This window comes from Leucopleurus acutus (assembly GCF_964270905.1).
Source record: "Leucopleurus acutus genome assembly, chromosome: 15".
Classification (NCBI taxonomy): domain Eukaryota; kingdom Metazoa; phylum Chordata; class Mammalia; order Artiodactyla; family Delphinidae; genus Leucopleurus; species Leucopleurus acutus.
Genome location: NC_139157.1, coordinates 73015688 through 73159866, shown reverse-complemented (window position 1 = coordinate 73159866; position 144179 = coordinate 73015688). Strand labels below are relative to the sequence as shown.

At 40.0% G+C, this 144179-nt stretch overlaps 2 protein-coding genes and 1 long non-coding RNA gene across 4 annotated transcripts; 1 reads left to right on the top strand and 2 right to left on the bottom strand.

Annotated features, from left to right (window-relative positions):
• Positions 1 to 23804: 23804 nt before the first annotated feature.
• On the bottom strand, positions 23805 to 30580 carry TENT5A (terminal nucleotidyltransferase 5A). 2 transcript variants are annotated; one of them, XM_082855934.1, is made up of 3 exons: positions 30417 to 30580; positions 29672 to 30227; positions 23805 to 28559 (listed from the first exon to the last, which is right to left on the bottom strand). In XM_082855934.1, the coding sequence occupies exons 1-3, from the start codon at positions 30434 to 30436 to the stop codon at positions 27783 to 27785; spliced, it is 1353 nt and encodes a 450-aa protein (XP_082712060.1). In that variant the 5' UTR covers positions 30437 to 30580; the 3' UTR covers positions 23805 to 27782. The 2 variants fall into 2 exon arrangements, with proteins under 2 accessions (XP_082712060.1, XP_082712061.1); XM_082855935.1 differs by having other exon boundaries at positions 30472 to 30578.
• A 930-nt stretch (positions 30581 to 31510) lies between these two features.
• On the top strand, positions 31511 to 138889 carry LOC309972131. Its single transcript, XR_014326785.1, has 3 exons — positions 31511 to 31625; positions 38034 to 38118; positions 138726 to 138889. It is a non-coding gene; the product is annotated as an uncharacterized lncRNA (long non-coding RNA).
• A 3918-nt stretch (positions 138890 to 142807) lies between these two features.
• On the bottom strand, positions 142808 to 143146 carry LOC309972068 (protein BEX5-like; the record flags this gene model as incomplete). The annotated part of the gene is made up of 1 exon (XM_082855501.1): positions 142808 to 143146. The coding sequence occupies one exon, from the start codon at positions 143144 to 143146 to the stop codon at positions 142808 to 142810; it is 339 nt and encodes a 112-aa protein (XP_082711627.1).
• Positions 143147 to 144179: the final 1033 nt, after the last annotated feature.

Sequence of the window (144179 nt, the reverse complement as noted above, 5' to 3'; positions counted from 1 at the left end):
GGAGCTGGGAATCTGTGTTTTTAACAACAGCTCCACTATTGTGGAGGCAATTCTTTTTGTAAGTCTGTGAAAGACTACACTAATTATCCTGCCTCTCGGTCAGGCAGTTTGGTAACTGTAAATTGAAAATGACAAAGAGAATGGCTGATTTATAGGGTGCTCCCTGCTGTACTCTCCCCTGCTAATCAGGATAAAAGCCTTTGTGACCCGTACAGTGCTACACAACAGGCGGTCACAGATGTGTGTGTGTCATCGTTGTGTTTAAATTTCATATATTTTCTATATTAGCAGCAGTCAGGTAGTTCCTCAGGCACCTGTCACTCCCTCTTATTAGGCCCTTTCTAATGCAATGCTCAGAATTATAACTGGAAAGAAAGAAATGATTCTGAATCAGTTAAGTCTTTCGCAGAAGTCATTTACATTTTGTGTGCTTTTTGCCACTTTCTCTGAGCACACACCTTGTCCTCGCCCATCTGCGCGTCCAGTGGTGAGGGCATCTAGGGCACCTCCTTCACTCTCAGCTCTGAGCTGTGGATGGTGAAGCATCCAGAAAAAGGATGCTGAAAGTCTGTGACCCCCACGCTGAAGCAATTTCTTTCCTTACTGTGGAGACAGATAAAGGAATTGGCAAAATACGCAGCTAACTGTATGAATACATGGTACTAATCATTTTAAAATATAATTAAAAGGATGGTCCCAAAAGAAAGTGATTTCTGACGTCAGAAAGACCACAGACTTTTGAGCCAGTGATACTCAGGAGTCAATCCCACTTCTTGTTTGATGAAAACTCAGAATTCTTCATGACAAGGAATGTCAGTGTAATAAAATATATTCATAGAAAACATTCCGAGACCAGTTGCTGGATATGGACAGACTCTAGGGTTAAAATAGGGAATATCCCAAAGGAAGAACACATTGTTCAGCGGCTTTCTCACTTGGGACCCTTCTCATACATTCTGGTGACTTGCATTCTAATCTCTGGGGGAAGAAATCAATTTAAGCTCATTTTGCTCTTTGTCTTCTAGGCATAAGCTCTGTTTCTGGAAAGCAATCATACATGCTTATGAGATGAATCATAAAATGTTTCTCCTATTAATAATCATGTGTTTCCACTATTAATTCTACAAACTAACCACACAGCAAACTTTTAGTATGTTCTAATCAAAAATCTTCACACACACACACACAATTCATGGTTAAGAGAGGCTGTATTTATTCTCCCCGTTATTCTTTCCTTACAAACTACGTATCTTAGTCTCTTGAACAATGGGCTATAAAATGAGGTTCCTTCAGTTCTTATCTTGGCTACCCAATCCCTTGGCCTTGATTTTGTATTTGACAAGCTGCCTACCTGGTCTGTGTCTCAATTCCCATTGGTAAAGTGAGAAAAGCATCACAAACAACTCAGCAGGTAACTGAGAAGAGGTTCCAATAAAGAACTTCAAGGAGTTTTCAACACTCATATTTGCATGGGTTCTAATGAATGCATAGCACTAGGTCGAGCCCAAGGATTAGATTTCAAAAGAGCAGCAGAGAGTAGGAGGGGTGAGTGGTGACCTCCATCTTTGTAGAGGCCCAATGTGGGTGGAAAGTTTCTTTAGTCTCAAAAACTTTAATGCAAGTACTAGAAATGCTGCTATGTGTCCAGATCAAGAGAGTCATAATATGAAACTATAGAGAAAGAGAATTCAAAATTAGCAAAGGATTTCTTTAAAATCCGGATACAGTATTATGGTATCACACACAAGTATATATATATATAATATACATATATATATATATATATATATATATACACACACATAAAGTGTAACAGGCATAATGGGAAAAGAAAATGGCACTGAACAAAAACACAAAGTGATTCTGAAAAGTAAAGAGTATAATATGAGTATAATCTACTTGATAAAATCAATGTTTAAAAATATGTATTAATGGGGCTTCCCTGGTGGCGCAGTGGTTGCGAGTCCGCCCGCCGATGCAAGGGACACGGGTTCGTGCCCCAGTCCAGGAGGCTCCCACATGCCGCAGAGCGGCTAGGCCCGTGAGCCATGGCCGCTGAGCCTGCGCGTCCGGAGCCTGTGCTCCGCAACGGGAGGGGCCACAACAGTGAGAGGCCCGCGTACCGCAAAAAAAAAAAAAAAAACAATATATATATGTATTAATAATCATTCGTATTTTGGCTTCCTTCCTTCCTCCATTTAATTCATCCTTACCGAATGCCTACCATTGGCTACCTACTGGTGAAACAACTGTAACATGGAGTCAAGGTCCATGTTATTTGTACATGCTAATGAAAGAAAGAGCTGATTTTAGAATTTTTTTAAAAATATTTTGAAATTTGCTAAAAAAAGTCTTAAATAAAAATGTACATAGACAGTTCCTACCCTTGGTTATTGGTATTCTAAATGACAAAAGCACGTTACCAGGCAACACCTTGCTAAAACCCACTTTTAAAAACCTCGTGATTCTTCTCTTTGAGATAAAGAGTAAAAACCAGGAGGAAATACTGAAGGGGAAAGAAGTGTCAGTCACTGAAAGCCTTTGGTCCAGGGGATGGGGTGGAATGGATGGTGCCGTGGGAGTGAGAGGTCCTTCCTGTGAAAGAAGGCAATGAGAATGGCTTCCCGTGATCCACGACGCCTGCAGCAGTGACACCTAGGAAACACACTCACAAAAATAAACATGTAGCATATGGGTTAAGACCATGGATTGTGGAGTCAGACTGCCGGTGTCTGAATGCTGACTTGGACACTTACATCCCACACGACCTTGTGTCACGGAAAGTGTGTATCTCGGCTCTCTCACCTGTCAAATGGAAATGGCTGTGTCCACTTGTGCTCGATGGGAGAAACAGACACAGTCCTTGACTCCTCCCAATATCCATGCCCCCTGCGGCTCCTCTCATCAAAAAGGGCAGCCTCTTTCCCTTGACTATAGGCTGGCCTTCTGACTCTTTTGGCCAACAGAATTCACTGGAAGTGACACTGTATCAGCTCCAAGACCAGGTCTCAAGGGACCTTGCTCTCTTCCACTCTCTCCCGAGGCCCTGAATTCCCCTTGCAAACAGGGTGCTGCTGGGTGATGAGCAATCACATGGACCAGAAGCAGTGAGTCAGCCCAGTGGTCCCACATGAGACTACAAGGATAGAACAGAGCTCAGCTGAGATGATCAAAACTCCACCCCCTGACGCCCAGGCTGCCAGGAGACACACTGGCCTTGCCTAGATCAGGACTGCCCACCTGACCCACAGACTAGTGAGTAATATTAAATGATATGGATGAAGCCACTAAGCTTTAGGGTGGCTTCTTACACATAGAAAGCTAACTGATACACATCAGACAGGGTCAGTGTGAGGATTAAATACAGTCAAATAATGTCTGGCATGTAACAGCCCTATGTAAGTACTTGCTATTGTTATCAAAAGAGATGATTTTCAAAATTGAGACAATTTGCCTAACAACCTCTAAATCAAAGCTGGACCTCTCACTGGCTTTGCTGGTGACAGATGGTGTCACAGTGGTTGTGGATATGACATCTACCAGTCAGGCTCCGATCTCTGGGATCTCCTAACTTTTTGTGCAAGTGATTTGCATCAGAGAACAATGCTTGTCTAAACCGTTCCAAAATCACTGACTAATTGGCTAGGTGGAAGGAAATTAAAAATGTATAAAGGATCAGGAAAGCCAACTATTTGATCATCACTTTGACTCACGAATCTCAATAGTCTGGTTAGTGTCTTCCCTCCTATTAATCATATATAAGCAACTTCTCAAAGCGAGCAGTAAACCTGGGAAATACTTTTATGAATATATTTATAATACACTGCAGTCCCATATTCCTGGTCTCCTCAAGCCAGAAGCATAAAGATAGTCACTGTTTTTGGCCAGAGGTCCATGGTACTTCCTCATGTTTCATAAACAATGTCCTTTTTTTAATAGCTCCTTTTGCTCTGTCACAATTAGCTTCTACTTTGTCTTAAAACTTAATACCAACCTATATGTCGTTTTCAATCCATTACGATGCAGAGAAACTGTCTTATGCATTTGCGTGAGATGAACTGTGAATATCCCGCCAAGTTGATTTAATGAATTTCAATATGACATTCTTATCTTTCCTTTATTAAACTTAGTTCTTGGGAATTCCAAGGCCTTCTACAGAGGATCCAAATGCCCTTTGGTAACTGCCACCCACATCTTTTTTAACGATGTTGATACTTTTGGTTAATGTTTTCTTTTGTAACTACAAAAATTCATTGCAGAGAACATTGGTCTCTCTCCTTCTCTTTCTGTCTATCTCTGTTTTTCTGTCTCTCTCTGTCTCTGTCTCTCTCTCTCTCTCTCTCAGAGAATATAAGGGAATTTGAGGTGTTGCTTCTATTTCTCTACCCAACTTAGTGGACTTGCTAATTATAGAAATTTCACTTCCAAATAAGGAAGCTTTGATTGAATTACAATGTTAGAAAAAAAAAACAGGCAAGATTATCTTATTCTTTTTTTTAATCAGTATCATCAGCCATCATTTGAATGTAAAGAACAACAGCTGCTTGACTTCATACTAGACTCTTATCCTTCTAAAAGCTTAATGTACTCCAAGTCACCACATGCATAAAATATTGACTGCCCAAATAACAATGTATTTAGGAATTTAGAGAGTTCACATGTAAAAACAAATTGATAAAACTAGCATAGCAAATAATTTTAGTACTAGACTACAATTTATTAACTAGCATGTTCCTCACCCAGGAATCCCATGTGGTTGTACCACACTGAGACAAATTCTTTCACCTATTGGTAAGGCAGGAGGCTCATATGAACATTCAGAGGGCAGCCTTCCGTGGGTTGGTAAAGAATTGGAAAGTCAGGGAGGTGTCTTCCCAGATGTTCATAAGTTGGTTTGCACTGGGCTTCTCACTTGTGCTGAGATCAGAAATACATGATATAGCTGATTCACTTCGTTATAAAGCAGGAACTAACACACCATTGTAAAGCAATTATACTCCAGTAAAGATGTTAAAAAAAAATACATGATACACACACACACACGCGAACCTTTATATATATATCATCATCAATTCTTCAGTACTTCTGAAACATTACAGCTTCTTTTAAATTATTTTTTAGAAAGCCATGGGAAAGGGAAGGTTCAACTGGTGCTACTGACCCCGCATTCATAGAGAACTAATTCTTAGAGTCTGCCAAACAGCTGGTCCCACCAGTGGGCCAAGAAGAGCCTGAACAAGCTTTTATTCCTCCTGGAATAACAGTGGGAGAATTGGGAGAGAAAACATCCAGCATCATAGGATCTTGGACCTAGACTATAAGAGATTTTAAAAGATAAAGCCTGACCCCTGTATTTATATTATCCAGCCAAAAGACACTGTTAAACTCTAAATCATACAAAATCCTCTAATGTTCCCTTTACTCACTCAGAAAATGGCCTACAAGGCCCTATGTTGTCTGTCCTCCCCTCCCCGACCACTGGCCTCATCTGCTCCGTTCTCGCACTGACTCAGCTGCAGCCACACTGGCCTCCCTGCCTAGATGCACTCCTACTGCAGAGCATTTGCATTCCCTGCCCCTACTCATTCCCACCTGGCTCTACCCTTATCATTTTGAGGTCTTTCCTCAAAAGTTAACTTCTCTAGGTCCATCCACCTCACTACAAATAACTCAGTTTCGTTTCTTTTTATGGCTGAGTAATATTCCATTGTATATATGTGTCACATCTTCTTTATCCATTCATCTGTCGATGGACACTTAGATTGCTTCCATGTCCTGGCTATTGTAAATAGAGCTGCAATGAACATTGGGGTGCATGTGTCTTTTTGAATTATGGTTTTCTCAGGGTATATGCCCAGTAGTGGGATTGCTGGGTCGTACGGTAGTTCTATTTTTAGTTTTTTAAGGAACCTCCATACTGTTCTCCATGGTGGCTGTATCAGTTTACATTCCCACCAACAGTGCAAGAGGGTTCCCTTTTCTCCACACCCTCTCCAGCATTTATTTATCATACAGAGTAAAGTAGGTCAGAAAGAGAAAAACAAATAACTTATGCTAACACATATATATGGAATCTAAAAAAAAAAAAAAAAAGGGTCTGAAGAACCTAGGACAGGAATAAAGATGCAGACATAGGGAATGTCCTTGAGGACACGGGGAGGGGGAAGGGGAAGCTGGGACGAAGTGAGAGAGTGGCATGGACATATATACACTACCAAATGTAAAATAGGTAGCTAGTGGGAAGCAGCCACATAGCACCGGGAGATCAGCTGGGTGCTTTGTGACCACCTAGAGGGGTGGGATAGCGAGGGTGGGAGGGAGGGAGACGCAAGAGGGAAGAGATATGGGGACATATGTATATGTATAGCTGATTCACTTTGTTATAAAGCAGAAGCTAACACACCATTGTAAAGCAATTATACTCCAATAATGATGTTAAAAAAAAGAAAAAAAAAGTTAGCTTCTCAGTGAGGCCTTTCCCAGGCTACCCTCATTAAAACTGGAAAAGAAAAATCCACCCTCCGCGTTCCTCATGCCCTTGCTTTTGGCACACCACTACTTAAACCACCTTCTAACACCCCCTAGTATCTATGTATGCATTTTGCGTGGGGCTCGCCTCTCCCCACTAGAACGCAAGTTCCACGAGCTCCACCTCGGCCTTTCACTGCCGTTTCCTCAGAGCCCACAGCACTGCCTGGCGCACTAGAGGCACTCAATCCATACTGAGAGAATAAATGAGAAACTGATGTTCCAAGGAGTCAACGATTTTCACAAAGTCACACCTTGGAATTCAGCCACATGGCAGGACTAGACACCAATTTTTCTGACATCCCCTTTATGAAAATTAAATAATATGACAGCAACATATTAAAGGCTTATAAATATAATACAGGTGCCAGTCTGAAACACAAGCCTCTAAAAATTTATATAGACCTTTTTTTACTTAAAAAGCAAGCTTACATGAATTCTATTTCAATTTTCCTGACCACCCTATCAAGGATAAATTAGTACTTCTATTTTATAAATTATAAACTTGATGCTCAAGGAAATTAAAAGAAAGATAAGTTGGAAAGAGACCTATTAAAGATAATCTCCTGTCCATTGAAAGAATTCTTCATTTTGCAAAATGATGCAATGCAGAATTTCATTCAGTGATAGCTCTCCTAGTACCGAAGTTTAAAAATGCAGTCCAGTGTGCCCATAATGTTTCAGATAAATTCTTAAGGCAGAAAGCAAGTGTTCCATTAGTACCAGTTCATCTAGATTTCATCCTTCACTTTGCCTTAAGCTTTTATGAGCATAATTCCGAGGCCCAAGAATAACTGTATAACAGTTTACTTTCCTGTCTATATATTTTGATTTTATGTGGTTACGTGTGTGTGTGTGTGTCTGTGTGTGTGTGTGTGTGTGTGTGTGTGTGTGTGTGTGTGTAATTTTGTTTTGTTTCAATTTGAGAGGATTTACCAGTCCATTAAAGGGTCTGGGCCTACCTAGAACGACTCCAATCACCAAAAGAGTCAGTGTATTTAAAAATCGAAACAAAACAAAACAAAAACGCTCAGGGAAAACAAACAAAAAGAAACAGGAAAGAGAAAGGACAAATATTTTTTTAAATAATTAGCTGGGGAGAGTGCAAATGTTATCCCATGAAATTTTAATAACATTTAACAAATAAGCTGCCTTCAGCCTGCAACTGAGATTGGTCTCACAAGCAACCTGTACTTCCGTCAATCTTTTGTCCTAGGAGAGAAAGCCTTCGTGCTCTCATCTTACAAGTCTGCAGTCAAAAGTCAGGTGGAGAATTTCAGAGTTCATCATGCAGTCCCAAAGGAAGCAGAGCCTGAAATGGAGCAATGAGCTTCATGGAATCATAAAGGTGACCTACGGCCATCTCAGGTGCTATGACTTTTTCCTTCCTGAGAGTCGAGGATCTTTATGGCTTTGTACTTCACAGGGCCGAGGAATGGAGGAAAGAAGGTTCCTACAAAGGCACTGTCAAAGGAGTCTCCCATTGTTTTGACTGGCCATACCAATTGACATCCTAGTTTAAATTTTTGTCAAACTTATTGAGAACACCCCAGTGCACAAGGTGATTGCCTGGGGACAGACCACCATATGAGCATGACATTCTATGAAAAGATTGGAGACTAATCATAAATGAATTCAATCCAAATTATTTTAAAAGTTAGTAACTGAAAAAAAAAGAAAAGGAGTGATAATAGTGAACTAAAAAAAAAAAAAATTCCTTGAGTATCATCAAAGGGAAATATCTCTTTGTTAAGCATTCCAGGAATGTGATATATGTATCCATGGTTTGTGAGAGCTCCACATTTTTTACAGTAGCTTATAAATTGCTAAGGTGCCTGAGTTAGGTACTGGCACATTCTTCTTAAATGCGCCCCAGTGAAGCAAATACAAACACCCAACATTTGTGCTGAGTATAACCCTTACATCTATTTGTAGGGCATTCACAGGCACGTGAAGATATGAAATCTATCAGGTTTGATCACTCTAAGAATTAGAAAAGCTGGGCCTACAAGATATACTCAAGATACCTTAAGTAAACGCCTTTCTACCACAGCTAGATGGAAATCTAGATTTCCAAATTTAGATCCAAATTTAGATGGAAATCTAGATTTCCAAATTTAGATCCAAATTTAGATCCAAATCTAGATTTCCAATCTAGATTTCTAGATTGAAATCCAACTAAAAATTTCTCCCATTGCTGAGTCAATTATAATAAGAACACAGCTAGAAACTCACAAAAGTGAACTGATTTACAAGAAGAAGAAGTAGGGTCTAAGGTCTTTTCTGTGTGCAATGTGTTTACCACAGAGACAAAATTTATCTAGGGCAAGAATGTGTATTACACAACACAGGTCAAGTACTGATGTAACAGCTATCTTTATCAAAATAAATACAAAACTAATCGATTACAGGAAAAAGTCCCTAAGACAATGTTTCCTAATGTAGTAATTAAGAAATGTAAGTATGCAATGAATTCTCTGCAAACAGAACAGTACTAAATTTGTCTTTTACAGACATAAACGACACAGGAGTTTTCATTCTAAAGTAGAATATTGAAAAATCCTTAAGGTCAATGAAAAAACAACTAAAAAAAAGAAAATTCATAGATCCTAGGCTTCAAAGAAATATACAGATCACTTCTATCTTCAGCATTTTTAAGGTACCATAATATTTAAGTCATTCTAGGGAGAGAAAAATTGATTAGCAACCACTACAGAAAATTCTTTAAAAACCAGCCTAGAAACTCCACTGTAATTATTAATTATAAACTTGATTTTTATGGACTTTTTATTTTTTTACTAAAACTAACCAAAATTAAGCTCCTGGCTCAATTAGATAGAGATGAACAACAAGACACCTTCCTGTTTGAGAGTTTAGAGTGTAAAAATCCTCTATTTTCTGGCTTGGTCTGAGAATAAGGCTCCTATGGATTACCCATTTTCAAAGTATTAGAAAGCACTAAAATTACATTTAGTGAGTTTAAACTTGGTGGCAGAGGACACAGACAGAATCAAAGCCATTACAGAAATTTTCACTACTCCAGAATCCCAATTATGGCATCACTTGGCATAGAACTGTATATGGGGGGCGCAGGGGAGGGTTCTGGTCAACAGAATTCGGATTGAGTCATCCCTCAACTCTGCCTGTAAAAGCTGAATAATCTCAATAAATTACACCTTGTTGGATCTTATTTCTCAACCCTTTAATCATCTTTAAGACTCTCCTCTGAACAACTTGCAACTGTTCTTCATTCTTCTCTGGCTTCTAAGTTTTAAGCTACTTGATCAAATGTCAAAGGAAGCTATTATTAGTCTTTAGACCAGAAATTAGAATAATTTCAGGAATAGACATACTCTTACAAGTTATGACTTAAATGAAAGCTACATAAGTCGAAGCATTTAGCTCTATCACCTCAATGGAGTAGGTTACCATGAGGGAATTCTTTTATAGTGTTTTATTAGGTATAGAAAAGAGATTTTACTCAAATAACTTGTTATAAATTTACTTTATCTGAAATGTTGGGAGGAGCAAAACAGAAAGTGATTTCAAATGTTCGTTGGCTATACTTTTAGGAACACCAACTGACTTACAAGTAGGAAAATGCTTATAGCAAAAGTACATAGTTTTATTAGAACACGCATCTATTATTGACATAACCTTTTGATGGAAAATATACATACTTTTTCATAGGCACACATACCTATTATTGACATGACCTTTTGAAGGAAGGGGTATGCATTTTTTTATTAACACACATACCTGTGATGACATTTTGACATACATGATATTTTTGGTGGAGGATCCTGAATCCCTTCCTCTCAGGCCTACCTGAATAGAAAAAAGGAATCCAGTCATCCTTTCCCCTTCAGTGGGGTGTCACCTAGTCTATTTTTAATATTCTTTTCCATTCTCACCTCCAAATGCCTTTTAAAATACTCCTGGACCGGGCTAGAAGCCTGGCAGAGTTTCCCCAGGCCTGTGAGGGTGCTGGGGTAGAGATGCAGGAATGGAAGAGAGACAGGTGGGTTTAATCCACTCAGTCTGGAGATCAGCTCAGCCCCTCCGGTTCACATCCAGCCTGCGGCTTAAGGCACAGATTTAGTTAGATGGTGCCCAGTCACATCACTGGCCTTTCACTGTCCCCAGTCAGGTTAAGCAAAGCATGGAAGTGTTAGTATATGTTCACAAAGCCTTTGACACTCCTTCCATCAAAAAGTGGAGTCTGATTCCCAGTGATTTACTTCTGAAAAATAAGATGTGGCAGAGATGACCCGGGACAACTTCAGAGGCTGGATTAGAAAAGGTCATTGGGCTTCCACCTGGCTCTCTCCCTTGGGACATGTACCTTGGACACCCTGAGCAGCTCTATAATAAGTCCAGCTAAGCTGAAGCTGCCATGCTGGAGAGATCACGTGGAGAGACCACCAAGAGAAAGAGAGAGGGGCCTAGGAGCCCCAGTTATTTTTGTCTCCACGTGTTTGGGTTCTCCCAGACCCCAACTGGCATCAACAGCCGGCCTGTGAATTGATAGCCTGTAGCCCAGATTCCAAGCCATCCTGATGGAGCGGACACAAGCCAGTCCCGCTGAGCCCTGCCCAAACATCAGCTTTGTGAGAAAATTAAATATTGATACCGTTTTAAACTACCTATTTGGCGGGTAGTTTGCTACATAGCAACAGACAAGTGGAACACAGACCTTACTTCTACCCGTAGAGAAAACCAGCTTCACGTAGGGTAAAGGTGGTGGGGGAGGGATGAATTAGGAGATTGGAATTAACATATTCCCACTACTATGTATAAAATAGGTAATCCACAAGGACCTACTGTAGAGCACAGGGAACTCTACTCAAGACTCTGTAATAACCTATACGGGAAGAGAATCTGAAAAAGAATGGATAGATATATATGTATAAACGAACCACTTTGCTGTACACCTGAAACTAATGCAATATTGTAAATCAACTATAGTCCAATATAAAATAAAAATTAAATTAAAAAAAAGAAAAGAAAAATGGCTAAACTGGTGGTCTCCAAATTTTTTGACCACCCTCAATAAATGTTTGTTTACTTAGTCATTGATTTAACACACACGACTACACTAATGCACTGTACATGAATTTAAACCTTTCGAAGGATCAGTTAAAAATAGAAATTCCTTTTATGCCAGGCCTCTAAGTTTCAGCCACTTTTCTTTTTTAACATCTTTATTTCAAGTATAATTGCTTTACCGTGGTGTGTTAGTTTCTGCTGTATAACAAAGTGAATCAGCTCTACGTATACTTACATCCTCATATCCCCTCCTTCTTGCATCTCCCTCCCACCCTCCCTATCCCACCCCTCTAGGTGGTCACAAACCACCGAGCTGATCTCCCTGTGCGACGCAGCTGCTTCCCACTAGCTACCTATTTTACATTTGGTAGGGTATATATGTCCATGCCACTCTCTCACTTCATCCCAGCTTACCCTTCCCACTCCCCATGTCCTCAAGCTCATTCTCTTTGTCTGCGTCTTTATTCCTGTCCTGCCCCTAGGTTCTTCAGAACCATTTTTTTTTTAGATTGCATATATATGTGTTAGCATACAGTATTTGTTTTTCTCTTTCTGACTTACTTCACTCTGTATGACAGACTCTAGGTCCATCCACCTCACTACAAATAACTCAGTTTCGTTTCTTTTTACAGCTGAGAAATATTCCATTGTATATATGTGCCACATCTTCTTTATCCATTCATCTGTCAATGGACACTTAGGTTGCTTCCATGTCCTGGCTATTGTAAATAAAGCTGAAATGAATATTATGGTACATGACTCTTTTTGAATTATGGTTTTCTCAGGGTATACACCCAGTAGTGGGATGGATGGGTCGTATGGTAGTTCTATTTTTAGTTTTTTGAGGAACCTCCATACTGTTCTCCATGGTGGCTGTATCAATTTACATTCCCACCAACAGTGCAAGAGGGTTCCCTTTTCTCCACACCCTCTCCAGCATTTGTTGTTTCTAGATTTTTTGATGATGGCCATTCTGACTGGTATGAGATACCTCATTGTAGTTTTGATTTGCATTTCTCTAATGATTAGTGGTGTTGAGCATCCTTTCATGTGTTTGTTGGCAATCTGTATATCTTCTTTGGAGAAATGTCTGTTTAGGTCTTCTGCCCATGTTTGGATTGGGTTGTTTGTTTTTCTGATATTGAGCTGCCTGAGCTGATTGTATATTTTGGAGATTAATCCTTTGTCAGTTGCTTCATTTGCAAATATTTTCTCCCATTCTGAGAGTTGTCTTTTCATCTTGTTTATGTTTTCCTTTGCTGTGTAAAAGCTTTTAAGTTTCATTAAGTCCCATTTGTTTATTTTTGTTTTTATTTCCATTTCTCTAGGAGGTGGGTCAAAAAGGATCTTGCTGTGATTTATGTCATAAAGTGTTCTCCCCATGTTTTCCTCTAAGAGTTTTATAGTGTCTGGCCTTACATTTAGGTTTTTAATCTATTGTGAGTTTATTTTTGTGTATGGTGTTAGGGAGTGTTCTAATTTCATTCTTTTACATGTAGCTGTCCAGTTTTCCAAGCACCACTTATTGAAGAGGCTGTCTTTTCTCCATTGCATATTCTTGCCTCCTTTATCAAAAATAAGGTGACCATATGTGCGTGGGTTTATCTCTGGGCTTTCTATCCTGTTCCATTGATCTATATTTCTGTTTTGGGGCCAGTACCATACTGTCTTGATTACTGTAGCTTTGTAGTATAGTTTGAGGTTAGAGAGCGTGATTCCTCCAGCTCCATTTTTCTTTCTCAAGATTGCTTTGGCTATTCGGGGTCTTTTATGTTTCCATAAAAATTGTGAAATTTAAAAATATAAATTCTAAGATTTTTTCCCTGCTCCAAAAAGGTTATCATGCTCACCCAACTTTGAAAACTCCTGGAGTCAGAATGTGAACTGTTTAGATAATAGCTCTGAAGTTCCAAGTGATTAGACAGCACACTAGTCAGGAACAGATTAAAAGTGCTAAGGTTTGAGGAAGTATGGTATTTACTGAATCTTTTTTTTTTTAATCATTTAGCAAACAACAGGGACTTTTGGAATAGAAGGAGGCCATGGAAATTTTAGGCAAAATTTTCTCTACTTTGGTATCAGCCATGCAAGTAATTTGTTATAAATATCAGTTAAAATACAGCAATTCATGAAGCATTTCTCTTTTTAATAAATTTCAATGGGTCCCAGAAAGTCCCCATAATGAGCTCTACCTAGCTGCTTGTACTCAGTGATACTTCCTGGAGGCATCATGCATTGGTCAGGATCACCACCTTGCAAGCCACCATGGGGGTTAAATCCTCTGGAGTTGGCCCGCTGCTCTCGCACTTACAGTCTGTACCTTTAGGTAACTACTGAGCTTCTTTCAGTTTCTACTCCTGCAAATGGTGCCAATAATGATGTGTGACTCATAGGGTGTTTTGAGGAGTCAACAAAGGACGTAAAGCTCTCAGCACCATGCCTGCCCTGAAATGAGTGCTCAACTAATGTTAACCACCGATTTCTGTTGCGATTGTTGTTACAGGAAAAGGAAGAATTACATTTTTAAATTTGAGAAATGAGTCAAAAATACGTGTCCTGCCTGTAAACGTTATTCTTTCAGTCAAGATCAAGGCAAAAAACTAGCCCACTCCCCATCCAATCTCAGGCTCCCAGCTTCCCATTCCTCCATCCCAGCCCACCCTCAAGTTATTTGTAAGAGGGGCAGCTGAGGTATAGAGGAGCAAATAACAAAGCCGATTAATGACAAAGGCTGTACTGAAATTACAGAACTAGATGCACAACAGAAATACCAGTGTATTTTGGAGTAAGAAGATGGGGTTCATCATTTTCCTCTTATGTAAATTGGGAGTCATACTAAAATTCTTAATGCTCTTGTATAATGCAAATCAAAATATATGTAATATAGTGTTTGTTACACAAGTGTAAGGTGGTCATGCAAAAATGTTTTCTCACTAGACAAAATGTGTGAAGCCACCATACCAGTGGTTCCCACACTTCTCTGTGCCTCAAAATCTCCCACAGAGCTGGTTAGAAATAGAGATGTGCAAGGAAAGCGAGTTCTATAACAAGGTCCTGGGGAGATCCTGATACATGGGAAACTGAGACTCTCTGTGGTACCACTTTATAAGACAGACAAGTGAGAAAAACAGGTATACATTCATACATCCTCCACAGGTTCCTGACAATCAGATCTCTATTGCATCAATAAGATTTGGTAAGAAAACTACATATTGAGTACTTCAAACATGTATTGAAGGACTTCCCTGGTGGCACAATGGTTAAAAATCCACCTGCCAATGCAGGGTACACAGGTTTGAGCCCTGGTCTGGGAAGATCCCACATGCCATGGAGCAACTAAGCCCGTGCGTCACAACTACTGAGCGTGTGCTCTAGAGCCCGCAAGCCTCAACTACTGAGCCCATGTGCCACAACTACTGAAGCCCATGCACCCAGAGCTCGTGCTCTGCCACAAGAGAAGCGCCGCAACGAGAAGCCCGCGCCCCACAATGAAGAGTAGCCCCCGCTCGGCACAACTAAAGAAAGCCCGTGTGCAGCAACGAAAACCCAATGTAGCCAAAAGTAAAATAAATAACTTTACTTAAAAAAAACCACACATATTGAAGAAAATGCACTGACAACCCCAAACACTTGATTAGGTCACCAACCAAAAGGGGGCGAGACTTAATCAATGAGTCCCTTAAATGCTTTCCACACACCCTAGAGAGCAGAGGGTTGGCCACTCATGAGTGAAACCAAACATTGATCTATTCTTACTTCCCCACCTGCAACTCATAGTCTGTATATAAGCTGCCCGGTATCTGTCAATCATTCATTCCATAAACATTCATTAAGCTCTGTATTAGCAACTGGGGGTGCAGTGGTGAGCAAACAGCTCTTGGGGTCTGGAACCGTTTGGGCAGGTTCATTCTAGTCTTGGTGACAATCTACAACGTGAATTACTTGAAGTACTGATGTTTTAAAGTTTTCAGATTTAAAACATATTACAGCTGTTTAAAAGAAATGTTATACCCATTATCTCATTAAGTCGTTATAGCAAAGACCTAAGTTATTTAGAGTTATTTACTACTAGTCCATTTTTACATTGAGGAAACAAAAATCCAAAGAGGTTAAGTACCTTGTCTAAAGTTAAATATGTTGTAAGCGGTGGGACCAGAATGTCTAGGCTAAGTGACACAGATTGGGCACTACTGGCATCTGCAAAGCAGGGGTTCTGAGCAGAGTTGTGCTTCAGAAACACTATGTAAAAATTATAGATGTTCTTGCATCACTCCAGGCTAAATAAAAATCACATGAAGGGGTTTCCTTAAGTGCCATCTTAGAAATACATCAACTAGTACTAGTACAGAACTAGAATCCAGGTCCTCAGCTCTGGTCTTGCCCTTCGCCCCCAATCACCCTCGACTATTTACCAAGTGACAAAGAATCCTGTTGACATTGTGTATTGAGAAAGGCTTGTGACATCATTAGGCAGACACTGCAGACTAGGAGAAAAATGCTAAGGAACGTTTTGGGTGGCAAAAGTAAACAGGTGTGATCGGCCTGTAGCACAAGAAAACTAATGAACATTTCAGGAATTATAGAAATGTATTCAGAGTTTTGTAAGAGGTTAGCATGTCTCATTACACTCTTTACCTTTCCTTTCAGACATTTTCTTCAAAATAAGGGAAAAAAACCCATATTCAAAAGCAGCCAGCTGGTAGCAAGCACTGTCAGTAAGACGTGATGTACGCCAGGCTAATTGATCACTTTTTAAAGATTAAGTGGCCCGTTCTCTGTAATATGACATACAGAAAACAGCTTTGACAGCACTGAAGTAGTTTGCTGAATTCTGAGTGCAAACTAAAAATTTAAATCATGCTTATTTTTTCTCAGGTAATCCACTCACAATAGGCAATTTACATGATCTCATCGTATAAGAAAAGCTCAGATGCTCTTCCTGAATCTTCTACCTGCTGTGTTGCTATGATGCACCTGCCATTTGGATAGATGGTTGATAGAGGGGGTAGAAGGACCTGGATACCAATTTGCCTTGTGTGTCTCAAGCAGAAATAGTCTCCCTCTGGGTAATCACTGAACAAGTTCTAAAGGCCTTTATGTCTTACATACAAGCTCTGTCTCTCTGGGTCTCATTTTTTTTTTACCTTAAAAGTGAGATTATCACAATACCCTTTAATCTAATTCTCAGGATTATTTTGACGATTAAATGGAAAACACAATTATTTAATCAAATTAAACATGTACTACTGATATTATACACTGTCCGTAAGGCCTGCTATGGGAACTGCTCACATCGTAGAACCACTTTTTCTTAGGGTTCACGCTAACTCGGCTGGGCTGTGCTGCGCATTCTTTCTCCTGCTCTTCAGTTTAGAGGATGGAGAGAAACTGCAGCACTGACCATCCACAGCCAAGGGTGAGAGGTGGAAGGGGGTGGAGAGGTTAGGACAGAGCAAAGAGCGTGAAGTTCAAGACTCGCCCTGGAATCCTCCCTCTTCTCCCTTCCAGCTGGAGAGCTAGAACTCAATCCCTCCTAAATTCCATTTCCTACTCAGTAAAGTGGTGAAAATATTGGTACTATTAGCTGTTAACAAGATGATAGATGATGTACGCCAAGTGCTAAGCATCGTGACCCCGAGGAAGAACTCAACAAACGTCAGGTCCTCCCTCCAAATGGCCTGGAAAGATCTCTCTCACTCACACACACACACACACACACACACACACACACACACACACGGGACGGGGAGCCGGAGAAATGGAAGTCTTCTCATGGAGTTGGGAGTCAGAATCCTGGCATGCACATACTGTCGAAGGTTGTCCTTTCATGGAAATGAGGAAAAACTATCTCTTTATATGCCCATCTTTTAGAGATTTCCTCTGCTGTCTCTTCAAACCTTGAGTTGATTCAGAAGCCCCACACCTACCTGCTTTATAATGGAGCTTTATATGAGATGCTCAGTACTTTTTATGAAATATATCATGCTTGTTTCACTTCTCTCGACCAATTTCCCTCCCAACATCCCTTCTCATGAAAATTGCCATGGCTTAAGTGGTTTGGGACTTAGGACGAGATGGAGAGAGTTCAAGTTGGTTTTAATGAATACAAGTGGCAATAATGAAAGTCTGAAACTAACTTTTAAATGATTTCTTGAAGTCCGGGATCCTTATTGCACCAGATCTTCAACATCTTTGGCAATTATAGAACCTCACCTAAAATCAGAAGCCTTACTGTGACCATATGCAACACCACAGCAGGCACGGGGTCTGACAACACAAGAGCATTCTGCAATTGGCATACTCCTGAAACATCAACAACAAATGGTCATGACACATATAAATGCCCCAGGACAGGGGGCATTTTGTTTGTTCCGTGAGGCTTGACCAGCTGAAGATGCCAGTGGAAACGCCAACAGTCTCATCAGCTGAAAGGGCTAATGAACACGCTTCCCTTTATACACTGGCCCCTACCCTTACTTCAAATAGGACCTCAGTCTCTGTATTCACTGTCTGGAAAACTTCTCTCAGGGATTCCTGAGTTCTGAGAGATGTAGCAGGTGATGAAAAGGAGACTAGTCACGGCCCAGGACAACTGAAGTCCTCAGTTTACCGGGCTACCAGATGAGGTTTGATTTGGGAACAAAGAGAACAGACCCATGGGCGCTAGAAGATGGGCTTCCTGTCACTCTCGTCCTAAGCACCAGGCCACATAAATGCTGTCCACACAAGCTGGCCCCCTGTTCTCAACTGCTTGAGCACAGGAACCAAGAAGAGGTTTGAAGACTCCTGCCCTAAACATCCCCACAGACACCGTCTCTCTCCTATTGTTTGGTGCTCCGTTCCTACCTCAAGCCTGGAATTTTTCCACCCGGGTCTCCTCTGGACCCCTTCCTCTGGACCCCTTCTTACAACTTCTTTAACACCTTCCCCAATAGATATTTTCGCTGCACCTCTCATCCTGGGCCAAATGGGATTCGGTCATTCATTCACTCACTAAAATTTAACGAGCATATCCTGCATAGTAGGCGTTATTTCGGACCCTAAGCACATGGTGGTAAATTAGACAAAGTTCTTGGCCTTCATGGAACTTCATTCTATGGTGACAAATAAACCATAAATCAAGAAATAAATCCAGTTATAGTACAATTTCAGGTAGAGACAGATGTACTGATAATATGCATCTAAAATTAAGATAAAGGCTTAGAGTAACTTGGTAAAAATGCTAGAGGGAAACTCTATTTTAAGTAGGAGTTTCTCTCTGAGAAACTAACATTTCAATAACTGATGATGGTAATAATAATAATAATAAAGTGAGGGTACAAGAGATGCAGAAATCTGGAGAAAGAGCTTTCCAAGGAGCTGGAACAACCAGCAGATGCTCTAAAGTGGGAACGAGCCTGGCCACTCATAGTTTGGCAAGTTCACTGCTGCTTTGAGTTTTATTTGTTTGTTCATATTCCTGTTTCGCTTTTCAATTAAGACTGCTAGTGAAAGGAGCCAGCTTTGTACAACCCTTTGCAACTCTTCACAGAGCATCAAGCCAAGGGTATGAGAAAGTATTAAATGTTTTGATGATGGTGAAAGCTGTGGATTTCTCCTACCCAATGCAGGCCAGGGGAGTACATAAATAACCAATGACAGTTAGAAATGTTCCTTAAATAAAATCTCTACCCTGACAAAACAAATACCCAGACTGACAACACAACCGGTGCTACACAAATTGGGAAGGGGTAAGGTCTGGGGTGCGGGGTGCGTTTGGTGCGTTAGAAGCATCTGAGAAAAGGACTTTCACAGCTCTGGAGAAAAAAAAAGCAGCAAAGACGAAGTTGTAATAACTTCAAGATGACAGTTAACCAGACGCGCTTACATAAGAAACATTCAAGGGAATTTTAATGTGCTGCAGCAAACAGGATTATAGGGCAGTAAAATTCAAGGTGCATTCTAGTTAAGCCCTAAAGATTTTCGCAGTGGTTTTGAAAAGAGAATGCAAGTGTCCAGAAGGTCGGGGAGAATTTTTGCTTCCCTCTACAGAAATTGCAAAATATCTACTTTTTATCCTTTCCTGCCCAAACAAGCAAATGGCTAGTGCCTGTCCACACAGGGGCTACCTGTGGGGAGATCTGCCTCTGAAAGCTCCCAAGAAGGCACATTTCAAGGGCTACTACCCTCATCCAGACTCCCCATTAGTCCACAGGGCTCTTTACGGTACCCCACGCAGAGCTAAGCCTCCTGAGTAATTAACCCCAGGGTAGCTGAAAAAATGAAATTTCAGCAAGTAAGTTCTGCTTGTAAGTTGAACCTAGCCTTCTAAAGGTCAATGGACCAGTCCTTTCACTTCTTTTGGGTCTCAGAGTCTAGCACAGGCTAAACACATAAAAGGCATTCAGCAAATATTTAATGAATGAACCATGTTTCAAAGGGTTTGCTGCTACACATACTCTCTGTGAAAGCAGTGAGTGTTTCATGGTACCTGAAGTTAGATATTAACAAGCTATAAAGTGTTCTGGACTCTAATTGTATACTAGGAAACTTTTTCAGCCTTATTTTGTAATCCCATATAGGTTATAGGGTTACCTGATAAAATACAGGACTACCAGTTAAATTTGCATCTCAGATAAATACAGATAAGTTTTCAGTATAAGTATGTCCAAAATATTGCATGGCACATACTTAACACTTTAAAAAAAAATTATGGCTTCTCTGAATTTCAAATTTAATTGGGCATCGTGTGTTTTTATTTACAAAATCTGGCAACTCTAATTCAGCCTTTGGGCCTTGAACCTGATTGAATTTGTTTCTCTTCTCTGATAACTGGACTCTAAAATGCAGATATTTTAATACTTTTTTATTATTCCCTATTAAAATAAAGAACAAATGAAGCATGATCGTCTTTACCTTATTGGCAGAGATATACAGGAAGATACTCCAGACCTTATGCAATTCAGAATTAATGCACAGAATGGCGTTATCCATAGTGCCTAGTGTAGCTCGTTATGTTGAATTTTGCTAAAAGAAGAAAAAAAAAAAGAATAGGGTTTCAGCCGTTTTCTAATGACATGGCCAGATGATGCCACAAAATCTTGGCGTTACTGATAAGTACACACTGTACTGGAAAATCAATAGTTTCTGAAGGGGATCCTGAAGGGAACTTTCCATTATGGAGGTTAGAAATAACTTAACCCCACACTCATAAATTCCTGCAGGTGGGGTGTTCCGTGTCCCTCGGCAGAAAGCACAGGCCTTGTCCTAACTTCATAAACAGCAAAGCTGGAATGACTGCTTTTAAAAATTACTAAGGGCATCTATTTTTGAAAACAGCATTTTTCAACGATTTTTAATGCCAGTGATTGAGGTGAGAAAGTAAACAGAAGAACAGCTGTCCCTTCACTTTAAGAAAACCTGATACGCTGAAAGAGCTTAGGTAAGCAGGTAAATTGTGAAAGTGGTTATTTATATTAAATAATAATTCGTTTCAACACTCCATGAACTATTAGCCTCCCCTGGCATTTAGAAAACATCATATCATTTACTCCCTCGCAAAGAGTTCCTCAACAACTCCCCAGGGTTTTCTGTATATTAGGGCGATGAAATTTTAGTCCCTTGCTCATTTTAAAACTCCACATTTATAGATATCTACACAATGGTTTGTAGTTACATTTAGTATTCCCTTTCCTTAAAACTCTAAGGTAATATGAACTCCTCCTGCTATTCTACAGAAAAACACTTGCCTATAACTCAGCTCTCTTCAACCCGTTTCATTTTCTCCCAAACTGGTAGATAAAGCTTCTCTAAAACTTTGGAGTAAAACACATCATTTTGTTTTTACTGGTTCATACGCTCTCCTAACACTTCAAGTATGGTAGACATTAAAAAAATAAAACTCACTATTCATTATTCATTTTACAAATGGAGTCACTTCCCTAGAAATAGCAAAGAAGAATCACTCAGTCTTCATTTTTTAATAAATGTTTTATTTGAGAATAGTTTTAGATTTACAGAAAAATTGTGAAGAGAGTACAGAGACTTTGCATATACCCTACACCCATTTTCCCCACTGTTTAATGTCCTACATTAGCATGGTACATTTGTCATAACTAATAAACAGATATAAAAATGTCATTATTTCAGGAATACAGTACTTTATTCAGATTCCCTTAGATTCTACCTAATGACTTTTTCTGCTCCAGATCCCATCCAAGATACCACATGACGTTTCGTTGTCATGTCTCCTTAAGGCTCCTCTCGGCTGTACCAGTTTTCAGATTTTCCTTGTTTTGATGATTTAAGGAATACTAGTCTGATATTTTATAGAATGCCCCTCAATTTAAATTTGTCTGATGCTCTTCTCACAATTAGACATTACAGGTTTGGGGAGGAAGATTGCAGAGGTAAACTGCCATTTTCACCACGCCGTAACTATCTGTTATCTTCATGATTTATCACTGGTGACGGTCTGTCAGGTCTCCACGCTGCTACAGTTACTGGATTATTTGGAATTCTGCACAGGGAATTTATCTTTTTGCCTCCATTTATTTATTTATTTATTTATGCAATCATCTATTTCTGTGCGGATGCATGGATATTTTACACTCTGCATTATAATCCAATACTATTTATTTTTTGCTCAAATTTTTCTAGCTCAGCCATTGGAGTTCTTTCAGGTGGCCCCTGTGTCCTTTTGACATGGCCCCCACCCCACATCATTTTGGGTTTTCTCTTTTTTGGCACACCCTTTCTTTTTGGAACTGTAAGATGCTCCAGGTTCCTCTGGTATATTCCTTGCCCCAGCCCTTGATCCAGCCATTTGTCAAAGGTGGCCTAGAGCATAGCATTAGAAACCAAGACCTGGGCCTTGCTGGGTGAAAGCCCCTGTCATTTTAAAATCATTTCTCCTCCCCTCCCCCTCCTGCTTGACTGTATATGCTATTAGACCGCAGGACATTCACATTATTTCAAACTTGGTTCTAAGAAGGAAATTACAGTTTAATTTCTTAGGTATCTGATGATTTTAACAGTTCTTATTCTACTTTACATTTTAAAACTATGATTTTAATTTCCTTGTTTTTGCTTTCCGGGTATTAATTTTTTGTGTTTTGTTTTTCTTCTTAAAGCCGCTGAATGTTAAGGTAGTAAGATTCCTAAGGAAAAGAAGGGTGTGTTACTTCTCTCCAGGTTTAGCTAGGTGCAGTCTGGTAATTCAACTAGAAATAGCAGGGTGTACCTAAGTCCAGGAGGAGCTTAATATATACTGTCCTTATTCAACCCTGGCTGAAAAAGGACTCTGTGATGACCACAGACATGCAAGGGATGGTTGTAAAAAAATGAAGAGGTTGCAACAAAGGAAGAAGAGAATGACACACAAATAACACTACCAAACCAAATAACCACCTCGTATTTTATGATGTATATGACAGAAAACTGGCTTTGAATACCAGGAATGGCTCTTTCATAGCCGCAGAGTCAAGCATGTATTCTGTCCAACGTCAGGACTTTCAACCGTTTTAAAAGCCACAAGGACGTCCTATAATAGCTGAGGCTTACCAAATTCTCATGCTACTAGTACTGAGAAAGTCTCCAAAATGACACAAAGAAGAAAAATTAATAAATAAATAAATGGATGCTCCCTGGCAACCTGAACAGGTGAGATTACCTATTTGAAATGCTCATCGAAAGGGCAACATCTTTGCAGCCAGCATATGCATACAAAGCACAACATATTAGATCCTGTGATTGCCCTTCCTTCCACTTTCTCTTCCACTTAGTGCCTTCCAAAACTTGCTCCCTTCCTCCCGAGGCAAACACTCTGAATAACACTACAGAGCCTCAAATGGATGATATATATAAAACCAGGGATGACTGAATCACGACACTTACGCTACTCCTAAAAACCAAGGCCCCCTCAGGGCTACAGCAAACCTACAGTCCAGAGCCAGGAGTCTCTACCGATCCTGGAAAACAGCTCTGACTGGGTCACTTAACACAGCTAAGCCCACAACCAGATTCAAAATGTTGGCACCCATTATCTAGATTCTAATGGATATTACTGAGCCAGTCCAGAGATGGGCTGGCTGCAAGCTGGGCGTTTTAATGACTTGCACTCCAATCAGAAGTTGATAAAGGTGGGTCGCCTCCAAACACTGCTTCATCTTTTCTCATAGACACAGGTTGGATTCAGAGGATATGGTCTTTAGCCAGCACAGAGATGGAAAACAACGCACAAATCAATAGAAAAAAATAACTTCTTTTTATTTACAAAAAAAAAATCCAAATATTGGATGCTGTAAACAAAATTCACAATCTGTTCCCTCTAGCGCTGATTCAAATAAGTCAGTTTTTAAGAGTCCATTCTCCAGCAACTCCTTTTCTGCCTGTGACACAGACTAAAGTGAAAGTATTCCAAAAGAGTGACCCCAGGTGCGGCGTGCTGCCATCAGGGCCTCTTGGAGCAGGCGATGGTTGTAGAGAGGTCGGAGAGAGAGACAGCCAGCGGGCAGAGCATCCTCCATTCTGCAAGGATTTGCAGCCAGTCTCGCCAAGTTACTTGACATCTTCCAACTTTGTACTGTGACCATGGACTTTGTTAGCAAGCCATTATTACGACAAAGTATTACACAGAGATTCTTTCTTAGCGCTGAAAAGGCTATACTATAAGAGATCATAAAGAAATACTATATTCCAACAGGTGGTATATATGAAATTACTTTTTTTTTTTGGTTTCATCTAACACACGCTGTCTTCAAACAACAAAAAAGCCTACTTTCGAACTGCTGACAGCTTTTAACATAATACATTTCATTTACAAAATAGTTCACAATATTTATTTGACAAGCATTGCAATGAAAACAACTTGACGCACAATAAGGCAACCTACGATCAGCAAACAGAAAGGGGTGGCAAAAAAACGGTATGTTCACTTTTCTTGGCGTTTCCTCCTTGGCTTGGCTTACAGACATTCTTCCATCCTTGCAATTTTGGAGCCACGTTAAAACAATCCACCCAATATGAAAGTGAGCAAACACTTGATCCCGTTTCTGGAAGGGAAAAGTCCATCTTGATGTAGGACGTCTTGAGGCAACGAGATTTTACTGCAAATGAAGTCAACTTGTTAAAAGGGCACTGTCACAGGTGAAGTGTTCCCTGACATGCCAGGCTGAACAGGTGAGAAGAGACTCCAGAAGATAAAAAACTTCTTCCTGCTTTAAAGTAACAGCACACTCGACCAGATAAACACAAAGGTAAGCAAATCACAGGCACTAATCAGGAATTGAGAGCTGTCCTTTTCTCTGACCTATGACACACGGCTCTCTCTCACCAGACATTCAAATGTTTAGGCCACACATCCACAAAGAGAGACATATATTCCACTGTTTGTTCAACTACACGTGCACAAGACTATAGTACATACAAAAGGGAAATAAATTATATAAATCTTAAATGCTGAAGGTTGTCTTGAGTACAGCCTGTTCTATCTGAATGCCAGGTGCTGGCATTTCCAACTATGCTACCAGCCCCAGAGTAAGCAAGAAAAGAACATAAACATCTGAGAAAACAAATGAAAAGCGTATTTTCCAAGAAGGCCCCTCCAAACAAAAATCTGTGTCATAAAATAACACCAGGTTGTTGCTACGGCAGAGCCAGAGACCTCCAGATTCTTTCTGAAATAGTGGACGACTCATCAGTCAAGAGTTAGGATGAGAAGGAAGAAGGCAGATCACCAGCTACTCCTCCTCTGTTCCCGAGGGTTCCCTTAGTTTTCTTTTAGGAAACATCCGAACAGGTAAGGAGGCGGAGCTCTGGCTGCTGACAGTTAAGTATCAGGCTTAATCTGCAAATGGAATATTTCCTGGGAATTTACAATGAATTTTTCAAACCCAGGGCTGGAGTGAGGGAGTCTGAGCCAACATGGGAGAAGAAAGAGTTCCTTACGTAACAGTGAGTGGCAGTGCAGTAGCTGTTACAGCTCGGACAGAATTCACAGGGACGCTGCTACGACAAACCCATCAAGTTCTGGTTAAGGCTTCAAAGAAAGATGCACAAGAAAGGTAGTGCGGGTGGATTAAACCAGCATTGAGCATCTGAGGGATGACCAGATAACAAATAAATTACACTGCCAACAGGATGATGCTAGTCTCTTCCCCAATCCCTCTTTAACTGATGACAAAAATCTGGTTGACTCTTCACAGGAACGATCAGAGTAAGCAGTCATCCACTAGACTTGGTAGGGGTTGTGTAGCTGTTTCACAATACAAAGGGAAGGTTGTCGGGTGTTAGATTTGTTTTTAACAAATACATTTTCAAAGACCAGTGTCCAAAGGAATTAAGGGCTGAGAGAAGGGATGGGTTTGGGATTAGCTGTCACTGAACTGAAACAGTAATGCCGGTTCATTTCACAAAGGTGTAACTGGTCTCTTGGGAAACAGAAAATAAAGTTGGATCTGATTGAATGCAAAGTGAGTGAATTTAAAGTACAGTACTAAATACTTAAATGCAGTGTGACAAACAGGTCAAAGATGTTTCATATTGGCATGAATTTATAAAATTTTATATATAATATATATTTCATATATAAATTTTAAGTAATCGTGCAAATACTCTTTAAAAAGGGTCATTTCACATTTACTAAATTCTAGTGGTCCTGGAATGCACAATGCATTCATTTAAAAATTCATTTAAATATTAATAAGTAGTGTTCAGATCACCAGAAATTCTTTTTAGCAGTCAGGGATTTAAACAGACTATCACTGATCCATGATCCACTGGATTATACACCATGGAGGTATGCAAGTATTACTAAAAGTAAAAGGGTTCAAACTATCAAAATGGCAGTTTAGTGTAAAAAACGAGTGCTCTGCCCAACAAATATTCTCCCATTTGTGGAATTCTATGACTCACAAAAAAAAAAAAAAAAAAAAAGGAAAAAAAAAACTCACTAAAAATGTATAATCTCTGCTCTTCCTATCAAATATATTAATTGTTTTCCTCCTTCATTCGCTTTAATTTTTTTAGATGTGGGTTTTAATTCATCACTGCAATATGCCCACGTCTCATGTCATCCTGTTGAAAACATAAAAGCACACAGTATTTAAACATTTCCTATATGCTACATTTTTCTAGACCATAATCAATGTATTGTGTGTATATACACATATCACAAATATGTATATATATACACATAATATACACACACATACACATGTACCTAGGATAATATCACACCAACAAGGTTAATTTTATACAAGTATTTGTCAAGAAAAAATAGGGCATCTCCTCCACCATTCACAAGCTTATGTGTTGTTTTATTTTCTTCTTGAGTCCCTGATAAAATAGTCATTAAACCATAAAATTTTTCCACTTCAAATTTTCAGAAGGCAACAGGCACTTTGATGTATATTGGTGTGTAACAAATATAGTAACTCTTTATATATTCTATTTCTTTTCTACTTGGGTATTTTTATCTGTTAAATCTTTGGTCCTTGAGCATACTTTCTTTGCTACAGCTGTTTTTGCTTGCATTTTCACATTTAAAAAATGCGAGCTATGCACGCAGCTGGAAATAATGGATTGTGTCATCATAAGTTCTGCTGTTTGTTATGAGAATTGCACCCTACTACTGCTCATTCGGAGCAAGCCATTTCTATTAGCGCAATGGGAGAGTTCCACAGAAAGCACTTGCTACAAGCCTCAGATAGTAATCCCAATGTTGGAGTCCCCCTTCCTCCTGTACAGTTGTTACTATCTGAACTCCTGAATTGATAATTTCGTTGGAGTGAGACCCTTTTTTCCTCTGTATTTTCCCTTTTGTGAATTCCGTCTTATAAGAAACTCTCCACTTGTCTTTTTTTCCTATGGCAAAGCTATGGGAGCAGGTACTGCAAACCCATATTGTCATCAAGCTTTTTTTCTCTTGTTATTTTAGGAGAACCTGGTTGTTTTTAATGACAGGTCTCTTTTGTTTCAGGACAGAATCCAGTTGGGTAGGAGAATGAGGGAAGGTTGGCGGTGGTGGTGGGGCGGGTTATTTTGAGATCATGCTCCCATACCTAGGAAAAGATCCACAAGCTTTGCCAAGTTTAAAACCAGGAGCAGATCATCATTGCACAAAACATATCCCTAATCATGGCTGGGTCACTCAGCCTTTTTCTTTTTTTTTTTTTTTTCCTATCTTGTCTGAAATGGCTTCCCCACAGGACACTTTTAAATGATTCCTAATTGCAAGGTAGCCAAGTAGAGTATGTCTGTTGCTGGCATGTGAACACTGGCTGGACCTGTGCAATGTAGTAATTGCTAAAGTTGGCATCTGCTACATACGGGGCTGGCTGGTAATAGCAAGTGACATTAGCCACGTTAGGGATGACATTTTGGTCAGCTAGCACCCGGATAGCCAGCATTGTGATCAGGTTTAAAGTCTGTCTTCTTTCATGTCCCATCAGGCACACGGTACTCTCATTCACCACTCCATGAAGGGTCATGAGATAGTCATACTTGCGGTCTTCCAAGCCCACGAAGTGGTTCTGCAAATAGGACTCCAGTTTTCTCTGCTGCTCTCCAATGTCTGAGAAATCGATGAAAAATCTAGAACACATATACCTCTGAAGGGTCTTGATCTCATCAGAGGCGGGCCTAAAGCCCCTCACTAAGAGGTTGCAGTACTTAAGCAGGCCTCCCCCTCTGATTTCCTCCGGGTTCCGGGTGGCAATGATCTTGTTACAAAGGTGATCAAAGGCTTCGTGGAAATCGCCATAGACGCTCTCCCCGATTATTGTGGGGTGAAACGTTTCAGTCATTGGGTTCTCTGAACATTCGTAAAAGAGGAGAAGAGAGTCTAATTTGATTTGAAAAGAATCTACACTAAATTCAAACTGCCTCCGGAGGGAATCCACAAATTTCAGTTCCACATTTTTGCCACTGTTGTTTGACAGGGATATAAGACTCCATCGGTCAGAGTCATTGCACACTTTAACCATTTTCTGCACATAAGCTTCCTACAATTTAAAAGACAAAACAAGAAGATGAGCAAACCTAGAAAAAAATAATCAATAAGTAAGTACATCCTCGTCACAGCTGAGAATTATTTTGCTCCTTCCCTTTTGTTTTGTCAGGTTTCAGCAAAACACTACCTGCAGGCTTAAACATTAAACATAAACAGTCTTCTCAAAACAACAACAACAAAAAGAAATACATTTAACGAGTGGTTTTGCCGTCTGGGAAAGAGAGTAGAAATAATGGTGTGAGGCTTTTGGCAGACATAGCGCAGTACTAGGAGGTTCTGTTGTCATGCCTGACTTTCAAAATGTTATTTTTTGAGAATGATCTTATAGGTACAATATTCACACAATATCACCACAATATTCAAAAGACAGAAGGGCCTACAGGGAAAAGCTAGTCTGCCTCTCACCCTAGTCCCTAGTCACCTAGTTCCCCTCCTGCTAAGGGAACCGATAGGATTTGTATCTTGACGGTCCCGCCAGGGCTCCTGCAGTTAAAATCAAATATGAACGAAATTAAGACATTCTGGAAGGCTGGTTCCTCGGATAATTTTACCTAATTGTATAAAACGAGCTTTGGACCAAAGTGGGGAGGAGGGGACCCATTATATCCTGAACACATGAACCAACGTGGAAAAGCACCATATATATGCGTAACACACGGCGTCACGTGAAGGCAGCTAGGAAATCTATTCACATTCTCCAAAACAATAATAAGAACATTGACTAGCCTCTGCTGCAGGCTGCTCTTTTCCCAAAGACTAAATCATCAAATGACTCAAAAAAAAAAAAAAAAGAAAGGTTCACATCATTTCACTCTCCCACTTATCAGAATCTCCTCTGGACACGACTCAATTAAGGAAAGCCAAGAGTTAAAAAATGAGAAGGAAGAGAAGGCAGGGCAGAGGAGGAAGCAGAAGACTTGGAAGCTGAAGCAGCTTAAACACTCAACACAGTCCACGCACCTTGGTTTCCTCAGGAAAAAACTCAAAAGCAAAATCAGCCAGGGCGCCCACCTGGGTCCGGGCCGCGGACGTGCGCCCCTCTGCCCGCCGCGCCGCCCCCGCGCCCGGCCCGCCGCCGCCCCCGGCCCCTCTCGGGAGCTTTACCTTGAGTGTGAGTGGTGTGATCTTCTCTTTGTTCACCCCTTCGGGTAAGAAGTCCAACAGGCAGTCCAGCACGACGTCCTTCACAGTCTGAAACTCCTCTTCCCCGCGCAGGTCGGCGCAGAAGATGAGGTCCAGATCCTTGTAGCCCAGGCCGCTGTCCTGGTGCAGAACGTGGCTGGCGGCCGAGCCGTTGAGGCGCACGTCGCGGACGCCGATGCGCTTCTCGGCCAGGCGCCGCCGCACCACCTTCACGATCAGGCTGGGCTGCAGCTCGAGCGTGGGGAAGTTGCCGCGCCCGTGGATCGGGATGGTCTCGCTCAGGATGCCGTCCAGCCGCTGCACTTGCTCCCAGTTCAGCACGTTGCAGTGCGCCGTGGGGCTTTCGCAATAGTCCAAGCAGTGCCCGCCGCCGCCGCCGCCGCCGAAGTCGCCGCCGCTAAAGTCTCCGGCCAGGGGGATGTAAGGGCCGCCGGCCAGCTCGTCCTCAGCCATGGCAAAGTACCCTTCGCCTTCCGCCATGAAGTGCCCGCCGAACGCCACTGGGCCCTGGTCGGTCCTAAAAGAGAACAGAGGGAAGGAGCGCGCTGAGACGCGCGGCGGACAGGCGGACAGGGGCCCGAGGAGTAAGGAGCGCGCCCCCTCCCCGCTTCGCCCCCCGCCTCAGGGGCTCCCCGGAGACTCTCCCTCCCCAGGCCCCCGCGGCCTCCGGCCCGCGCGCGCCGCGCCCCGCAGAGCAGCCCCGCACCAAAAGTATCTCTGATGCATCTGGAAAGCGCAAGCGAGAGTCCCGTCTGTGTCACCTGGAGGCGGCCGCCCCTTCTAGGAGCGCGGCGAGCGAGGAACTGCGAGGCGGCAACACTTCAGGAGCCGCGAGTGCGCTCCCGGCAGCGGCGAGCGACTTAGTCCTTCCCAGACCCCCGCAGCCCGCGCCGGCCACTCCCGCCCCTCACCCCGCCCGCGCCGCCTCAGCCGCGGTGGTCCCGGAGGTGGCGGCTCCTGCTGCCGCCGCCGCCGCCGCCGCACACACTCCCGTCTCTGGAGCTTTAGCAGTTGTGCGGGAGAAATGTCCTCAGTACTTTTTTTATACCGGGGCCTCTCTGCGCTTCCGGGGCCCGGCGCCGCACGCTCGCCACACCCTCCTCATCTGCATAGGGCGCCGCCCCCACCCGCCCCGCGGCCGGAGCCCTTGCGGAGCCTAGCGCTGCAGCGGCGGGCCCGGTCCCCGGAGCGGGAAGCCGGCGGCGATTCCCGTGTGCACTGATGTGCGTAGACATATATTTGATGTATGGACCCCCCCACACACCCCGCCCCTCTTATTCTTCCCTCCAACGACGAAACACTTCCGATGCCTCAAGTGTTCTAAATGGCCCTCACAACTGGTTCCCGGCTAAAGTCGCGCAACTGCAGCAACTTCCAACATAAAATTCTCGCCGTTTATGGCGCGTCATTGTAGCTTAATGACGGGTCTCCAGAGGTTCTTTCGACCCCCCCCCCTTTTAAACTGTGTGGTGTAGGGCTAGGCCGTTTACTCCGTTAATAAACCGGGCCTCAGAGTGAACTAAAGCGTCCACTTCCCCGTGCCAATCAGGCGTCACGCGTAAGGGGCAGGGGAAGCTCCCCAGGTTTCGATTCTCGAAATCTCGGGCGGCGCGGGGAACTCCGGGCGAGCCCACGGAGCGCGGGGGCGGGGCCGAGCGTGAGTCCGTCTCCCGCGCACGGGCGGCTCGGGGCGGCCGGGGGCGCGGCGCGCGTCCCCGACCGGACGCCCAGGCGCGTTGGGCGGCCCGGCGGGCGCGCGGCCGGGGGCCGAGAGCGAGGCGGGCCCGGAGCGCGGCGCGGGGAATGCGCGGCCGCCAGGTCGCGCGAAGGGCCGCTGCGCAGGGCCGGACGCTCGGCGGTGCGGTGTCTCGCCGACAAGTGAGGAGGCGAAGTGTGGTCGTCGTCGGGCGCTAAGGTTTGCCTTTTTCAAGTGAATGCGAATGTCATTGTGACACGAGCTAGTTTTCCACGACCCGCGATAGTACGAGTTCAAAGGACACAAGCGTTCCTCCCCCAGCCCCTCAACTTTAGTCGCCTCGGCGGCGCGAAACGAGTGTAGCATTATGTTCGCGCGCAGTCGCGCTCGCACCCACGTCTTTGCCAGAAAGCGCGCCCTTTCTTCGGGCCGTCAGTTCCGGCCGCTAGCTGCCTCTTCCCAAACTGAGAGTCACTTTCCTTCGCGTAGAGGCTGGGGGCGGGGGGGAGGGGGTGTTGGGGGGGTAGGGAGGGAAAGGGGAGAGAGGGACGCGCCTGGGAAGCTGAATACTCCCGCCCGTGGCCCCGCGCGACCCCAGCTGCCCGGTCTGTGAGGGAGAACGGCCCGCCCCCTCCAAAATGGGGGAGCCCCGGCCTCGTCACCAAAGCAGCGCGCCAGGCGCGCCGGGGAGGGGCCGGTCACCCGCGGAGCACCCAGCTGCGTGGCAACGCCGCCCCCTGCCGGTGCCCTGCGGAGCTGCGTTCCCAAAGCGGAGGAACCGGCTGGACCTCAGACGGAGGCCCTGATCCCTCAGCGCCGGCCTCCACGGTGGGGTGGTCGGGGAAGGGACCTAGGACGACCAACCACACAATTTTCACAGGCCCGTCGCTTCCCCAGAAGCACATTCATGTGTCCAGCCACCCATGCATAAATGCATCCATTCTGCTCCTGCATTCAGAAGAAGCACATATAGGCATGTGGCTTGACCACCTGTTATGTGCCAGGCACCAAGTTGAGTGCTGAGGATTTCAGAATTACTGCGTTTCGAGCAGTCTAGTGGGCATGACAGGCAAGTAGAGAATTATGGTTCAACTGTACATGTGTTATGGGGGAGGAACGATGTGACACAGAGCAGCGGTGGGCTCAGGGGAACTAGGGGAGAAGAGTGGAGGACAGATGTCCTTTGGATCGGATCATGAAAAGTGGCTTTTTCTTGGTAGTTGAGGGAGAAGGAGAAAAGCACTGTCAGCAAAGGGAAGAGTGTAAAGGAATTAGAGTTTGAGCAAGGCTGTATAGACCACCACGGTAAGAAAGGAGATTGGGGTATTTCCAGGAACTTACTGAGCACCTCTGGGCTATACTCTGCTTAGGTCTTTACACCTAGCACCTCATTTAATCTTCAGTTGAGAAGATATTCTTCTCAGTTGAGAAAGGATTTGGAAACAGAGGAACTGGGAGGTAAAGAGATTTGCCCCTTTCATGGCTAATAAGTGGTGAGGTCAGGCCTTGAACCCAACCCGTTTCTCTGGGAGTGCTGTTTAGCCATCGTTTTTTAGGAATGGGATACCTGTAGCTTACCAGTACCTCCCATTGGAAGGTAGTACAGCAGCAAGTACAGCAGCAAAAACGATTTGAAAGAAAAAGAAAAGGCCTGTTAAAAGTGCTTCTCTCAAAGGCTAATATGAATTCTGCCCCTGAAAACAAGGGCAAAGGAATAGATCATGTATTAGGTACACTGCACTAAAAAGAAATCAAGGGGTTAGCCCCACTGCCATTATTTTGTACTTAAACCCTTTTTCAAAAAATAAAGTGGAAAAAAAAAATCAGAAGAGTCTCAGAGCGTCTGAGCACCGGGGCTTCACTTATGCCCAGGATTTTGTTCTGTAGGGCTAAAGGAATCTGCATTTCAGCACGTCGCCCATGTGATGCTAACACGGGCCCAGCCACACTCTACACCGAGCTAACAAGGGCCACTGCAGCCTGGTTCTCTAGGTGGGCACCCTCTCCCCAGCAGAGGCTGCTCTTTTCCGCCCAGCTGCTCTCATGGCCTCCCCCAAGAGTGGAGGGCATGGCTGAGAGGCAGAACTGGAGCCTGAGGCCAGATACAGAGAGACTGCGATGCATCAGACCCTGTGCAAGGGGAAAAGATGAGTCCCAGCAGCAGTGGGGCAAGACCCCTTCTCTCAAGCTGCCAGGGCTTTGTGGCTGACACTTCCCTGACCCCTTAACAAAGCATTCCCCATCCCCATTCGGGTTCTCCCTTCATAGCAACCTTCCAAATCTCCATAATCCAGACCCACCGCCTCCTGCCTTGGGACATCTGGGATCTCTTACTGTTGGCAGCACTGGATGGTGCTTTGACTGGATTCATATGGGCCTGATTCATAGTGGCCACTGGATACATATTGTTGCATGAAAGCATCTGTTGTTCTTTGTCTCTCTTCTCCCCGTCTTCCAACTGAGATATTTACATTCTGGAGAGAAAAAAAATGTTCATACTTACATGAAATTGCAAATTTTGCAATTGCAAGCATTTTTTTTCCTAGAAACCAAAGTAATTATCAAATGAGAAAGTCTATACTCTCCAAACACATTCACAAGCAAGGTCATCGCTCAACACAGTTATCCTTGGATTAAATTTAGCTGCAGAGTTGTCATATATGTGTGTGTGTGTCTATTAGACTTTAGCTTCTGAACCTTTTTGGTAAATAATTTACTTTTCCTCATCTAAAAGGGGAAAAAAAGATCTATGGCAATATAATGCTGTAAGTCTGTATCTGTAATCCTTAAAAGAAAGCTTTACATACATTTCTGAGGAAAACAAAAACAAAAAAAACCCACGATTAGTTGATCTTGCTTTGAAAGTTACAGTGACAATCAATCTGGACTTAGCACAATAAGGAGAAATTCAGTTTTGGCCTGAATAATACCATTATTGAGTTCGTTATAATGTGCCAGACAGTATGCTCAGTATTTTATATACACCATTTCTTTTAAACTTTCTCCAAATATCAGAGGTTTGCATATCACATCCCCATTTTCCAGATAGGGAAGATGAGGCAGAGGAAGGTTAAGGAACTTACAGAAGTGGCAGAGCCTTGGTTCAGAGCCATGTGTGTGTCTGCTCTCCATCTCTTTCCCTGCCTTCTGCCTGTCTTCTCATTTTCCTTTTAGACTTAAAACTGAACTGGAAATGCACTCTGCTCCTTCCTTCTTTCCAAGTTCTGTACGTTCAGATTGGACACATCACTGAAGCCCAAGGTGTTTTATCCCGAAACAGCTCTTGGGGCCAGAATGCACCTGCCTGGGCCGATGGGAGTTTCTTCCTCAGTCAGGAAGGCCTGCCACCCTGGCAGGGGGACTTAGCAAGCCAGCAGCCTTCCAGAGAGCCTACGAGAAAAACACACACACACACACACACACACACACACTGTAACGGGGTGGGAGGTTCAGAGTCTGCACCAAGTTCACTTAGCAGTTGTGCTGCCCTTCCCATTTTGCTTTGTCTGCTTCCTGCCTTTTCAGGAATGGTTTCAGAAAATAAGCAGCAAACAAGTATGCAGTGATTCCCTCAAGCTCTACGCAGAAGGAGAGAGAGAAGAGCTCAGAACACTGCTGTTAGGAACACTTCTTTTCTCTCCCCGGATTCTTGTCTCGCTCTTGATCTTTTCACACCAGCCCTGTCCACTCTTTCCATTGATTATCCACCTTCCCCTGCTTCTGCTCTTTGATCCTTTCCACCAAAAGTGACAGGACCCTGCAGAAACTCCTTGCCCCTCTCCCTCCCCAGGGTCAGAGCAGTGGCAATGTGGGGAATTTGGGCTACTCCCCACCTCCTTGCCATTCACCGCCTTCCTAGGGCGAAGCCCAGTGGTTCCTGAGGCAACTGAGGGACAGACAGGTGTCCTTCTCCGGGCATGCCCGTGCAGAAGTCCACATTGCAGGGCAAACCAGAGAGCTCTCTGCCGTCCTGTTAGGGTTAGTAGAACAGCAGTCAGTTAAAGGGCCTCGTGTAAAAATTAAAACTCACTTGGGAAACTACATTACCTCTTTTCCCAGGGAATGCTGCTTACAAAATGACTCTCCCCATGTTTTTTTCAGGGAAATAAATGTTTATTCAGGGCCTATCAAAGTCCAGAAACATGCTAAGTCATACAGCTTCTAGTCTTGGGAATAGCAGTCCATCATTTTATTACTTGTATGGTTATTAGCAATCAACAGTTTAGTTCTATATTTTAAACTATTCAAACCTTTTCATTCTGTACTATCTCATTTTATCTTCAAAATTATTCTGCAATGTGCAGTCCTAATTTTAGAGATGAAGAAAGTCTAGGTAGTTTTTCGTAAGTTTACATAGCTAGTTCGGGAAAAGTTAAAGCGAGACTCAGTTGCTCTCAGTCACGGGCCAGCACCCCTTTCTTGGGATCACACTGTTTCATCTTCTATCTGAGTGTATTTAAATAATCGATAACAAATCGTTCAGTTTGAAGAGATCCTCTAGCCACACAGAGGGTCATTTGTATGGACTGCATTCTCACCTGTGAACATCTTATAAAAGCATCTGTACTCTACAGTTGAGCATCTTCTAAGTGTCATTTCCTAAGTTTATTTTTAAGAGTATTTATTTGAAGTATATGACCACACAAAAATAGTTCTTTGCACAGTCAGAGATCAGTGAGCTTAGGAAATTCAATATGCAAGCAACACAGTCCTGTGTCATCACTCTTAAAATCAAACTCAATACAGATCATCCTTTAATAAAGGTTTTCATCAGAAAGACGAGCCAGTATTTTCTTGTGCTACTATCAGTGCCGATTATGCCGGAAGTTCTTCCTGTTTTGACATCTTGGTGAAACGCTTGCCATTTAAATCAATGTTGCAAGTCCCTTGGACCAGACTGTTTTCTTTCCTCCAAACAAAAGAGACATTCAAAAGTCACATTCATTTGGCAAAATGTAAACTAGAAATATACATGTATTTTCAAAACCTACCAAATATGAATAAGTAAACTGTTTTTCCCCAAAGTCATATTTATATTATGAGTTTTTCCTTCTGCAATTTGTATTAGAAGAATATTTAACTTCTCTGAAGAAAATGGCGATGTTTAGTTGTGGTGCTTGTAAAGCTTTGAGAAGGGCAAAAAGGGAGAATATAATGAATTATTCCTTTATTCTAAAAGGAATTTGGCCAAACTGTGTATGTACCTTATGAGAAGGGGGAAAAAAAAGACCATCTTCTATGGGTATATCCAGCTCATTCATATACATTTTTAGCCAGTTCTTACCTTGTACAACATACCTTGTATGTTGATATATTTATTGGCCACGGATAGTTGATTTATATGAACTTCCAACATTTCAGAGATAATTAAACATGGTATATATCCATTTTACTAGCACCATTTTGATATGCCAAATCCAGAAACTGCATAACTGCCATATGAATTTATAGCAGCTACAAAAAATATACTTGCTCACACGCTTAGACCATACACTGATTCAATAATGCATATACTTCCTTGTTTGAAAGGATTATTTTTTAACATTTCTACCATCACTTTCTTTGTTAAAGTCTTTTCCTCTTCTTTCCCTTAACCTCAAAATTAGCTGCTGCAAAGAAAGAAATCACAAATTAAATAGTCCAATTAATGTTATCCTGATGTTTGGGAGAAATTGCTCCAGAATATTGTAAGCAACCAAAAAGCACATTGTCTTAGAAAGTCTGAGAAGCTGAACACAACAAATAATATTTAAAAGAAAGTTTTTTTTCCCAAAGCTACTAGGATGATGAACACATTTAAAAGACAGGGGTTTTTTTTTAACTGTTCAAGTTGGACTCTGGGAAGATAAATTTGACCACCTTGAAAATTCTGGGCTCCTTAAGTAAAATATGAATGGGAAAACCAACTGCAGACTCTCTAAGCACTAAGACACCTGAATTTATTCTAGCAATATGGGATAAAAGAGATTCAAGTTTAACCTTCTAATAAAAGAAAGGCTTCAGGATGCTAGTGGATTAGGCATTACTTGAGAAGGTGTAGGGGGAAAGCAAGAGCTATCAAAGTTGTTAATATTTGAACCATGGAAGCTTCTGACTGGAGATCGATTTCTAAGAAGCCACAACTCTAGCCGGGGTCCTAGAGGTTAAAAGGGAGTTTGCACTAACACATAATTGAGTAGCCACAGTTTAGATAACTCTAAAGGGCCATAGAACTGCCCTCCAGGTTTTGAAATTTATAATTACTCAATGAGGTCATTGTTTAGCATAAAAGAAGTGACATTCTTAATTTTTTCTTATCAGAAAGCCATTTTACAATATTAAAAAAGAAAACAAATGGCACATGAGATTCTTTGCTCCACAACCTCTCCCTGGTTTCCATTAAAATTCTGAAGATATTTGGTTTTCCCTCCACTGGCATTAATCTGGTAGCCATACTGTCCCCATCTACTCAACGTGAGTTCTCTGTGAGCAGTAATTCAACATACTTGCACTGACCAAGAATATATGACTTTACAGTGTGTTAAAAAGAAATGCTTCTTGTGAGCACTTGTGACTTGTCTAGTTTATTCTAATCTTCTACTCCTGACATGTCTTGGAACATTATCTCTGTCCTTCTTTGGGTTACAGGGCTTGTTGAGAAAGTCACCAGTCACAGGTGGGTACATGTGACACCGGCACCTTGAACTCTCTGGAGCACTGGAAGCTCCTGCAGGTTAGTCCGTTTCTTTCTCAGAGTAACACATCTATATTTTTAATTCATTATTTAAAAAATAAAGTCAATAATCATAAAAATAAAACATTAAGAATAGTCATATTTAAATTTTACTATTTACTATTTAACATTATAATTATGTAGTACATTGCAATGTTTTCTATTTTATATGTTATAATTCTCGACCAAGTGTAGAGATGACTTTTAAATATTTCTGACATGAAAGTAATTACCCTTTGCTTATTGGATAGATCATTATTTTGAGTCACACTTTCTTCATAAATCAAAGAAATTGAGTTATCATGACTAATTCTTAATCTGCTTTGTGTCTAAAGCTAGCAAACATTTGGATTAAAACATTGAAAAACAAGGTAATTATTTAGTTGTTTTATCTACATGATATTAAACAGCCAGATGTCTGGTTAAACTTCTTATGCTTAATAGAGCAAAATGGAAATTTCAGTTGTCTTCTAAATTTAATTAAAGACCAATTTGATCAAAACATTTACTCTGGAACTTACATTATTGATTTTGAATGCCCATATTGATCAAATTAACCAGACGCTTTGCAAACTGTACTTCAAGCTGCACTAAAACCTGGGTAGCCTGAGCCTTTAGCTTCCCTTAAATCCCAATGCAGTGCACAACCCCTGAATAGGTGAGTTGCAGTTGTGTGTGTGTGTGTGTGTGTGTGTGTGTGTGTGTGTCTTGCGGGAGGGGGTTTGGTCACAGCCGTAGTGGGAAGTGAGCCTATGGGTGTACACATCTGCTTATATCTCCCCTAATTTTTTCTCTAGGTATTTGTTCTTTCCCACATCCTTTCTCATTCCCTATTCATTAATACAGATAAATGACTGTTGAATCAATCTAGTGCTATCAGCTGCTGTTAACCTTTTGTAAATCCTTAAGGTCTGATCACTATGGTTACCTAAAAATCACCTGGCAAATAATCTAGATTAAATAGCCTAAATATGTCCTGTGTGTCTCTAGTAAAAATTCTCTATTTAGGAAGATAATGTTTTCAGTTGGAATATGGTCAACTTTAAAGTTTTAATAAATATCCTCAATGCCATCATGAAACAGTTTCCAAACTTATGATCATTTGATGACTCATTTTTCTGAAGCCCCAATTACATATGATTAATGGATTTTATTGCAGATTTAACTTTTCTCTCTTGTTTATTCTTCAGTGTTTCTGGGAATACTTCAAAAGTTTCCACCACATTCTGTTTTTTAATCAAGTGATTTATGAAGAATACTCAGTTTTAGATTTCAAATTGTGCTTTCATACATGAGCTATAAAACTTAAAATATAACATTTACTTGTATAAGGATGTTATGTTACTACTTATTCAAATTTTATAGTAATAAGCGTATTGATAAAAACTTTTCTTATTTTCTTAGAACATTTAAGTATAGTGACTGTATAGCTCAAATTTTAAAAAGTATGTGGTCTGAAAATACTAATAGGCTTACGAGAACAAAGGGACAGTATATATTTTTTTAACATCTCTATTGGAGTATAATTGCTTTACAGTGGTGTGTTAGTTTCTGCTTTATAGCAAAGCGTATCAGCTATACATATACAAGTATCCCCATATCTCCTCCCTCTTGCGTCTCCCTCCCACCCTCCCTCCCCCACCCCTCCAGGCGGTCACAAAGCACTGAGCTGATCTCCCTGTTCTATGAGGCTGCTTCCCACTAGCTAGCTATTTTACATTTGTTAGTATATATAAGTCCATTGCCACTCTCTCACTTCATCCCAGTTTATCCTTCCCCCTCCCCATGTCCTCAAGTCATTCTCTACGTCTGCGTCTTCATTCCTGGGACAGTATATTTTAAGTCTGTTTAGTTCTTCAAAAATCTAAGATCTCATGGTCATCCATCCACCATACAGGATTCTGATTATGCCTTCAGTTCATTCCTCTCTGACAGCAGCATTTCATATCATCTGTTGGCCATTGTGAAGTTATAGCAGAAATGAAATGTAGGGGTTTCAGTTCAACATTCACAAACCCATAGACGTATCACCATACTCTCCCACTTAAAGATTTTGCACACCTAACTGAAGCACTGATCACAAATATCAGTTGTAAAATTGAAATGTAAATTATTCTCTCAAAGCCTGTGGACAAATGTGGTGTCTCCCTGAAGAGCACTATAGTCTTCTCAAACGCAGGGGCCCCAGTTTTAGTCTCTTGCTGTGACTTTATCTATAAGGCTCCCTTCATCTTTGGCCTCAGTCCAATTTGCTTTCATTTGGGGCCAATGCCACTTTGTTTGTTTAAATCCAATTTTGGCTAATAAATGCTTACAATGTATTTTACTATGTTTAATAGCACTAGGAAATTGAACTTTGATTACAATTAAGTAGAACATAGCAAATATGATATCATTATAGCATAAGTTGTTTCAGCATCTGTGTTAGATTACATTACCCAAACACATGAAACAGTCAAATTTCTGACTTGACCATCCCCTGCAGGCAGTGACCAGCTGCTTCTTGCCAGTTGAAGTCTGTTTTTTGTTATTGCTTTGCCTGTCAGTGGCTCATCCTCATAATTCCAGAAATGCTGTTGAATTCCCAGTTGTTTCCTATATTTTTTATCTGTTACATTATTCCAGAATTATAATTGAAGGAGAAAGAAAGAAAGAAAGAAAGGATGGAAGGAAGAAAGAAAGAAAAAAGAAAGAAGAAGGAAGGAAGGGGAAAGAAAGAAAGAAAGAAAAAGAAAGAAGGGAAGGAGGGAAGGAAGGAAGGGAAAGAGAAAGAAAGGAAAAGAATGGCTGCTCTTACAGAACTTCACAAACCATTTTCAATCAGGATTTAGGTAAGAGGTCAAACTCTAGTCCAAAAATAGCCAGTTCATTTTGTTTTTAATAAATTTTAATTCAAAGCATTTTGGCCCTAGGGAGAAACTAGGTTTGTTCCAAAGGTCCAGAGATGCTAGAGATCAGCTGTCTGTGTTCCTTTAACCTCATGGCAAGGCTGCCTTAGTTAATGCCACATTTTCCTTATTATTCATTACTTGGGAAAAGTCAATGGCTGACATAGAAATAGCTGAGTGCATTATTCTAAAATGAAGTGATTAAATCATGAGGTTGAGAGTCGGATGCAGGAACCCTGGGGATGGATATTTTTTCCTAGTTCTTAAGACAGATTTTTTTCTATGAGAACTCACAACAACAATTAATCCCTTCAAAATGACGGGGCCATAGTAAACTCTATTCAAGGTTGAGCCTCAGGGGGTGTGGGGAGGAGCAAAATAGTTAACACAAATCTCTGTTGAGGAATTATAGGGGCCCAGAAAGATATGGACTGAAACACCCACATGTACATTTATGTCATAGATTTGGAGAAACGATCCCCCGGTGCTGAGCTGAGAAGGAATAAACATAAGATTATTATGGTGGGCCAAGCTGGAAGGGTAGACTGGGCAATAGGAAGTGAGAAAGTGCATGGTGGTGTATCTCAGAGCGTGCCTGGTGCTCTGCAGGCTAGCTCTACCGCAGGAGCTGGAGTGGGGCCCTAATGCTTAGAAGCAAAAGCCCCCAGTGGCAGAGGGGCGTACCTGGGGCCAGGTGGTGCTCTCCTGGGCATCAGGCCCCAGGAGGTTCAGATGATGCTCCCAGTATCTGACTTCAGGGAACTCTCTCTAAGGACGTCTACCTTGAAGCCCAGCCAAATTTACCTTTTTCCAAGTCCCACCTGGACTCCAAAGCAGGTATATCCAGATCTCCATCCTCCAGCTGGCTGCTGGTGAGGGGTGACACTGTGTACAAAATCTGCTTGTAGATCTGGAACTGCTGGGATAGAAAGAGGGACCTTTAATCCCTAGGACAAAGAGGTTTACGGTGCCTCTTCACCAGGACTTCCGGTGTAGTAAACTGGCAGGTTATCCATGGTCTCCGTAACAGGAAGGATCTCCAAAGTTAGAGAAGATGGAAACATCTTCCTTATTCAAACACCACATAAAACCCTCTAATTAAGTTCTGAGCCAAGAAGAGATCTCAAAAAGAACAGCCAGCTGGCAGGAGCTGGCCCTACCAGCAGCCTCTGACCCATGTACCTGAGCACTGTCTTTCTGTGCGGCCTGTCACTTTGATTACCTCTGTCACCGCTAATTCTGGGATCTGTTGGCTTCTCTTTAAATTGTTGGCCTACGTATAACTACATCCTTCCTTTACTTCATTCTTCTGCAATAGAGACATGTAGCATTTTCAAAATTAATGTGATTCAATACTAAACTAAAAAGGCAAGATGCCTCACCTAAAGTCACATTTCCAAACTCCAAGTTCTTGATCCTAAGATGAGTACAGCCCAGCCCCCAAAGCTGTGCGATTTCCTGCCCAGGGTCCTCCTCCCACCACCCCACCCTACGTGTTACTTGGTCAGTTCTCTAGCTGCCATATTTTTTCCTCGTTCTTGTAACGTGGTACATGTTCAAACAATAGGCTGAGATAGATTATAAGAAGGGATGGTCAGGAAAGGCCTCTCTGCAGAGAAAACAATTAAGCCAACAACTGAAGGATAAGTGACAGCTAGCCATGAGAAGTTGGGGAAAGAGTGTTCCTGGCAGACAGAGCATCTGATACCCAGGCAGCAAGAATCTGGTGTCCTGGAGGTACTGACACAAGTTCTGGAGGGCCAGAGTATGTTGAGGAAGAAGAGAGGTCATAAGATAAGGCTGGAGAGGAAGTCAAGGGCTCCATCTCGTCGTAGGCCATGGTGAAGAGTTCGGACTTTGCTCTGAATGCAAGAAGCCACTGAAGTGTTTGTGCAGGGGAGTTACATGTTCTGATTTATCTTTTGAGAGTCTCCTTGCTGCTCTATGGAATAAGGAATCAAAGAGGAAAACATAGAAAAAGGGAAACTAGCTAACAGGCTGCTGCAGATATCCGGGCAAATGGTGATGCTAGCTTTGACTACTGTTTTTCAAACTCTGGATCACACAGTCATTTTGGTGGTCTTGACCGACAATATCAGTGAAATAGAATGGTGTGCAATAGAAAATATCAGAGGCCATCGTATCACTTCATGATATTTTCTCTCAGTTTCTTATGGACATACATATAGATATTCAAGTAGTAGATTGTACTGTGAAGTGGGTTTATCACTCTGAATAGTGATCAAAGAAGCCACTGACCCATACAGGATGGCCACAGTGGAGGCAGAAAGAAGAGGAGATCCATAAAAATGTCTTCAAATACATGGAGATGGAAGAGATCACCTTAAAAAGGACATAGAGAGGAGACAGAGTTCTATGATATATTTTATTTCATTTTCAGTATTGCATTCCTATATTTATACCCTGCCTATTCTTTAAAACATTATTTACAGTAACTTATGCAGAGTGATAATCAGATTGTACCATTGACATAGGAAAATGACAGCTAACCAGCCATTTTTTTAAATGGTACATTTAAAAAGAACTGGAACATAACCTGATGGTCACCAGTAGGTCTTTCCCTCACCTTTCCACATTACTTTTCTGGATCACTGACGGATCTCTAGCAGAGTTTATAAACAAGTTCAGAATATTTACCCAAAAAGTGGCGTGAAGGGGAGGAAATATTAAACTCTATGTCTATTCAGTCTTCATTTCTTCTGAGGGAGTGTCCCTTGATCTTCTGAGGTAACAATACTAGTTTTGTTGAACTTCTTGACAATGTAATCTGATCTGTGCTTGGTTTAATGTACAAAGTCACCACCATACAACTAGCTATTCAAAAACTTGCATTATCATCTCAGCGAGTGATAAAAAATGTATTGTGCCTTGGGTCAAATGCCCCGTTTATGTTTCATTTTGCCTAATATAGGATAGAATGACCTCTCTAAGAGAAGGTCATCTAAATGAGTCTCTCCAATTCTACTTGAGCAGCTTGAATTTAATCTGCTATTTGGGATAGTCTCTAACCTGATGAGAAATAGATTTATAATAAAACATCATTGAAATTCAGAAGCTTGCCTTGGAAAGAAAGGGTACATGCCATGGGCAATTAGCAAATGCAGAAATCCTTTAATTATAAACCATGCCTTTGCCTGAGGAACTTTGTACTGTGCTGACGAGAGGTGGAATCTAATAGTAAGCCTTTTCATTTTAGGTCCACATATACACACACCCACAATCTAGGAACATGTTAAGACCCATATGCTCCAACAACCCATTTACAAATTACTAGATGAGAACAGCATTAACTCCCTACTCCCTTTGCCATTTAAAGAAAGCAAGCTCACTACTTCATCACCTTTCTTCTTCCTGGGATTCTCTGCATCAGTTGTAAAAACATGCCTCTCTCCCCTCCTATCAGAATCTTGTCTTGCTTTGGGGGTAGGTGACAACCAAAGACTATAGTGGTATTTCAATAGCAGACTCTTAAAGATTTCATAGTCAAAGGAATGAGTCTCTAATTGTAGAAAATTAACTTCCTTTGGGAACTTTACTAGTTGCTACTTGAGGTGCCTTCCACATTGCTTCTCAAACTAGATCACCCAGGTAACTAACTGCATATGCTGAGTGTCCACACATTTTGATAAAGCCACCCAGAGAACCTCTCCTGACCCAACTAGTTATGCTGCTGACTCTACCGTAAAGCCATTCCTGTGCCAGACGAAACACAGAATTTCAGCAAGTAAGGAGCTGAAGACAGGGTAGCATCATCATTTTCAACCTGTTTTTTCATTCTCAAACCTCACAATGTTGGCCCTTTCTGCAGAATTTCAGTTTGATTTGTATTATTCACTGAGGAAGTCTGGTACATATAACAGCTTCCTTTTAACATAGATAAGACCAGCAGGCTAACAGTTCTTTGGGTGAGTAGGATAATTATCAGGAAGCTGTTGATAGTTCATTGCTGACCTGTAAAAACCTGGTAAGAATGAAGTCAGCTAAAATAATGGATCCATTTAAAGTTTGGGTCATATAAGACGTCATTAAGGATCACATTATTTCAGCAAAGAAAATATTACAGAGAGCTCTCCTCTTAAAAGAAAATAGTTTTTCTGCTGGAGAGCTTCCAAACCGCACCATTGCAAAACCTAAACACTCCAAACCATTGAAAGCTCATGTTTAACTGTCTGGTTCTGGTTGTCATGAAGACCCTTTCTCCTTTGGTAACTGATTTTTGTTGAAATCTAGGTGTCATTTGGCTTTTAATCCTAATTATGTGCCTTATGCTAGGTGAACATACTTTCATTGCCCAGGGGTTATTTTTTTTACATCCTCCATGGTGTAGAGTGTATTCCACCCTGCCCTGTGTGATTAGGAAAAGTAGTAATAAGCATTTCTGGGGAGTTGGGGAAAAACAGTAAAAGCAGGGCTGGCCCAAGGCATGATTGTGAAATGCCCGACATTTTTTAAGCCCTTGTCTCTTAATTTGTCATTTAACTATTTGGGGCCCTAATCTCTGTGAAATCTTGTTCAGCCAATATTTGGTGGCCCTTCTAAGCATCTTCTCTTGGATCATGAACTGAGACTAGACATGATACAGTGCATGTAAGACCTGATACATAGTAGACGTTCAAAACCTGTTAAGTCTGCATCATCCTCTGCATTTCCTAAGCCTCAGGACTGAGGGATACTTAATACTGACTTATGATGAAATTGATTGTAAGAACATTTGCTTGAAGACTGAAAAACTTTTTGAACCCAAAGGAATGTGCCTATAATTCTGACATTTTAGGCCTTGTAGGAGGCAGAGAAGAGACACGGTAGCAGGCTGGGGAAGGCTTCACTGCTCTGGAGTGATGACAGCTGCCTGCTCATTAGACCAGCCTTGCTGGAAAAAAATTGTTGAGAGTGTGGGTGAGGCATGGGGGCCAGACAGTGTGTGGGACCTGATCATTCACACCAGAGCCTGAGAGCCCCCGTCCCAGATCATTTCCAAGACCTCTCCCCTGGCAGCCCATAGACTGGATTCTTCCATCTTTCTCCTGCCACCAACCATTCACGAAGGGTCTGATTAGTTAGTGCATTTTTAAGGACCACAGTGACAGAGGCAGAAACAGGATTTGTGAGATCTGAAGCTTATACAATTACAGGAGCCCTCTTTCATAGAAAAAGTGCAAAATAACAAATAATAGACACAAATGTGACTATTTAATTAGAAGAAGAAATCACCACAAATTTTACACTTAAAAAGCTGACAAATGCCACAAAATCCATAAAATAATGTTTTTAATTACCTTCCTGATACACCCTATAGTATATTTTTCCTAATTTTTTTTTTCAGGTTGCATACTCTAATTGCTCCCTCATGAATCTCCTGATAGGAGAGAACTTCTGCATTAACCACATCCATGAGAACCAAAACCTTTGCCTACAGTTGTTCATGTGGGATGATTTGAAGAACTTTCCACAAATGGGCTTCTGGCTCTGAGCATTTCAAACCTTTTTAGTCCTCTATATCCACATATTTCTGGCATTGTAAGGATATGCTCAGATCACATTATAACCTCTAACCCTGTGTCTTCATTCCATGACTGCAAATGAGTGGGTAGTGGGAGTATTTTGGAAATTGTGTCTGCATGAGGACAGATAGCAGAACTTAGCTACACCTGGAAGTGACCGCAATCCACATAAATATACACATCCCACCAAACCCAAACTAAAAGGCTCCCCAATTCAGTTTACCATTAGCCAAATACCCAAAACGTCCTCAGCCAATCTGACACCACCCAACACGAAGGGGCGTGGAGAGGAATTCCATGTGGAAAGAGAGAGCAGGCTTAACTGATGTGGTTAAAATGTTCTACTTTTTCAAATTTTACAAAAGCATATGCCTCCGCAAATTAGAGTCCCTGAAAATGTAAACTTCTTTAGCTTCACAGGAAACCCTCCTCTTCACAAAGGGGATATCCCAACACAGAATTCTGAGAAAGTCCTACCGTCCCCCACCCCCACTTATGGGAAGAGCTCTTTTGTGCTAAAGTACTCAGTATCCTAGAAAGGCTTAGACATATGTCATAAAAATAATATCAGTATCATTACTAAACTCCTTTGTGCCCAAGCACAAGGCAATCTCAGAGGCAGAAATCATGATATCTGGCTCCCTGGGGAATGGAGGGAGAAACTTCCTGAACCATGTACCTGGTTCTCTCCTGCCTCTCCTTCGGCACTGCCCAAGGCAACCTGAAGAAGAAACTTAGATTATGTTAAGAAATGTCTCAGTCTAGTTTAATAATTTTAACTGTCTGATTCTTTAAATCCTAACTCTACCCTGCCACTAAGAAGCTGTAAGAGCTCGGACAAATTAGTTCACCTCCCTAAGCCTGAGCTTTCTCATCTCTAAAATGGCAATAATAATACTTCCCTTGCAGAATTGTGGAAAGGATTAAATGGATAGCATAGGTAGACTATTTGGAACCTAGTAGATGACTAAGATATTGTAGCTATTGTACTTACTGTCCACATTTCTAGTATAACTATAAGGGAAGAACCAAGAGGGGAATATTGGACAGCCCAGGGTCCAGGGTCTCCAGATGTACCACACATGGCACAGAAGGTCGAACTCTATAAATACTAAGGGGTGATGCTTGCAGTTTCCATTTCTCTACTTTGCCCCAGGGTCCAGTAGCAACCCAGCGAAAGTGACCACGGCAACGTGACAGCCACAGCACTCTAAGAACAGAGTTTGTTAGTAAACATTAGGCTTTTAGGAGGCAACAGTAATTCAGATCAGGTTCAGATCGCCCTCATGAAGTAAGGTCTAACTCTGAAATCGCATGAGATTTGGGAAGTGTTCTAGGCTCAGATAGTTTGCTATTTGAACAAGAACAACAGATTGCCTCTGGTCATGGCTGCAAAGAGCTGGCACAGAATGCCTAGCAGGATGTAGGGGCTCTGTAAATGTTTTTTGAATCCAACTGAAGTGATCTGTTCTCAGAGAGCCTGGACACTGCTGGTTGGACGTGGTATAGGCTCTGAGTAGCCTGAGATGTCAGGTAATTTGAGGCAGCAGAGCACTGTCTTTAGTGATTGACTCTGAAGCCAGACCACACTGGGACCAAAATCCCAGTTCTAGCATCTTTACAATCTTGGGCAAGCTACTTAAATTCTTTGTGTCTCAGGTCCCTTATTCTAATGTGAGGATAACAAAGTATTCACCTGATCGGGATGGTGTGAGAATTCAATGAGAATTCAATGAGAAAATATTTATCTAAGGCTTTACATTGCACATTGCAAGTACTGGCACATTGCAAGTACTCAGTAGTGCCTAGCTCGAATGTTAAATGGGAAATATGGCGGAGATGTCCAGAGGTCTTTGATTTTGTAGATCTGGCACTCAGAAAAGAGGTAGTAATTACAGGCATATATTTTAGATTTTCTAGTTGTATTAGTTTCCTGTGGCCGCTGTTTAACTTGGGGTTTAAAACAGCAGAACTTTATTCTTTCACAGTTCTGGAGGCCAGAATTCCAAAATCAGTATCATTGGGCCAAAGTCATGGTGCTGGCAGGCCATGCTCCCTACCTACGGAGACTCTCGGGGAGAATCTATTTCTTGCCTCTTCCAGCTTCTGATGGCTTCTGGTACCTCCTGTACTGCAACCTCATCGTTCCAATCTCTGCCTCACAGTGTCTTCTCCTCTGCTATCTATATCACATCCCCAACTCCCTCTCTCTTTTAAAGACACAAGTGTTGTCATTGAGGGCCCACCTGGATGATTCAGAATAATCCAGGATAATCGCCCCATCTCAAGACCATTATCTTAATCGTATCTGCAAGGTAACATCTACAGGTTCAAGGGATTAGGACCGGATATATTTGGAGGCCATTGTTTAGCCTACTTCACTAGTTAATATACGATACTGTAAAACATGAATGAAGATGAAATTATAAGAAGAAAAGAAATCTAAATATAGAACACTGGGAACCATAAATATATAACAGGGAAATAAAGAGGAGCCACTATAGGGAAGTGAGGAGAGAGGAACAGCCCAAGGAGACAGTTGGGGTAGGGGTGGGGGGCATGTTTTAGATTCCAATCATACAGTACTTTCACAAAGGAGAGCATGCTGGAAACACTTCAGAGAATCAAGGCGAGTGCTGAGAAGGAATCACTGGGTTTGACTCATAGGAAGAATACCCATAAGTTTAGCCAAAGTGTACTTATTGGCATGGCAGAGAGAAAGCCAAGTTGTGATGGATTAAGTTTGGGGTTACTTACTTCTGTGGTATACTTTGTGCATAGGCATAGGTGGAAGGGAAGATGGTGCAAACAGACATCTTGACAAGTCACTCTTCCACCTCATTCTCCGTTGTATTTTCTTTGGATTCCCAACAACAAAAGCTCAGAGGCCCCAGACTTGCCAAGGTGGACATGACCCATATTAAAAGGGGAAGACGGTGCATCCTTCCCATATAAAAATGCTTGCTCTTCAGCTCAGGAGAGGTCAATGACAAAGGCTTATTCATCCTTGTAATTGTTCAGCCTCCTCTCTCTCTAGGGTATCAATGACTGGACTAGTTAAGTAGTGATATTTTTACTCATTACACTCTTTTGCAATATCTTCAGAAGGACTCTAAATAGTAAATAGTTTACATTTTTTCTAATATGTGGACATTATTTAGTCACTCAATAATCTTTTAGATATCAGACAATGTGCTAAGCATTATACTGGAGATAATATAAATACGTTAGGGGGAATTCCCTGGCAGTCCAATGATTAGAACTCCCCACTTCCACTACAGGGGGCGCGGGTTTGATCCCTGGTTGGGAAACTAAAATTCCCCTCAAGCCTCTCAGTGAGGCCAATAAAAAACAAACAAAGAAATATATATAAATATATTAGAACTAATAAAAGATTAAGATAAGATTAATGGCTAACATTCTAGTGCCTTGTATGCAACAGGCACTGATCTAAATGTTTTACGTATGGACTTATTTCAATAATTTAATGAGAAAGGAGACACTAGTATATTATTGCTCTTATTTTATAGAAGAGGGAGCTGAGGTACAAAGATAAGGAAAAGTCACACGGCTAGGAAGTTTGAAGTGAGGATTATCTGGGCCTATTCTCTGAATCACTGTGACACACATTTCTTTCAGCATCTGCAAGAAAACATCTCTAACACACTTATTTTGGGCAGAAGCATGCAAATAAGCATTATTTCAAAGTGATTTAACAAAAATTAAGTTTTGATTTTAAAAAAATCTCATAATACCACAAATCCTTATCCATTATTCATATTCATGTTTACGGAGTACCTACAATGTACTAGGCAGTGTTCTAGAAACTGAACTTTCAAAAACGAACAAAACCCCTTTCCCCCTATTGAACATGGAACTGGCTCCATCTTTCAATTTCATGCACTAGTCGACACTATCACCATAGTCCCGAGCTGAGATGAAACCAGCTCTCCCCTCACTGTGTATAAGAGACAGCATTTAATCATTGGAAGAATTACATTGTATGGTAGAAACTACCACTACTCACTTTTGAAATTCTCCTTCTGGGGGAAATTGTGCTATCCTAAACCCTAGATGAAAAATTACAGAGGAAAAACAAGGGAAAATCGTATATGGAGAATTTATTTTTATTGCAGCATCTAAATCAATAATCCAGGTTCAGAGAGGAACTATATTCACAATGTTGAGCAACTCATTTGATGTTTCTGGGTCTGTTTCCTGAGGATTGTCTAACCTGACATCGCAGATCATTTTCAGTCTGACTTTCCATGACCCCAAGCAACAAATATCAGGACTTAAGAGGAAGCCAAGCTCCACTTGTTCCACTTCCCACCCACTCGAAGGCAGGAATCAGGAAAATTACAGAACCTCAGTACTCCAAGTAAGGGAGCCTGGCCCAGGCCTTGCAGCAGTGCAGACAAACACCTCACACTGCGTCTGAGCCCCGCCCCACTGGAATCTATCAGTGAAACTTATTCGTCTTTTATCCCAAAACAAAACCCTCAGGATTCCCTCTTCATCCCCCATCCCCAGCCATGGTTGCCAAATAAAATACAGGATGCCAGATTGAATTTAACTAGACATCCTGTATTTTTATTCACTAATTCTGGCAACCTAACCGAGGTCTTTCAGCCCCTCAGGAGGAAAGGCCATCCATATCCTGGAAGACTTCCCTGATCATCCAGCCTATGTTGAATTGCAATCTCTCCTCCCTCAATGCTCCCTGTCTTACTCCAGTGTTAATTTTCCACATAGCATTTATCATCATAGATACAGATATTGATCTATTATCATCATAGACTACAGATATTGATCTGTTGTGTTTACGCTATGTATATTCTTTGCCTACAGTAATGCCTGGCACAGAGTAAATGTTTGATAAATATTTGTGAATGAATTTGTAAACTGTCTATTTGATGTCAAAAATGATATTGTCATTATGATAAATATCATAGGTAAATTTAATAATAATCATACAAATAACTGATATTTATTGAGCATATATAATAATATGTATCAGGCAGAATGCTAAGCATTTTATGTGGATTAACTCCTTTACTGCTCACAAAAATCCCTTGAGGTAGAAATTGTTATCCCCATTCTACAGCTGAGCTAACTGATAATGAGGGGAAAAAAAGTGACTGCCCAAGGGCTTACAGGGTAGTATTGAGATTCAAATCCAGCAGTCTGAGTTCTTTACCTGAGTCCTTTCCTAGAAGAAGAATGCTTTTCCCTAGGGACACAAAAATATGAAAAGCTATTTTCTCCCATTCTGAGGGTTGTCTTTTTGTTTTGTTTATGGTTTCCTTTGCTGTGCAAAAGCTTTTAAGTTTAATTAGATCCCATTTGTTTATTTTTGTTTTTCTTTTCATTGCTCTAGGAAGTGGGTCAAAAAAGATCTTGTTGCAATTTATGTCAGAGTGTTCTGCCTATGTTTTCCTCTAAGAGTTTTATAGTGTCTGGCCTTACATTTAGGTCTTTAATCCATTTTGAGTTTATTTTTGTGTATGGTGTTAGGAAGTGTTCTAATTTCATTCTTGTACATGTAGCTGTCCACTTTTCCCAACAACACTTATTGAAGAGGCTGTCTTTTCTCCATTACATATTCTTGCTTCCTTTGTCATAGATTAAGTGTGTGGGTTTATCTCTGGGCTTTCTATCCTGTTCCATTGATCTATATTTCTGTTTCTGTGCTAGTAGCATACTATTTTGATTACTGTAGCTTTGTAGACACAGAAACACAAATATCATATGATATAGCTTATATGTGGACTCTAAAAAAATGGGTACAAATGAACATATTTACAAATCACGGATATAGAAAACAAACTTATGGTTACCAGGGAATAAGGGGCGGAGGGATAAATTGGGAGATGGGGATTGACATACACACACTACTATATATAAAATAGAAAACAAATAAGAACTCACTGTATAGTACAAGAAACTCTACTCAGTATTCTCTAATGGCCTAAAACAAAAGAAGAGAAGAGATCTAAAACAAAAAAGAAGAATCTAAAACAAAAAAGAGTGGATATATGTTTATATATAATTGATTCACTGTGCTGTACACCTGAAACTAACACAACATTGAAATCAACTATACCCCAATAAAAATTAAGAAAATAAAAATATGAAAAAGGGGTTAAATGCTCACACAAACTAGTAGATGCTTTTGAATGAATAAATTACTGCCCCAGGCCAAAGAATTTTTTAAATTGATTGTTGTATGTGAAATAGAGCGTGATATGGACAATTAAGGGCTTCTATGTAACAGACACACTTCTGTCATGTTAATAGAGCGTTTGGCCAGAGGAGAAGATGAGAGAGTGAGTTCAAGGCTGCTCATCTTTCTTCCTCACTTTGAAGCTCAGAATCTTGACTCCGACATACAACTTGCCAAGATACTATGATACCAAACACTTAAAATATTTTTTAGGACTTTATAAAGATGGTAAAGGGATCTGAAGCCATCGCAGATTCTAGAATGAGAATGATATTCATTTTAATAACAAGTATTTTGAACACAAATGTAAACAATCCTGGGTAGGATCTGCTTTACATTTCTAGTTCCTCCTCACTAAGGAACAGTCTATATCTCTACCACTCACATGAAGGGAATCCCTTCCACTCACTCTTTTCTTCCCCCTCTGTGTTGGCTGTTCTTAGCTCACGCTGCTCTGTGCTGGGTTCCTTTTCTTGTGTCAAAATACTTACTATCATTTTCACATTACTTTCAGTCTCTACTAAAAGACCCCAAGTTTACGTTAAGGACTCCCTATTATTTGGTTTGAAGACTAGCGCACTGTACCACTACCAGCACATGGAAAAGCAGTAACCAAGGGCTGTTACTGTTTAACTATCACTTGATGTTTTATGCACAGTGCTTTGCTGGTCTTCTCCTGAGCAACCAACCCAAAGATCAGCAATCTATAGCCAGCAGGCAAAATCCAGCCAACAGCCTGTTTTTGTAGGATGCCAGTAACTAAGGATGATTTTTACAGGAAAACATTTGCAATCAATTGGAAGGGAACAGTGAGGTTGACTCTCAAGTAAAATGTTACACCAAAAAAAAAAGATCCATTATTTTCATTAGTAGACTTGCATTACAAAAATTATACTCAATTATTATTATTATATATTTAATTATGTGAATAAAAAGTGTGGCAATTTGTTTTCTCTTTGCTATATAGGTACCTACTAATTATACTCGATTCGGTCTCTTGGCCCACAAAGCCTAAAAATATTGACGATCTGGTCTTTTACAGAAAAAGTTTGTTGATCTCTGAGCTAATATTGGGTTGGCCAAAAAGTTCGTTCGGGTTTTTCCATAAGATGTTACCCGAACAAACTTTTTGCCCACTTCAATATTTGACGTTGAGAAGTACAATTCAAAAAAGGTCAATTGCTAATTATTTTATTTTATTATTTTTTGGCCACATTGGGTTTTAGTTGCGGGAGAGGGATCTTCACTGAGGTACAAGGTCTCTTCATTGCGGCTCTCAGGCTTCTCTCCAGTTGTGGCACGCGGGTTTTCTCTCTCTAGTTGTAGCGCGCGGGCTCCCGGGCACGTGGGCTCTATAGCTGTGGAGCGCAAGCTCCAGAGCATGTTGGTTCTGTAGTTTGCAGCCCACTCTCTCGTTGAGGCACGCGTGCTCAGTAGTTGTGGCGCTCAGGCTTGGTTGCCCTGGGGCATGAGGGATCTTAGTTCCCTGACCAGGGATCGAACCCACGTCCCCTGCGTTGGAAGGCGTATTCTTTACCACTGGACCACCAGGGAAGTCCCGCCAATTATTTTTAAAAAGAGAGCACTTACAGTTTCACCGATTCCAGATGTATTTATATGTAATTTAAGTATGCTGTTTTGTGGCATCATTTTTTAAATTCCTATTTATTTGCTACATTCAGGGGTTTTTTTTGTGGGGGGGGGATTGTTTTTGGTTTTCATTGTCAAAGGATGCTCACATTTTTCGCCTGTTTGTTACATTCCTATTGTCACAATTGACTAATTGTTACTAAAACATTTCGTCTGACAGGTTGTTTTTGGTGGGTGCAAAATTACATGCAGCACAGTGTTAAAAGATAATTCAGGTCATCTAAAACTATGTCTCAGTAAACACACAATCCAGAAAGCCTTTTTGTTTGTGATCATCTCTTGCTACCCACATCAGTAAAGATGTTAGTGATTTTATTTTTATTTTTCCAATTGACTACCATCTCATTTCAGAAAAAAAAAAATTAAACAGAGAGAACCTGCTGAAGAAAACTGAAAATTGTGTGAATAACCATCACTGATCCATCCCTTTAGCTGACCCTAAGAAAATATGGAGCAGCCTTAATGGAAGTAGAAAGACACAGTTGTGATTTGCCCCATATTAAACTTTTTTTTTTTTAAGCTGTCCCTTTTTTTTTCTCGGTAGACCTTAAATCAGCAAGGGGAAGAACGCGTAGGAGTGACTGCATCCCTGAAGCTCGGTCTAAAGGCCATCCTTGGACTTAGCCAAGCCAGGTTTATGGACCAAGTAAATTCAGCCTGGACCTCGAGCTGTTTATTCATTATTTACTAATCTACTCAGCACACCTTTACTGAGAGCTCACTGTGAGCAGTAGGACAACAGTTTCTGCTTCAAAGGAATTTATAGTTCATTTAATCCTGTTCTGCCAAGGTAACCCTAGGCAAAACTATAGTTCAGGTAGATATAATTAGTCGTCTCACTTTGTTTACCTATACTGCCTTCACCTTTTAAAGTTACCAATATTGTTACCCGTAAGATACCAAAGATAGGTAGCCCAGCCTGCCATTCCTGGAAACGAGAACCTAATCCCCAGCACCACCTTCTCAGCCTTCCCTATGGCTCAAATCTCCAGACCATCCCCACAGCACCCCAAGCTAAGATTCCCCTCTTACTGCCCTATTATTCTCTTTACCGTCTCATTCCTTCAGGAAAAGATTCGGTTCTAAAAAGTCAACTCCCACTTTAGAAAGTGGACTAACTTCCCAGATTTCTAGATGAAAATACCAGCTAATGGTGATCAGCTCTGATCAATACACTTATTCTGTTCTATACACTTTACCCGAATTAACTCACTTTCCTCTCACAGTACCCTTATGATGTAAGCACTCCTATTATTCCACACTTTGAAGATGAGAAAATAGGCACACAAAAATTCAGTAATTTGCCCAAGGCTGTCTGTGAGAAGTAGAAGAGCCAGTATACAAAGCCAGCCATGCTGCCCTGCAGCCTCTACTCCTTCCATTGCCTCTAACAAGTAGATCGTACATAGATTTCAAAGGGTGGTCAGCCAGAGGCAGTCAACCTCCTCAGTGGGCTTAATCCCAGAGACTAATCTGAGGAGAGGATTTCTGAGCTGAGCATGAGGCAATGGGCAGCTTTCCTTGGGGGGAAAGACACTTTAGTAAAAGACCATCCTGCCATGGTCAGTGTTGGACCTGGAGGCCTTGAGTCAAAAGTCTCCATTCCTAAGAGATGCTTATTTCCTGAGAAGTTAGAAATGCACAGCCTTTTAAGCTTCAGTGTCCTGAGCTTGAAACACAAGGGAAGGGGGCAGGGTACAACCTTTAAAAGAATGATATAGCCATAGGACATGACAAAAACTGGTTAGAACCAGCTAGGTCCAAGATGGCAGACAAGTCAACTTCCAGTAGACCTTGAGCCTCCTTATGCACTCATTGTCATACATTAGCATATGCTAAATGACACACCCACCAGCACTATGACAGTTCTGAGATCAACCATAAAAGGTCAAAAAGTAGGCAGTGGCCCAATTCCTGGAAATCCCCGCTCCTTCCCCAAAATAATTGGACTAATCCCCCCCACTCATTAGCCTATGAAATTACCCAGTCCATAAAAACTAACCACACCATATTTTGGGGCCTCTCACCTTCTGAGATGGCCCACACTCTGTCTGTGGAGCGTTTCTCTCTAAATAAATGCACTTCTTTTTTTAAAAATTAATTAATTAATTAATTTTTATTTTTGGCTGTGTTGGGGCTTCGTTTCTGTGCGAGGGCCCTCTCCAGTTGTGGCGAGTGGGGGCCACTCTTCATCGCAGTGCGCGGGCCTCTCACTATCGCGGCCTCTCGTTGTGGAGCACAAGCTCCAGACGCGCAGGCTCAGTAGTTGTGGCTCACAGGCCCAGTTGCTCCGCGGCATGTGGAATCCTCCCAGACCAGGGCTCGAACCCGTGTCCCCTGCATTGGCAGGCAGACTCTCAACCACTGCGCCACCAGGGAAGCCCCTAAATCCACTTCTTATGTATCACTTTGTCTCTCACTGAATTCTTTCTGCCATGAGACTTCAGGAACATGAGCTTCATTAAGTCTTGAGACCAGGTGTGTAATCTCAATTAAAAGACTGTGGGTTCAAGTCCCAATCTGAGGTGCATGGTTTCAGTTTCAAGCTGGCTCACCTTGTTCTGGTGGACCATCCTCCCCCTGGGCCCACCTGGGGGGCTTGTTCACAGCAGTAATGGGATGAATCCAAGGCCAGATTGTGGCCAGATGAAGAGCTATGAAGTTCAGCCAGGCCTTGTGACGCGTCCGCTCCAGTCAGAGGCCAAGCCCTTCAGAGAAATCTATTCCTTTATCACATGGTGAGGAAGAGGCTGGAGCCAGATTACCCAGGGTCTTCTGAGCTGCAAAAGCCTTCAAGTGGGGGACGTGTCACGTCATTCATTCACTGAGAGTGAACACATGACTAAATTAAAATGATCAGAATGAGCTTTGACTTTTGTGTATGTGCCTGTCCTCCAGAAGCTGTGTAGGATGTGTCTAAAAAGCCTTTGCTTGTGAGCTCACACCAAATAAATGATGGCAGGCCCAAGTTGTAAGAATAGCTTCTAGGTGATGAACCCAGAGATTATCATACTAAGTGAAGTAAATCAGACAGAGAAAGACAGATATCGTATGATATCACTTATACGTGGTATCTAAAAAATAATACAAATAAACTTATTTACAAGACAGAAACAGAATCACAGACATAGAAAACAAACTTATGGTTACCAAAGGGGAAAGGAGGGGAGGAATAAATTAGGAGTTTGGGATTAACGGTTGCAGACTAATATATATAAAATAAATAAGCAACAAGGATTTACTGTATATTCAATATCTTGTAATAACCCATAATGGAAAAGAATCTGAAAAACTACATATATATAATAATCCATAATGGAAAAGAACCTGAAAAACTATATATATATAAACTATATATATATATAATAACCCATAATGGAAAAGAATCTGAAAAACTATATATATATAAACTATATATATATAATAATCCATAATGGAAAAGAATCTGAAAAACTATATATATATATAAACTATATATATACAATAGCTCATAATGGAAAGGAATCTGAAAAACTATATGTATATAAACTATATATATATAATAATCCATAATGGAAAAGAATCTGAAAAACTATATATATTTAAACTATATATATATATAATAATCCACAATGGAAAAGAATCTGAAAAACTATATATATATATATATATATATATATATATATATATATATATATGTATGCAGGTGCTGCACACCTGAAACTAAGACAATGTTGTAAATCAACTATACATCAATAAAAAAAAAAATTCCAGAAAAACTGAGCTTGAAAACACATTCTTTCAAAAGAAACCCCACAGCTTCCACAACATTCCTGTGCTTTCTGCCATCCCACTCCTTCCGATGGGCCTCTGGGGCTGACTGGCTTAGATTCTGCATACACAGAGAAAGTCTGGCCCCTCCGTAGGACAAAGAGAGTAACCTCAGGCACCTGAAATGACAAAAATCTATGCCCCATAGCAGTATGACCAGCATAAAGATGGGGTGAGTTCAGTTACTATAAGAATAATGTCAATCGTTCTTACCTCTTTTGCAAGGAGAGCTTTAACCTCAGGGCTGGCTGCTCAGTTCACCTTTTATCTCACACACAATTCTTTAATACCTGTCCTCTTGCTGTGAACTGATTTTGATGTTTAACCTGGATAAGCTAGGTAGCAAGATCCTAGTGTTTCCCAGCAAAGTTGGCTTGTTTGTTTGTCTCGTTTTTCTATTTGCAAGTACCAGGCTCCATTCCCCGTAAATAAAGCAATTTGGAGATTATTTGAAATAGATTTTCCAGGATATCAGAGGTGGCAAGAACCTTTCAGAATTCTCAGATATGCTGTGAAAATATGCTTTATGTTCCAATGCACAGGACAGAATCCACCAGGCTGCCCAGAGCCACATCTACACTCTAATGACTGGGCTAAGGGCAGATAGGGAGACTGTAGAGGGGTTAATGAATGCTGGGTCAGGCTTACAAGGATGCAAGGACAGCATAGCTTCCTGGAAGTCCCTTGTGTCTTTCCTCCCTCCCTCCCACCCTCCCTCCCTCTCTCCTTCCCTCCCACCCAACTTTTAATATTTGTTGTTTTGGAAAGAGTTAAAGATTTGAAATTCCAGTTTAAAATCCTGGCTTTACCTTTTCCTATTTGCTAGGGTCTTTCTCACACGTAAAGAGGATTTCTCCTTTGTAAAAACATATTCAGATCCTCTGCCCACTTTTTAATTGGATTGTTAGTTATTTTGCTTTTGAGTTTATGAGTTCCTTATATATTTTGGATATTAATCCCTTATCATATATATGATTTGCAAATATTTTCTCCCATTCTTTATGTTGTGTTTTCACTTTGTTGATGATTTTATTTGCCAGGCAGAAGCTTTTTACTTTGATGTAGTCCAAGTTGTTGATTTTCACTTTCGTTATATTTGCTTTTGGTGTCATATCCAGAAAATCATTGACAAGACTGATGTCAAGGAACTTACCCTCTATGTTTTTTTCTAGGAGTCATATGGTTTCAGGTCTTAAGTTCAAGTTTAACCATTTTAAGTTGATTTTTGTGTATGGTATAAGATAGTGGTCCAGTTTCATTCTTTTGTATGTCGCTGTCCAGTTTTCCCAGCACTAGCTATTGAAGACACTATCCTTTTCCCATTGTAAATTCTTGGCTCCCTTGTCATACATTAATTGACCATGCATGCATAGGTTTATTTCTGGGCTTTCTATTCTGTTCCATTGATCAGTGTGTCAGTTTTTATGCCAATACAATACTCTTTTGATTACTATGGCTTTGTGTGTAATATCGTTTTCTTTTTTTTAAGTTGAGTTCTTTGCCTGATACTTTTTTTTTATTTTATTTTTTTAATTAATTAATTTATTTTTGGCTGCGTTGGGTCTTCGTTGCAGTGCGCGGGCTTCTCATTGCGGTGGCTTCTCTTGTTGCGGAGCATGGCCTCTAGGTGCGCGGGCTTCAGTAGTTGTGACTCGCGGGCTCTAGAGTGCAGGCTCAGTAGTTGTGGCGCACGAGCTTAGTTGCTCCACAGCATGTGGGATCTTCCCGGACCAGGGATCGAACCTGTGTCCCCTGCTGTGGCAGGTGGATTCTTAACCACTGTGCCACCAGGGAAGTCCCTGTAATATAGTTTTAAACCAGGACGTGTGATGCTTCCAGCTTTATCCTTCTATTTCAAGATTGCTTTGCTCTTCTGGGTCTTTTCTGCTTCCATACAAATTTCAGGATTGCTTTTTTTTTATTTCTGTGGAAAATGCCATTGGAATTTTAATAGGAATTGCATTGAATCTGTAGATTGCTTTGGGTAGTATGGACATCTTAGCAATATTAATTCTTCCAGTCCATGAGCATAGAATATCTTTCCTTTTATTTGAGTCTTCTTCAGGTTCTTTCATCAATGTCTTATAGTTTTCAGTGTACAGATATTTCACCTCCTTCATTAAATATGTCATAGATATTTTATTATTTTTGATACAATTGTAAATGGGATTGTTTTCTTAATTTCTCTTTCTGATAGTCTCTTATTGGTGTATAGAAATGCAACAGATTTTTGTATATTGATTTTGTATCCTGAAATTTTACTAAATTTGATAATTAGTTCTAATGGTTTTTTGGTAGAGTCTTTGGGGTTTTCTATAAATAATGTCATGTCCTCTGCAAAAAGAAACAGTTTTACTTCTTCCTTTCTGACTTGGATGCTTTCTATATCTTTTTTCCTGCCAATTTTCTCTGGCTAGGATTTCCAGTATTACATTGAATGAAAGTGGCAAGAGTAAACTTGTATTGTTCTTGATCTTGGAAGAAAAGTTTTCAGTTCACCACTGAGTATGATGTTAGCTGTGGGCATGTCATATATGGCAATTATCATGTTGAGGTACATTCCCTCAATAGGCAGTTTGTTGATATTCTACTGTATTCTAAAAATAACAACAGTGAAGCCTTGCTATGTGTTGTGTTAAGCCATTGATTTATGGTTTCCTATTTAATCTTCCCCAAAATTCTACTAGGTAGTCTTGCATTCATTTATAGATGAGGAAACGTATATGGCCTATGTGTGTATGACCCAAAGCCCATGCTATTAACCTTTACTTTAATAGCATCATACATTTATTAGTTAATTTAAATAACTTGAGACCTGAAAGGCTTTAGTTTTGCTTCAGGTTATTTGATGTAGCTTTCTCTTCAATTCACTGGATTGTAGCACATCTCTCCATAATACTAAATTGAAAACATTGGTATTCTATGCTACCTGTTGGTCCTTCTTGTTTGTATAAGAAAATGGAATGAAGTGAAAAGTTCCACAGGCCAAAAAGTTTTTCTTATAAGTGAAAATCCTTTTGAAAAGTACTAGAACCTGTTTTTAGTTTCATGATTCATTTCAAGAGCCTTTGTTATTTAGAAAGCAAATGTTAGGAGCAGAGCTGAACATCTTCTATGTGCAATAAAATCCAGCCCATATCAGTGTGCTTTTCAAACAGGTGAATCTGGCCACCTTTCTGGAAGTGGAGGGAAATCTTTCAGTGTGTTCTGGCTGCTGTATGAAGAGGAATAAAATGCCAACCAGAATTAAAAAGCAGTGCAGAATTCTGATAACTTTTACGAATAATGCAGGCTTATTTTTTATTTTTGGTTTTGTATGTTGTTGTTGTTCTTGTTGTTTTGTATTTTCTCCACTCCCAATGCCAAGTTCAATTCACTGTCCATCAAATCATCTATAATGATGCATATCAAAAAGTGCTTTCCACATATAACCCAGGAGAAAGTAATGGACTTATATACTTTTATTTTGAGGATTAATTAAATTAAATTAAAATTAAATCATGGTTAATTATTCAGTGATTAATAATGAAATCAATTATAGATGAAAATAATAGTTTGTATTAACAGATTAATTTCAAAGTGCAAATAATCTGACCAATTGAAACTCTAAAGAGGAGGTGCAAAAGGAACGATGCAAACTCAACATTTAAGCTAACTTGACATTGACAATTCCTATTATTACTTGAGAAAAAAACCACACACACAAAAATCAACAATCATTCATTTCCAGAAGTCCATAGTTACTAGGTGCCCTCTGGGCCAATTACACTTGTTTGACTAAAGCCCAATGTTGATTTAACCTTCATGACATTTCATGCTCTGGGTACACTGCTCCACAATGCCCTCTAAAAAGTAAATATAGGATAATGCATTAAATAAATTACATCTTATAAAATACTTTAATGCTTGTTACAAATCACGCATTATCCTCAAGCCAACACATATCACACATCTTCACATTCATTGTATAAATTATTAATTGATGTTCAAAGAGCTTAACTTAAATGAAGAAAAATTTAAGTACATTTGGAAAAAGGAAAGATTTTTGCCAGTCCGTTTTGAACATGTATCTCTAAGGAATTAGGAACATACTTCTTCTACTGGTTAATGAAAGATAAACAGACTACAAAAACAACAAAAAACCTGGAAGTATTGTGTCATGTGATTCAACTCTGTGACTACAACCCTGGATTTATGATTGTTTCCTTGGCATGTGCACAGCGTTTTAAACACCTAAAGGACAGTTTGCACTTTAAACTACATTCCACTTTAATAATGGCTATTAATGCAATTCCTGAGCATCACATATTTGCTTAATTTTAAGATTTGAAGGTCTCTCCAGAAGAACTCTAATCTGTCTCATATCCAGGACTTTACTTAAACTTCAGAAATGGCTCCTGAGATCTGAAGGGTATTTCATAACTCTGTTGGTCTATGACCATAACAAGTTGTGGGAGATTATAGTTTCCAAGAAGCCTGCAACAGTAGCCCCCATCCTGCAGGCTCTACTGCAGTGTGCCCTCCTCTCGTGTCTATGCTGGTTTATATACGCTGGTAACCATTTGAATGCAGCAAAAGCGATGCGTGTGATTTCCACGACTAAGTCAAAAAGCCAATGCAGCTTTCACCTTCCACACTGGAAGGCTTACTTTTGGAGTCTTCAGTTACAAAATGTTCAGCTATCCTGAGATGACCGTATTATGGAGAAGCCCTAGCATCATGAAGAGACCACAAGCAGCTGCTCCAGAGTCAGTCACCCAGCTGAGATGCCAGTCAACAGCCAGCATTAACCACCATATACATGAGATCAATGATGTCCAATAAGAATGAACTACACATAAAACTTTAAGTTTTCATTTTAAAAATTAAAAAGAAACAAGTGAAATTAATGTGGTTAATATATTTTATTTCACCCACTATCCAAATATTGTTATTTCAATATGTAACCAATATACACATTATTAATGTGTTTTCATACTAAGTCTTTGGAATAGTATGTGTATATATGTGTTTATGTGTGTGTACATGTTTCACTTAGAACACAACCCAGTTCAGATTAGATATACTTCAAGTAGTCAATACCCACGTGGGGTTAGTGCCTCCTGTGTTGGACAGCTCTAGACGATTTGCTTCCAGCCTCTAGTCGATCCATTCACCCCACCTGTTGTTGAGTCTCCCCCCAGCTGTTGAGTCTTCCCAGCTGAGCACTAGAAGATGTGGAGGCCGCTCCATTGGTCTGACTCACAGGATACATATTTTAAGCTGCTAAGTTTGGGGGTAATATGGTAGGTAAACACTGATAGTGCAGCATAGGTACCACTAGAAACACAGGTTATGAAAATAGATATGTTTTTGCCCTCTGTTCAAGCTTAATTATTTTAGAGAAAGGTTAAACCATAGAATCTTAGAGGCCCTGAAAAAACCCTTAAAGAACATTTATTTCAACCTCCTACCCAATGCCAAAATCATGATTATATCATCCACACCAGTAGGTCTACTCAGCTTTGCTTGATTAGTTACAAGTAATACCTCACAAGAAAATGTACTGAATTTTTGAGCAACTTTAATTTTTTTGAAATTTTTCTTTATGGTAAATAAAAAAATGACCTCAGTAATTTCTCTTCAGCAGTTCTATTCTGGCCTCTGGAGCAATATAGCTAATCCCTCTGATGCAGCAGCTGCTCAGAGCTCTGGAGACAATGAATGTGCACTTTCCCTGCCCTAATCACCCCACCCTCCACCAGCACCACCAATATACCTTTCTCCAGGCTAAATGCCTCAAATTCTTTCAGCTGCTCCTTGTAAGGGAAAGTTTTCAGAACTTTAACCACTAGTACGAATTCCTGGCAGTTCTCTACTTTATGACTCTTCATCTCAAACCTTACAATATAAAACTCAGAATAGAATATGTGTTCCATATATGGCCTACCAATACACAGTTCAATAGACGTGCTAGTCTTGTCCTGTATGATGTATTTTCATGAAGGTGAGTTAAGATTGCTACTCACCAAAGGTATTTTGATGGAGACAGGGCTTCCTCTATCTAAACACACATGGTCCCTTAGCTGCACACAGCACCTTAATATATTCTAGGAGGAGCCCAAAACTTAAAATCAGAAGACCTGATCTTGAGTTCAGTCAGCAATTGACTAGATGTGTGACTTTGGGCAAGTTGTTTGTAGTATCTGTATCACAGTCATACTGTCTGTATTTATTAAAAAGTGGTAATATAGGAATGTGGCATTTTGGGGTAGACATTGAATGAAATAAGTATGTGTAAATGATTTGTAACCTGTGAAAATCTATACAAACATAAGGCCCTTTTATTATTAATATCAACCTAAGAATAGGGCTTGATGCTTGTTTCCATAAAACTTTGTCTTCCTGGTACTGGCTCACCATCACTGCTCTTGGAGAACTTTCTTTAAAACGTTACTCCATCTGGTTTAGTAATTCAATAAACACTTACGAAGCATTTATTCTGTGTAAGACTTAGCATTATCAGTTCGCTTCAGTGCCTTAGAAAGTCTACCAAGCCTTCAAAATCCCTGGGTCATCCATCAGCTGCCCACAGGTATGTCAGAGTCTTTTAGTCAAAACGAGTGATTTGATTTAAGACTCTGTTCTTTGCACCTGCTGATCCAGATCCCTGGGTCAGGCTGCCCAGAACGGCAGCAGGAGGAACAGGGAGACCCAACTTCACTTTGGGGCCTGTTGCAAGAAGGTCACCCGCATAGTTTCCTGCTACCTTCCAAAGCTCCAGAAGTCAGAGCAAGAAAAAAAATTAAAGCAACTTGAAATTCACTGTAAGTGGTGTGCCAGAGAATGGCGAGGAGTAGATAGGTTACTGATTTCTCCTTGCCTATAGGTCATAGACACTTGGCGGGACCTTATGGGTCAGCTAGTGTGACACACTCATTTTACAGGAGAGGACTGGCCTGCGGTGGGTTGTCTAAGACTCACAGCAAATTAGCAGCAGCACAGATTACAATTTCCTACCTAAAGAATTTCCTCTATGCTCCACTGATTAAGCAAAGAGTTAAGCAATTGAGACAATCCCAAACACACATACATACGCACACACTCATGCCTACACACATTAAGTTGGACTGACCTTCACTTTTTATCTGATTCACAGCAGTTTCTCTTCATATAGGAACTGGACGGACTGCTTTAGGACTTCTGGGTTTTGTTTTGTTTTTAAAAGAAAAAGGTGCGATGAACTGACTGAAATTATTTAATGGATCCACTGTCATTATGCAGACCCAGTCTTAGTTTCAGGTAGTATTCTAAAACCCCATCAACATCTACGAAATATGGGATCTTGCATGGCTCTCTTCTAAATGTGGGGTTGAAAACAGAATCAGCAAAGAAGCATGGGAGTCAGTCATGGAAGGTTGTACAGAAGAGGTAGATCTTAAAGGGGCTAAGAGTAATGCATTGCTCTCAAGTAAGGAGGGTAGTCGGGGAAATAAAAATTCGCCATCTAAAAATATAGAAGAGGAAGCAATCAAATGGTGTGAGGAAGATGGCAGGCAAATAGTCTTGCCTGGAGTAGGGAGGACGGATATATGGAAAACTAGTGGAATAGGGTGTGAAAAGGTACAGTGTTTTGACACCATCTGAATACAGGAACGTGAACAAACCACTTCTGTCTGCTGCTTGTTGCACAAGGCAATAATTCCAGGGTGCAAACAGTTGGGGGACACTTTATATTTGTAGTATCTTGTGAGGCCTGTTTCAAAGTTAAATGCATGCCCCCCAAACGTGGAGCTGATTAGGACGAATGAACACACAGGTTCTGTTGCACAAGATGAGAGAGCGAAAGCGCTCATACTTTACTGGTTTTCATGTAAATCACTTTGTAAAATCAAAGCAAGTACTTAATTTGAATTACCCTGTCAGGAACTATATCTGCTCTGCACTCATTAGCATTTCACGGTCTACCAGGTACATTCACAGATATGTTTGATCTGACTCTCTCAACAACTCTGTGAGTTAAGCTATTATTACTCACATCTCACAGATGGAAGAAGCTGAGTCTTGAGAAGTTCAGTGAATTGCCTGAGGTCACTCAGCCTGTAGGTCCATGCTGGAGCTCAAGCCCCGGTTCTGAATCCACGTCAAGTCCTCTTTCGATTGAATCACTGCAGGGAATAATAATAGGCATCTCCTTGGGTCTGTCACCTATGGAACAATGTCTTCCTGACGGAGAGATTTCTGCTGAGGTGGTAGAGACCTTCCCTAGCCACTCTAAAGCGTTAAGTATTAGACCAGAGCCTTCTTCTCTGAAGGACAATTTTTAATGTCCTTAAATGTCTGACTTTCTGGCATGGGAAAGTCAACCATAAATATCAGGGCAATGGATCGTGTGATTGCAAAATTTATATATATGGGAATTTGGAATTTCTACGATTCTCTAAGAGGATTGAAAATGGAAACTTGAAGCATTGTTTTAATATGACACACAGAGATTTTGACCTTTACATTTTCTGGGGTAGATGAGGTTATCGAGGCAACAAAATATTTGGATTTACTTTTTTTTTTTTTTTTTTACAGATCAGGGACTTCTTTTTTGTAAATATTTATTTATTTATTTGGCTGCGTCAGGTCTTAGTTGTGGCATGTGGGATCTTGGGATCTTCGTTGCATGCAGGAGGCATGTGGGATCTTTCGTTGCAGCATGCTGGCTTCTCTCTAGTTGTGGCGCGAGGGCTCTAGAGTGAGTGGGCTCAGTAGTTGCCTCACGGCATGTGGATCTTAGTTCCCCGACCAGGGATCGAACCCACATCCCCTGCATTGGAAGGTGGATTGTTTTTTTTAAATAAATTTTTTTATTTACTTCTGGCTGCGTTGGGTCTTCGTTGCTGTGTGCAGGCTTTCTCTAGTTGCGGTGAGCGGGGGCTACTCTTCGTTGCTGTGCGAGGGCTTCTCATTGTGGTGGCTTCTCTTGTTGTGGAGCACGGGCTCTAGGCACACGGGCTTCCGTAGTTACAGTGCTCCAGCTCAGTAGTTGTGGCACGCGGGCTTAGTTGCTCCGTGGCGTGTAGGATCTTCCCGGACCAGGGCTCGAACCCATGTCCCCTGCATTGGCAGTTGGATTCTTAACCACTGCACCACCAGGGAAGTCCCTGGATTTACTTTTTAATTGGCTTTTCTAGAATAATTAACACCGCATTTGCATTTCATCTTCAGAAATTGCTCTGTTGCTTATATTTTTTACTGTTTATATTTTCTGAGGCAGAGATATTATTATTGATAAAATATCCACTGCTGCTTTATATTTACCTCAAAGAATCAGAACTAACTAGATGAAAACCTTAGCAGGAAAAGAAAATGGTTACTTTTTAACTCCTTTTAAAGCACCAATAAATTGCATGATTGGCAGTGTAAGGAAAAGTCTGTTAATAATAATGTTAACAGACTTGGAATATTGCCATTTTGATTGACACCACTACTAGACTGGAGTAAGTAGTATTTATTCAGGGCCAGAAACTTTGATTCTCAGGCTGAGTCTGGAAATAAAAATCCAAAAGCTCTGTTTACTTTGATTTTCTTAATTCTCAGGCCGATATTTAAAAAACATTGAAAGACAAATCAGATAGTTTCACTTAGAGAAATATGATGCCCCAAGGACAAAACTTTGACACAAAGCTTAGCTATTTAAGGTCTGTAATAGCCTGCATTTGGAGAGCATATTTTAATTTACAAATATCGCTATGATACTGGCAGCAACCTTAAGAGGTTTGCAGACAGCACACACTATTATTCCCGGTTTAGAGCTGAGAGAGCTGGAGGTCAGAGGGTCTGAACAGTTTGCCAAAAGACAAACAGCTAATTGGAGGGAGATCCGAGTCTCCGAACTCCTACTCCAAATTATTTCTACTTATTTGAGTAGAACCATTTTTAAAATTGCTGATTCTAGATCATTTTTGACGAGTCCAAAGGGAAATTTGTATGGTCTTTCAAGTGTGCTTCCCACAATGAACATTAGTTGTTAGTGGTTTTTTATTGGGAGTCTGGAGGAAATGGAGTAGGAAGAAATAGGTTTGAATTTTGTATAGCTGCTAATTAGTTTGAAAATATTGGGCAACTATGTAACTTAATTTAATGTGCCTTTCCTCCTACAAAGCAGGAATTCAATTAATTACTTATCATAATTCTTAAAACTGAGAAGTATTTCCAAAAGAAAATCTGGATGTTTAGCTGGGTTTTAGCTGCACAGTGATAGAGAGGAAAGTGTTTCCATGCAGATTTGACAGCCCTTTCTGACCCACCTATTCCCAACCATGCCCAGCTATCTATCATTCAAAGTATCAGTAGGTCTGTACCATGCCAGAAAATATCAGAGAAACAATTCGTTTGTCACTTCTAGATAGAGTCAGTCTGAAATGTGGTTATGAAGGAGTAAGAGCATCTCTTTTGTGGCCAAACTTCATTATCAAAGCGGCTGATGCTATGCTAGAAAATTCCAAAACTTATAATTCTATCTGGTTTAAAAACATGGGGATAAGGGGCTTCCCTGGTGGCGCAGTGGTTGAGAGTCCGCCTGCCGATGCAGGGGACATGGGTTCGCGCCCTGGTCCGAGAGGATCCCACATGCCGTGGAGCGGCTGGGCCCGTGAACCATGGCCACTGAGCCTGCTGGTCCGGAGCCTGTGCTCCGCAACGGGAGAGGCCACAACAGTGAGAGTCCCACGTACCAAAAAAAAAAAAACAAAAAACCAAGAAAACATGGGGATAAGGAAGATACCTCATCCCCATCACCAACCTATGTTACCAAATGAAATATTTCATCCAAATACCCACTTTGCACTCTGATCTTCCTGAAGACAGCTTATTTCTTTTTATATCTGAGATCCTACATTCTTCTGGACTCTATCTTTGATTGATTTTGAAAGAAATTTCAGTAACTCTCAGAATGGAAAGTCAATAACTCAAACTAAATGGAACTGAGAAGGGGAGCGTGGCAACAGTTGCAGCCTAGAAAATTGTCCCCATTCAGTCAGGAAATAGAGAGCTCTTGACCTAAAGGGGATGCTTGCTCCCAATTAGGTGAGAGGGATGCGGTTGCTCTGTTGCTTGTGACTCTGCTGGAGCCGTGCCTTAGCCCGACTGCCATCTCCGGCTTCAGAGAGCAGCTTAAATAAGACATTCCAACCTGCGAGGAGGAATCAAGGAGCCATTCCTCTTTCATCAATTACTTAGTGTGTCATGCTCCCAGACCAGCAGGATCCACATACGCTCCACTCTCTTAATGCCAGAAAGAGGTCTTTATCTGTAAACAGCATGTTCCAGGAAGCTCCGTACACCTGCCATCAATAAAGCACCGCTCAGTACCTCAGAAGCTGGTGACTCAGTGGTGTTTTTTCTGTTTCTTTCATTGCCAATTATGGAGGACCGTTGTACAAGAAAATTAAAGCCTAAAAAAGCAAGACAGTTCTGCTAATACTGCATTGATGAAAACGGCATTACTGATTCCTGTTTGGCTCCCAGTTCACCCAGGATTCCTAACTGCTTTGTCTCGATTGGATGCTCAGATGTGGTGTGTTGAGGGAAAAAGTATGCCTCATGGCCAGAGCAGGCCAAACAGTGCTCATGGTTAGAAGCGAGGGCTTTGGGGTGGAACACCTGCGTTTGGACCCTACTCGACAGCTTACTAACCATGTGACCCTGGGCAAGTTCCCTAACATCTGTGCCTCAAATTCCCCATCTCTAAATGGGGATGATGATAGTATCTACTTAATAGGGGTTGTGTGAGGATTGTATAGATGAATACACGGTAAGCTCTTAAAATAGAGCACAGCACAGGAGAAGTGTCCAAATGGACCTGTTGCTGTCATAAGTTCATGGTGTCATAAGTTCAGGTGCCCAACGATCCCAGTGATAACACATTCCTCTTCAGAGAGGTAACACCTGTGTGTAACCACACTGTCGCTCATGATGATGCCACAGAGGTTATAAATCAAAGGTCATCTCTGCTCCTCATTCAGGGTGTGGACAGCCCAATGTGCTGAATAGAGCTCTATATGGAAAAAGAAAAGACTCAGGTTTCAGTCCATATTTGCCACAAACTTGCTGTGAATGGTTATTGTGTGAAAAAGGTTATTTTACCTTTTGCCCCAGGTTTTCGAACTATAAAAGTAGGGGAATTTTCCCCAAGCCTACCCAGACATAATTACTTGACTTTGAGAGGTAAAGGGAAAAACTGGAAATACTTTGTTCTGTGAACATCTGTGCACCACATACAGTTGAGGGTCCTGGCTGGAGATACGGTCTTGAACAGGACAGACAGGGTTGGTGTCCTCTGGGAGTTTACATTCTAGAGAAGAGATTCCATCAATCAATGATAAGCTAACAGATAAACAAGAAAAATCCCAGGCTGATAAGTGCTCTCAGGAAATTAACACAGGGTGGAGGGATTTGGAGGGAGGGTTACTTTAGTTCCGGTGTTCAGGAAAGTTGTCTTCGAGATACCATTTAAGTGGAGAACTGAAAGGCAAAAAGTCAGCCATGTGAAGAGTAGGCCAACAGCATTCCTAGCAGAGGGAACAATGGTTCACGTCTTAAGGTAGGAACTAGTTTGGAATATTTGGAAAGAAGAAGACAAAGAACATGGGAGAGAGTGGAAAGAGATGAGGCCCAAGAGGCAGGGCCACTCCTATAATCTTCATAGCCCTGATAAGGAGTTACAGTTGTATTCTAAATGTGATGGAGCCATTAGGCTCTTTTAAACAAGGGGGATTGATGACTTATTCTGGTATATGGTCTATTTTAAAAGGACTGGTTCTAGACACCTCATTGAAGGAGGCAGTTATAATTTCCTGACAAGAGGGATGAATTGGTTACTTGTTAATTCAATGGTTCTGAGTTCTTGTCTCAATTTAGCTCTTAATCAAGAGGGCATTTGGGCAAGTCATGTAATTCATAATTGCTTCCCTTAACAACAGAAAAATAAGAATCAAAATATTGTCTCACCCAAAATTTGGAGATGTGATAAGCAGAACTGAGATTACAGCTGTAAAAACCCTTTGGGTTGCTTCAAGGATAATGTGTCTTACACATTTCCTATTCAGTGTTCCATATTCCTATGGGAAATGGGGAGAGAAAAAGGTAAGGAGGGGACAGAGAGTGGACATCTGCAGTAGCAAGTCATTAAAAATATAGTCTTAGGAGCCAAACTACCAAGTCAGTATCTCTGCAATCCTGAGAAAGTTGCTTAACCGCCTCTGTGAAATGGGAATAATAAGAGTGATAATAATACTTAACTGACAGAGTTATTCTGACTGTTAAATAATGCCCATATAAAGTGCTTAGAACAGCACCTTGTACTTATTAAGTACCCACTTAGTAACCACTACCCCTCTGGACTCTCAGTCTTGCCCACCACATTCCTATTTCAGGGGGCTCCCATAGCGCTGTGTTTACGGTTGCTCTGCCATCCATTGTGGAAGCTGAGGACACTGTTTTCTCCCTTTCTCCCCACTGCCAGCCAAGCACATGTGACCTAATCTGGGCTGATCAGAGTCAATATGGGACAACGATGATGGGGTTACTAGATTTTATTTATGTTCAGGCAGCTGTTGCCACATGAGAGATTTTGTGCTCTCTTGTGCCATTATCACACCCCCTCCCACTGCCGCCAGGTACTTAGCTCCTGTCTATATTTTCCAAGTTTAGTCCTCTAGCCTCCCATGGACACTGTGAACCCCTAATAGCCCACCAATTCATTCCCCTTGGCTTTAGATAGCCAGGGTTAGTTTTATTTAATTGCAGATAAGCCATTCCTGATGAGTATTGGCTAGAACCTTCCTTCTGGCTCTCCCTCCAGCCCCTTCCTCTCGTCCCCCGCATTATATCTTCTAACATGGCTGAGTTGATGGATGACAGCTAGTGAGACTACCAGAGCTGCTCAGAATGCTGTAGAGTAAGTCTTCCTTTCACTGAGGACACTTTGACTAAATCCCTCCTCCTCCAAGAAGCAGAGACAGATCCTCCCCCGACCATACCCTCACCACACGTAGTTAGGACATCAAGGAAAGCACGGACCACACTTTGTTTTGCATCAAAATTATCAGAGTACATACCTGTTTCTCCTCTGGATTGTTGGCACCTAGAAAGCAGGAGTTACACATTACTTACTTTTGAATTAGTATTATATATACATTTAATTTATTAACATAATCTCCTTTAAGAATTAAAACTTTTGGGCTTCCCTGGTGGCGCAGTGGTTGAGAGTCCGCCTGCCGATTCAGGGGACACGGGTTCGTGCCCCGGTCCGGGAAGATCCCACATGCCGCGGAGCGGCTGGACCCGTGAGCCATGGCCGCTGAGCCTGTGCGTCCAGAGCCTGTGCTCCGCAACGGGAGAGGCCACAACAGCGAGAGGCCCGAGTACCGAAAAAAAAAGAATTAAAACTTTCTAGATATTCCCCAAAGTTCCCTTTGATGATTATGTTTAATCCCGATCCCTTTCGCTCCCTGAAGTTAACCAGAGTCATCAGGTTGGTGTAGGGACATCAGGAAGGGCTGCCAGCCTGTTAGCAAACAACATCTCTGATGTGACTAGCACTCCTGCCACCGTGCAGCAGGGGGACCTACTCTGGAGGATATTTTTCCAGAGTTGTTTGCTATGCATCTGACGATTAGGGAGAAAATATATAGTATCGTGTATGTTTAGAGTTTCCTACTGAACATATCACTTTGTATAGTTAGTTATTCTCTAACATCAGAGGTCTGGGAATTCCCTGGCGGTCCAGTGGTTAGGACTCCACACTTTCACTGCCGAGGGTGTGGTTCAATCCCTGGTCAGGGAACTAAGATCCCACAGACTGCGCTTTGCGGCCAAAAAAAAAAAAAAAAAAAAGACGTAACATCAGAGGTCTTAGACACCTTTCCATGTGTAAATCTACCTCACTCTTTACAAATGCAGGATGGGATGGTTTTCCACTGTGTAGATATATCATAGTTTATTTTGCAATCTCTGATTGATAGGCATTTGGGTCATTTCTGAAACTTCACTGTTATAAACAATACTTCAGTGAATACTTTGGCCCATGTCTCCTTGGGTTCAAGTACACTTTCTAAGCTGGAGAAGATAAGAATCACTGGCTTTCTCATCCATGTTGTGTCCCCATCACATTGTCTAGTACAAAACTTGGCTTGCAGGAAGCCCTTCACAGATATTTTTTAGACTGATTTGAATGATTCCAGCTTATGCCACCCCTTCTAGCTCCTGTTCCCCAAATGAGAATCCAGTCCAGAGACAAAGTGAGCTGAGACCCCATACTGCCTGTGCTGAGAACAGAGGCACCTCCTCAATTCTAGAGAATTCTGGGAAGTCTTCCTACTACAGGACATGATCAGGTCCAATATTAATCATACCTTTTAAAAGACCCTATTGAAACAGGCAGAAAAAAAATTCAAATTAGCATCAAATAGGTACAATTTCCATAGAAGTAATTACAGCAACTGAAAGTATCAGCATCTCCTTTTCTGCAGCCCAAATGCCTCCTGTTTACAGATGAGAAAATTATTATTGTCTCAATCCTGAGCACTAAATGATATTTATGTAATGCCCATCTGCTCCACCACTTCCATACTCTTCATGTAACTTCATTCATTCACAGCAGAGGCATGTTAATAGCAAATGCTGAAAGATGAATTATTTCTCACGGGAAAGATAGTTAATTTCACTGACCCCCCCCATGTGTCACGATTCAATGCATCATCCTGTATGGGGAAGCAGACCTGTGGAAAGGAAACCACAAAAGAGACAAATCTGCTCCACCACTTCCATACTCTTCATGTAACTTCATTCATTCACAGCAGAGGCATGTTAATAGCAAATGCTGAAAGATGAATTATTTCTCACGGGAAAGATAGTTAATTTCACTGACCCCCCCATGTGTCACGATTCAATGCATCATCCTGTATGGGGAAGCAGACCTGTGGAAAGGAAACCACAAAAGAGACAAATCAATGCAAAGCTCTGTGATCCAAAGCTAAGGTCATTTTTAATGGAATAAAAAGGCACTCCAGGGCTTTAGTTATTATACCACAATCACATGCCACTGTGCCCTCAACTGTAATTAGAGCACAATAATACACATCCTAGGTTGTTTCCTTTAAGTGGCACTGAAAGCTGGGGGAGGGATAAAACAGAACTGTTTGTCAAGTAAGTACTGAGATTACAAAAAAAAAAAAATCAGTAAATGCAACATTAATGAAAAAATCCATTTTATATTTTCCATTACAATTTCGAATTTTACTGTGCTTGTGCCTACCTTTGCTAGTCACAGGTACAAAGCATCTTCCCCTAAATGATGTTGCTATTAATGAGCTTATTACTACGGGTTTCAGACAGTTAGCAGTCATGAGGCCATTCCTTATTTTAGAGGTAATACAGTTTGACTGCAAGTTCCTTGATGGTAGGGATCATATGATGCATTTCTTGGGAGGGACAGCAGGGGAGGTATTGATGGGAACTGGGTTTCTAACTTAAGATAGGAATAATTTCTGTGAAGATATGAGAGCAATGCATGCAAAAAGTTCTGCTGCTTCAGGCCCTGGTGCTTTGCTAGTTCTGCTACTGTGTGAATCCTTCATTAAACATCTTTTCTTGCAGTGACCTGAGTCAATTTGTTTCCCTTGTATCGCAAAGTCCCCAACTTGAAGAGAATTAAAGTGTCAAGATGTATTATAACCTATCAAAAAGAATAAGCAAGTACGTTCCTTAGATCATAAGGTCCTTTTTATGAATACAGCTTCTGTACATTAGCAAGGAGCCATACTTTCACCTTTCATTCCAAGTTACTTGTTTCTGTCCGTATTTCTTTTTTTTCTTTTCTTTTTTTTTTTTTTTGCGGTACGCGGGCCTCTCACTGCCGGGGCCTGTCCCGCTGCGGAGCACAGACGCGCAGGCTCCGGCCTGTCCGTATTTCTTAAGCTAAACATAATTGAGACTAGAAGCCAGAAGAGCATCCAGGGAAAGATCTTCACATAAATAATCTTACTCCACTTGGCCTCTGTCTAGTAGGGAAGGTTACTCCTGACATATGTGACTCTCTGAAAGTTTCCTGTTAAGCAAGACTCTAGAGTTCTCAGAAATCACATAATCTGTTTCTTCACAGGAATCGTGATTCTGCTCACGCGGTGAGGAATAGATTAACTGAAGCATTTTGGGAATAGGTTATCCTGAATCCTTTCTAAGTTGTCATTGTTTTTTGAAGGTGGAGAGGAGGGGAAAAAAGGCTGGACATAATTGAGGTTACAGGGGACTGGAGGAGAGAGGATGTGAAAGAGATCACAATCAAGAGAGAGAAAAAAAGTGTGTGGAAAAGGATATGAGTTAAATGTTCCTCTTTGGGTTAAAGTAGGAAATGGGTAAAAAAAAAAAAAAAAAGGAAAAAAATTTCACTAAGTTTAAGGAAAAGGTATTTTAATGTTTACTTCTAATTGCATAATACTACAGTCAGAAAGAATTCAGTTAGTGGCTCTAATTTTTTTTCATTAAAAAATATAAATTACTAAATCACAAATAGAATACTTCGTATAGTTCTATGGCAATAAATTTGACAATCTTAAGGAAAATGGATTATTTTCCAAGAAAATATTTATAAGCAAAACAGCAAAGTGGGCTAAAGAAGAGGTTGGAAGTTTCAGGAAACATAATTATATAGGAAATGAAGAGAGGTATCAAGGAAGGACATTCCCCTTGCCAAAGGTACCCGACCCGATTGGATGTGTGAGTAGATTTCCACCCCCACAAATAATCCCTGAACAAATAATTCTCATGCTATTTAAATGGTTTTAGAGGGTAGAGAATGAAGGAGAGCTTTATAGCGTATTTACATTCAATTAGCAAAACCCCACTGTAGCAAATCTCACATATGAATTAATGGAAAAATAATAAAAATATTACCATAACATGTCAAAATAAAATAATAATGTCCAACTCTGTATTCATTCTGTAAATGCAAGGAAGATTTAATATTAGGACATTTGTTAATGTAAGTATGATTGATGTATATTACATCTCTTACCTAACATTATTCTAGGTGTGATTACCAATGCATTCAGAGAACATGAAATAGGAAGTATAAATATTGGAAAAGTGAAGACAAAATGATCGGTATTTGATTACAGATGATTATTTTACCTTCCTGGAAAACCCAAATGAAGTGGCTTTTAAAAATATGTTAGAACTAATAAGAAAATTCAGTAAGGTGATTTGTTACAAATTTAATACATTTTCCCATATTCTAATGATAACCAGATAAAAAATATAACATGAAAAATGATCAGTTCATAATAACACCCCAAAATAAAATAATCTAGGCGTGAACTTAGCAAGTAATATGCAATACTTCTTTATTGAGACTGAATGAAAATTTTCCATGTTGAAAAGAAGTTAATCATTTCCACATATGTCTAAACATTTTACTAACTGTAATAAAAGTCCCCATATCCCAGTGTAACTTTCTGATAATTGATCAAGTAATGGTGGTGAACTTAATTTGTAGATTATAAAATGTATCACAAAGTCAGTATTGAATAAAACATAATAATATTGGTACAGGCATAGAAAAAGAGACCAATAAAAGAGATGAATACATTCAGAAACATACTTAAATAAATATAGAATTTGGTATATGAAAAAGATAACACTTTAAATTAATGGGAAAGGCAAAATATGCTTTTAATGGTGCTAGGACCACTGGCTAAAGTTGGAAAATGATAAGGTTAGTTCTTTACTTCATCTGTTTTCTTCCTCTGAAATAAATTTCAGATGGCATAATGATGTATGTTTAAAATAGAAAGAAAGCATAAAATTACACTGGTAAATCATTATGTGTCATATGTAATCTTTATGTGGGGAAAGTTTTTTTAAGCATAATATTCAGTGCAAAAGCATAAATTACAAAAGGGTATTAGATTTGCCTACTTAACAGCTTGAAATGCACATATGTCAAAAAGCATTTTTTAAAAGATTAAAAGGCAAACACAAACTTTGAAAATATTTGCAACACAATGGCAATATTACTTTACTGGTATAAATGCACACACATAAATATTTCGCATCAGTAAGAAGAAATTTAAAATCCCCATGCAGAAGTTGGACAAAAGACATACATAGGAAGTTCATCAAAGAATGCAAACATTCAATAGAAATGCTCTCCTCATAAGCAATCAAAGTGCAAGTGCAAACAAGATACCAATTTTGGACTTTCAGGTTGGCGACAGTTTAAGAAGATAATACTCATGTTATTTTGAGGTTGAAGAATGGACTTGCTCGTGTCATTCTGGTGGGAAAGATTGGAAATTAGCAAGACTTTTCTTGAGGACAAAATATGTATTAAAAACAGTTAAAAACTGCATATCCCCTTGACACAGACACAGCAATTCTAATTCTTATCTCAAATAAATAATTAAGAAAATTCACAAATAATGCTTATACAAGAATGTCTATAGTGGATAAGAACTATAAATTTATTAAAATCACACCTCTAAACATGCACCATATGACCCAGCAATCACACTTTTGGATGTGTTTGTCCTAGAGAAATAAAAATTTACATTCACACAGAAAAACCTGTATACATTCATAGAAGCTTTGTTTGTAATAGCCAAATAGTGAAAACAGCCCCCAGTTTTTTTCAGCTGGTAAATAGATGATAAACTGTGGCGTACCCATTCGATGGAATACTATTCAGCAATTAAAAGGAATGGGCTATTGATACATGCAAAACATAGGTGGGTCTTATGGTCTTAAAATATTACACCAAATGAAAAAAGCCAAGCACAAAAGATTGCATATTGTTTGGTTCTATTTATATAATATTCTTGAAATGCCAAACTGGAGCGATGAACAGGTCGTTGATTTCCAGGGGTTAAAATTAAAGAGATGGGGTGACTGTTAGGGGTAACATGAGGGATTTTCTTGGTGGTGGTGGAATAGATCTATGTCCTGACTGTGGTGATGGTTACACAAATTTATACATGTGATAAAATTTCATAGAACTACGTACAAACACACACACATAAACACAAATGAACGCGTGTGAATACTGGTGAAATAAGACCTAATAAGGTCTACATTTTAGTTAACAATATTGTACAAATGTCAATTTCCTGGTTTTGATAATAAGGTACTGTGATTGTGTAAGGTATCATCATTGGGGAAAGCTAACATGAAAGGTACACGAGAACTCTAAACTATTTTTGCATTTCTAAAATTACTTTAAAATAAAAAGTAAAAATACATACATACATGGATACATATATACATACATAATACCAAAATTTCCAGACCCTTATCAATTGGTCTCACTTATGTAAATCTTTTCCTGTCACTTGGCCCATATGGGCATTCTAATTCTGATTGAACCTCTCTCTCTCTTCTCTCTTGTAAGACTCTAACAATATTCAGTTTTGTAGCTAGTAAGCTTTTGTCTTCTTACCCCACTAGATTTTTAAATTTTTGAGAACAGAAACCATACCATTTGCATCTTAGTATCTCTGCGTATTTGCCATTTACATTGAATGTGAACAAGACTCTCTCCAGGTTAGTTTATATTCAATAATGTTTGATTAATTAATTTCATTTAATTCAAATTCCTAGAATTCCTCATAGTCGTAGAAGAGTAATGGGAGCTAAAATACTTCCTCAACTACTTCCATTTTGGTGAATGTCCTTAATTACCCTGAGTATATAAAATAAAGATTAAAAGCATTGAAATAAAACATTTAGCATGTTGTGAAGTTGTCAATAATTATATTTACTGGATTAAACTAAAACTAAGATTCACTTTTTGTAAGGAAAAAGAAAAGAAATAAGAGTTTTCATGTGAAATCCACGTAAAATTTCTCTGGATTCTTGAACTGTTGATATTATAAAGAGGTTTGTTATATGAATTGAGTTTTGTTGATGAATATTGGTGTGTTTTTGTTATAGCAGTTCCAAAAAATCAAAAGAAGAGAATCAAATTACCAAGTGTCTAAATGCAGCACTGTAATTGTATTGATTTTTTGAGGCACAAGATACAAAATTATCTTCTTTGAAACTTTCCACTGTATACAGCCTTTTAAAGAGTTTCTTGGGAGGAAGTTAAGGAGAAGTTTCCCAATTCTTCCCAAACCTCATAGTGTATCAGGATGGATGTGAGCATTTCATGTTGCCATCTTCTCACATCCTTAGTAAGAAATTGTCCCTCGTACTTAGCTGTTTTGATGGATTAAGAGAGACAAGAATGTTCTCTAGTTAAAACGGTTTTCTCTCATATGGAAAAAGAGACAATTTTTTATACTATTTTTCTGTCAGAAGGCTTTTCAGCAGAGATCATATAAATTCATATTAGTAGCATTTCATACAACTGCATGAGATTTGATCCCCACTGTATTCAACATTCTATGACAAGTGAATGGCAGTCATCATTTTATTGTGCTTCTTTCTTAGAGTATGTGTGGATAAAACTGAGTAACTGTTGGTACGTTATTGGCAGGGTGAAATCCAACCATGCTTTAAAAATCCATGCTGGGAATTCTCTGGTGGTCCAGTGGTTAGGACTCTGTGCTTTCATTGCTCTGGCCGGGTTTGATCCCTGGTCGGGGAACAAAGATCCCGCAAGCTAGAACTAAGAAAAAAAAAAAAAAAAAACACGCTATAAAGATTAAAAGGTTCTCCTACAATCTAGCTTCCTTTTAGACTATATGTTGAATTCCTTTTAGGGAAAATAACAATGAGGAATGGACATTAAAATCTGGGATCTTCCATTTGTCATCCTGGACGTTTTGACTTGTTTTCTTGACTGTTTTCTGTTGGAGAGCTTCTAGAATTGATGTCTTAAGGCGAGTGGTCTGTGACTTTGCCTCATTTTGCTGATATAAAATGCCACTTGGGTGTGACAGTATGAAATGTATGCCTAGATAGGAAACCAAAACTCCTATACTATGGGTCCTGTTAATATCAGCTATGGAGCAAAAACAAGGACAATTGATTCTTGATTAGATGACATGATTTGAGTCATGCATAGGATGCTTCACGCAAATTTACTTTTCCATTATCACGTTGACAGGGCCGGCTGATCGTTCATAAAGTCAGGATACTTATCTAATATCACTGAAGAATGAGCAACAGTATTTGCAACAGTATTTCTCACAACCTTATTGCTATAATATGGAAAGGTAGGTGAAAAAAACACTGACACCAGTAAGAATGCTGACTATGTCCCAGTCCACATACACTTTCCACCCTTCTCCACCCGACTCTTTTCCCAGGGCAGCAGCTGAGCTCTCTGGACTCTACATCAGCTTATTCTCTTGCTCTTTGATATCTGGTTGGGTTTGGCCAATGGTAAGCAGAATCAAGAATTTGGAAGGCAGGAACGGAGAGAAATTGGAGTGCTGATTTCACAGGCCTCTGTCGGGCTTGGGTTGGGAGCGGCTGTGTGCCCCACTACAGCTCCCATCTGGAGAACCTCTCCGATGGCTGCAGCTCTCCAGATTCTGGTAACCATTCTTCCCCTTCCCTCTTCAGGCTGGTGTGGTAATGGCTCCTGGGTACTTTGCCGTCCCTTCTTGGTGTCCCTGGCCCTGTCTGTACCCTTGCAAATCATCTCTTTATTAATTCCTGTCTGTGTGTCAGTTCAGTCGTTCACCTGTTTCCTATCAGGACCCCAACTGGTACAATATGGGAATGACTATAAATATTTTAATACAGCCATATGATGACTATTATGTAATAATTAAACATCATGTTTTAACATCTGTATTCGAGTATAATTGCTTTACAATGGTGTGTTAGTTTCTGCTTTATAACGAAGTGAATCACTTATACATATACATATATCCCCATATCTCTTCCCTCTTGCATCTCTCTCCCTCCCACCATCCCAATCCCACCCCTCTAGGTGGTCATAAAGCAACGAGCTATCTCCCTGTGCTATGCGGCTGCTTCCCACTAGCTATCTATTTTACGTTTGGTAGTGTATATATGTCCATGCCGCTCTCTCACTTTGTCCCAGCTTACCCTTCCCCCTCCCCGTATCCTCAAGTCCATTCTCTAGTAGGTCTGCATCTTTATTCCCATCTTGACCCTAGGTTCTTCTGATCATTTTTTTCTTTTCTTTTTTTTTTTTTTTTTTTTTAGATTCCATATATATGTGTTAGCATATGGTATTTGTTTTTCTCTTTCTGACTTACTTCACTCTGTATGACAGATTCTAGGTCTATCCACCTCACTACAAATAACTCAATTTCGTTTCTTTTTATGGCTGAGTAATATTACATTGTATATATGTGCCACATCTTCTTTATCCATTCATCTGTTGATGGACACTTAGGTGGCTTCCATGTCCTGGCTATTGTAAATAGAGCTGCAACGAACATTTTGGTACATGACTCTTTTTGAATTATGGTTTTCTCAGGGTATATGCCCAGTATTGGGATTGCTGAGTCATATTGTAGTTCTATTTTTAGTTTTTTAAGGAACCTCCATACTGTTCTCCATAGTGGCTGTATCAATTTACATTCCCACCAACAGTGCAAGAGGGTTCCCTTTTCTCCACACCTTCTCCATCATTTATTGTTTGTAGATTTTTTTGATGATGGCCATTCTGACCAGTGTGAGATGATATCTCATTGTAGTTTTGATTTGCATTTCTCTAATGATTAATGATGTTGAGCATTCTTTCATGTGTTTGCTGGCAATCTGTATATCTTCTTTGGAGAAATGTCTATTTAGGTCTTCTGTCCATTTTTTGATTGGGTTATTTGTTTTTTTGATATTGAGCTGCATGAGCTGCTTGTAAATTTTGGAGATTAATCCTTTGTCAGTTGCTTCATTTGCAAATATTTTCTCCCATTCTGAGGGTTGTCTTTTCGTCTTGTTTATGGTTTCCTTTGCTGCGCAAAAGTTTTGAAGTTTCATTAGGTTCCATTTGTTTATTTTTGTTTTTATTTCCATTTCTCTAGGTGGTGGGCCAAAAAGGATCTTGCTGTGATTTATGTCACAGGGCGTTCTGCCTATGATTTCCTCTAAGAGTTTGATAGTGTCTGGCCTTACATTTAGGTCTTTAATTCGTTTTGAGTTTATAAACATCCTTTTTACAAATAATACTTTATCTCATGAGAAACCGCTCAGAATGCGATTTTAGAAAGGGTATAAAATGATAGCAAGAGTATGATCTCAATTTTGAAAAGAGAAAGTGTATGGGGTGTTCATGTGTATAAGCAAACATTTAAAAGAAAGGATTGGAAGAAAATATATTGACTATTAATTAAGGACTTGTTTAATTGACAAATTTTAGAAATGTTTAGAATATTTTCTTATATATACTTTTCTTTGTTTTCCAAATTACCCATCATGAGGTTACATTACTTTATAGTCAAATTCAAAAACAAGCTCTTACTTATATAAATATATATGTTGGTCTATATATGTGTTATAGACACATTTTCTTCATCTAACACACGAATGTAGGTATAGTATAAGACATACATACCATTGTCTTTAAAGTAAATTTTACCTAGTAAAATTATTTTTATTGTCTTACAATGCCATATGGTTTCTAAACACAAAACTATCAGAGGAAACTGGATGAAAAATATCATTGATATTAAGTGAAGATTTTATAGAAGGAAGAAATTACATAAAATTCTATAAAATTGAAATCTTCAAGACTTGAAATTCAAGGCAATCCTTATCAAAATAAAATAATAATTATTAAAGTAATAACAATAATGATTCCTACCATTTCTATAGTACTTTTCATTTCCAAATCCTTTGTGCGTGCAGTAGTCCATTTTATTTTCCTGATAACCCAAGGAGAGTTTTGTGATCACCCTCCTCCGCCCAGGAAAATTTTAGCAACATGCAGCATTTTGAATTATTGTCTGGAATCCACTTGCACATGTCTGTTTACAGAGCTGACTAAATGTGATTTAAAGTTACAGGCTATGGTAAACTGAATATTGTTCAGAAAAACTTTAAGGAGCACTGTGGTGTCATTGTTCCAACTATTTCATAGTCTAATCCATTTTCAGTAAGACAGGAGATTTCATTCATTGCTGCACATTGAAAGAGTAAGAAATCAAATAATTAGGACTAAGTAAGGACTGGAAAAGAAATCAGAAAATGAGAGAATAAAAGATAAGGCAAGAGCTAGTCATCATGACCTGCTTAATGTGATGCTGATTGCTTGGATTTAACTATTGTATGATCAATGATCTAAATGACAACAAGCAGAACAGATTTCTTTTCCCCCAGGTTTTGTTTTGTTTTGATTTTTAATCTAAAGTTTTATTTCAACGTCAGTTTATCCTAAAGTATGATGAAGTAGAATACTCTGCCCTGGGCAACTGATGAGGGCGGTTTCGGAAGAGAATACCCGACAGTTTGTCCAGCTCACTTGGTCTTACCCACTTCTCTATATGTATCTGGTCCTAGTCTTTAAATTTTGTCTCAATAAAATAGATATTCATTGTAAAGAGTAAACAGTAAAACATCTGGATTAAGTAAAAAAGTAAAAACTTTCTCATTTCCCCGCACCAAACCTACTCCTCTGGTGTAACTGCTATTAAAAAATAGTTTCATGTGTATCACTCCACATGGTTTTATGTGGGCATCTGTGTGTGCATCTGTGTGTGTGTTCCTGTGTTCCTTTTCATAAAAATCGATCATACTGTTCATACAGTTCTTTAATCTGGGTTTTTAAAAATTTAAATATAAATGATAGACATCTTTGCTTATTAGAACATGCGAATCTACTTAATTTTCTTCCCTACCAAATTTATCTATCCTTTTATTTTATTATTTCTTAGTTGAAGTATAGTTGCTGTACAATATTATATGTTACAGGTGTACAATATAGTGATTCACAACTTTTAAGGTTATGCCCCATTTATAGTTATTATAAAATTCTGGCTACATTCCCCATGTCATACAATACATCCTTGTAGCCTACCTTATACCCAGTAATTTGTACCTCCCCCTCCCCTACCTCTCTGTTATGCTCCACCCCCTGCACTGGTAACCACTAGTTTGTTCTCTTTATCTGTGAGTCTGTGTCTTTTGTGTTATAGTCACTAGTCTGTTGTATTTTTTAGATTCCACATGCAGGTGATATCATACAGTATTTGTCTTTCTCTGTCTGACTTATTTCACTTAGCATAATGCCCTCTGAGTCCATCCCTGTTGCTGCAAATGGCAGAATTTCACTCTTTTTTGTGGCTGAGTTGTATTCCATTGTACATACAGATAAAGAGATGAATGGATACATACATCTATGATTTGAAATTGCCTAAACATACATAAATACATTCTTGTTGTAAAATCTATTTCAATTTTCACTGCTATCTATTCAGGACTTACAGGACAGAAGGTCTTATCATCAGACTCCACCCTGTGACCCACCCAAGTTTTCCCTCCTTTTTCTGCTCCTGCCTCTGCTTCCTCTGCCCACTGTATATCACACTGCAGCACAGTGGGCAAGTACAAAGGTATGGCATGACTAACCCTGAAGGGGATGGATTTCTAGGCAGAAGCAATTCACTGCTCAGGCTAAATCTCAGCCACAGTGCCATGTTATGATGTTTGACTGGCAAAGATATGAAGACATCTGAGGGCTGCCCCACCTCCTACCATTGCATCCTCGTTCATTTTTCTCCTCACCACCATCTCTCATCAAAATCACACCCTTAACCATGGAAAAGTTATGACTCTGCACTTCTCCATCATGCAACTAAAAATAAAGCAAAAATAAATATATTATTTTCTGCATTTGTAAAGTTTGTAATACTTGTCTGCTTTTTAAAAATTTGTGATTTATTGTGATTTATTTTTCACTCTGAAGAAATGCCCTTTTTATATCTAATTTTATATATACTTATATCTAACACTTTTTATATCTAATTTTGTGTTTGTGGTTTTGTCTTTTCCTCTTTAAAGAAACCCCAAGAACTCCATAAAACCTGGATATGTCTCTGACTATTATCTTTCTTATACCTGTACATATTTTGTAAGTCTTTCCAGATATATTGAATATTTACTAAAAGTGATAAGATTTTTCAAAAGAAAGGGAAAGCAAAGATTTTTGCCTTAGAAAAAATCCTGATCTGCTGTTCAATTCCAGTTCCAGCTTTAGGTTTATGTTTTCCTCCTGGTGCCTCAGTTCCTTTCTTAATACTTAATTCTAGTATCTGTGTTTCTATTTTATTTCTCCTTCTCACTCTTCACCTATTATTCCACCACACCTTCCAGCACACAGTCCTCCTTCATCTATTCCCTAAGCTAGAAAAGCATCGTTCATTAAAATTGTATTCTTACCTGTTTCTGAAACCTAGGCTGCTGCTTGATTCCCCAGACACTTTGTTGCCGCCTGGATCCCTCTGTTGCCCTCTTGCAACATTACACCCATCACCTTCCAGGACTGACTGGATGCCTCTGGCAGGATGTCCCTGACCCCAGCTCTTCACTCTACTGCCCACTGCCAAGCACTTGCCTTACCACTAGTCTCACCCCAGGCCAGTTCCTGAGATGTTTATGGGACCATGCCTGTGTCTGACCTGGTCTTGGGGAGACTACCAGTCCCTTCCCAGAGGCAGTAAGTACAATGGAGAGGTTACTTGCCTCTCTCCTACTGGCCTTATTTTCCATGAATACTAGTGGAATCATCCACTTTCTCAGGCTCCAAACCCAGAGTCCACTTTGATGTTGCCTTCTCTTTTGCTTCCTATATCCAGACTAATCTTGCCAGCTCTTCATTTTTCCTTCCATTCAGTTTTTTTTCTCTACTTCCATCATTTGTTTTCGAACATTTCTTGACAACAACATAATGATGATCATTATTTATATTATCAGTTTCTCTGGTCCAGACACTGTGCTAAGTGTTTTGCCTTTATATTTCACTTAATTGTCACAAAAACATGATGAGAAAGATGCTATTATGATCCATTTTTAGATTTATTTTTGTATGAGAAATTTAGCTTTAGAGATATAAACGGCAGAGCCAAACATCAAATTCAGGATATTTGGCAAGAGTATCCTAACTGCAACTAAGTCACTCCACTATTTGCCTGATCTGCCTAAACTATCACTTCCATATTTCTACATACTAACTTCTCAATGGCTTTCCAGTGTGGACAGGATAAAGTCCAAACTTCATTACATTAACCTTAGAGCTCAACTCTTTTTGTATACTCATGCCCTCCTCCTTTATCTAACCTTATTAAATTCCCACCTGTCCTTCAAAGAATTTCTCAGTTCTCATGTTTTCTGAGGCCATTCCCAAGTCCCCAACCCATAACCATCTCTTCAGTTTCTTAACAATAATTGTCATATGCTACTTTATATGGTTATTTATTAATTTTTGCTTCTTCATATGATCATTTTTTTTCCTCCCCATATAGTCTGAAACATCTCTAAAGGCAAATATAAGGGTCTTAACATATCATTTTATTCTTCACAACATTTACAGAAACATCTATCATATAGTAGGAACTCAACAATTAAGTGTTCATGGATTTGCTGAATTTCCTACAGTAGACTGCTGGGTCTTATTTTAGTAATTCACAACAGTGATAGATAAATTAATTTGAAAAGTTTTTAAATGTGGTCTTCTGGCACATTTCCCCCACAACAGACAACACTTCAGTGATGTCTCTCACACAGAGCTAATCACACCCACCCCCCCAAGGCCACTCAAAAAGGCCACACACAAGAGACTGAGTCATAGCATCAGGTGTTCTGACGTTCCCAGACATTTTTGTCACCATTTCTTCCAAAGCAAATTGAAACTATTATTGAAAAGGAGCAACAGATTAAAAGAAGATGAGAAGTGAAATGAACCTGAAAGCAACCCAAAGGGTCAATTTTAAGGATGCTAAAGCAAACCCATTGCCTTGCTTTGAGTAGCTTTCAGCCTCCAAAAGACTTCTGGAAGGTTCAGGCACGAGAAACCAGGACTACGCAAAGGGACAGGAGACAGCTAAAGTGGCCAGGAGCTGTGTCATCAACACCATTTCCTAACTCTTGTCACACATCGTGGCAAAGGCAGTCATACCTCCTTTTCAGGGATACCAAGAGATTGATGGGGGTAGGCGGCTGGCCCTGGGAATTTCCATCAGTGATCCTGTAGCTACACCAATAAAACAATCTCTAGAAAGTTGATGCTGTCTCAGACTTAAGCAGTGTGAATATAAGCATCTTTAGAAAGCTCTGCTATTCTTACTGACTTAAAACATACATATGAAGTGAAAGCACTGCTTGCTATGCAAATTCAGCTTCCAGATCAGTCCACAATTTACCTTCCAGCCATTTTGTTGTCATTGAACCTGTTCTGTACTGAATTCTGGAGGGCCTCCATGGATAGGCAAATTTGTTGCCATCGATATCACTTCCCTTGCCATCCCTCTGGAGGAGGTAACATATTCAGTTTCTAAAAATTGCATCCTTTGGGAATCACCAAGCTCCTTCGAGACCACTGTTCCGTCACCATCATTGACCATCCCTCCTGTGCGTAAGCTCACATCATCTAGATTTCCATCTCTCTCCATTTCCCTGTCAACTCCTTCAGGTCACCTTAACACAGTCCCAGAACACTGACTTACCAGCTTCTTTTCTACTCTGTGCCTTATACCTTCTAATATAAACAATGGCCCAACCAATAACCTACTTTCCTCAATTGCAATGACTTGTATTTCCATTTCTGTTAAAAAAAAAATTATGGCCACCTGGAGCTTCTTTACTTTTTAATTCTTACCTCAAAAGTTTATTTGTCTGTCCATAGCTTTCTACACTGGCTCCCACTCTTATGTTCTATATTGTCTTAGGGTTCTCCAGGGAAGTAGAATCAATAGAATGTGTGGACGGACAGCTAGCTGGCTAGCTAGATCTATTTTAAGGAATTGGCTCATGCAGTTGTGGAGGGTAGCAAATCCACAGTCTGAAGAGTAGGTGTCTTAGTCCATTTAAGTTGCTGTAACAATCACAGACTGGGTAGCTTATAAACAACAGAAATGTCTACAAATAACCCAATTTCATTCCTTTTTATGGCTGAGTAATATTCCATTGTCTATACATACCACATTTTCTGAAGAAGGTCAGAAAGAGAAAAGCAAATATTGTATATTAATGCATATTATGTGGAATCTAAAAAAATGGTACAGATGAACCTATTTGCAGGGGAGGAATAGAGATGCAGACATAGAGAACAGACCTGTGGACACAGAGGGGAAGGGGAGGGTGGGACCAACTGGAAGATTAGGATTGACATATATACACTACCATGTGTAAAATAGATAGCTAGTGGAAACCTGCTGTATAGCACAGGGAGCTCAGCTCAGAGCTCAGTGCTCTGTGATGACCTAGATGTGTATGATGGGGGGGCGGGGGTGGGGAGGGTGGGAGGTCCAAGAGGGAGGGGATATATGTATACATACAGCCGATTCACTTTGTTGTACAACAGAACCTAACACAACATTGTAAAGCAACTATACTCCAATTTAAAAATGTATAAAATTAAAAAAATAACAAAATATGTGCATTTGAAATAAAAAAACAGAAATTTATTTCTTGTAGTTTTGGAGGCTGGGAAGTCCAAGATCAAGGTGCCAGCATGGTGGCATTCTTGTGAAGGCCCTCTTCCTTGTTCGTGGCTGGTGCCTTCTTACTGTGTCCTCACATAGTAGATGGGGCTAGGAATCTCTGTGGGGTCTCTTTTATAAAGCACTAACCCCATCCATAAGGGCTCCATCCTCATGATTTAAGCACCTCCCAAAGTCCCCACCTCCTAATACCATCATCTTTGGGGATTAGGATGTCAACATATAAATCTGGGAGGTTCACAAACATTCAGACCATAGCAGTAGGACAGCAATTTGCTAGCAGAATTCCCTCCCTATTAGGGGAGGTCCGTCTTTTTCTTAAGGCCTTCACCTAATTGGATGAGACCCTTCCGTATTATTATTACGGAGGGCAATCCACTTTACTCGGAGTCTACTGACGTAAACCTTAATGCCAAACAAAAAAAATATCTGCACAGAAGCATCTAGAATAATGTTTGGCCAAATATCTGCCTGCCATGGCTTAGCCAAGTTAACACATAAAAGTAAGCATCTCCACACATACCAGAGTCTGCTCTTTGAATTCACCAAGGCTTCCGGTGGCCCAAGAGCTCCTGTTGATCGGTTCCTTTCCAGCTTTACTCCTTTCCCTTTCTTGGCTGCACGTGTCTACTTTGTGATTACTCTCAAGACCCTTTCCTCAGCCTTTCTGTCTTTTCTGCTCCATGTTAACTCCCCATCTTCACTACCATCACTTACTCATATTCACCTCCACTCCAGCCACACCAAACAACTCACCCCTCCAGGCATGCACCCTGAACTTCACACCATTCACCTGTAACGCCTGTTTACCATAACCAGTCATTCTCATTCAGCTGAGATATCTCAGCAGAGACATCAGCAAACCCCCATTCTCCCTTCCCAGGCACCATTTACGCCTCCCTCTCTTAAACAGCCTTGGATCTGTATTCACCCTGCCAATAACGTTGCTGTTCTCATTACTCAATTCTGAGCCTCATCTGGATATTGATTTCAACTTCATAATAAATTTGTGATCAAACGTATCTATCTTTAGGAAAGGCAGTTGTACTTTTGTAAACTTAGGCAAGTGAAGTAAATTCTATTGGCTCCATTTCTCCATCTCTTTATTAGATACAAATAATAACAATACCTACCTTGCAGAGCCATTGTGAGGAATAAATGAGATTGTAAATCTAAAGTATGTAGAACAATACCTGGGATCTAGTGTGCGCTGGATGCATGGGAGCTATTATTGCTGTAACTAGAACCATCAGGTGTTTCCAATAACTTTCAGCAGGGGTGTGCTGGGGCCAACTCATTTGATTGTTAATATTTTCAGGAATTTAGAGATCCAGTTGTTAAACATGCCTATCATTAAAAATTAAATATTATAAACTTAGAATTCAATAAGCTGTATAAAAAATAAAGATCATTAATACTCAAAATTCATCACATCCCACTTATTTTATTCTACTTTAATATTATTTACGCTCTTACAGTTATGTAACTCCATTGTAGCAACATGGTGGACATGCCATGGGATGGTGTGCTGATGTGCATCTCTTCCCAATTCCCTTTCAGGGATGCCATGTCGGTAGCTTGAAAAGGGTCAAGATAGCAATGTTTCACCACAGAAAGTATCTAACACTACAAATCAGGCCCTCATTTATTGTGTATTGATTGTTAGGCTAAAAGTAATGGAGAAAACGTTAATAATGCAAATTTCGCTTCACAGCGTGTTGTATCGAGTGCCAAAGTGAAAGAGTTTCAATTTAATGAAATACAACTTTTGTACAAGGGTTACATCTAGTGCAATGATAAATCATATATCAGATTTCATAACAAAAGATTTATTGGGAAAGAGGTAGCAGGTTGGAATGTAACTTTTGTCAAATCATGGTTGAATTGCATACAAGAGTTCTACAAAAACTAAGAGAAGCATTCTGTGGGAATCAACTGGATATGTGGAATTTACAGAGCACTGTATATTTTATTATTATTTATAAATAGTGTACTATACATTCTTTATATATGTAAAATTTATAATAAATTTATGTACATATGTACGTATATACACACACTTTTTTTTCCTAGGAGGCTTGTTGTGAAACTTTTACCAGCACACTGCTGCCTTCAGATTTTCTTACCAGCCAAAGGATATAAAAAGATACAAATAGTTTTACCAAGGCTGGAAGTCATAGTGAAAGTAGATGGGGACAAGGAAAAATGGGTATCACCTTAAGTAAACAATGGAATCATTCAAATGAGAATATTTGAAATTAGTTATTATTATTTTTTTTTTTTTTGGTACACGGCCTCTCACTGTTGTGGCCTCTCCTGTTGCGGAGCACAGGCTCTGGACACACAGGCTCAGCGGCCATGGCTCATGGGCCCAGCCGCTCCGTGGCATGTGGGATCTTCCCGGACCGGGGCACGAACTCGTGTCCCCTGCATCGGCAGGTGGACTCTCAACCACTGCGCCACCAGGGAAGCCCTGAAATTAGTTATTATTAAGTAATAGAACTCAGAAGCTTAAAATAATGAGTTTTTGTTTGTTTTTATTGCTTATGAATCTACATTTCAGCTGTGTAGTTCTGACCATCTGATTCAGGTTTAGCTGGACTCATACATGTATTCACAATCAGCTGGGGTGTCAGTGGGACTTAGCTGGTCAAGGATGGCTTCACTCACGTCAGGCGACGGTCTGGCTGTTGGCTGGGGTGATAGAAGTAATTGGGCTGTATGACTCCATCTACCAGTAGGATAGCCCCAGCTTATTTTCATAGCGTCTGGATAAGATTAACATAAGGCCTAGACTCAAAAGTGACATAAACTCACTTCCTCCTCATTCTGTTGGCTAAAGCAAGTCACAGATCTAGCTCAGATTCAGGCAGTAGGGAACTAAAGTCCACCTCTTAATGGTAGTCTGTGAAGTCACATTGCAAAGAGGGTGGATAAAAAGAGGCATGAACAATTGGGGTCAACAATCTACCACAATGTTTTCTGCCATCTCCATACATTCATCTCAGGATAGAGCTGAAATATTATTTACCTTGGTTAAGCCCATGATTGGGGTCAGGCCAGCTGTAATCAAACAAAAATCCTCTTTGCTTTTGGACTCTGGTCCTGTACTTGTTCCCCATTTTCTCAATATTAGCAAAATATCTAGACCTATTCTAGATATGGATAAAATAGCTAGAATTTATAGTCATGATTCCTCCATTCTCACAAAAAGAAGTCCATATAGTGTAAATAAGGAAGTAGAATCAAGTTATACAGGAAAAAATTTAAAGAGATTTAGTAGAATTAAGGAAGCCGAATAAAATTTAACATCCCAAACACCAAGAAAAATATGATCAAAATGCTGTGAATTTACAAAGGAGAAGTAGACACTCAAAATAAATATATAAAGGGAACACAACGTAAGGGGAAAAAATGTATTGCTTTATTTCCAGATAGAAACCCTAAGGTTAGAAAGGAACTACACTGTGATAAAACCTTTTCTCTCCCTTGAATGCCCTTATCAAAATTTGTAAATTATATATTTATTTATTGGCTGGTGGTTTTGTTGATTTCTGTACACTTGGTACCTAACATAATATCTGGCTCTGTAAACACTTAAATATTGAAGTAAGACCTAGATGAATGAGATGAAAATGATATTCATAGAAAAATTAAAAACATGTATCCATTTCAGTAACATTTTCCTTTTAAGAATCACTTCCTACATAGTCTTCAAAAGTAAGACAGTAGAAAGAAAGGGCCCCTCCTAAATACTGGGAAACATTTGAAGATGACCATAGTTCTCTTCTTTGGGACGCTGCAGAAGAATTCCAGAACCGTACTAACCTTCACATCTATTCAAACTAATCAGCCTTGTTTCTTCTGCACAGCAGTGTAATCTGAAAAAATAATACTCATGCATCTGTTTATAATGCTGTTATATGCAGATCACACTCACCAATTTGGTTCTCAATCACAGTAGTGACTATCTCTCAAGTATTTAGTCAATCATATAAAATAATCCTGCCCACTGATTGAGAATAGAATTAGGGAAGAAAGGAGAAAGGTGAAATTTTAATATTCATAGAGTGATTAAATGCAGGGACCTATCCTGGAGACCGTAAATACATCATCCCACTGGCTTCTCTAAAACAATTCTTCAGGATAAATAGTATAATCCCCATTTTACAGGTGAGAAATCTGAGGCTCCAAGAGGTCAAATAATTTGGTCATGTTTACAGTTCATAGGTGGCAGATGTGGGATTTGAACTCTAGCATGTCTGTCTGATTCTAAAGCTTTGGTTCATTCCACCTTCTAACTATACAATTTCATCTGCTCTATCTTCCATAATCAAGATGAGTCTGTTTCTGTTTTTAATCTTAATTGGGAAGAAGCTTTATAATTTGTTAGTGGAAACATAGTAGAAAAGAAAAAATAATTCCCAAGCGTCTCCTTCCATTGATGGTGCTTCTGGAAACACTCTCGGCCAAGAGTATGCCATGTTGCAGCCTCAGAAATGAACATTCTCACCAGCTGTGGTTCACGCTAAAGCAGAATGCTGATCCATGACTAAGATAAGCCCCTCTTTCTGCTAATGCAGATCCCAAATCTTGCTTTACCCCTAGTATTATTCATCCAATTCTGGTTGGCACTGCTCCTTGGCTCCACTCCCAGAATCAGTACATTCTCAAGCCAAACCAGTCTTCTATTTCATATTATGTCTGCTTTTCATGGTGGGAGTCTCCGAGAAAAGGAAACAGATATAGGCTATGTCAATAGAGCATATTGTAGGGTTGGGAGTGAAGTAATTTTAGAGGAAGTTTGAAATTTTGCTAAGTAATAGCAATTATGAAGTTAAAGCACAATTACATGCAACCGCCATACATAATATGAAAGAGAAAGATACTATAAACGAGTGGTAAGAGAAGACAGAGGTGGACATCATTGTGCACACAGGGATAAGAAAAAAGCCCTCCAAGGATTAATATAATTTCTTTCAGACTCAAGGCATTTTAATTCCACTCACTCTTCTATTTGACTAAATTGTTTTTATGCTCTATGCTATTCCTGGCCAAGTGCTCTCTAATCCAGTGCGTCTCAAACTCGAGTGCATGAAAATCACCCAGAGAATTTGTTACGAGGCAGATTCTAATCCAGTAGCTTTGGGATGGGGTCTGAGACTCTTCATTTCTAACAAGCTTGCAGGTGGTGTCCATGTTGCTGACTTGGAAACGCACTTTGAGTAGCAAGGCTTTTGTCCACAAGACGCTCTCTTGGGGGGTAAGAGGAATAAGAAGATCTAGTATTAGAAAATGAGGTCAAAAAGAACACTTATATTTTACATTTTTAAAAAGTTCTCCACTTTGGACCATAAGCACAGACATTCCATATGAGACTGAGTTCAGAAACCTATTATGCTTGTCTTTTAAAAATAATATTTATTTATTTAGCTGATTTCTGGGATTTGAGAGCAGTTAGTTCCTCAAATGTTAGGTCTGTGTTTATGCAAATGAAAATGAATCTAGACTTTTACTTTCAAGAGTCCAATAAGATGTCCTCCCAAGTTCCTTCTGACTTGGCACATATACTTATATCCATATGAATATTTATTCATCTATACTATGTGAAACTATATGGCACTCTTTAGCCCCATTTAACTCTGTTTGTCTCTGTAGAATTAGTATTTTACAACTGAATCAAGTGAATGATGGACATTCAAGAAATTTTCCATGGATCTAGAAAATTTCCATGAATACATATATGTACAAATTGAGAACCCTTCATTCCTCATACATATATATACAAATAGTAGAAACATATATGTACAAATTGAGGTAGAAATAAAGATGATAAAAAAAGAGTCCAATAAGATTGTTTTTTTCTTATATGGATGAATTTATGAAGCCACAAAAATAAACATCAATTTCATTCATTTTGTATGGGCGTACATATGTCATCTAAATCAAAATTGTGGCTTTTAAGGTAAAAATACATACAGCACAATTTGGGGATTTCTTTTTGACAAGCAATAATAAGTTTCAGTCTAGCCAGTGATAACCTAGTCTAAGAAAAGGTTTCACCAATATATGAGGGACACAGATTTGCTCCCTCTTTACAGAAGCTTTACACCAGAAAGAAGAAATCCGGAATAAGATTTCTACTTGCAAAACAAAGCAATGTCTTTATCAGTGATGTAGTCACTTTTGATACTCCTTACTTCCTGGTTTAGAAAAGCAAGGCACATAGAGGTTAGTCACCTTGTTCAATGTGGCGCAGTCATCAGCTCCAGAGGAGGCATGAGTGTGAAAGTCACCCACCGACATTGATGCTGGAGTTCCCCACTTCAAACCACACTGTGGGCACACTTAGAGTCTACCCAATGTGGCTTTTCAGTCCTTTGATTTCTTGCCCTCATGCATGTCATTGGTCCCTGTCTTTTATGATTGATATGATGGGATTTTCCCAGGCAGTCTCTAACTCAGTTTGCCAAGGAGATGTTAAGATTTGGGTCCCAGGAAGAATAACTATCCTATTTTTCATCAGTAATTTTTCCCTGATCCACTGGTGTCCACAGTAAAATTCACTTGCTTCTTATCCCACCCCTGCCATCCATAAGGAGGGTTTGAGAAACCTCCAATCTTCCCCTCCCACACCAGCCCACTTCCACTGTTTTCCCGTGGTTACTTCCAGTCCCAACTCATGGAAGCACATGATTCTGTCACTCACCCAGGTCAGTTACTCAGAGTCAAGAAGGAAAGGAAAAGTGAACTGTCTTATATTGGAGAAACTTCTCCCTTTACAACAAAAACATCTGCTCTATCCTTCACAGCTAGAATGATCAAGTAATTTACAGTCTGAATCAGGATACTTTTGAAAATGAAAGGGACTAGAGTAAAATTAGCCCCAGATTATAAGCATCAGTTGGAACTGTCCTGGGCCCCCGACAGCATATGGCCGCCCTGTCCATGGCTTGCATGGGTCCCTTTGTGGACTGGTCTTGGAGAACACTGGGAAAGGTCTTGAATGCCAGGAGGTTTGGTGGACCCTGAGCGGTTACTATGAGTGAAATGTGGGCTTGAGCTTCTGGAAATTCACCACATTATAACCTTCAGGTTCCAATTGCCTCAATAACTTTTAAGAACTTAAATTATAATGAACACACGCAGCGATATACGCAAAGCAGTGGATTGAAGGAAGAGCTAGGACATTTTCTTTTTCGTTTTTTGTTCTTGCTTCCAGTTGATATAAAACCTCTTACTGTTAGATGTAAAACATTTTATGTTTGCTGAGTGCTTACATCAGAAGTCAGTGTTGATCAAGAGAAGAAAACCAGAAAAGTTTATATTTAATTACCTTTGGCTTCTCATTCCCGTTCTTTGTTTAAGAGCCAAACTTGTGTTTAATTTATAAAGGAAACAAGGTTTAGAATTGATTAAATTATGCTAAGTAGGTGTTAAAATGCTTTTAATTGACAACCTTTTTTTTTCTTTTTTTTTTGTCTGCACCGTGCGGCTTGTGGGATGTTAGTTCCCCGACCAGGGATTGATCCCAGACCCCCAGCGTGAGAGCAGAGTCCTAACCACTGGACCACCAGGGAATTACCTACAACCCCTTTTAAAATACAAAAGTTCCCCTGTTGAGTGACATCTAATCACCTCAAGGACAATTACAACGACACAGAGGAGTGGGAAGCTGTATGGGTTTAAAGCTGCTTTACGGATTCCACTTCTAAAATATTTCCCTCTACTCCACAAATCCAATCTTTGCCTCAGGTAGTTTCCCAACTCTTAATCCTCTTCAGTTCAACTGCAGCCCCTGTTATCTTTTGCAAATGCTATTCTGAACCTGTAACTCTAGTTTAGATCCTCTCCAGGACACCCCTTAAAGAAATTCCAAGATCTTAAATCCAATTTACAAATCCCTGCATCCTCTCCACCACCAGCCTTATCACTGAGCAAGTAATTTGCTCTCGTTTTTTGAATGTTTATAACTGAAGATAGAAAAAGATGTGGCCATGCCTCTCCCTCAAAGGAGGGGCTTTGAACGGATGATCACCCTACGAGTGTGAAGATGAACTGAGGCTTTCCAAAGGCTAGTGTGAGAACAACTTGCCGTTTTGTTTTGCTGAACTTGGTGGTAATTGGGGAAGCATCTAGAAGGAACCAAGAGGGGACAGAAAGTGATTCAGTCTAGAAAGCAGGTGGAGGAATAGGATCTTAGACTGTAGAGAAGAGCTGAAAATTGCAGAAGGCTGGGAACATTGCATGGGAAGGGAAGGGAGAGGCCAAGAATGGAGAAGTTTCTGAACTATTTTTAAATCTCTTGCAGGTTGTAAGAGCTCATTCAAACAAGAGAAGGCTTATGTGTTGTGTCATAGATGTGGTCCCTCTGACTCAGTGATTCCCCATCTCGACTGCAGGTTGAAATAAGGAGGAGCTCTTTAAAATGCTAACGCCTAGGATTCATCTCCAGGTGTTCTGCTGTGTCTGCTGTCGGGTGGGGCTGAGACTGTATAGTGTTTAAAAGCCCCAGGTGACTCTTGTGAAGATTCAATGAAATTACGCATATGAATGTGCTTTGCACAGCACTTTCTAAAGGTTAGCTCTTATTGATGGGATTACTAAATCAATAGCCACTGAATTTCAAAGCAAAGGGGAGAAACAGCACAGTGATGGACTCTGCTAGGGCTTAAACTCAGATCAGAATAAGTCTTTGTACTAAGTCTTGAAGCCAAAGTTAGATAAAGAAGGGGGGTCATGTAACCCAGGAAAAGGAAGAGCATATGAAAAGGCAGAAGGGTGAGAAATAACATATTCTATGCAAAATACATGTTTCATTTTCTCATTGAGTCAACGATTATTTATTGGATACTTAATCCATACTTATTGCACACTTAATCCTTGTTCACTGGGGGCATAAAGATAACTCTCAAGGAATTCACAGCCTGAGGCTGTCTTCCCCTCTACGGTGCTTAAAAGGGTGGGTTGGGGCTTCCCTGGTGGCGCAGTGGTTGAGAGTCCGCCTGCCGATGCAGGGGACGCGGGTTCACGCCCCGGTCCAGGAAGATCCCACATGCCGCAGAGCGGCTGGACCCGTGAGCCATGACCGCTGAGCCTGCGCGTCCAGAGCCTGTGCTCCGCAACGGGAGAGGCCACAACAGTGAGAGGCCCGCGTACCGAAAAAAAAAACAAAAAACGGTGGGTTGGTCAAATAGTACTTTAAAGGCTCTGTTAGAGGAGCAAGTAGGGGACAGGAATGGATTCAGACAGTGAAATTCTCATGCTTCAGCTAGCTAACCCAGAGCCAAAGAGATGGATGTCAGGAAGAAGGAACTTAAAAGTTCTAGTGTGATCAGGCTTCACAAGACTAAAAGGGGGTAATACATGATGGAGTGTCACATCCAGCCTCTTCCTGGCACACCACAAAGTACTCTTCAAATCTGAGACAGCATTACCAATACTATTATTACTTATATTGACTCTTCAAAATGAAATGTTAATAAATTGTTGAGAGGAAAAACTTTAAAAAATGTCTAGTAAATATTAATGTCACAGAAACCGATAGAATTCATTTGATATTTAATGTATTGAAATTGAAATATTTATTCAGATCTTCAAATGGGAAGTGACTGAGTTCTCCCAAATTTTAGTAGTTGCCTCAAATCCTTTATAGAAAGATACATATATTCACAAACATATATACAGCCTTCTTGAAACTGCAGCTCTTCCCAGACATGTTTTTTCACCAGAATTTCCATTTTCCTAATGTATGAATTTGGAAATGAATGAATGTATGAATCAAGGGCAGATAAATGTATGAATCTTTACTCAGCCCAGGTAGAACCAGGACCAAGGACTAGGCAACCCCTGGGCACTGAGGCTGTTCCATAACAGTCCAAGAATTGACAGCACAAGTTGGAGGATCAAGGAAGGTCAACTACAACACATAATAAGTTAATGCAGTGGTTTGCAAATACGGTCCTAGGACCAGCTACAACAGCATCTGGTGATAGAAATGCAGATTCTCAGTTCGCACTCAGTATGTACTGAATCAGACATTCTGAGGCTTGGATTCAGCAACCTGTGTTTTAACAAGCCCTCCAGGTGACCTGATGAATGCTAAAATTTCGGAACCAGATTAGTGGTTCCCACTCCTGGCTACTCATTGAATCTATTTAAGGCTAGGACTGCCATAAAAAATACCACAGACTGGGTGGCTTGAATAACAAATATTATTTTCTCACAATTTTGGAGGCTAGAAGTCTGAGGTCAGGGTGTCACCAGGGTGTATTTTTTTCTGAGGCCTCTTTCCTTGGCTTGTAGATGGCTTTCTTCTCCCTGCATCTTCTTCACATGGTCTTCCCTCTGTGTCTCTGTGTCCTAATTTCCTCTTCTTATAAGAGTATCAGTCATATTAGATTCTGACCCACCCTAATGACCTCATTTTAACTTAATTACCTATTTAAAGACCTGATATTCAAATACAGTCACATTTGAGGTACTGGGTGTTAGGACTTCAACATATGAATTGGGAGTGGGGGGGAGACACAATTCAGCCCATAACAAGGAATTTTAATTTCTAAAAAAAAAATCAATATTCCCTATGAGACCAACTAAATCTGAATTCCTAGGAGTGAGTCCCAGACACAGTATAAAAGTTCACTTGTGGCTCAGATGTGTAGCCAGGACTAAGAACAAGGCTATAATTGATAAAAGCCCAAAGAGGTGAGCACATGTCATGGGATCTGGTCATCAGTGGTCACCTGATGTGTAGTCAGGCAGGCAGACCAGGCAAAGATGGAGAGTGTTGTGAGGTATCAGGAACTCAACCACAGGAAGTCTGGCTTAGGGAAGCATATCCAGCTAAGCCCTGGGGCAAAAGTAGACAGGTTGAGGATTTCAATAATAGGTTTGAGGTCCAGGTGAGAGCCAGTTCACAAGAAAGCAATATCAGAATAGGTGCAAAAGATTAGAACTCAGCAGCGGTCTACATAGCTGACTTGACTCTGGGAGCACAGGTGTCTGACCAGGGGGTCCTGGCCAGGAACTTGTCCCCAGGGCTAGAAGATGTAGTTGCAGGGACCCAAGATATGGCAGTGAAGGAAATCAGATGATGCCTGAGGCTTCTACCAGAATCCTGCCCTTAAATGCCTCCAAACCTCTATTTAGAGGGTTTATAGAAAAAGAAAACAAGACAAACAGCATCAACAATCAAACCACTGACCTGAAAATATAATGTGTGCATGGACTTCTAATGTTGTATAAAGAGCCATACAATTCTAGTGAATTCCTGGACTTTATTTCCTGTGGATGATACAACGTCTCAGAGTGGTTGATTAAACTTCCAGCCACCTTTGTCAAAGCCAATAATCTCTGCTTTGTTCTCCCTCAGAGAGGAAGCCAATCTTGTTCAAACTGTCATCATTAGCTCCATTTCCAACATTCCAAAATTAAAGGACTGTTGCAAAGAAACAAATGGAATCCAGGAACAACACACGATCTCTTTGAAAGAGCTCACTTCCTCACCCCATCCACTCACCTGGTCCAGAGATGGAAGCATTACAGGGAACCCAGCTGAGTAATAATATTATTGATTCCCTGTTAATCGGATTTTTCTTGAGTTCGCCAACAGTCAAGTGTTTACAATACTTCTCTTTTCAAAACAACTCAAAAGTCATTCCCAGCAGAGAAGCTAGAAACCAGAAAATCAATAATACAGGAACTGTTACTAAGGATTTTCATCTACCCAGTGAGGAGGATATTTATTTATAGAAAAACTGGCCACTCCAGTTTAGTGTGGTAATAACATGGTACGTCTAGTTCAAAGAGTGCCATGGTTGAACACAGCCTTGTATTATGCCCACTGTAAATGGTCTCTATGAGGAAAAGCCTATAATTTAGAAAGATTTGCCATGAATGATAAAGCCTGGGTCATTGTAACAGATACTTTTTACCAGCTCTATTTGTGGAGAGGGCATGTAAAAAGGAAGGAAAAAGGTTAGCTTCAGGAAACCTGAAGGGGAAAGTAAGCCTCATTTGGTTTTACCTACGTGAGAGCTACATGACGCCCAACTTGAACCCTTGACGGTTGAAAACTTATTTCTTGCAAAGGCATAGACCTTTTAAAAATGGAATTTAAAACTTGAATTTAAAAAATTGTTGTACATGTTTTGCTCTCTGAAGAATCATTTCCCCACTGTCCTAATTATACTTTGTCTCTCTTTACCTGCTCCTTGAGCTCTGGGGAAAACTATATATTCTTTCCAACTGCAATTTTATAATAGGGTTTATCACTGAGTGGCAGTCAGGAAACACTGACCCAAAATGTCAAGCTGTTTTGCAGAGAACTCCTTGGAGAATTGTTGTGTTGACCTTCTGTGGTGCATCCCATCAGTTTTGTAACTGGGAAAGCAGAAGATGCAAATTGCAGGTGTGGCTTCTCTGAAAATCCATGCAGCAATTGCTTAGACTTATTTAAAAAAATGATCATCAAGTAAATACTCTGTCAGGAATTAGGGAATAGTCAATCTGAACTTTAGTCTCTCCATGCCTGTCTACCATTGTCACGTCCAGTTTCTATCAGACACTTGTGATGCATTCCCAAGGATGACATTTGTACAGTGGTATGCTGATAAAGGCTTCAAACTGGCTTTCCAGGGAAAATGGCCCTGATTTGTATTTTCGTGGTGTAAATATTCCCACATGGCCTATTTAAAGCTACCAGCATGAAGTCACTAAAAGCAGAGTTAGGAAGAGACCAGTTAGGAGGCAATACATAGCACTGTGTAGTATTTCCAGGATACAGATAAAATTAAAGTTAAAAAACAAACAAACAAACCCTCAGAAGCACACAGAAAAACAAAATGTAGTAAAAATAATTAGGAAGTGATGAGTTTTGAGTATTTATGTTTATGTCATTTAATTTTTTTATTGAAGTATAGTTGACTTACAATGTTGTGTTAGTTTCTGTTGTACAGCAAAGGCATTCAGTTATATATACGTATATTCTTTTTCAGATTCTTTTCCCTGATAGGTTATTACAAAATATTGAGTATAGTTCCCTGTGCTCTACACTAGGTCCTAGCTGGTTATTAGGTCATTTAATTTTAATAATGGCTGTGTTTATTATCTAGCTTGCAAAATTTCAGAAAATCTAAAATTGGTTTCCGTTAAGCCAGTGGAAGCTAGCACCAGCACACCACTGGTCCTCCAGAAAGTAAAGCCTAGATTTACGAATTAAAGGAGAACCTAGACCCACAATGTCAAGCACTAGGAACTGTGCAAAATCTGAGCTTGTGAACAGAGATGAGACTGATCAAATAGCATGACAGAGTTGCAGGGGGGTGGTAAACCCAGAAAGGCCAAGGTCACCAACTGGTGATCTGGAGATATGTTTTGTCGGGGAGTTCTGGTGCCACTGGGACAGTTTGTGCATTTTTCATGGCAGAAATCAGCTGGATCTGAGAGGTGGCTACCACCTTTGGGCAAGATCTGTGAACTCCAGTTTATCGCTCCTCAATCCCCTCCCCATTTGTCTCTCGCCCATGGCTCGTGTCATTCCTGTACAGACCTCTGAAGGTTAGAGCACTTCAGAATCAGCACTTCACTAAATACACCCTCTCCAGGGGCTTCTGCCTCATGGCGTCAAATAACATCTACATGCTGACCCCTACATTTTTTTTTTTTTTGTGGTACGCGGGCCTCTCACTGCTGTGGCCTCTCCCGTTGCGGAGCACAGGCTCCGGACGCGCAGGCTCAGCGGCCATGGCTTACGGGCCCAGCCGCTCCGCGGCATGTGGGATCTTCCCGGACCGGGGCACGAACCCATGTGCCCTGCATCGGCAGGTGGACTCTCAACCACTGTGCCACCAGGGAAGCCCCTTACTTTTTTTTTTTTTTTTTTTTTTTTTTTGGCCACGCCACACGGCTTGTGGGATCTTAGTTCCCTGACCAGGGATCAAACCCAGGTCCCAGCAACGAAAGCACAGAGTCCTAACCACTGGACCGCCAGGGAATTCCCTGCTCACTCCCACATTTGTGTCACCAGTCTGGACCTCGCTCAACTACAGATGCTCCTATCTTGCTGCCTACTCACCATATCTACTTGGATGTTAAAAGACATCTCAAACGTAACACGTCCCGAACTGAACTCCTACCTCAGACTCCCAGGAGGAACCACCAACTCAGAAAATGGCTACTCCATCCTTCCCGCTTCCTGGCTAAAACTCACAGCCTCATCGTTGACCCCTCTCTTTGTCTCTTTCCCACATGCTATCCACCAGCAAATCTTGTCAGCTTCAAATTACATCCAGAAACTGAACTTTTTTTTTTTTTTTAACTGCATCCAACACAGCTTCCATAATCTCTCCCCCACACATGATTGCCTCCTAACTGGTCCCCGGCTACTGTCCTTATCCATCCACAGCCCATTTGCAGAGCAGTGGGCGTGAGCCTTTTACAATTTATGTTCAGGCACGTATTTTCGCTGCTGAAAGACCTCAGTGTCTTCGCATTTCACTTAGAGTCACAGCCAGAGTCTTCAAGCCTTTGCTTCTGCTCATTCCTGACTGGATGTGCTTTCCCCAGATATCCCCATAGTCCTTGTCCCATGCCCTAGGCTTTTTTCCAAATGTGATCTCCTGACCTCTCTATTTAAAATTACCACCTCCAGCAAGATTCCCCCTTTTTAACTTTTTCTCCATAGCACTTATCAGCGGTATGATAAATTTTACTTAATTTGTTTTCTCCCAGCTAAAATGTAAGCTTCTTGAGGGCAGAGATTTCCATCTTCTTTGTTCACTGTCAAATCCCCAGCACCTAGGAACAATGCCTACCATGGTAGGGACTCAATAAATATCAGTTGAAGGGATGGATATTCTGCCAGGTGGCATTAGAGATATTTCTTTTCTTTTTTAATTTTTATTTATTTTATTTTTGGCTGCATTGGGTCTTTGCTGCTGCACGCGGGCTTTCTCTAGTTGCGGCGAGCGGAGGCTACTCTTCATCGCGGTGGCTTCTCTTGTTGTGGAGCACAGGCTCTGGGCACGTGGGCTTCAGTAGTTGTGGTGCGCGGGCTCAGTAGTTATGGCGCACAGGCTTACTTGCTCCGTGGCATGTGGGATCTTCCCGGACCAGGGATCGAACCCGTGTCCTCTGCATTGGCAGGGGGGTTCTTAACCAGTGTGCCACCAGGGAAGTCCAGGAGGCATTAGAGATATTTCAACACGATTAGGGAGGAGTGTAGGAGGGGAGAGGGGAAGGGAAGGAGAAGGGAGTTGGAGGTAGAAGTAGGAAAATAGATCCTTTCACTGGGCAACTGCATCTTCAGATTTCCTGCTGAGTCAGTGAAGGTAGTGGAACTCTGGACACTCTAAGTGCCTTGGTGAGGAAGAGGGGAGTATGTAAAGAAAGGCTCTCCCAGAAAGATCATTGCTTGTGCAGTCAGGTAAATGCTGTTGCTGCTCTTAACTGTCGTTATTTTCTTGGGTATGTGGCTTAATCCCTCTGAGCCTCGTCTCCTTCTCCTTTCTGTGAATTTTCTGCTCCCTTCTATGCAACTGGCTCCTGTGGCATCTTTCAAGCCCTTGGTCTCTTCAGTGTTGACTCCAGCACCCTGCCCACCGCCCTCTCCTCTTCTGACTCTCTAGCCTGACCAGACCACTCTTTCGACCTCTGAGATTTTACTCCTGCTACTGCTCAGCCTGAAGAAACCAGGCAAGTCCAATCTCACTGTCTTTTCAGATCAAACTGCCCGTGTGCTTCCATGCTGCTTTCTCACCCAGCTCTCTCAGAATTGCAAGATGCCATGAGAAAGCGTAAGACTTGGAGAGAGAGCTGAGTTCAACACAGGATCATCATTTCGTAGCCTGTTGACTTCATTTTTTTTTGGCCGCAGCATGCGGGATCCTAGTTCCCTGATCGGGGATATGGAACCTGATGTTCAGCACACACACCCATAAACTATGTACATATGCTGAACATCTATTTACCTCTCTAGATCTACTCCCCAACTTTCTGCATCCTCCTCTGTGCCCCATGAGGTTGAGCTGGAGGGTCTCTGTCAAGGGCATCTTTGTCCTCTGTCTCTGGTCACGCGAATGGAGGTACTAGCAGGGGATGGGCTGCCTCTCTGGGAGGCTCAACTGGTCATCTTCTCTCTACTAAAAGCCACAGCTCCTGTCACATGGTTCTCTCTGCAGGGCTCTCTACTTCCTCTCTGGGAACTGGTAACCGCTGTCTGCTCTTGATAATGACTTCCTGCTATTATGAACTCTACGGTGCTACACTATCTTGATTTTCCTTCCCCCGTCTGCTCCTGTGTAAATAATCCCTTTATTAAACTCTACTCAGTTTGAGCATGCTAACTGCTTCCTGCCTGAAACCCAATTGACAGAGTGTATGTCAGAGTACTTTGTGAAGTTACAACACGTCTTTAGCCTACATGCTTATTTTCCCCCTGCATCCCTAACAACTAGCCGTGTTAAACATTTGAAAGAATAAAAAAAAAATCCATTGTTCCAGATAAAATAAATCTGTTGCCTCCCAAACATCTCCTAGATATCTTGTAGGAACCTCCAAATGACATGTCTACTACTGACTCATCACCCTGCTCCTCCTTTTGTATTCCTAAACACTGTTGCTCAGAAGATTGCCACCATTCTGATTGCCCATGGGAAAAGCTCAAGTCATGCTGATCTCCTCCTAGGACCTCCTCTCCAACCTGTAGAAGGGAACAGGAGTAAGGCAAATATGACGAGAGCTGGACAGAGTACGTGGCATTGATCGGGTCCCACTCACTCGTCCTTCACCGCTATTTCCTCTGTGACGCTTTCCAGCACCCTCCACAGCTCTGGTCACAAATTGCTCTCACCTGATAAATACCACACAGCTTTGTTTTACCCCACAGACAATAAAGTGTAAAGATATACCCATCAGAGGGTAAAGATTTTTGAGGGTAAAAGTATGTCTTATTCATTGCTTATTCTGAACACTCAGCAGAGTTTCTGGCACCTAGGAGATATTCAATTAATGAATCAATAAAGGAGAGAGATGTAGAAAGAATTAAGTCTTACTGAAAAAGTGGTATGTTGTTTTTCTGACTCTTTATGACCGAAAATTGGACACCAGTCACTTTGAAAGGGACCGACACTTTGCAGGATGACACTTTTCCCTCTTATTAGGCGTTCTTTGCTGAGCCTTCAATAAGAAGTATTAGCATTTCTCATCAGCACCAATGGACTAAAACCATTACCTGGTGCTAAGTGTCTCCCCCAGGTGAGCACCTTAGAGCCAGTGGAGAATTGAGGATGCCTACGTTGCTCCACAAGACTTTGCCTCTGTGATTTCCCTCCATCACCGTCAGTCTCAGGCCTCTCTCTCTAAGCTTCCAGGTTGAAGTCCCTTTGCTCTTTTCATTTGTTTGCTTGAACTACAGTTGTTCCCATCTGTTAGCTGTAGTGCAGTAACCATTTAAAGGCCTATCACACTTCCTCCTAGAGATAATTGTTGCTAACTAGGCATGAAAGAATACATTTGAATAACTGGTAGAAAAGTTTCAGGGATTTTTTTTTGACCTGGAAAATAAAATCCCCAAACTTGATCATGTGTGAAAGTAAGCCATTTCAATGAAAGGAACTGATTTTGAAAAATGATCATTTGTCACTCAACTACCTGAACAGAGAAGGTGGTGAGGCTCAAGGCAGCAGAATGGAGATTCGTGTTTATGATTCCCTTGGTCCTGCCTTAATGGGTTCATGAGAATTGACTATAATGGACAAACAATGTTTCTGATGAGTGAGTTTACTGGTTAATTCGTAGAACATATGGCAGGCTTCCTCTGCCAGAGTATTTGGGCAAAGAAAAACAAATGAAACCCAAGAAGAAAGAAATGATATGACATAAAAACAATGTTTGAAGCAGACCAGAAAGGTCAACTAATTAGGGTTTTATTGATCTGGAAAAGAAGAAATCCGAGTTCTGCCCTAGGTACATCTGTGCAAAGCTCAGCTTCAAACTGAAGATGAAGACTGTCTCGTTAAAACCCAGTGGATGCTGTCCCTAGACTCACACCCTTCTGTATGTTATCACAGTCCTGCTCCATAAAATTCATGCTGCAAAGTCAATGAATGCTGTACACAAGGAGCGGTTACCACCCTCATACTAGTCTGGATAGATAAGCCTATGCTGTTCTAAAGAACAATTCCAAAACCACAGTGGGTTAACAACAGAAGTTTCTTTCTGCCTCACACAAAGTGTGCTGCTCGTCTAGGTAATTCTTTGATCTGGTGTTACTTCCATTTCAAAATATACTTCCCAAGATGGTTGATCACTTCACCAGAGAAGAGGACCTTCTACCAATTACAACTCCAGCCAGAAAGTGTCACATAGTACCTGATGTCCAAGAAGGGACTCAGAATCATTACCATAACACAGAAGTGCTATAGAGCTACAATTAGCACTGCCTCAGTTCCCTGATCCCCAAAGTGCAGACCATAGTCAAGCCTCCCCTTGGCGGTGGTGTCTTCCTCAACCTTGGAGGATGCTACACGTTTCCCAGAAGATCATAATAATGAGATTTATTCCAGGAATGCAAGATTGGTTTAACATACAAAAATCACTCAGTGTAATACGTGAGGAGTCTTCCTCCAGGCCAAAACTCTATGAGTGATCTTTCAGGCCTGACCGAAGGTAATAATAAAGGTTTTACTCGACAGGCCTCAGAGGGGAAAGCTTCTCCCCCCATACACACCAGACTTGATGCATAGCCACTAAAACGCAGTCTCTGATGGGAGTTGCAGCTCAGTCCCCTCTGGCCAGCCTTGCTTTCATGAATCTCTGCATTCTTAGCTCAGGAGCCTCCATTTGGAGGCTTCTCTATCAGAGGAACCTCAGCCAAGGCCTCTCTCAGGTGCCTCTGTCAAGCCCACCTTATCTGAGGAGGCTTGAAGATACTTTCCCACTTCTAGCCCTTCTCCCTCTCCCTCTCCTACAACCCTGGGTCCATAAATCAGCAGGACTCTTTTGTCTGGGGTTCCCTCAGCAGTGAGATGGTCCCCAATATCTGCATTGATACACTGACCTCCTGGCACCATTTTATGGGGAAAAATAGCGCAGGCACTCTTTCCTATGTAGCTTCTTGTCTATACTATCACTGTAAGTGATGGAAGGCTTGACTGTTGCTTTCATTTTGGCTTATTGTTTTAACTGACCGCCTAGAACTGAGACACCTGGCCCAACTCTCTCTAGCTCAGTTCTGGACAATATACCGTATTAATATAATAAAAGACAAAAACCACATGATCATCTCAATCGATGCAAAAGAATTTTCGACACAATTTAACAGCATTTTATGATAAAAACACAATAAACTAAGACTAGAAGAGAATTCTCAGCCTGATAAAGGACATCTACAAAAACTCCCTGCTAACATCGTATTTAATGGTAAAAGATGGGAAGTTTTCCCCTTAAGATCAGGAACAAGACAAGGGTATCCACTCTATTCAACGTTAAATTTGACGTTTTAGTCAGGACAATTAGGCAAGAAGAGAGACAAAAGGCATCTGGACTGTAAAGAAGGGATTAAAACCATCTCCATTCCCAGATAAGAGGATCTTATATATAGACAATTCTAAGGAAGCCACCAAAACTATTAAAGCTAATAAATGAATTCAGCAAGGTTACAGTATACAAGATCAGTGTACAAAAATCAGCTGCTTTTCCACACACTAGCAATGAACAACATGAAATAAAATTAAGAAAATATTTTTATTTACAATAGTGTCAAAAATTATAAAATACTTAGTAATACATTTGACAAAAGAAATGTAACACTTGTACACTGAAAAGTACAAAACATTATTGAAAGAAACTTGAAAAGATATAAATAAATGGAAATACATTCCAGGTTCATGGGATGGAAGACTTAATATGATTAAAATGGCAGTACATACAATTTAATCCATAAGTTTAATTCAATACCTATCAAAGTCCCAGCTTCTTTTTTTGAAGTTGACAAGCAGGTCCAAAAATTCACATGGAAATTCAAGGAGCCCATGAAAGCCAAAACAACCACAGGGAAAAAAAAAAAAAAAAGGACAAAGTTGGAGAATTCACTCTTCCTGATTTCAAAACTATAAAACTATAAACTGCAGTAATCAACACAGTGTGGTACTGGCCTAGGAGAGACATATAAATCAATGGAATAGGATTGAGAGTCTAAAAAGAAACTGTTACATTTATAGTTAATTAATTTTCAACAAGGGTGCCAAGACAATTGAATAGAGGAAAGAATAATTTTTTTTCAACAAATTGTGTTGGGACAATGGGATATCCACATGTAAAATAATGAAGTTGGATCCCTACAACACACCAAATAAAATTTAATTCAAAACTTTATATGTAAGATCTAAAACTATAAGAAACCATAGGCATAAATTTTTGTGACCTAAATGATTTCTTAGATATAACTCTAAAAGCATAAGCAATAACCATGAAAAAATAGATAAATTGATCTTATCAAAATTTAAAACTTCCGTGCCTCAAAGGACACTTCAGGAAAGTGGAAAGGCAACCCTCAGAATGGAAGAAAACATCTGCAAATTGTATATCTGACAAAGACCTTGTATTAGAATATATAAAGAACTCTTACAACTCAAGAACAAAAAGATAAATAAACCAGTTTTTTAAATGGGCAAAGGATCTGAATAAACATTTTTCAAAATAATATATACAAATGGCCAATAAGCACAGAAAAGATGCTTAATATCATTATCCATTTAAGGAAATGCAAATCAAAACCACAATATATACAACATCACACTCAATAGGATGGCTAGAATTACAAAGACAGACAAATACAAGCATTGGTGAAGATGTGGAGAAATTGGAACCCTCAAATATTGCTGATGGGAATGTAAAGTGATGTAGCCACTGTGGAGAACAATTTAGCAGTTACTCAACAATTACACATAGAGTTACAGTAAGATCTAGCAATTTCATGCCTAGATATAAACCCAAGAGAATTGGAAGCATCTGTCCATATACCAGTTTGCACATGAATGTTCTTAGAAGCATTATTCATAATAGCCAATAAGTAGAAACAACCCAAATGTTCATCAGTTGATGAGTGGATAAACAAAATATGGTATGTTCATACAATGGAATATTCAGCCATAAAAAGGAATGAAGTACTGATACATGATACAACATCAGAACATTCTAAGTCAAAGAAAAGAGACACAAAATACCATATATTGTATAATTCCATTTATATGAAATATCCAGGATGGGAAGCTCTATAGAGATGGAAAATTGCTTAGTGGTTGCCAGGGGCTAAGAGCAGAGAGGAATAGAACATGACTGCTAATGGGTGTAGCAGTACGCGGGCCTCTCACCGCTGTGGCCTCTCCCGTTGCGGAGCACAGACTCCAGACGCGCAGGCTCAGCGGCCATGGCTCACGCGCCCAGCCACTCCGCGGCGTGTGGGATCTTCCCGGACCGGGGCACGAACCTGTGTCCCCTGCATCGGCAGGCGGACTCCCAACCACTGCGCCACCAGGGAAGCCCTAGACTCTTTTTGAGGTGTGATGAAAATGTTTTGGAATTAAATAGAGGTGATGGCTGTACAACCTTGTGAATATACTAAAAAACACTAAATTTTACATTTTAAGTTATGAATATTATGGTATGTGAATTATACTTCAAGCTTTATAAATCTATGGAAAGGTCTAAAAAGAAAATTGAAACTATCAATAACTTTATGACCTGGGGACACGCACCACTAACATTTTTGTATATTCCATTCCACTTTCTATGTATATATATACATATTTTATTAAGTCGAGTTCACATACATATACATATTTTATTACATATTTTTATATATGCATGTGTAAAATTTTCCCCCTTTAGCATTGTATTATGAGGGTATTTTTTAAGAAGAGAAATTAAGAAATATTTTAAGAAATCCTTTTTCTGAAAAGTTGACTAATCTTGCTCCAGTATTGCAGTTCAAGCTGATCTACTGCCTGGGCAAACGTAAGAAAATGTTTTCTAGGGGCAGGTCTTCACCTTGAAAGTGATTTTGAAGAATAGTGAAATTGAGAGTCAAGACTTATTTACTAAGTACTGAGATGTTGTAGAAAAATGGTTCAACATGGTATTTTGGCAAAACTTTTTTTCTTCTCCCTCAACCTTCCCTCCTCTCATAAATATTCTTGTTTTTGAGTCCAGGTCCAGAGTCAAAGGCTAACGATTAACCAGCTGCCCCGATTATTTGCCAAGCTAATGTTGTACAAGAATATTGCATGTTGAATGATAAAAACCTTAGATACCACATATTAACTCTGGTACAGTATGTATTCTAAATGTCCCCAATTTGAGTAGGAAAGTTCAGTACCTTTTAAGTGGGTTTTTTTCTGTTTGCATTTCATTCAGAGACTAAACCAACACACCGTTTTTTCTAAGTGCACAAACATCTTCAGTGTCTTAATTTAGAAATAAAAATTAGATTAAGATACCAAATTAAAATACACAAGTACTGTGATCCTTCCTGGGCACTGAAGTGATATGAAAGATTTTTGAGGCAAAGCAATGTCTCTTGTAAAATAGACCCTATCTATATAGTATTGTAGAAGTATTTCAGAAGATGGGTTAGGTTAAATATATGTTATAGGGTAGCCATTAGAAAGCTTTCACATAAAACTTTGTTTTCGAGGTCCTTGACAATGATACATTGGTTATCCATTCAGCATCATAATGCCCCATTTTTCAGAAAAGGCAGTTGAGATGCTCATGATTAAATTTGCTCAGACCCTCTAATGCAGCTGGGTCACAGGCCTGTATAATAGAACTCATAAAAGTACATTTTATATGAGGCAACCAGTTAGAAAAAAAATGACCTTTTAAATTGTATCAACCATTTGCCACATAAAAGCCTCAGGCAGCCTCTTAATTCATGTGACCTTTGGAAGCCATAAAATCACTTCCCAGGGAGAGCTGATGTAGATTTGATTGGGGGTCTGTTCCTTCTGACCCAGAGTGGGTGGGAGCCAACCACTCACAGCACAGCCCGGGAAATATCAAAATCCACTCAGCACAGGGAGAAATTTGCTGCCTTAGCAAGACTCATCTGAGCCCCACAACGGACTAACTAAAGACAGAGTTGGTTATGCTGGCTGAAGGATTAATCTTTATGTCTTGATTGTAAACCAAAGAAAACCTCTAGACTTGCCAAAAGCCTAGAGAGGAATGTTTCAGAAATGTTAACAAATGCAGGATCCTGTAAATAGAAATGCTAAGGGTATTTATGCATAAAAATTGAAGTCATCATTAGAGAAAACGGTGCCTGATGGAAAATTGGTATATTTAATGGAATTTCTGTCTTTTAATAAAAGCAGTTTTACTTTAAAACTTGGTGAATGGCTGGTGAAACAGAAGAAAGAGCAGAGGGCTTAGAAATTTTATATTTCAATTTTTTCTAAAAGGTATCCTGTTTTTAATATAAACCCTTTTTTATACTATAGCTGCATTATAGAAAATACTAAAGAGTTGAATGAATGGAAAAACTACAACCAAAATTTTAAAATTTATGCTCAGTATTTTTCTAACATATAGATTTATATACACAGGTGAGATCTTATTTTGCATGTATGTTTTCATCTACTTTTGTTCGCAGACCCTCATAATATATTTCCCCCTTGTTATTACAAGTTCTGAAAACACCATTTTAAACTGCTACTTAATATTCCAACATGTAAATATACCATAATTTATTGAAATATTCCATTATTGGTAAACATTTAGATAGTTTTCAATTATTTTGTATTGCAAATAACAATCCAGGAACATAGTTGTGGATAAAAGTTTTTTGGAATAGGTGAAATTTTTTTTTTTTTTTTTTAGGGAGATTGCAGTTGACACATATACACTATTTTTAATTTATTTATTTTATTTATTTTTGGCTGCGTGGGCTCTTCGATGCTGTGTGGGCTTTCTCTAGTTGCAGTGAGCAGGGGCTACTCTTCGTTGCGGTGCACGGGCTTCTCTTTGTGGCGGCTTGTCTTGTGGAGCACAGGCTTTAGGTGCGTGGACTTCAGTAGTTGTGGCACGTGGGCTCAGTAGTTGTGGCTCTCAGGCTCTAGAGCACAGGCTCAGGAATTGTGGCGCACAGGCTTACTTGCTCTGTGGCATGTGGGATCTTCCCGGACCAGCGCTCGAACCTGTGTCCCCTGCACTGGCAGGTGGATTCTTATTCACTGTGCCACCAGGGAAGCCCAAGAAATAGATGAACTTATTATGTGTTAAATCACCTTCGTCTTTGAAGATGAAAATTACCAACAGCCTTTCTTTTTTCTTCAGGTAGATTACAGGCTTCTTTTTGCATTTATAATCACTGAATTTGGACAATAAGCCAAGGAATCAGGTTCAGTACAGTGCTTTCACCTGTCTGCTGCTGATATTCCATAGATTTCTTGGGTGATAATCAATCTGCCTTAAATAGCACCACAAACTCATCTAGGCTATGAAAGTGAACCCTGAACAAGAGATAACTAGAAGAATTACATAAGAAAGAGGCAGAATAACTGAGAGTCTCAGCTCTGGTGGTTTTCAAACAGCTTTGAAAATCTTGTAATCTATGTTTTATTGCCATAAAACAACCCTTCTGGAGCCTGAAGGGACAGTTTTTCTTGTACAGTTTCCCCCTAGAAATGCCTACTGTTCTCTAAATTCCATTTGAAAACTCACTGGTTTGGGACATATAACATAGCAGATGGACTTTCTTACCTGGGTGAATAAACAGTCCTTCTCTGTTTCAGGGAAATTTTTAAATGCAAAGTAAAGCTTGCCCTCGTCGGAGACAATGTTGGCATCCTACGATAATTTCGGCCGTCTGATTCCTGAGTGTTTGGCCAATAGCTGTGGCCAAAATGGGTAATTGTGCCTGGTTAAATTTAGTTCTCTCTGACATCACACATTCTAGAGGAAAGCAGCCCCACACATTTTTCTTCAAAGAGGGTGGAAGATTTGCACAGATGATTCAGAATCAAGGAATGAAAATGACAACCAACATTCAAATGCAACACTGAAAACAAAAATCTCTCCAAGTTCATTGGCTAAAGAGAGAAAATTCCTGGGTGGAACCAAGAGATGTGACTTCCCTAGTTCGTGGCAAGGAGCCTCTTGCAGCCCCACCGGGGAATAAAGGGGAGGCAACAGAGCAAGGCCCTGTAATGTATGTTTACCAAGCTGTGTAGGCCTCCCCAGCTATCGTGCAGTCTTTTTGTGAAAAGCAGATAAACCCCGTGCGTCACCTTGGCTATTTCACTCCATCAGTGGAGCAGAGGAAGAGTCCTGTGAATTGCAGATATCATGCAAGCCTACGGGCTCTCCAAGCAATATTGTCTGCCCTCCCCTACTCCACCTTCCTCAAATCTTTACTTATCAACACTTGTCGATTGAGGAGTTGATATTGTGGGTTTGCCTCTTCCTTGCACTAAGTTTTGATGGAGCCTCGTGCTTTCTTCTCGTCCCCTCTTCTTGGAGACAGGACCCTTCCCTGAGGGGTCTGGGGTGTGCAGAGAGGAACGTAATGCCGTGTGCCCACCGGGGAACAAACCTATGCACTATTTATCTGCGCGGTTAGTCTTACCTAAATAGTATATTTAATTTAGAAAGCATTATCTGGCTCAGAAACACTTTGGTAGAACAGAAGTCATCCTTCCCTCTCTCTTACCCCTGTTCCGCCCTGCTCCCTTCCTATGCTGTCTTTTGGTTTGGTTTGGTGTGTGTGCTCCCAAGCAAGACCCCTGTGACTTCTCTTCTTCTCCATTTGCCCCAAACTCTGACGAAGTAAAAGTGTTGGCCTGAGAGTTCTGTCCAGGGAGGGAGAAAACTCAGGGCAGGGACCACAGTATAATGAAGAGGAAAATGTATTTAGAGTCAATTAGAACTAGGTCAGTATCCTGCCTACACCATTTACATGGACAAGTCTTTTAATTTAACCTTGATGAATGTCAGTTTTCTCATCTTTAAAATGCACCTGGTAACACCCACTGCAAGGAATTTCTGGATATACTAAATAATGTATGTGAGATGACTGGTAGGTTGTAGATGATCAGGGTCAGTTTCTTTCCCTCTTCCCCTCACTTTCATTCCTACTGTCCACACTGGGCCTCTTTCATTCTGAATTTGACACGTAGACAAAATTCAGTAGCTGTTGGCTGAATGAACTGGCGTGAACGTGCTGGAAGTAGGCCACATTTGCCAAATGTGTACAGTGAAACTCCCAAATAGCCAGCCCAGATTCTTGCCGTGCATAGGCACAGGGACTTCCTTAGAGCTCCAGAATTCCCAGAGGGACAGTGAGATGCATGCTGTCATTGCATCTTATGTGCATCAATATATACCTGCCCAGCAGCTAGGTATTTACACTGGACAACTTTGTACAAATTTCCTATCTCTAGGAAAGAGTTTCCCACATTATTCTCTCTTCAATGTGTACCAGGAAGGCCTTAAATAGTGTAGGCTCTGAGAACCTCTCCATTTCATTTCCCACCATCCTCCCTCCCCTCCAGTACTCCAGCACTTTCTAAAGTTTACATGTATGTATATACATATATATTTGGGGGGGAGGGGCCAAACCGCGGGGCTTGTGGAATCTTAATTCCCTGACCAGGGATTGAACCCACGCCCATGGCAGTGGAAGCACAGAGTCCTAACCACTGGACTGCCAGGGAATTCCCTAAATTATATTTTAAGTAATTCAAAAGCACTGCTACCTTCTCAGTGCCTCTGTATGGGTCATTCCCTTCATTAGACTCACACTTCCCTCAATCTCTTCAATCCACTGTCTATTAACTAATCCTTTAGCTCAACTGTGACTACTTCCAGGAAGCCCTTCCTAATACCACCCCCCTTCTCATGGTTCTCTGGACTTATCCTTTTCCACCCACCACGTTTGTAATGTTATTGTCTGCTAGTTTCGTTGCTGAATTCCCCCCCCCCTAAATTCTCATCCTCATGTGAGCTGAGTCACATCTCTTGTGCTTTCTTCTGTGTTCCTATGGGACACCATAGTTCCTGGCACATAGTAGGTGCTTAAAAAAATGTGTTGAAGGAATGAGTGAGGAGGTGAAGGTCCTTTACAAATTCACATTTTCTCCTCTTCAAGCAGTACTCCTCTCAGGAGGAAATGCTTGGGTGTATTTCCCACAGGGTCATTTTATATGATTTGGAGAAATTGAAAATGACTTCATTTCTATCTGAATCATTGTTGTTCAATATTGTTAAAAACCAGTGTCTTGTAGTAAAATACAACCAAACTTCCACTGGGCAAATAAAGAAACTATAGGAAGAAACACCCTTTTTAAACAGGCAAGAGGTGTGGCTCATTCACTTCTAATGAGCAGCAGAGCAATTTTTATTGTCCCCAATTGTATTAACATCTACCAATGATTTTTCAATAAGGATGCAACCAGCTCTGATTTCCTTCTTAGAATCTCTGTCATATTGTAAATGCAAGTATACTCCTTCAGTAAGTACAGAATCATTCATAAGGTGTATAACATCACAAAGGTTTGACAAAGAAACCTCTAGGTAACTAGAGTACAATTGCTTGGCTGGTGTTATTAGGTTACTGTCCAATAAACCACCCACTTATCTTGGGCTTCTGGTGTTTTCAATTCCATTTAACGAACGTTGTGAAGTTACCTTGATGTGTCTAGCCGTGTAATTTATTAAAAGTCTGGCCAGAAAGGTAGCTACTCATAATAACAGGAAGCTGAGTGTTTAAAAAAAAAACAAACCACAGCTAGAAAAATGGACCAAACTATCAGGAAGGACAGAGGCAGGAAGCTTTGACTGACTTATTTTGATTAAAGTTCCTTTTCTTAGTATCTGACTGCCTGTAATTTTTCACAAGACTTATCCTACCAATATAAATAGGTAAATAGGTGCCAACTCACGGTAATAACATTTTGACCTGCTAGACACATATATTCTGCCCCTAAACGTTGTCTTTTAGCACAGGTAATAGAAAATTGGATGAATACTGTGCTTTTCAGTTGTTCGAGTTTGCCATTCCCCATTGATAAAAATATAATCATGGCTCAGAAAAATTTTAGTGCAAGTCCAACCTTCTCTCTCTCTCTCACCCCTGTTCCACCCTGCTCCCTTCCTATGCTGGGTTTTTTCCCAGAAATGTAAGAAGAATTATCCATAGACTGTCATAAAACATGAACTTTGAGTGATATAAATGGAACATAAAAAGGAGTTGTGGACTTTGATCTCTATTTAGGCGATCTAACAGAGCTGTCCAGAAAAATAAAAGAAACTCTTCATAAATAAGCAGGGTGGTTCATTCATTTATTCATTCCTTCAGGCAGGAAACCCTCATATATATATATATATATATAATTTTATTTGTTTTTATTTTCGTCTCTGTTGGGTCTTTGCTGCTGCACGCAGGCTTTCTTCATTGCAGTGCGCGGGCTTCTCATTTCAGTGGCTTCTCTTGTTGCGGAGCACGGGCTCTAGGTGCGCGGGCTTCAGTAGTTGTGGTGCATGGGCTGCAGTAGTTGTGGCGCGTGGGCTTCAGTAGTTGTGGCGCACGGGCCCAGCTGCTCCGTGGCATGTGGGATCTTCCTGGACCAGGACTCGAACCCATGTCCCCTGCATTGGCAGGCGGATTCCTAACCACTGTGCCACCAGGGAAGTGGTGGTCTTTTAACTGAAATCAGGCTAAAAGACCTGATCTCAGGTTAACACCTTGTTTCAGGACTTGAAGCTCAGGTTCTTGATGTCTCAGCGCAGAAAGTATTTAGTGAGAGACAAAGTGACAGGTAAGAAGTGGATTTATCTAGAGAGAAATGGGCCATCTCAGAAGGCGAGAGTGGCCTCTCACATATATTTTAAGCAGCTAATATGAGCCAGGGATAGAGCTGGAAGTAAAGGCGGAAAAGAATCAAAACCATGGTTTACAGACAAGGTGCTGGACTCTGGGAGTCAAACCCCCAAATTAAACACCGACAATAATCTGGGGCAAGTGCTTTCGTATGTACGCTAAGCACTGAGAAAACACAAAAGCGAAGTTCTAATGCTTCCTGGAGGGATCCAAAGAGGCTGTGGAGAGGAGATAGCCCTTGAACAGGCGTTTACAGACGGAAGCATATTTCTCCCCCCAAAGCTCTGTAGAGCTCTAAGGCAATCCGTCATACTGCTGAGCAAAACGTCTGTGAAGGAGAATCAAACATATGACACACATAGACTAGACTGCTATTCTATTCTATGCATTGCTATTATGAATTACCTTGGAAAAAAAAAAAAAGGTCCTTCACAGTAGATATTAGATTCACACAACTCCAAGGTGATATTGACAGCCACAACAATTCCTAGTACTGCTATTACTAACGTTTATTCACAATCTTTTAAATTATCATTTATTAAATATTAAGAATCCATAGCCCTTAATGCTAGGTTCTCATCTTATTAAATTTCCAGAGCCAGGTGACAAGAATATTATCCCCACTTGACAGATGAAAAATTTGGGATGAAAGTTTGGGATTACAAGATACATACCACTATATAGAAAATAAATAACAAACAAGGACCTACTGTATAGCACAGGGAACTACACTCAATATTTTATAATAACCTATAAAGGAAAAGAATCTGAAATATAGAACTGAATATAAATATAACTGAATTACTTTGCTGTACACCAGAAACTAACACAACACTGTAAATCAACTATACTTCAATAAAAAACAAAAATGGGGATGAGAAAGGTTAAGTAAATTGTCTAAGGATTTGCAGTCAGGAGTGGTGGAACAAGCATTCAAAATACATAGAATCTGTCTGACCTCAAGGTGTGTTTTTCTACTGTCTCCCAAACCAGGGACCTATTTGTGAAATAAAGTTTTATCTGTTTGAGGCAGAGAATATGACAAGTTCTCTTCAATGAACAGTGAAAATATGTGATTCACTGAAGCAAGAGGCAGAGGTGGAATGGGCCTCAAAGTGGTAAACGAGCCTCTTTTATTCTGGAAAATTTCAAACATAAAAGTGCATAAACTAATAAAATAAACCCATGTGCTCATCACCTGCCTTCAACAATTGTTAATGTTTTGCCAATTGTGTTTCATTTCCCCCTTAACTTTTTTTTTCACTTGAATATTTAAATGCAAATCCCAGATATCAACTATTTCCTTTTTCTCTTGTGAATACTTCAGTATGCATCTCTATCTAATAAGGACGTTTTCCCCCTTTTATCATCATCAGAGCCATGTCTGAAAAGCATTATTCTCTCTAAATAGAAGATAGGATAGTACTGAATGTTTTCAAAATTAAAATGTAGCCTCTATAGGAATAAAACAACAAAAAATTTTAGCTCTACTATTTAAACAATTAGTCATGTTTACATCATTAATCAAATCACATGCAAATAAAATGACTGAATGATCAACTTTTGATCATTTTAGGCACACAGAACAGAATCCATAGGTAGGAGGAAGCAGAAATCCATCAGTGGCTCAAGATGAATGAGGACATGTGTTGGACAATGAGATACAGCTATAAAATGTGTTTCGTGTGAAAATACTTAGGACAGAATGAAAATGTCCTGCTCTTTAAATCCATTAGACAAGAAAGAAATGTACAAACACAAAGAAATTAGTGCCAGAAAACATAAGAATTCATTCAGCTATATATATTTTTTAAAAATTAAAGAGCTAGAATAAACTTAACTAGACATTTATTCTTGTCAACATCTGTATCAAGTATACAAGTGTCATTGTGGAAAGCAAGTTGCCTTTCCTCTTTCAAAACTCTTCATCTAGAGTACCTAACTCACCATCACCCCCAACGCAGCTATCTAGACCAAAGTCTCAGGTCATTATGTTAATCAAGGAGCCAAGTTTTAAGAAATACAAGTTTTCCTGTATCCGAAAGCTGAGCGTGTCTATGAAACCTTTCCTAAGCGAAATGGCATCAAGGGAAGAAGCAATTATCTACGAACACATCTTGCTTGTGGATGCACAAAAGAAATCAAGATAAAGCACAGCTGCTCACAGACACAGTTCAAAGTTATGACGGTCTGATGCTGAGATGCTAAGTGTAGTTCCCAGGCAAGGAGCTTGGCAGTGCCACTCTTGCTGCTAGGGTTATTTTCCCTTTTCACCTTTTTTCGCGATAGCGAAAATCCTCTTCAGATTTCTTTCAGTTAGTGAAAATGAAACCAAGTCCCCCCTAAAACCGAGTTCCTCTGCTGAGCTTATGATTAACCTCTCTACGCAAAACTTCATTTCCTTTCTTGTCCCACACCTGCTCCCTATCAAGATTGAGGAGTATCAGAGAAAAGAGGGGATTGTAACGGAGCAGGACCCTATGCCGCGTTTTGGGGACAGACACCTCCCCCCGCCTCTTGTTTGTAGAAAAACTTTAGCCTCCTAGGCCTTCCCCAAGTTCTAAAGAGCAAATTTAATCAGAGAAGTGAGAAAATGCAGAAACAAAGGAAAGCAGTCAAGCAAGACAAAATAATAATAGTTTAGGCATAAAACAAAGGGCTTCCTTTCAAGGGCTATAGGTAATATTCTGAGGCATATCCTTGAGTTATTTTGCAGGTTCTGAAACTCCCACCAGGTGGAAGAAGTTAACTGCATACTGTACACCATCACATAGACCCCATACCTGTTAGAAACAGAAGGTTGATGATGTTGACTCACAATTACCTAACCACCAATCAGAAGAATGTCCAGGAGCTGGTCAGGCACCCTGCGACCCTTTCCCTCACCCTGTCTTTAGAAACCTTTCCCTGAAAGCCACTGGGGAGTTCAGGTCTCGAGAGCATTAGCCACTTGTACTCCTTGCTTGGCCTTGCAATAAACACTGTACTTTCCTTTACCACAACCTGGTATCAGTAGATTACCTTTACTGCGTGGGGGCTAGTGGACCTAAGTTTGATTCAGTAACAAAAACAGGTGCTAAAGTAGGTCTTTTGTAGAAGTGAAGTGGCATAAAGCTGACTGTCAAAAAGCAGGGGATACCTGTATAAGAGTCAGGGTAAAAATGATACTTGGTTAAATGGTTTACTGTCCCAATTTAAGCACAAATAAAGTTAAGCACAAAGTATAACTTTTCCAGAAGATTATGATAGAAACTTTGTGAGGGGTATTGAGATTGGGTCTACAAAAATTAAGCTAACTTGGACTAGAAAGGAAAGAAAAATTTTAAACAAAAACAGAACGAGAAAATTTCATGTCTGATTAGTCATAGCTTGCCAATAACTCCACCAGAAGCTAGAACCCCAGAAGTTTTCTCCTCTGCAGATCCTGAGGCCATCTTCTCAAACCACCCTGCTCCCTAGAGGCCCTAGTTACAGTCAGCTGCAGCAAACCTGTGCTGACTCAGTGGAGGAAGGCCAGCCAAGCGCTACCGAGAGCTCACCTGGTGGAAGAAGCCATAAGCTGCTCTGTTAGACTCTGATGTGAGAGAAAGAACAGTTTGCTTCTTCTCTAATTAGATACTAGCCAACTAAATGAGTAGATTCATAAGAGTAGGCTATCATTTTACCACCTGGATGAGAAAACGAGAGATGGCAGAGAGATGATTCTTCAGCAAATTGGCTACAGCTGCCAAACTGCAGCTTCAGGCAGCCCAAGACAGCAACTATGTCACAGAATTATCTGTGTCAGACCTAAAATCTTCCTAAAACGTGTTTTTATATGGCTCATGTTGTCCATCATCAGGTGTGTCGGGGTCTATTCAAGAAGTGTAGCTTAGACATCAGTTTGTCTTTCTAACTGGACTGAGCTAAGGAAAGGGCAGGGAAAGGATGGATTCTTTGGGTTCATGACTGATTTCGTTTGGCCTCTATTTATTCATCTGTAAAATAAATGAGACTGACATCTATCTACAGATACCTCCTAGTACTGAGCTGATAAATAATAATTTCTCAACTATACTTCAATAAAAAAACATAAATAAGAAAATACATCTTAAGAGTTAAAAAGTTAAAGATGCAAAGTATAATTTTTATTATGAGTGACTTTCCTCCTTAAGCTATTTTTTATGTCTTGTTTTCTTTGTTTTTTGTTCCTACCTTTGAAGTATGGGAATTCTTAATACTTAAAAACACAAAGGGAAATGGGCCAGACCTAATAGTAAAAAACAGAATTAGATATTCATCTACAAAAGTGCTTACCTTTCCTAGGTCAACAATACTCTAAGTAACAAGCTCAAAAAGAACATGTAATTAATAGACAAAATAAACTTTCATTTCAAAAAATAAATAATTGGCAACCTTCTTAGGTCTAGTATTTGTAAACTTCTTTGTGGACCTCAGGAAAAGGATGCAGCATAAGAAATTATTGTTGTACACATCCCATGTTGATTTAAGGCTCTACTGAAGAATATGATTAGAGTTTGGCTCACAAATTGTTGACAGAAAAATTGTTTTCATATTTTATTTGGTAATCTTCATTGCGTGAAAAGTTTATGGAGCTAAGAAAGATTAATGTCCTTTTGGTCATTTATATTCTACCCCTCCCCATTCTGTCCCTTTTATATGTTTTAGGAGAGGATGAGAGTGATGAGAAGAAAGGTTTATTAAAAGAAGACTGTTTTTCCTGGTCTGTTTCCAATCTAAATATAAATTCCTAAGAAAAAAGACAAGTCTTCCATGGAACTGCTACTAAGTAGACATTAGTTCTTGCTGCCATTTCTAGCATAGCACAGTGATTTAGTGAGTCCACTTTGAAATCAGACTTTCTGAGTTGGGATCTCTGCTGGGTTACTTACTAGCTATGTGACAGAGGACAAATTATTTAACTTTTCTGTCTCCATGATCTGATCCACTGAGTGGAAATAATGTACAGTTTTGAAGGTTCAACAAGCTAATACATATAAAGCACTTAGAGTCATTGCTCAATAAGCTTTACTTCCAGATATATTGCATGTTAAAACGAACAAACAAAAATCCCTTTGTTTACGGGACTGAGTGAACTGATGAGGATGATTATAATTTTTGTGACTTTTGAATTAAAAAAAATTTTGTGACTTTTGAATTAAAAAAAAAATCCCACAAGGACTCAGAGGCAAAAGATATACAAATCCATTTCCACTGCAAAGTAAAGGAGCTGTTACAGTGTAGGATTCCTGGACTGAATGTCAATATTATGGCATAGTATGAGTGTGTTTCGTGTTTGGTAATTGCAATCATTGTTGCTTTTGTTGTGGCCATCCATTTACAATGCTTGGTGTCAGTTGATTTATCTCTTGTAAAACTAAAATACAGTGTGTGTGTGTGTGTGTGTGTGTGTGTGTGTGAAAATAAATAAATAAATAAAATCCCTTTGTTTTCTGTGAAAGGTACTTTAATCCTCTTTGCCACAGGCCCCCAACCCCCGGGCCGAGGACCGGTAGCGGTCCCCAGCCTGTTAGGAGCTGGGCCGCACAGCAGGAGGCGAGCAGCTAAGGAGCAAAGCTTCACCTGCTGCTGCCCATCGCTTGCATTACGGCCTGAACCATCCCCCGGACCCCCAGTCCCCGTGGAAAAATTGTCTTCCATGAATCTGGTCCCTGCTTCCAAAAAGGTTGGGGACCTCTGCTCTTTGCTCTACTTGAAAATGAGATGCTTAAAGTAAAAAGAGAAAGAAAAGAGAGTATTCTACTAACTGCAGAAGAAACAGATTTCAAATCTGACTTAAAATGAAATGGAAGGCTCCTGATAAAAGAAGAGCCAGTCATGCCAGAAAAAAAGACTAGTCCATGAAACGTGAACTGGTGCTAGCAGTGGCCAGCACGGGAAAGCAGGATCCTGCACACATTGTTGTAGACACAATCCTTTTGGAGGACAGCCCAGGAGTACAGATCAAAATGATCCAGTTTCATTCTCTATAACTCAGGGAGCTCTTCTTGGGAAACTAACTGCTAAGAAATCAGTCAAGAGATGGAATAATCTTGGGCTTCCCTGGTGGCGCAGTGGTTAAGAGTCTGCCTGCCAACGCAGGGGACAAGTGTTCGAGCCCTGGTCCAGGAAGATCCCACAGGCCACAGAGCAACTAAGCCCATGCGCCACAGCTACTGAGCCTGCTCTCTAGAGCCTGTGAGCCCACGTGCTGCAACTACTGAAGCCGGCATGCCTAGAGCCCATGCTCGGCAACAAGAGAAGCCACCGCAATGAGAGGCCCATGCACCGCAATGAAGAGTAGCCCCTGCTCGCTGCAACTAGAGAAAGCCCACGTGCAGCAACAAAAACCCAATGCAGCCGAAAATAAAATAAATAAAAAATAAATTTTTAAAAAAAGGAGATGGAATAATCTCTATCATGTTCCCAAAAGTGGCCATTGTAATATTACGTATAATCATGAAAAACTAAGGAATGACCTAAATATGTCATGAGGGAACTTCTAATTGATGAAATATTATGTCATTATTAAAATCATACATATAACAATTAGCAATATAGAAAATAATGTTTAATATTAAGAGAAAAAAGTGACTTGAAAGTGTATATATCTTATTACTGCAACTTTGTGTAAATGCATATTTATAAATATTTTACATAATTATATAGTTACAGACAATAAGGAAACTGGGAATAAACAACTGGGTTTTGTCTGAAACGATCATGAGTAAAATTTCTTTGTAATGTTCTCTATTGATGCTTAAAGAATAAATACGAAATTAAAATGCAAACACATATGAAGTATAATGCTGAAAATAATCAAGCAACTTAAGTTTTAACAAACTGAGAGTTTAAGTTCCTACTGGGTTTTGTTAATTCTTAGAGGATTTTTTAACACCTTTCTGCTGGTATTGATATGACTACTAAAACAATGTACATTTCACGTATGTGATAGGAACCCCGTATGTTATGACTTGGCTGGTTTGAAGTGAGAAAATATTTTGCTGATTTTTTTTTCCATTTAGAAAGTGGAAAACAGTTAGTTGTTCAGCAGTTAATTACTATAAAGAGTGGAAGGCAGAGTAGAACCCAGCATGTACTGAACACCTACTATACAGTATGTAGGCTTTTTTTTTTTTGAGAACTTTATTTGAAAGGTGGTACGATCTTTTTTCTTTCTTTCTTTCTTTCTTTCTTTTTTGGCTGTTCCAGGCGTTTTGCAGGATCTTAGTTCCCTGACCAAGGATCAAACCTGTGCCCTTGGCAGTGAAAGCATGGAGTCCTAACCTCTGGACCGCCAGGGAATTCCCATGCAGTACATAGGCTTTTTAAAAACATATGACTTCTCATTGAAAAGACTACAGAAAAATTGATCCATGATACTAAAGTATAAATATGTACCCAATACCACTCTGGTCAGGCACCATGCTAGCCTCTACGAATTCCACAAACCACAAAGGTAGACCGGAAAGGAAATGTGTCCAGTCATGTGTAGATCAAGCGTTCCCTCGCTGCTGACTTTTGGAGCAGATTTCGACCTGCCGCTCAGCAACGTGACCCCACAAAGCAGACCTGAGCTTAGTGGATCCAAGGGTTGGTCCAGCCACCCCACCGCAGAAAACAGCAAAAGACCAACCTGAGACCACATGACGTCCTCCCAATGCCAAGAGGAACCATAAGGACAGACAGCACCTTGGGAAGGAAGAAGGGCAAGGCCACCATGATAAGGATTTAAACTTAGAATTCATGGGAATATTTAACCTCAAAAAGAGATCTGAAATCAAAACAGACCATTTGAACTGGAGGAGGTAGAGAAACCATTGGTTGGCAGTACATATCTTTTCCCCTGCTACCCAGACTAGTAAGGTGGGGTGGGGAGAGGAGACTTTGAGCTTACAGGAACATTGGATAGGGGATAGAAAACGAAGCTAGTCTTTGTTTATCTAAGCAGTGTATGAATACCTTTCTAGATTATGGGCTCTCTTAAAGCATAAATTACATTTTATTCTTTTACATATCCCCCATTAGAAAGTAGCACAGTTGCCCCGATAGTTATTCAAGAAGCGGCACTGAATGAATAAATTAGGAGTTGGAAGGATCAGAGAAGTGTCCTAACCCATCACTCTGATTTCAGGTAGACTCACATAATTCAGCACAGAAACCTTTTTCTTGGGTTCCTGGCGTATTATAATGGGATTTGCTCATGGCCAGTTGAAAAGGAAGATAAGTCATTTTCCTCTAGGCCCACATCTCCTTTCCTTTCGACTTGCAGAGTTTCTTGTGTTTCTTTTTTACTTACTATTAACAATTTTCTGTTCTTCCTCTCCCCACCCCTCACATCAACTTACACTTCCAACTAAGAAAACACTAAAGGAAAAATTTGATTGTAAGGAGGGTAAATTATCACCACCCTTGTTTATTTGGATTTGTCAGAGGAACTTTAGTTTCCTTCTTTCCAATGAGAGGCACCTCCAGATTACCTTTTGAGTATTTGAGTCCTTCTGATGTACTAGCAAATCAATTTTATATGTTGATCAAAATATAAAACATACCATATACACAATCTTCCAGCTTCATCAAGTTTTGTTTTGCAATTTTTTTTCTTTCGTCTTATTTATTTGCTGTTCTTTCTTTGTTTGTTTGTTTCCTTTTTTCTTTTAAAGAAAAGGAAGAGACTTCCCTAGTTGTACCTACTCTAGGGACATTTATTTGGAATTAAATAAGAATGACTTGTAATTATAGTTTAATGCCTCAAAATAGAAAAATGCCAAATTGCTTAACCAAATGATGATTTGGTTGGGATTCCAGAGTTACTTCTAAGTCAAGGCCTTGGAAAGTCTGAACCATTGCTTATCTTTAATTTATGGTTCTCTGCTAAGAGCAGCACTGAACTGTTTGCTCACGTTAAAATTTTGGCTCAAGAAAGTTGTGCGTCACAGAACAGACTTCGAGACAAACTCACGGTGCATTCCTTTTCTTAGTTGTGACATCTGTTTTTCTCAGCTAAAAACTCCCCCATTTTGGTGTATCTAATCCTAGTTAACAGAGCCATCATCTACAGAAGTGTGGTCTAAGATAAAGGCAGAGTGTTGGATGAGCTCTCCTGAGATTTCTGAGCTCTTTCATTTCTTCTTTTCTTATTTTGGCCTTATAAAATGTGGCCTCTCACCAGAAGTGATCTGGAACATTTCAGCATTCTAGTCCGTGTAATTTAAAAGATGCATATATCTCCAACTTTAGAGTAAAATATCCTGATGTAGAACTATGTCTTTCTCGAGTTTTCTCAAACTTCCAGACCTTTGGCATTTTAAGTAAAGATCATTATGAAATGAAATTTTCCCTTTGTACCTGGATTTGTACCTGGACCAACTGAGCTTGTTTTTCCAGGGAACCAGAAGGTGACAGAGGTGACCATGGGGCACTGAAGGCACTGTGGCTTCATTCCATCACTCAGCAAGATACTCCTCCATGAGTAAGATACTCCCCAGGGGCCTCTGAAGAGAGATTAGTAGAGTTACTGTCTATAAAGGTCAGGACAAGGTGAGGAGACCACAAACACCTGGAGGCTAGGAACAACAGGGTCAGGAGGAGGGATTGATGCCACCTTGGGGCTGAAGAGGCAAGGGGAATAAGCAGTTCCCAGAACCTAAAGACAAAGGGCAGAGACAGAGAGACACATGTAGAGAAGGCTGTTGGCAAGAGCTTGGCCTATAGTGGAAGGATGTGGCCAGTCCAGAGTGAACTTATCATTGAGCTTGACACCTGGGTTCAAAGGACAGGGAACCTGTTGACACAGGTCAGATTCTTAGAGAAATAGCAGGGTGGAGCCTGGATCTGAAGGAGCAAATAGGCAAGATAAAATATATATATATATATATATAGTTGGGATTGAGCCCTCAAATCCAGGGTCATGGCCATTGCTAATCCATAGCCACCTCCATGTGCAATGGAAAAAATATAAGTTGCCATGGATGGGTAGACACAGACCTATTAGTCCATAGGATTGTGCTTCTATGAGAATTATAAAAAGACTGTCCTGCTTCCAGAAAATACAGCCCAATGCCAGAGTGCACAACTTGGAAAGCAGATAGTGAGCTGGAGTCCAGTCCGCATGGACGCCCTTTGCTGAGCAACCTGACCAAGACTACCAGGAGTGGGCTCTGATTGATCTGAGTCAATTGAAGTAATGGAATCTCCTTGTCAAAGTTTTTGGTTCAGTGATGGATACAGAACCCAGCCCAAGACAATCAGCATCTGACTATCCCCTGGTCATAGCCAGTGGTTCAAGGGCAGGTATATGGCTGACAATAGCCTCATAGAAGTGAAGTTCAGGACTTTCGGTCCATGACTGCTGAAGAAGTTGTTTCTCCTGTCCCAGAAATATATGCTGAAGCGTTTGCTCCCGGAAAGTTCTAGCACTTATAGTAAGGGAACCAGCCTAAAAATAGGCTTGATGCCCAGAGGGAGAAAATGGAGAAAATCATTCACAACAATGTCACGAGTGTCAAAGTCGAATTATGTCTGAAGGCTGCCCTGTCTCTGTATTTTTCAATTACATTGGTCAATAAACTTCCTTTAGGTTTTTAGCTAGATAGAGTTGGGTTTTCTGTTGCTTACAAACAGAGACTTATCATAGTTCTTCTTGCCCTCTCAGTCATGAATAACTTAGGGTTTTTTTAATTTCTTCACTATCCCAACCATATGGGGCTAGGAAAACAAAACAAACAAAAAGAAAACATCTATTCAACCCAGAGTATATCTTCAGCTCAACCCCGATGGATTTTCAGTCATTCCTGTATGTCTGCCCTTATTGGTGTTCACTTAAAAGTAAATGTGCCAGGAAATTTCTTGTACACACCCCCCAAGTCATATTCTCTTTCTGACATCGTCATTAGCGTGACTGCTATGATAATATCTTTCATCATCTATTATAACAATTGTATTTGCATTTGTACACATTGCCTCCTCTGAGTGAACACCTACCCAAAGTATCCTTTTCAAGCCCACAGCTGGATTTTCTTTTGGTTATTTACATATTTTGCATTTAACTTGCTTACACACAAGTGTGAAGCTATAACTTATTAGAGACACTGCTATAAGAGGACATCAAAAAACACAAATTGAGGTTTAGTAACTCAGGAATTTGGTTAGTTTTAACTATCAGGTGTTAGAGTCCAAAAGCAGATTAAAATATGTTAGCCTTAATGTCCATAATGATGAGAGTCTGTCTGAACACTTACCAGCCTCCCTGTATGTAATTTTGATCTCTTTAAAAAAACTCACTTCCATACCACCCCTCAGGAGCTGACAGCTACTCTGTTGACTGGAGAGGGACTGACACATAATAAAGCCTCCACAGATATTAGTAAGGCCCTGGCTTCACAGAATTGTGTTCAGGATCCTTAAGAAATGAGATAAAGTCTCAAGTGTCTTGCTTGGTTTCCAACCAGTCTCTCTGGTTTTCTCCCTTTCTCTTCCATGCCTTACAGTTTACTTTCCAGCATCTTCTTTACACAATTCTTTTTTCTGTCTGTGTCCTTCCTACATGGCTTCCCTCTGCCTGGAATATTTTCTTATCCTTTCCTCCATAAGCTTCCCAGCTTTACCTGGCCAACTCCTACCCGTGCTTTAGGCTTTGTTACCTGGCACTCCCTCCATGAAACTTCCCCTTTTACTCTTCTAGTAGTTGCTCTTCCTTCGTGTTCTCTCTTTATTTCTGTCCCTGCAATCTGCTATGAGTATATCTTTATGCGTGAACTTGCCCACTAAACTGAATTTCAATGATGACAGGGACAATGTTTTATTTCCCTTTGTGTTCCCAGTGACCATCAGAAAGACAGCCAGGCCCTTAAGGGATTCCACATACAAAAGAACATTTTTATCTCCAAAAACACTAGATTTAACTTCATAAAATATGGCTGAGTCAATTAAGGAAACAATTAGATTGTATTCAAGATAGACATTGAATTGAAATTCTTTATGAACTGTGAGTGGGGTTGACAAATTTAAATTCAAATAAGATTTTCAACTAACATTTAAAACTGGAAGTAGTATTTTGTTTTCCTAGATACTGTCATAAACAATTTTTTTCCTATAACTCCATAATCAGATTCCAAATACTATGGGCAACTGCTTTGGGTTACTGCTTCAAACAACAACAGCAAAGACAAAGACAAAAACAACTATTACAAAGCATACTTCAAAAATCTGTCATACAAAAAAAAATTCTTGGTGAAAAACGTTAATTCCGAATTCTGAGAGGCTCGATTCCATCTGCTTAGCTGTCATCTACGTTGGGCAGATCTTATAAGGGAAATTTAAAAGTGGAATTAAAAGGCAGTCTGATTATTCTTAGGATGAAGTCTTTGTAGTTGAAACCTGTCAAGGAACTCTTTCTTATCGAAAGCACGGAACACGCATAACTGGCTTGTCTGAGACTTTTGACCTAGTAGGCAAGGAGACTTCCTATCACCGCAGACTCTTAGTGGTGGTAGAGCAGACCTGAGCACTGGACCAGAATGAGTGTCCACTATGAGGCCAGTCATGGGGACTGTGTGGTCGCTGTGTTGGGGGCACTATGCAGAACAGCAGACAGGCACAGGTGGTTAGCTCTACTAGGGAGATATGGCCGGGGGACTATTGACCCTTGAGGCAAGGCTGGGATCCCTTCCTGGTTAGGAACACCATTGCTGGCCTTAGCGTGCAGATGGCTCTGTACATGGGTGAAGAGCACAGCATCTGGCTGAGAAAAAGTGATAAAGTGGTGGCTGGGGCAGAGAATATTTTTAGGGGTAAAGACAGTCAGCCCTGTTTCTTATAAATAACTAGACACTGGGGCAAAGGGAGGAAGCCCACAAGGCCCCATAACCGATTGTCAGAGACCAGCTTGAGAGTCAAGGGGAGAAAACAGAAGGCTGGACCACTGAGGCAAAGGAATGAGGGAACCAAGACTACCTGTTTTCACCCCAGGTCACTGAGTTTAGGACAGAGACATTGGAGACTGACCACATTATTCTCTACTCTGATTAGTTACATACATGTCCAGGATCACTAAGAAAGTATGCATATAATTTGCCTAGAATTCCATTTTGATTCTCTTCAACTATTACCCTCTTATTCCTAAAATTCCGTATTAAAGTTACTAGAAACTGTTCTTTAAGAGAGAAAAAAAAGCTGCCGATTTCATCATGATATATTATCAACTGTAAGAGGCAAACTGATTACGGAGATATTAAAAAAAAAAAGAATGTCTTAGAACATATAAAATATGGTACCTGGACTCTATCACTTCATTTTGACACTAATGTTTGGACGAATAGTAACGGGAATTACTCAACTAGGATGCTGGGTACCCTAGAAGTGCTCCCTGCTGATGCCTAAACAGGTATCAGTCCAGATTGGACATTGCCATATCAGTAAGGTATCTAAAATGATGCCAGGGGCTTCCCTGATGGCGCAGTTGTTGAGAGTCCGCCTGCCGATGCAGGGGACACAGGTCCGTGCCCCGGTCCGGGAAGATCCCACATGCCGCGGAGCAGCTGGGCCCGTGAGCCATGGCCGCTGAGCCTGCGCGTCTGGAGCCTGTGCTCTGCAACGGGAGAGGCCACGACAGTGAGAGGCCCACATACCAAAAAAAAAAAAAAAGAGAGAGACTAAAATGATGCCAAACAGGTGAAACCCATTTTATTTTTTTATTTTTATTTATCTATTTTTTGTTTGATATTTTTTAAATTGAAGTATAGTTGATTTACAATGTTGTGTTACTTTCAGGTGTATAGCAAAGTGATATATATATATATATATATATATATATATATATATATATATATATATATATACTTTTTCAGATTCTTTTCCCATATAGATTATTACAAAATATTGAGTATACTTCATTGTGCTATATAGTAGGTCCTTATTGTTTATCTAATTTATATATAGTAGTGTGTATATGTTATTCCCAACAGGCAAAACCCCTTTTAAAGTGAGCATGAGGTATATTTTTTATTCAGCTATCACACAGTGTTTACTCCTTAGCCCTAGATAATATCAAACGTAGGAAAATTAAATTGCAGTGTCTTACAATTGCTGACAATCTAGGCCAACGGTTCCCAACCTGACTGCACATCAGAATTACCTGGAAAACTTAAAAAAAAAAAATCTATTCCTAAAATTCAAAAGTTTTAATACAACCCCTATGGAGGAGAGTTCAGCAATATCCATCAGAATGTTTTTTGACCCAGAAGTCCCACTTGTAAGAATTTACCCCAAGTGATGAACTGCTACAGATACCAAAAAATCATATATAATAGGTTATTCACTGCAAAATATAGGAAACCAACCACCCAGGTCTATGCATAGGAGGCAGGTTGAAGAAACCCTGCTACATCCACACAATGGAGTACTATTTTATGACAAAGTTATAAAAAAAGAATGAGGATCATCTCTGAGAATGGGTATGGAGTGAAAAAATACAAGGTGCCTAAGAGTCTGCTACCATTTTTCTACATCTATATCTGCACAGATATAAAGTTGTTTTTCCTTTATATATATGTAAGTAAATATATATATACATATACATGTATATATATATATGTATATATATAGAGAAAAAGATAGGAAGATGGAACTAGAAGTGAATATAAATCATTCACTATTTGAAGGCAGAAGGAGGAAGAATGGAGTGGTGACAGGAATTAAAAAGTATATGAGGCTCAGAGAGAGACCTTCAAGATGGTGGAGGATAAGATGTGGAGATCACCTTCCTCCCTACATATACGTCAGAAATACATCTACATGTGGAACAACTCCTACAGAGCACCTACTGAACACTGGCAGAAGACCTCAGATTTCCCAAAAGGCAAGAAACTCCCCACGTACTTGGCCGTGTAGCTGACAGGGTCTTGGTGCTCCGGTCAGGTGTCAGGCCTGTGCCTCTGAGGTGGGAGAGCCGAGTTCAGGACATTGGACCACCAGAGACCTCCTGGCTCCACAAAATATCAAACAGCGAAAGCTCTCCCACAGATCTCCATCTCAATGTTAAGACCCAGCTGCACTCAATAACGAGCAAGCTACAGTGCTGGATACCCTATGCCAAACAACTAGCAAGACAAGGACACAACCCCATCCATTAGTAGAGATGTTGCTGAAAATCATACTAAGTTCACAGACACCCCAAAACACACCACTGGAGGCAGTCCTACCCACCAGAAAGATAAGATCCAGCCGCATCTACCAGAACATAGGCACCAGTCCCCTCCACCAGGAAGCCTACACAACCCACTGAAGCAACCTTAGTCACTGGGGGCAGACACCAAAAACAACAGGAACTATGAACCTGCAGCCTGCATAAAGGAAACCCCAAACACAGCAAGTTAAGCAAAATGAGAGAACACAGAAACACACAGCAGATGAAGGAGCAAGGAAAAACCCACCAGACCAAACAAATGAAGAGGAAATAGGTAGTCTACCTACAAAAGAATTCAGAGTAATGATAGTAAAGGTGACCCAAGATCTTGGAAATAGAATGGAGAAAATACAAGAAACGTTCAACAAGGACCTAGAAGAACTAAAGGGCAAACAAACAATGATGAACAGCACAAAAAATGAAATTAAAAAGTCTCTAGAAGGAATCAATAGCAGACAAACTGAGGCAGAGAATGGATAAGTGACTTGGAAGATAAAATAGTGGAAATAACTACCACAGAGCAGAATAAACAAAAAAGAATGAAAAGAATTGAAGACAGTCTCAGAGACCTCTGGGACAACATTAAACGCACCAACATCCAAGGTATAGGGGTCCCAGAAGAAGAGAAAAAGAAAGGGACTGAGAAAATATTTGAAGAGATTAGAGTTGAAAACTTCCCTAATATGGGAAAGGAAATAGTTAATCAAATCCAGGAAATGCATAGAGTCCCATACAGGATAAATCCAAAGAGAAACATGCCAAGACACATATTAATCAAACTATCAAAAATTAAATACAAAGAAAACATATTAAAAGCAGCAAGGGAAAAAAACAAATAACATACAAGGGAATCCCCATAAGGTTAACAGCTGATCATTCAGCAGAAACTCTGCAAGCCAGAAGGGAGTGGCAGGACATATTGAAAGTGATGAAAGGGAAAAACCTACAGCCAGGATTACTCTACCCAGCAAGGATCTCATCAAGATTCAACAGAGAAATTAAAACCTTTACACACAAGCAAAAGCTAAGATAATTCAGCACCACCAAACCAGCTTTACAACAAATGCTAAAGGAACTTCCCTAGGCAGGAAACACAAGAGAAGGAAAAGACCTACAATAACAAACCCAAAACAATTAAGAAAATAGTAATAGGAACACACATATTGATAATTACCTTAAATGTAAATGGAATAAACGCTCCAACCAAAAGCCACAGACTGGATGAATGGATACAAAAACAAGACCCGTATACAAGCTGTCTACAAAAGACCCACTACAGACCTAGGGACACATACAGACTGAAAGTGAGGGGATGGAAAAAGATATTCCAAAATCAAAAGAAAGCTGGAGTAGCAATTCTCATATCAGACAAAATAGACTTTAAAATAAAGACTATTACAAGAGACAAAGAAGGACACTACATAATGATCAAGGGATCAATCCAAGAAGAGGCTATAACAATTGTAAATATTTATGCACTGAACATAGGAGCACCTCAATACATAAGGCAAATGCTAAAAGTCATAAAAGAGGAAATTGACAGTAACACAATCATAGTAGGGGACTTTAACACCCCACTTTCACCAATGAGCAGATCATCCAAAATGAAAATAAATAAGGAAACACAAGCTTTAAATGATACATTACACAAGATGGACTTAATTGATATTTATAAGACATTCCATCCAAAAACAACAGAATACACTTTCTTCTCAAGTGCTCATGGAACATTCTCCAGGATAGATCATATCTTGGGTCACAAATCTAGCCTTGGTAAATTTAAGAAAATTGAAATCGTATAAAGTATCTTTTCCAACCACAATGCTATGAGACTAGATATCAATTACAGGAAAAAAATCTGTAAAAAAACCAAACACATAGAAGCTAAACAATACACTACTAAATAACCAAGAGATCACTGAAGAAATCAAAGAGAAAATCAAAAAATACCTAGAAACAAATGACAATGAAAAGACAATGACCCAAAACCTATGAGATGCAGCAAAAGCAGTTCTAAGAGGGAAGTTTATAGCAATACAATCCTACATTAAGACACAAGAAACATCTCAAATAAACAACTCTAACCTTATACCTAAAGCAATTAGAGAAAGAAGAACAAGAAAATTCCAAAGTTAGCAGAAGGAAAGAAATCATAAAGATCAGATCAGAAATAAATGAAAAAGAAATGAAGGAAGGAATAGCAAAGATCCATAAAACTAAAAGCTGTTTCTTTGAGAAGATAAACAAAATTAATAAACCATTAGCCAGACTCATCAAGAAAAAAAGGGAGAAGTCTCAAATCAATAGAATTACAAATGAAAAAGAAGTAACAACTGACGCTGCAGAAATACAAAGGATCATGAGAGATTACTACAAGCAACTATATGCCAATAAAAAGGACAACCTCGAAGAAATGGACACATCCTTAGAAAAGCACAACATTCTGAGACTGAACCAGCAAGAAATAGAAAATATAAACAGACCAATCACAAGCACTGAAATTGAGACTGTGATTAAAAATCTTCCAACAAAGAAAAACCCAGGACCGGATGGCTTCACAGGCAAATTCTATCAAACATTTAGAGAAGAGCTAACACCTATCCTTCTCAAACTCTTCTAAAATATAGCAGAGGGAGGAACACTCCCAAACTCATTCTATAAGGCCACCATCACCCTGATACCAAAACCAGACAAAGATGTCACAAAGAAAGAAAACTACAGGCCAATATCACTGATGAACATAGATGGAAAAATCCTCAACAAAATACTAGCAAACAGAATCCAACAGCACATTAAAAGGATCATACACCATGAACAAGTGGGGTTTATCCCAGGAATGCAAGGATTCTTCAATATACGCAAACCAATCAATGTGATACACCATATTAACAAATTGAAGGAGAAAAACAATATGATCATCTCAATAGATGCAGAAAAAGCTTTCGACCAAATTCAACACCGATTTATTATAAAAACCCTCCAGAAAGTAGGCATAGAGGGAACTTACCTCAACCTAATAAAGGCCATATATGACAAACCCACAGCCAACATCGTTCTCAATGGGGAAAAACTGAAACCATTTCCTCTTAGATCAGGAAAAAGACAAGGTTGCCCACTCTCACCACTATTATTCAACATAGCTTTGGAAGTTTTAGCCACAGCAATCAGAGAAGAAAAAGAAATAGGAATACAAAGGAATAAAGGAATAAAAAGGAATACAAATTGGAAAAGAAGAAGTAAAGCTGTCACTGTTTGCCTATGACATGATACTATACATAGAGAATCCTAAAGATGTTACCAGAAAACTACTAGAGCTAATCAATGAATTTGGTAAAGTAGCAGGATACAAAATGAATGCACAGAAATCTCTTGCGTTCCTGTACACTAATGATAAAAAATCTGAAAGAGAAATTAAGGAAACATTCCCGTTTACCATTTCAACAAAAAGAATAAAATACCTAGGAGTAAAGCTACATAAAGAGACAAAAGACCTGTACACAGAAAACTATAAGACACTGATGAAAGAAATTAAAGATGATACAAACAGGTGGAGAGATATACCAAGTCGTTGGATTGGAAGAAGCAACATTTTGAAAATGACTATACTATCCAAAGCAATCTACAGATTCAATGCAATCCCTATCAAATGACCACTGGCATTTTTCACAGAACTAGAACAAAAAATTTCACAGTTTGTATGGAAACACAAAAGACTCCATGTACCCAAAGCAATCTTGAGAAAGAAATATGGAGCTGGAGGTATCAGGCTCCCTGACTTCAGACTATATTACAAAGCTACAGTAATCAAGACAGTATGGTACTGGCACAAAAACAGAAATATAGATCAATTGAACAGGATAGAAAGCCCAGAGATAAACTCACGCACATATGGTCATCTTATTTTTGATAAAGTAGGCAAGAATTTACAATGGAGAAAAGACAGCCTCTTCAATAAGTGGTGCTGGGAAAACTGGACAGCTACATGTACATGAATGAAATTAGAACACTCCCTAACACCATACACAAAAATAAACTCAAAATGGATTAAAGACCTAAATGTAAGGCCAGACATTGTAAAACTCTTAGAGGAAAACATAGGCAGAACACTCTATGACATCAGTCACAGCAACATCCTTTTTGACCCACCTCCTAGAGAAATGGAAACAAAAATAAACAAATGGGACCTAATGAAACTTAAAAGCTTTTGCACAGCAATGGAAACCATAAACAAGACAATAAGACAACCCTCAGAATGGCAGAAAATATTTGCAAATGAAGCAACTGACAAAGAATTAATCTCCAAATTTACAAGCAGGTCATGCAGCTCAATATCAGAAAACAAAAAACCCAATCCAAAAATGGGCAGAAGACGTAAATAGACATTTCTCCAAAGAAGATATACAGACTGCCAAAAAACACATGAAAGGATACTCAACATCACTAATCATTAGAGAAATGCAAATCAAAACTATAATGAGGTATCACCTCATACCAGTCAGACTGGCCATCATCAAAAACTCCACAAACAATAAATGCTGGAGAGGGTGTGGAGAAAAGGGAACCCTCTTGCACTGTTGGTGGGAATGTAAATTGATACAGCCACTATGGAGAACATTACGGAGGTTCCTTAAAAAACTGAAAATAGAAGTACCATATGACCCAGCAATCCCACTACTGGGCATATACCCTGAGAAAACCATAATTCAAAAAGCTCATGTACCACAATGTTCACTGCAGCTCTATTTACAATAGTCAGGACATGGAAGCAACTTAAGTGTCCATCAACAGATGAATGGATAAAGAGATGTGGCACATATATACAGTGGAATATTACTCAGCCATCAAAAGAAACGAAACTGAGTTATTTGTAGTGCAGTGGGTGGACCTAGAGTCTGTCATACAGAGTGAAGTAAGTCAGAAAGTGATAAACAAATACCATATTCTAACACATATATATAGAATCTAAAAAAATTTTTTTAATGGTTCTGGAGAACCTAGGGGCAGGATTGGAATAAAGACACAGACATAGTGAATGGACTTGAGGACACAGGGACGGGGGAGAATAAGCTGGGACGAAGTGAGAGTGTGGCCTGGGCTTATATATACTACCAAATGTAAAATAGATAGCTAGTGGCAAGCAGCCGCATAGCACTGGGAGATCAGCTCGGTACTTTGTGACTACCTAGAGGGGTGGGATAGGGAGGGTGGGAGGGAGATGCAAGAGGGAGGAAATATGGGGATATATGTATATGTATAACTGATTCACTTTGTTATAAAGCAGAGACTAACACACCATTGTAAAGCAATTATATGCCAATAAAGATGTTAAAAAAATAAAAAAGATAGTATATGAGCCTCCTCTGAGAACAACTTTTTTATAGTTTGGAGAGTTTTTGAGCCATGTAATATTCACATATTAAAAAATAAAATTATACCAAAGGGGATGAAAACACCCTAATCTTTAATTCAATCAGAAAAAACTGAACACAATTTTATACTACTGTGATAACACGAACACACATTTTATAAAAAGGTTATTCAAATAACTCTTCAACATATTTCTCCAATATATACCCTTCATGAGATATTTTTCTCAGGGTACAGGAAAACAAAAACATCATGAACATTACTTGCAGGTTTGTTGTTGGTTCTTATTTGTGTGTGTGTGTCTATTGTAGGATAAAGCAAATGAGTAAATATTGGTGGTATTAGGATTCAAGTTTCTCATTGTGGGAAAAGCAGTATATAAATATGGAATGGGGAAGGTCAGGACCCCTGAGGTCTGGATTTGAAGTGGAGTTACCAGCATGAACTCATGATTTTAAAAATATATACATTCCTAGCTCTGTCCACTGAAGAGGCCCAGAAGCAATGTTACCCAGAGGTAATGAACGTACCAGCGCCAAGACCTTGGTTTCAAAGTACTGTTCATCACTGAAAGGAAGGAATGTTCCCTGGAGAAATGGCTGATTCCAGATCAGAAACAGAGAATGTACAAGGTGAGCCTGGAACATCTTATGTCAGAAAGCAAAGAAAGTGTGCAGAGAATGGTAAGTACAGTTCAAAAGGAAAAGCAACAAGCATGAAGGGCCAAATATGGGACCATTTGGGAATTTTAAAAATTGAAAAAAAAAAACAATTGGATTTTAAACCGTCTGTGGGTCCATAGAGATACTAAAAAAGGAGGTCTTTTCTTCACAAAAGAATGCCAGCTAATAAATGAAGAAGGAATAATAAAATTAGGAAATCACTATTTTGCAGTCTCCAATGTGGCTCAGACAAGGATCGTCAATGCATGCTAAAACCACTGGGTAAAATGTGTTGGGGAGTGTAATATTCACACAGTACCAAAATGTTATCCCAAAGATTACTTATTAATCATTTAGGAAAAAGCATACCTTTATAATGAAAAAAAAAATTGGCAGACATCCCCTGATGATTAGTGATGCTGAGCATATTTTCATGTGCCTGTTGGCCATCTGCACTTCCTTTTTGGAAAAATGTCTTTTCAATTCTTCTGCCCGTTTTCTAATCAGGTTGTTTGTTTTCTTGATGTCGAATCGTATGAGCTGTTTATCTATGTTGGATATTAATCCCTTATTGATCATATCATTTGAAAATATTTCTTCCATTCAGTAAGTTGTCTTTTTGTTTTGTTGACAGTTTCCTTTGCTGTGCAAAAGCTTTTAAGTTTAATTAGGTCCCAGTGTATTTTATTTCATAATATACTGTTTCGAATGTAGGGATTGTTTTCCATTTGGTAAAGATAAAGATTGTGGCTCTTATGAATTCTTTTCTCCCTCTGCAGAACCAGCTTACAATAATGGTATTACAGGTAGACAACCACATAAAAACCCACCACAGGAAGTGAATTGAAAAGTAGTCACAACAAGTAAACCAAAGAAGAAAGCAAACTGAAACAATTCATGCATATGGACAAGAACCTTCGCTTTTTAATCCTTTTTTCTCATGTAATAGTTAGCACAAGGCTTTTTATATGACAGGGGCTTGTCATAGTTTAAGGTCCAGCCCAGTTACTGAGGGTTACTGACTGACTCAGAAATAGGGCAATGTGGGGATAAAGTTCCCTGAACATGCAACAAGACAGAAAAGCACTTGATAATTAGGGCTAGAATTCCTAATTAGGAATAGAGCTCCCAGTGATAGATGCTACATCCCAAAGTGTGGGCCGACAGTGGGGATGGTAAATACCTGATGTCATTCTGCCCCTTCCTTTTCAACACCCACTGTAGAAATCTTTTTTTTTTTTTTTTTGGCCACATCAGGCGGCTTGTGGGATCTTAGATCCCCCGACCAGGGATTGAACCGGGGCTCTTGGCAGTGAAAGCATGGAGTCCTAACGACTGGACTGCCAGGTATTTCCTAGACATCAATTTTTCATCACCATATGTTTCCCTATTGGGTTGGAACTTTGTCTCAACCCAGTGCTCAAAGTCACCACCAACAGTCAATTGAAAATACATTTCACAGGAATAAGAACTACAGTTTTAAAATTCTTGTTTCAAATGAAGGCTAGAATTGCAAGCAGAGGAAGGGCTGTATCCCCACAGCTTTGAGAGGAAGCTTGCCAGGCTGGCATCCAGGCAGGGATGAAAAATGCTCAACAGCCATTAAATTAGAAAGTGAACTAAAGTATGGAGGAACAGCAAAAAATAATTTCCTTCTACATTGCAGCGTGTAGCTTATATGACAAGCATACAGGTTGCAAACTAAGCAAGAACAAGAGGGCTGCCCCGCTTCATAGTGGCAAGTTGCTGATGGAGATATCATAAAGCAAGTCTGAACCAGATGGCTACAAAGGTGTTATTTCAGGGTTTTCATGGGGCTGCTGGGATCTGCTAACCTGTGGTGTTTGAAATAAATTCAAGAGAATTCTTGATTATGGTTTCCCTGACTCCTTTATAAATAACTCCCATGCTTTTCCACTCTTTGAAATTCCACCATTATCATTTTTTTTTCAAAACTAAGCTTTTAGGCGCAAAAAAAGGATATACCATAAAGTGGTTTGAAATTATATGTAAAATAACATGTTTTCAAGAAACGTTTGTGCAGTATTTTTTGTTTGCAAAATATTTTTTATTGCAAACATCCTAGCTAATTACCTTTCCTAGTTATTCAGGGGTTGGCTTACATTTATATTACATATGTGAAAAACAAGACAGAGAGATAAGTTCAACCTGAGTTAACTAAAATTTGCATGCTTCTTAGCCAATGGAAATTAAAATAACTTGCCCAAATTATACAGTAAATCAATCATCTGGACATGATGAAAAACCTTCAGCCTCTGAAGCTCCAACTCATTTCACTGAACCATTCTGTCTTTCATAAGGATTTTATGGCTTTGTATATATTGATTTTTTTCTTGAAAGAGTAAAGTCTCCCTTTCAAATTCCATAGTAAAGTGTTTATTTATCAAAACTAGAATTGTTGAGTATTTAGGAAATAAGGATATCATTTGTTTGTTCTGCATCTCTATCTCCTATACTCCCAACATCACCATCTCTTTCTCCGTAGCTTATAAACATAAATTTGCCCAAGAGTCTTCAACTTTAGGAAATCTCCTGACTTGATCTATGTATTACTTTATTACTCCTTTTCTTTTCAGTCAAATTTTTTGACAGAGTGGTCTGTGTTCACTGTCTTCCTTCTGGCACTACCCAATCACTCCTCAATCCACTGAAATTTACTCTTTCTAAATCAATCAACGGATATGTTCTATTAAAGTGTATCAATAGATCTTATGCAACTTGCATAACTGAAAAGTATACCAACTGCTGTACAACATAGCACCTGTAGTGTGGTACTACAATGTGCACTTAAAATTTTGTTAATAGAGTAGATCTCATGCTAAGTGTTTTTACCACAAAAAAATTAAAAGAGACACAGAGAAACTTTTGGAGGTGACAGATATGTCTATTATCATAATAGTAGTGATGTCTTTGCAGGTGTATGCATATGCCAAACCCAACAAATTGTGTGCATTAACTATGTGAAATTTTTTGTATATAAATTATACTTCAATATTTTTTTAAAGTGTATCAATAGCCTCAATTATCCCCAACTCCAAAGGGCACTTTAAGAATTTATCTCTCAGGATCGACTGACGCATCTGACTTTGTTGAATTCTCTCTTTCTCCCTACTTTGGCCCCTGTCCATTCCTTCGTTATCGCTTTCATGAACTCCTCCTCCTTTGTCTCTTTTCTAAATGTTGGAGTTTCTGAGTTCCATCTTTGGTTCACTGTTTTTTTCATGACAGAGCTTCTCTTTGGACTGTCATCTACTCTCAGGATTTTAACTATTTCTGTATCCTAGTGATTTCCAAAACTAAATCTCTATCCATGACCTTTTCTCCAGGTTTCAGACTCCTATTTACAAATACCTGTTAGACATTTCCAGTCTTGCGAGATCCACAGGCTAATACGCAAAGAACATTTTACCCTGAATCCTGTTCCTTTCGTATTCCCTGTCATTTAATAAATCAACATTCACCAAATCTTAAACCTGAGAGTTTTCTAGTCTTCCATATTCAATTAATCAACAAGTTCCTTCAGTTATGACTCCTAAGCTTTTATTAATCTTGTCTTCTCTGCATCTACTATCTCCAACATAGTTTAGTTTCTGATAATTTTAATTCTGTTCTACTTGAGTTTCTTTTTTTTTTTTTTTTTTTTTTTTTTTTGCTTTCTAAACTGCTTTATTAGCTTTACAATATGCAATAAACATCTTTCCATGCAAGTTGATAAAATCTCCCCTGCTGACAGAAAAACTTACAGACTAAGTCAAAAGTGAAAATTAAATCTCCAATCAGAAAAATGACAGAACACAAAAGGTTCACAGTAAAGGGTACATCAAGAAAATGCAAGTTTGGGAAGCAGGGGGGTATACGATTATTAACCTCAGCATTCAAGGCATAAGGCAAAATTCATCATGATGATCATGGTGAGGAGGATCTCCAATAAGAATGTGCAGACTGTACCTCAACTGAAGCTCCCTAATTTTCCTCCTTAGCTCTCTCATCTCCTCCATGAACCTTTCCATATCATCTGCATCTCCATCTATGATGTCAATGTTATTGACAAGCCTATTGGGCATATCCTCTCTAAAATCTTGGGCAGGTGGAGCCCATTCCCCTCTAATGTTTCCTCCAGGTTCTTGGCCTTCACCACCTCCCAAAGGGCGGGATTCCTCATTCTGCACTGGAACCTGCTCCTCTCCTCTGCTTTCCTTGGGGACATTTTCCATCTTGAGATTTTTTTTCCTGCTTCTTCTTCCTGCAGGAATCAGAAGCAATATTCCTCTCGTAGCCTTGAAATCTGCTGCACCAACGGACCTAAAGACCTGCCAAGAATCTGGGTCAGCTTCTACGACTTCCTCCTTCCTGGGGACAGGTTCGCCCGTCTTCAAGGCAATAGCGAGCCGGCATACAGCCACAAACGACTAAGGACTCTACTTGAGTTTCTTGTTTCTAGTCTTGACTTCTTCAAATTTATCCACTGCACCAAAGCCATAATGACCTGTGTGAAACAAAAGCTGACAATCATTCTTCTTCTTACAGCCCCCAAAGCTCTCCTAGGACAGAATAAAGTCCAAGCTTATAAAAGTGGCTACAAAGACCTTCATAACCCTGCTTCCATTACCAAAATGTTTACCAAAATGTTTATAGTTTCCCATTCACGTAGAACTTTATTAATATTCTTCTGGTCTCTCCCCATGGCAGTTATTAGTACTATTCACCACCATTTCTAAATATTCTCCTCCTGTTCCATAGTAGGATAGCATTCCCTACTTCCTTGAAGTTAACCATGATCGTGTGACTTGCTTTGACCAATGAAAGGTGAGTAAAAGCAACGTGTGTCACATCTAAGCAGAAGCTTTTAGGACCAGATGTGCGATTTTCCATCTCCCTTCCTTCTGCCATGGCAACTAGCTACATTCCAGGGAGTGGAGTATATATGTCAGCTTCAGTCCCTGAATCAGGGCGTATCCTGAGATGGACATGAAGTGTAAAGGAGAAATAAACCTGTGTTGTTTGCTTTAAGCCCTTAAGAATTTTGAGATATTTATTACTGCAGCATTTTCTAAGCTTTCCTGACACACACATCTTATTCTAATCGTTTTATCTGGCTAATTATTACACATGCTTCCAATTTTACTTGGTTGTTGCCTCCTTTCAGAAAGTTTTTTTTTTTTTAATTTCTAAGGTTTCCTCAACTGTAAAATGGGGATAATAGGGCTGCTATAGGATTAGAAAGGTTAATTTACATAGAATATTTAA

Bases quoted from the DNA above. Each gene is read 5' to 3' on its own strand.
- TENT5A (XM_082855934.1), bottom strand. From the start codon at position 30,436: ATGCATCAGAGATACTTTTG. The intron at 30,228-30,416 runs GTGCGGGGCTGC...GTTCTCTTTTAG, and splicing joins ATGCATCAGAGATACTTTTG to GACCGACCAGGGCCCAGTGG. The intron at 28,560-29,671 runs GTAAAGCTCCCG...TTTAAATTGTAG, and splicing joins TCACACCACTCACACTCAAG to GAAGCTTATGTGCAGAAAAT.